The 111,273-nt window shown below is 35.3% G+C and overlaps 12 protein-coding genes and 2 long non-coding RNA genes across 17 annotated transcripts; 10 read left to right on the forward strand and 4 right to left on the reverse strand.

Moving 5' to 3' along the window:
• Nucleotides 1-4,449: 4,449 nt before the first annotated feature.
• Nucleotides 4,450-9,436, reverse strand: LOC130742923 (putative indole-3-acetic acid-amido synthetase GH3.9). The gene is made up of 4 exons (XM_057595026.1): nt 9,132-9,436; nt 8,723-8,824; nt 6,186-7,009; nt 4,450-5,449 (listed from the first exon to the last, which is right to left on the reverse strand). Exons 1-4 carry the CDS (start codon nt 9,434-9,436, stop codon nt 4,866-4,868), a joined length of 1,815 nt encoding a protein of 604 aa, XP_057451009.1. The 3' UTR covers nt 4,450-4,865.
• A 1,559-nt stretch (nt 9,437-10,995) lies between these two features.
• On the reverse strand, nt 10,996-11,472 carry LOC130744915 (uncharacterized). The gene has a single exon (XM_057597076.1). It carries the CDS (start codon nt 11,470-11,472, stop codon nt 10,996-10,998), a length of 477 nt encoding a protein of 158 aa, XP_057453059.1.
• A 17,349-nt stretch (nt 11,473-28,821) lies between these two features.
• LOC130744916 (uncharacterized) lies at nt 28,822-29,462 on the forward strand. The gene is made up of 3 exons (XM_057597077.1): nt 28,822-28,884; nt 29,054-29,321; nt 29,368-29,462. Exons 1-3 carry the CDS (start codon nt 28,822-28,824, stop codon nt 29,460-29,462), a joined length of 426 nt encoding a protein of 141 aa, XP_057453060.1.
• A 12,636-nt stretch (nt 29,463-42,098) lies between these two features.
• Nucleotides 42,099-43,031, forward strand: LOC130742924 (uncharacterized). Its single transcript, XM_057595027.1, has 2 exons — nt 42,099-42,415; nt 42,566-43,031. Exons 1-2 carry the CDS (start codon nt 42,181-42,183, stop codon nt 42,793-42,795), a joined length of 465 nt encoding a protein of 154 aa, XP_057451010.1. The 5' UTR covers nt 42,099-42,180; the 3' UTR covers nt 42,796-43,031.
• Nucleotides 43,032-43,983: 952 nt separating this feature from the next.
• On the forward strand, nt 43,984-47,510 carry LOC130746914 (tetraspanin-19). The gene is made up of 6 exons (XM_057599700.1): nt 43,984-44,301; nt 44,841-44,940; nt 45,172-45,252; nt 45,368-45,472; nt 46,470-46,656; nt 47,170-47,510. Exons 1-5 carry the CDS (start codon nt 44,132-44,134, stop codon nt 46,629-46,631), a joined length of 618 nt encoding a protein of 205 aa, XP_057455683.1. The 5' UTR covers nt 43,984-44,131; the 3' UTR covers nt 46,632-46,656; nt 47,170-47,510.
• Nucleotides 47,511-55,796: 8,286 nt separating this feature from the next.
• On the forward strand, nt 55,797-59,681 carry LOC130746915 (expansin-B3). Its single transcript, XM_057599701.1, has 4 exons — nt 55,797-56,107; nt 56,238-56,538; nt 57,549-57,678; nt 59,038-59,681. The coding sequence occupies exons 1-4, from the start codon at nt 55,939-55,941 to the stop codon at nt 59,230-59,232; spliced, it is 795 nt and encodes a 264-aa protein (XP_057455684.1). The 5' UTR covers nt 55,797-55,938; the 3' UTR covers nt 59,233-59,681.
• Nucleotides 59,682-76,496: 16,815 nt separating this feature from the next.
• Nucleotides 76,497-80,023, reverse strand: LOC130746916 (uncharacterized). Of its 4 annotated transcripts, none has more exons than XR_009022250.1 (10): nt 79,708-80,023; nt 79,537-79,632; nt 79,420-79,451; nt 79,213-79,242; nt 78,935-79,081; nt 78,763-78,810; nt 78,341-78,423; nt 77,655-77,723; nt 77,057-77,119; nt 76,497-76,835 (listed from the first exon to the last, which is right to left on the reverse strand). It is a non-coding gene; the product is annotated as an uncharacterized LOC130746916 (long non-coding RNA). The 4 variants fall into 4 exon arrangements; XR_009022249.1 differs by having other exon boundaries at nt 79,557-79,632; nt 79,708-80,022; XR_009022248.1 differs by having other exon boundaries at nt 78,935-79,007; nt 79,708-80,021.
• Nucleotides 80,024-80,169: 146 nt separating this feature from the next.
• Nucleotides 80,170-84,682, forward strand: LOC130746917 (uncharacterized). Its single transcript, XM_057599702.1, has 8 exons — nt 80,170-80,376; nt 80,450-80,578; nt 80,662-80,777; nt 81,397-81,478; nt 81,599-81,658; nt 81,740-81,847; nt 82,923-82,968; nt 84,241-84,682. Exons 1-8 carry the CDS (start codon nt 80,317-80,319, stop codon nt 84,453-84,455), a joined length of 816 nt encoding a protein of 271 aa, XP_057455685.1. The 5' UTR covers nt 80,170-80,316; the 3' UTR covers nt 84,456-84,682.
• A 593-nt stretch (nt 84,683-85,275) lies between these two features.
• Nucleotides 85,276-87,127, forward strand: LOC130746918 (expansin-A20-like). The gene is made up of 3 exons (XM_057599703.1): nt 85,276-85,600; nt 85,816-86,134; nt 86,540-87,127. Exons 1-3 carry the CDS (start codon nt 85,468-85,470, stop codon nt 86,850-86,852), a joined length of 765 nt encoding a protein of 254 aa, XP_057455686.1. The 5' UTR covers nt 85,276-85,467; the 3' UTR covers nt 86,853-87,127.
• A 215-nt stretch (nt 87,128-87,342) lies between these two features.
• Nucleotides 87,343-90,090, forward strand: LOC130742927 (lanC-like protein GCL2). The gene is made up of 6 exons (XM_057595030.1): nt 87,343-87,756; nt 87,880-88,058; nt 88,158-88,269; nt 88,576-88,692; nt 88,801-89,118; nt 89,540-90,090. The coding sequence occupies exons 1-6, from the start codon at nt 87,565-87,567 to the stop codon at nt 89,876-89,878; spliced, it is 1,257 nt and encodes a 418-aa protein (XP_057451013.1). The 5' UTR covers nt 87,343-87,564; the 3' UTR covers nt 89,879-90,090.
• A 1,183-nt stretch (nt 90,091-91,273) lies between these two features.
• LOC130744917 (lanC-like protein GCL2) lies at nt 91,274-93,606 on the forward strand. Its single transcript, XM_057597078.1, has 6 exons — nt 91,274-91,594; nt 91,700-91,887; nt 91,980-92,091; nt 92,308-92,424; nt 92,540-92,854; nt 93,268-93,606. The coding sequence occupies exons 1-6, from the start codon at nt 91,274-91,276 to the stop codon at nt 93,604-93,606; spliced, it is 1,392 nt and encodes a 463-aa protein (XP_057453061.1).
• A 3,739-nt stretch (nt 93,607-97,345) lies between these two features.
• Nucleotides 97,346-99,643, forward strand: LOC130744919 (lanC-like protein GCL2). The gene is made up of 6 exons (XM_057597079.1): nt 97,346-97,612; nt 97,721-97,908; nt 98,006-98,117; nt 98,333-98,449; nt 98,565-98,879; nt 99,292-99,643. The coding sequence occupies exons 1-6, from the start codon at nt 97,346-97,348 to the stop codon at nt 99,628-99,630; spliced, it is 1,338 nt and encodes a 445-aa protein (XP_057453062.1). The 3' UTR covers nt 99,631-99,643.
• Nucleotides 99,644-101,465: 1,822 nt separating this feature from the next.
• On the forward strand, nt 101,466-104,151 carry LOC130742928 (lanC-like protein GCL2). Its single transcript, XM_057595031.1, has 6 exons — nt 101,466-101,805; nt 101,941-102,122; nt 102,213-102,324; nt 102,576-102,692; nt 102,807-103,121; nt 103,541-104,151. Exons 1-6 carry the CDS (start codon nt 101,533-101,535, stop codon nt 103,862-103,864), a joined length of 1,323 nt encoding a protein of 440 aa, XP_057451014.1. The 5' UTR covers nt 101,466-101,532; the 3' UTR covers nt 103,865-104,151.
• A 3,061-nt stretch (nt 104,152-107,212) lies between these two features.
• On the reverse strand, nt 107,213-109,640 carry LOC130742929 (uncharacterized). The gene is made up of 3 exons (XR_009021303.1): nt 109,220-109,640; nt 108,434-108,508; nt 107,213-107,815 (listed from the first exon to the last, which is right to left on the reverse strand). It is a non-coding gene; the product is annotated as an uncharacterized LOC130742929 (long non-coding RNA).
• Nucleotides 109,641-111,273: the final 1,633 nt, after the last annotated feature.

Consider the following 111,273-nt stretch of genomic DNA (forward strand, 5'->3'; position numbering starts at 1 on the left):
CCACTATTATAAATCTGTTTGCTACATATTTTTACACTAGTTATGTTACAAAAGAAAAAGTGTACACTTCACAAATTCTCCATCACCCTTCTTATTGACACTTTTTTATCGGTTAAATCGTCTCTAAGGATTGATCTCTTTATATTCTCCTTCTCAATGCATATGTCACTCAGCTTATACTAGTTGAGCTATCTTTCAGAGACTTCTCGTTGACACTTGCTTTCTTCTTCTTCATTACTTTCTTCTTCTCCATTGAGATGGGGAAAGAAGGAATTCACCATTGGGAAAATTGTAATTCAGATGAGCAGGCTTTGCATATTTATGCCTTGAGCCATCAAATGTATATATAACAAGTGATGGATTCAGAAATTTTATGTTTTTGGGGCAATATATACATATAAATAAATAAAAATATCTAATTACTATTAAAAGTTTGAAAGCACATCATAATAGTTATCTACGATTTATGAAAACTCTACACAATTTTATCATTCTCAATACTATTAAATACATCTCTTTATATAAGTAACTAAACAATCATTAAACCATTCTTCTTACATGCGATTTCGCATCCAATTCATGGGGTTATGTAATGAACCATGGTGTTGTAACTGTTAAACAAAAAATTAAGGGACTGATAAATTGATCTGAATTGGTGTGTGATGTGATAGGAAACAAATATCAAAAGAAAAAAATTTGGAGTTAAAATGGAAGAGAAAATATATTTGTATGCATCAAGGTTGAAAAACTTTCTTTTTATGTATTCCAATCAGCTTCCCTTTCTTATCATATGATATCATATCTTTCACTTATTTAATTTTATTTCTGCCTCCATCGCATAAAAAGACAATATGGACATAAGATGAAAACTCTAAAACTTGAGTACCCACGATTCACGACCTGGCCCAATTCATATCAATACACATGGCCCAATCCTAATTTACGAGTGCCCTTTAGTTTTTTTTTTCAATGAATCATGAGGACTAAAACCGCAAGAGGAGCACAACACAAAAACTACACGTCATTATATGATAATAAAACATAGAGCATTGTCGAGTAAAAATTGAAAAAAAACAAAATTTAGGAAGAACATGAAAAATGCGCAAAGGCACCCCCAAATCTAAACCAAATTTAGCTTATACGTCTGCAACAGAGTTGGTCTCCCGAAAACATGTCCTTAGATAATGTGAGAAAAACTTGCAATCAAAATTTGGGTAACCAAATGTGCGCAAGAGTGGGAATTTCACACACGGAGCTTAAGAGATGAATGCTACAAGAAAATCTCAGTCAATTACGGTATACTGGAAACTAAAAAAAAATGATGTAATGATAGTGTAAATTTTTTTTTCACTGTCAACCAATCAAGTTGTAAGGGTGTGTCACGTCAATTAATGAAATTAAATATTAAAAATACAATTTTTTTCACATTCTTGAAATCTGATTGGTTGATGGTGTAAAAAAAATTTACACCGTCAGTGCATTGAAATTAAACATTTTTTTAATCTCCATAACCATTGTTGTCCAGCAAGTACAAATTCGTCAAAATTCTCCACAACTCAGCATGTAAGACGGAAGAGGGCTCAATTTTGTTTTTGAAAAAGAAAAAGAAAAGCCCCAAAATGATTCCTCACAAGTGACAACTCCATCACATGCTACCAAATTTCTAGACAACGCAAAAGCTATGTTAGAATTTAATTGGCTTAATAGCTCTTTTGATCCCTCACTTATCACGATTTTGCACTTTTGGTCCCTACATAAAAAAGTTCGCAAAATTAGTCCCTTACATTTTCACACTTTTGCCGTTTTAGTCTCGAATAGGGATCTTTTTTTTACAAAAGTTAAGTAACGTGGAGGACCAAAAATGCTAATTTTTTTATTAAGGGACTAAAAATGCAAAATCATAATTAGTGAGGGATCAAAAGAGCTATTAAGCCAATTTAATTTCCCCCAATTTTAGAACTAATTTAACTACTACGAAAGTTTTGGACAAAAATAAAAGCTACTATGAAAACTAACCCCGTTCGGGGTGATTTTTGGTTTTATGTTTTGAAAATTTTAAAAACTTTAACTAGTTTTCAGTTTTATAAATCCAGATTTTGTTTTTTGTAATTTAGAGTTTTAAAATACCCGTTGTCAACTTTGTAAATTCACAATAGCCACAACAATTATCGACTTTGTGAATTCATGACAATGACTGGTAGCAGCGACATGAGGGGCCAGGTAGCAGCGGTGCTAGAGTTTTGATGTTACCTAGCAGCGGCGACAATAGTGGTGGTGGCGGTAGTGGTCGTGTTGGGGAAGGTGACGCCACTGGAAGGTGGTGGTGCAGTTGGTGGTGCTAACACCGATGGCGGTGGATATACAGTTATTTTAAAATTGATGAATGAATATCTTAAGGTCCTGTTTATTAAATACGATTTAACACTAACGGTTCACTTCTTAAGATATGTTTTATTCTTCCCTTCCCTTTTTAAATACCTGACATGCATGTCCTTACAATGTATTTGGGTGAATAATTAATTAAACGTTTATGTATAAATGTTTATTCACACGGGTGGAGCTGAGAATTTTAGAAGGGACTAAGATCTAGTGTCTATTAGAGCATCTCCAATGCAAGGTTCTTAGTTTTTATTTTGGAGTTAAGAACTAAGAACTAAGAACTTTATCATTGGATGTGCTGACATGGACTTCTTAGTTCTTAAAAATAAGAACTCAGTTCTTATATAAGATGTTTTGCTTTTTGAGTTCTTAGCTTAAAATATTAATCATTTCTCTCTCATCTAAATCACTTTATTACTTTATGAGTTTTGTTTTATTACATTATGAAAATAAAAAGTATAAATAATGTGGTTGGTGGGACCAAATGAATAGTTGTAAGAACTAAAAACTAAGAACTTATGGTTGGAGCAAAATTGCTTGAGAATTGCTTAAACACATGTGGCAATACGGGCCCACATGAATAGTGCTAAGAACTAAGAAATAAGAACTAGCATTGGAGATGCTCTTAGAGGCGGAGACAAAAATTACAAATTTAGATCTTAAGTCCGGAGAAAAGAGAAAAGTGCATCAGGGTGAGACTGTAAACCAGTCATTTATTTATTTTGCATATCAAACCCATAATGCCTTTATAAATAAGAGAGCTTTTCAACTTGTAATGTTATTTTCCACATTTTGTTCAATATTGTGTGCTATATAAACAATGAAATTATTGGAACTAAAAAAGATCTTAAGTTTTCAGAAATTATGCTTTACAGAATGATGGAAATACAAAATGCCTTTAAAGTCAATATTGATATAAAAAATGATAGTACCATAATATCCAAATGTATATAATATAGCATGCACCACATATGAGTAATTTATTTTATCAAAATGCTATGAAGAAAGCAATCGCTCCACTTATTAAGATTAGACTTCATACATATCTAACCTTTCCCACACTCACCCCTTTGAACCCTCGCATGTTTAGGAAAATGTTTAAGGAAATCATTGGCAAAATTTAGCCCAAGTACAATGTAATTTTTCTGCAACATCAATTAAATGATATATGGACTGAAAACTACAACAGAATTCGCTCTCTCACATGAAATCTCTCACTAAATCTTAATACAATTCCCCCAGGTGTGAGGTGACCAAACATACACTAGTACACTACCCAGATGGTCATTGTGCTAAATTCCCAAATTTTCGAGGCAACCCAATTGGATAAATTAACATAATAACAAGGCAGAAATACTCATGTATCATGTTTCAAGCTAATTAAGACTACAAACAAACACTACCCAGATGATTATTGAGTTAAATTCTCAAATTAGGGGATGACCATGTCTAATTTCAAATACACATTTCACATTTTTCACACTACTGAAGGTTACAAAACACTACCCAGATGATTCCAAACTTTGAGGAAAACCCTTTTGAGTAAATCAACAGAATACATATTTGGGAATCCCATTTCACATTTTTCAAGCAATACCCAGATGGTTGTTGGGTGTAAATTATCGAATCTCAGTGCAGTCCATTTGTGTCTAGACCTTCCTTCCTCTCCCCACTCCTCTCAGCTCACCCTTCCACCATCCACCCCTTCTCAAGTCCCACACTGCTTCAAATTATTTTTGTTAAGAAATTCTTAGAATTCAGGAGTGACCAAGCAGGGACAAATCACCCCTGTCTCTTGGTCACTGTTTGTTCATAAGTTAATTTGAAAAATTTATTAGTTTATGATTTCAAATAGAAAAAAAAAAGATAGTTCTCTCTAAAACCCCTCATTCCAAACCACATTAGCCGTGCATAACTATCATCATGATTCTAGGGATTGGTTGGACAAAGATTAATAATGTAAACACACGGTACTCAAATATTATTACAATAATATGAGTGAGAGTTTAGATCATGGACGTATACATGGCATAAGAGAAATGCAATTAAAATACTATTTCCAACATACACTTCAACACAATTTTTATTAAATTATCACACTTTTAAGGAAAGCTTGAGAAACAACCCTTCAAGGAAGAAAAAACCCATCAAAAACCAAAAAGTAAGAAGCACCAAATAAAAACCCAAACCAATAGCAAGCCACCCCTACAAATAACCATAGCAGCACTGGAAAGCTTGAGAATTGAGAAGATGTTGAACCCGAGCAAATGAAATCCGGCCGCTATACAGGAAAAACGGAAAAGCCCACACCTTCAATCAAAGGATATTCGCACGGCAGAAGCTAATCAACAAAAACTTGACAAAAACACCAAATCCATATACACACGACTCCCTTATCACACTTACCTCTTAAATTGATAGCCTTTTTTTATATAAAAAAGTGCTTACTTTATAGACTCATGATTTTGGCACCAAGAGCAAACAAATTAATCCACCTTCTTAGGTTTCCATTCGGGGACTCTAGGACTGAAAAAGGAAGCAACAACTTTGGAGTTGAGCAGGTTGAGTGCTTTATTAGTTTTAATGCACCTTGGTGTTTTGTATTGACTGATTGAAGCCCCTTGGCTAATGAACAAGTCCATCAATGCATCAAATGTACCTGCCTCCACCACGCGTATCTCAAGTGGTCCTATTGACCCGTCAGTGCGCAAAAGCCTGTATATGTAGTCCAGTTGCTCTTCAACCACAATGCAACATTCCTCAAGAACATTTGTATCAAGTGGAGCCCCTAACTCCATCTTTGAATCATAATGCAGAATTTCCCAGTACAGTACATAGTGTCCGGGTACTGAAGAAGCATCAGGGTAACTGGTGTATTCCACTAGGAGAGTATCATAAGGCTCTAACAACTTCTTAGCCACAGTAACGCTCTTGTGCAAATCCTCTTCACTGGTCTTGTCACTGTCAATGCTGATCACAACATTTTTCCTACAGATGAATCGAAATTGTGGAGCTTTGTTGTAAAATCCAACCACTTGAAGTACATCACCAACACGGTATCTGTATAGCCCTAAACATCGAGATCACAATATTGTAAAGGAGAGAGAAAAAATGAATTACTTATATACAGATATCATTGTTATAATAAGTACTCGTTTGGTGTATTTAGGTGGGCTTTTCCCTTTTGATTTTCCTTCCCCCCTTGCTCTGTTTCTATACTTTGTTCCTGTTTCTTGGTGCTTTGAAATTGTACTCTGTTTTTCCTGGGCACTTCTTGTGTTTTTAATAAAATTTTGGCTTATCTAAAAAAAACTTGTTTGAATGCAAACCTTCAAACCAAGTATATAGTACTTATTGAAACTTAAATCAGTGCAATTTTTAGTAGATAACTTCCAATAAATTATGTATCCAAACAAGCTCTAAATGGTCTATGCTATTGGAACTTTAAAACCCAATACAACCCACATTAAATAGACTGATGGCTATGCAATGATTGAATTGCTGCAAAGATATATCAAAAATTTGATTGCAAATGTTACTAGAGAATTCTGATACACATATATGCCAATGAATAGTTTGCCTAAAAGTCCTTTAAAGTTTAAACAGCTTTAAGTCCTATTATTTCAGCAAAATTAAATTATGAATGTAATTATAAGCTTCTTATATATGCATTTACACATGTACAATCTTGGAAAATGTTAGGCATCCAAGATAGTAGTTGCATGTAGAATATCAAAATTTTGTAAAGATTTAGCAAAACTTGATTAGATATGATAGCAACTGAAGTCTACTAATTTAAAACTTACCAGCAAAGGTGGTGACGACAATCTCATAAAAGCAACCAAGCTTGACATTCCCTAAATCCACGAGCTTGTCATTGGGGACATGCACCTCCTCAAAGTCTATCAATAGTGTCCCGTTATCTCCAAGAGGAAGGAACTCAAAGTAACCCATGTTAGGCACTAATGTAAAAGCAACATCTGCAGGGTCACTCAAAGGTTTTATGTTGACCCCAAAGTAACACTCAGACGAAGCATACCTAGTACAAACCAAAGGCAATTTCCCATCACTATAATACTGCAGAGCAGGAACATATTGAGCCATGGAACCAGTGATCACTGCCTCTATGTACTTGGCCTTAGGCCAAAGCTGACACAGAATTCCCTTCCAACACTTTTGGCTGCAAATTTTAGTTATCTCATCTGCAAGACGTGGGTTAGGGGATGAAAGCATTGCGGACATGCTAGAGCGGCAACCTAGGTCTGTTATGAAGGAACTTAGCTGACCACTACGTATGTCCTCACAGAGGCTCATCCAGTTACGTTCAAGGAAGGAAATGGCTCTGAGAAATGCAGAAGCAAAGGAAGCACCAAGCCTTAGGACCTGGTGTCGATGGACCAAACCTGCTACAAGTTGACAATGCATGCTTTGGTTTATGTCAGTACAGATGAGGGTTTGGTAAGGGCTTGTGAAATCATTCCAAGGCTCACGTGGGCGGCACTTGAACTGCTTGCTCTTGTAGAAGCTTGTCAACACAGATCTCATAGGTAAGCCACAAGGAGTAGTGGACATTTCTGACTTCACAAAGTTGAGAAACATTGCCTTGCCTTCGTCAAGACCAGGAATATACCTAATGTTAATTACATCCAAAATTAAATATCAAGTATATATAATTGAGGAAATGGGTTAAATTGATGAAACACTCAACTTATCATAAGAAAAATAATAAATGTTACAATGAAAAATCAAGAAGGGGTTGTCTAAATAACCCATGATAATAGTTATCATGCAATAAAATCTCTATCGGTAAGTAAAGTTTTCAAATAATTAATTGAAATAAAGATGTTAATAAAATCTCTATTGAAAATAAATATTTAAAGTCATTTTTTTAAAAATAATTTATAGTAATTGAGTTGTGTAAAAACGAGATTTTAGTGCATGTGTGGTATTTTATAATGGATGTCGTATCTTATTATCTTATCCTTTTTCTTTTGGCCATTTAGCCAAAATGAATGAACTAGGGGTGTCCACCGGTCGGGTTCGGTCGGTTTCGGGCCCAAAAAGCTCCACCGACCGAACCCGCATGACACAAAACTGGGCCCGTAACCGACCGTGAGATGTTTCGGTTTGGGTCGGTTTCGGGTTGGTCGGGTTATGAGGCGGGTCGGTCGGGTTCAACATAGAACCCTAATTTCATTAAACTAAGAACAAAATCAGCTTATCAAAAAAAAAAACCAAGAATAAGAAAAAACCAAGAACAAGTGTCAGATCAGATCCGGAGATACCAACTACCAAGTTTTCCATTGCTTTCCTCATGCGAAATAGATTGTTCACTTCATCCTTGCGATTTCATATCAGAATCGATGGCAATGAAGATGAACAAACTATTTCGGATCAGAGAAGCATGGAGGTTTGAGACGTGTGAAGGAAAAAGCCATGCACTGTGACTGTGGTGGTGGAGTGGCTAGGGTTTGACTTTTGAGATGTGTGAGGACTGAGGATATTCTGAGATGGGTGATGGAGATGTTGAAGTGGCAGCGGAAAGGAGGAGGAGAAGGGTGGTGGCGGGAGGATGAGGAGAACTGTGGAGTGTGGTGGTGGAGTGGCTAGGCCGCTAGGGTTTGAGATGTGTGAGGGCGCAGAGGATGGCGGCGCAGAGGATAAGGAGAAGGGTGGTGGCTGCTAGGGTTTGGAGAGAAGAAGAAGAAGGGGAGAAGGGTGGTGGTGGCGGGTTTGAGAGGTAGGGTTTGGAGAGAAGAAGAAGAAGGGGAGAAGGGTGGTGGTGGCGGGTTTGAGAGGTAGGGTTTGAGAGAAGAAGAAGAAGAGGAGAAGGGTGGTGGCGGCAGCGGGTTTGAGAGGTAGGGTTTGAGAGAAGAAGAAGAAGAGGAGAAGGGTGGTGGCGGCGGCGGGTTTGAGAGGTAGGGTTTGAGAGAAGAAGAAGAAGAAGAGGAGAAGGGTGGTGGCGGCGGCGGGTTTGAGGGTTTGAGAATTGAGAGAAGAAGAAGAAGAGGAAGAGGTGAAGACTGAAGAGAAAGAGAGAGGAGCCGGATATTATTAGGTTTAGTTTGGGTGGGTTGGGTTTGGGCCTTATTGGGCCGGGTGAATATTTTTTTTTATATTGGGTTCGGTCGGTTCGGTCGGACCAGGCTCCAAACCGTAACCGACCGAACCAACCCAAATGGAGCCGGTTTTTTTCATTACTCAACCCGCCACCCGACCCGACCGAACCGAAAAAGGCCTTTTTTGGTAGCGGGCCGGTCGGTTTCGGTCGGGCCCAAAAAAGTTGGACAGGCCTAGAATGAACATAAAAACGTCAAGATATAAGAAAGATGTTAATATTAACTTATTCATGATTGGCATGATGAGATTGTACAAAAAGGTTCGACGGTCAAGATCTTCAGCAACTATTGGCACCAGTTTAGGCTTTCCTCCTGATGTTCCTGAACTGCACAAATTATTTCAAATCACTAACATAAAGAGTAATGATATAATCGCTCACATTTCATTTTCTCTTTCATCTCATTTTCATTCATTTTTCTTTTAATCTATATTGCATTTCCTTTCACATCACATATCATATCATATCACTTGTTTATTTCATTTCTTCTTCACATTTAAACAAGACAAATCAGGAAATGGATAGAGAACTCAACATTATTATTAACATAAATAATACACTCCAATACTCACCTCATAATTTATTTATATATTTTTTGAAGAATCAATATATTTGTCTCATATGGATCATTTACCTGCATAACATCTCTGTTATTGGTTGAGCAGTGATGAGAGAAGAGGCTTCCCCATTTGCAATTCTCTGGATATATGGCAAGATCTCTTCATAACTAATAACTGGAACATGAAGCTTGAACTCTGCTATGACGTCAGTTGTTACAAGATCTCCCTTCTTAATGTACTTATTCAAATACTCTGTTTCTCTGTTCTGAGTTAATATCTGTTTCAAAAGGCTTTCCTGAATTTCAACACCATTCTTTGTCATCCTCTCTATCTCCTTCAGTGCCGCCTCACCTTTGTACTCCAATTTCTTTCCGTCCATCCTCACTAGAAGAAAGAGAACTACAGAGGTGTTAAGTATATATGTACTCGTAAACCACGTAATGACTTAATATTGTTCGATATATGGTTTGAAAAGCATCTAGCTATTTATAGAACATGGAATTTGGCATCATTATCATATCTATCTTAACACCTCATTTTTTATACACTTTATATTCACATATTTTTATTTTCATCTCTCTTCTCTTATTATCTATTACATCTCATATTTTCTCCCTCTTTTATTTTTTCTTTTTCTTTCTATCTCTCTCATCCTTCCATCTATTTCCACCCAAAATAAGGGAGTGAAAAAGCAACATTATTCATTATCATTTAGACCAAAAAACGTAAAGAAAGGTTGCAAGAAGTGCCAGGTGCCCCAACGACTTGTTTGAGTTTGGTGGCGGACTTGGGGTTGATGGTGGAGGTCCTTCCTCGGCTTCTTCCTACTCCAATAGATTAAGGGAGCGCTCCGACTGGTCGTTACTGGACGCGGACCAAGAAGGCGTGGTTGGTGGGCAAGCTTGTGAGTTGTATGTTTGGCGGTGACAATGATGCGGCTATTCGCGGCCTGACACAAAAAATGGAGGAGTATGACCTCTTGGTTTTGGCCTTTGGATTTAATTTAGGTCTTCGTCTTTGTTTCATTTGATTATTTTTTGTTCTCTGTTCAGGGAGTTTTTTGTTATTTAAAAGATGATTAAGTGTTTGTGTATTCTTATTATAAATGGTTGGGTTTTTTTGTTTTGTTATCCTCATCATCTTATTCATGAGCTTAATCTCTCCCCTCTTTAACATTATTAATATACTTGGACTCAAAAAAAAAATCAAAAGTAGTTTAATATAATTTCCTGTTAAAAAGAACGAGTGCTAATATGAGAATATATTAAATTAGGTGGATTTAAGTGGTTTTGCACCACCATTATGTTCATGTCTAATGATTTTAGTGTTAGATTTCGTATGTTAATGGTTAACAATCGTTTTCCAAAAGAAAATTACGCAGATCTCACAATAATTGTTTTTAGTAATCATTGTTTTCTCTTTATAAATGACATAGTCCAATCATTTTTCTCATTGCGATTTTTCGAGTTATGATATAAACACACATTTCTACTTCTTTTCCACATTTATTTTTATTTATTTCTCTTTTCTTTATCAATTAAATCACTTTTACATATTTATCTCTCCTTTCTTTCTATCTCTTTTTTCCTCCACTTCTCCACACTTTATTTTTTAGATGTGAAGATATAATTATTTCGATTTTCCACATTTCACTTAAATCCAAACATATTGAAAAAAGTACATATAGAAGGTTGGTCTTCGATTGTGAAAAAAATAAAGTGTAATCAAATCACCATTATTCAAAAGCACACAAGTGACACCACACAAAGCAGAAAATTGTATAAAAACCTATATGTACTCGAAGAAGACAAAGGCTTCATTGCCTTGGAGCTATAGCATTTGATAAAAGAATTCAATGCTTAAATATGTTTTTATTCGGTCATAAGTTGTACAAAAAAATATTGTTTGTTGCATCTGAAAACTAACAAACAAGAAGAACTAAGGAGCTAAAACTAAATCCCTCATAACAAGGGTCTCTACATCCCAGGGAGGATCTTCCACAATACAAATGTCCACTAACGAAGCACTTGCTCCCCATTTCGCAAGGAAATCCGCTAGAGCATTACACTCCCTCCGGATTCTGGTCAAGACAATATTCCAACTCCTAGCTCGCATGCTCTTGATCATGTTCAAGATAGGAAGAAATCTGCAACTTTCCTCATCATCCAACGCTGTCAAACGGTCCTCGCAATCCACCTCCACTACAGCATTCCTATGACCACGAACCCATAATAGCTCCAAGCACAGCAGCAGACCATGAGCCTCTGCCACCAGCGCATTACCTCCACTTCGGTGAGCATAAAAGCCAACGATCCATTTGCCCATGCTGTCCCGCACCAGGCCACCAGCTCCCATGCCTTGAATCTGGTCACGAAAGCTTAACTTCACCATTCCTTGTTGAGGCGGCTGCCCCATACAAAAAAATTGAATAGCTCTGTGACTTATTTTTTTCCTAATCACCAGTCGATGTCACATAATATTAGCAAGATGATAATGATATACTCACACCTCATTTTTTTTTTTCACTTCATTTCCACTTATTTTTATTTTTATCTCTCTTATCTTATCATATATCACATCTTATACTTTCTCTCTCTTACTTTTTCTTTTCTTTCTATTTCTCTCTTCTTCCACCTCTTTTTACCTCATTTTTGAGGTATGAAAGAATAATTATTTAATTTTTTATGTTGAAATTTCATATCAGTTTTGGTCTATTCTCTTCTCATTATTCCTCTTTCACAAACCGTACCATCATATTATTTTTTATACTATTTTCTTTAGCTGGGAGAATTAGCCTGTGAACAAAATCAATCAATATCAATCAATATATATTAGAAAAGAATAACTTCTATCAGACTGATTTAGTGACATGTCATTCTCACGTTAATTCTCATAAAAAAAATTCCACGTGTCATTCTCAAATTAATTCTCATAAAAAAATACATTTTTAAATTTTAGATTTGATTAGGATTTAGGTTGTTTATTTTTTTATTTTATCTTAATTTATTTTTTATTTACTTTTAGAGTATTAATTAACTTTTATGGTATTTTTATTGAATTTTCGGATTTTTAATTAATTCAGGATTTTATGAGTTTTTATTGTGATTTCCTAGATTTTGATAGTTTTTATCTATATTTATTTAGTACCTTTTAAAATTTTAGATTTGATTAGGATTTAGGTTGTTTATTTCATGATTTTATCTTAATCTATCTTATTATTTATTTTTAGAGTATTAATTAATTTTTTGGTATTTTTGTTGAATTTTTGGATTTTTAATTAATTCAGGATTTTATGAGTTTTTATTGTGATTTTCTAGATTTTTGTAGTTTCTATGTATCTTTATTTATTATCTTTTTAAATTTTAAATTTGATTAGGATTTAGGTTGTTTCTTTTTTGATTTTATCTTAAATTTATTAATTAAATAAAAATCCGACAATTCAATAAAAATAATATAAAATTTAATTAATAGTCTAAAAATAATTTTTTTCTTCACCTAAAGTTTATTTCCATAACAAATCTTGAAACCGATTTTTAAAGGTAATTTTAAATCTGATAAACTTTTTAACAAAATTTTAAAATTTTAAAAGATTTGCCTTAATTATTTAAGATTTACCCAGATTACTCATTACTAAGATGAGAACGCTTAAATGATGAAATTCAAATCATTTCTTCACTAGATTTCAGTTTCATTGACAGGTTGAACTTAGTTGTCACTGTTTATGCTTATTTATTTATAAGTTTTTCTTTTCATTTGTGTATTAGGTTTTTTCTTCATTGTTATGAGATAATTATGCTTCATTCTATGAGCCTGTCTCCTCAATTGTGGTTGCTTTGCATTAAGGAAGTTGAGTCTGGTCAAGTATTGTGATTATTTTTAAATGCTATCATCATCATTGTCCTTGGGTTGGATCTTTGGTATGCAAACTTTATTTTTCTGGTGAAAGAAAGTATATTCGCATACAAATAATTTCATATTAAAACTAACATAAAAATTAATTTTAATATCATTTCAGTATTTTTTTAGTTTTTAAAACCAACTTTAGATGTAAATATTATTAAATTTTTAATAATTTGATGATAAAAATATTTGTGCGGAGATTAGAAAATATTAGTACAGATATAATTTATATTTTTTTTGAAGAACAGATATAATTTATATTTATTTATGTTTAAAGAATTAAAAGTTCATACGAGGGAAACGAGCATAGAGAAATAAGTTTTGATATAATTTCTATGCAACATCTGGAAGTCAAAATAAGTCTTAATGATAATTTATCTTTTTGACTACTTTATATTACTTAATTCAGTATATGCTTACAAAGCACTAGAATTAGTGTCTGAATTTATACTCTTTAAATATCTACATCTTTATTATGATTGTTCTTACATTCTTAGAATCTTAATTTTTTTATAATTTAAAATATTGATTGATGTTTCAAATACAATAAACAAATTTCCCGTGCAACGCGCAGGTAAAAAACACTAGTATAGTTTAATTGATATGCACTATCAGTGTAAAACGGTTTTAAACTGACAACTAATCATAACATGCCACGTAGGTGGAATAATAACTTTTACCTTAAATTTTAATTAAAACAAGAATATATTTGCACATACATTAAATTCAGCAAAATATAAGCAATGTTGAACATAGACAATTTGATAAAATACATCAAATCTATATACTATAGAAAAGAATAACATTGTAAGACCGACTTAGAACACTTGACATTTCATGACTTACTATCACCAAACCCCCTTTATTAGATGACAAGTGTCAACCTCTCCTTCATTCAGACCACCTCATTAAACCCCTTTTTTTGAACTTTTGTTTTGAGGTCCATCATTGACAACTCATTTAATGATCATTATAAATTTCATTAATAATTGATTTTTAAAATTAAATCTCCCTTATGAATTAACCCTTTCTATATTAAAGCAAGAATGCAAGATAGGCCAGAAATTATTAGTTTCGTTTTTTTTCTCCCTTATGAATTAGTTTGCCATTACTTTTTACTGCAAAGGTTTACCAATGAAAATTATTTATTTGACCTATCTGTTTTTTCCATTCAAAAAAATAAATATTAACCGTATTTAAATCATATTAATCCGGCACAGCCCTGATGTAGTATCATAATTTTTTTGACAGCTACCATATCATAATTACATACCATATCTATTTTCTAATTTTTATACAAATATTTTTTTCTTATACTCAGATTCACCTATAATTAGTTTTCCCAATAAAAAACAAAGATTCACCTACAAATCTCACTATTATTTGTTTCATGTTAAAAAGAAACAAAAAAAAAAATCTACATCAGAGCTTCACTAAGGAAAATCAATGTGTCAAGTTTTTTTTAAAAAAAAAGTTTTATACCTGAGTATCACATTAAAAATACTACCATTTTTTTAAAATATTCCAAAATTTGACATTGTCAAAATTTGGTGAGTCGGATTAGAATGAAAAATTAAAGTTAAGTAAATGTATTTTCTTTCTCAAAATGAAAAAAATGAAAAATCAATATTTCTCATGTAATTTAATTTTTTTATTTAATTTATTTGTCTTATTTCATTTAATTTCGTTATTTGAGTTAATAGTGTATATTTTAACCCAACACTCAATATTTATTTTAAAAAAAAATTATGTGAAATATTGAGTTTATATTTCTAATCGTTATTAAATTATTCCCAAATTAATCACTGCATGAACTAATAAATGATATTAATTTTCAGTTTTAATTTCGTTGAAAAAAATATAGTGATATTCCATACATTTTTAAATGAAGTTATGAGCATTAATTATTTATTCTGAGTAGCATCATTCTTTCCATTATCAAATATTTTTCAAACTTATAGATCAATGAAAGCATTAAATGACTTTAAAAATAAATTAATACTAGAAGATTCATTTATATACTTTAGAAAAGAGGAAGGTTGTGGGTCCCACCTCCATGGTTTGACACTCCAAGAATGACTCTCGCCCACCCCCTCTTTGCATGACAAGTGTCACCTTCTGATTGTTTTGGACCAAAATAGTAGAAGCTCATTTTAATTTCAGTTTTTTATGGAGGCTCGTTATTCAAAGTCATTTGAATGATGATTTTGTTTTTATTGTTTTATAACCCTTAATTAACTGTTAACATAAAAGTTGTAAACATATACCATTATACCATTGGTTATCATTTTTCAAAAACATTAAAAATTTTGGTAGGCATGAAAAAGGTAATTTAGTAAGGTGAAAACATTCTTAAATTCAATGTTTAGGCTGTAGAAACTTTTTTGTTTGAATCTGAATCTTCAAACTATTTTTTAAACGGATATTCACAGCCTTGAATTTGAGATTCAACACCTGCACCGAATGAAGAATTAATGGTGATAATTCTGTTAAGGAAAAGAAGTCAAGAATTAAAAGGATGTTAATTCTGCTGAGCAAGTCACGAGTTAATTTCTTTCAAGCATTCACACCATATTAATGTTGTTTGTAACACCCCGATTTCGGTGGCGTCACTTTAGTAACCAAAAATAAACTTAATGCAGAAAAACGTGAATATTTTTTTTTCGATAATAAATAAGACAAGACTGAATTAAATAAAACCCAAATGCGAAAAGTAATAAAGCTAATATAAAATATATATATATACAGCCCCCGCTGTAAGTAGCAACCTCGTCACGAGTAAACCTCCAGCGACGGGTAATAGAAGAGTAGCGCCCGTAGGCAATAGGTACAAACCGAATGAAAGGTAAGTGTCCGCAACACTATCCCTCAAAACTGAGAATAAGCTGACCCAATGGCCTGAAAATAAGACCTCCTAAGTCCAACCAACTCTCTGTGATTCCCGTAAGGCAACCACACAAAAAGCTATAGGCGGAACTACCCTGTCCCCCAAAGAAACAAATGAAGCAAAGACTGTCAGAGCTAAACTCTACTCCTACACTAATCCTAACTCGAGGAGCTCATACCAACACTCAAAACTATGTGCTAGCATGATCGTCGTCTGAATCAGAATCCAGGACGACCAAGTCTACCAACCCTATCCGTCCTCCCCTCGCAACCGCAGTGCGCTCCGATGCTGGACTCACGGGCTTAGGGCCCGAACCCTGATCATCGATGATCGCAACGGTGGGTGCACTAGACCCTGCCGAAGGCACTCCCACTGGAATCTCCTCTGAGGGATCCTCGTCCTCTGAAGATGACGGTTGCGGCGGTGCTCCTCCGAGTCCTGGTCCACAGTGAACGCCCGGTGGCAAGTTGAAGCTGATAGAGCATCTCCTCAACACTCCTGACCTCAAGAGTCCTCCACTATCCACGTGGTCCTCCATGATACGCCCCGAATACGTCGCTCGATGGCTCGCGGGGTCAACCACCCACGACCCGGGGTCGTCCTGATCGATCATCTCGTACCTAATCCCCCCCTGAAGGGTGGACCATTGTGAACCAGTCCGCAATGGACATCTGACAAAAGGCGTTGTCCGCCAAAACACACACAGAAGACGCGAGGGTCAACTCTAAAGAACTATGTAGATAATAAACCCAATAGGTACAAGTAATAGATAGCCACTTAGGCTTATAGCTAGAGATGTTATTCCTAGGGTTGCATGTTCCCTAATAACATAAACGCAATAATAACAGATAGCATGTTCCAAATAGGTTTAACAATTACCAATCACACTCAACAACTAAATTAGTATGCATGTTGCATGATATGTATGCAGATTAACCCAGTCAACCAATATGCAATCCGGAACGGATGGACATCAACGGATCAGCCCTAGCACCAGCCACGGTGGGACCATTTCGGCCCGCGTGCCTCTTACTCCAACGACAGCGGTAGTCAGATCAGCCGTAACTCGTAGGTCTGCCATTTCGGTCTGCTACAAGAGACGTATACAGACGCTCTTACACGGAAATCCGGGTCTTATGACCATTTTGGAATCCGACGAGGTCCAGAGTACGTCCTGTGTTAATACCTCATTAATGTTGCATGAATGCAGGATGATTAGACAAACAACGTCTCTGAATCTCACTCGACACGTCGCCACGTGTTCTAGGTAAATTAAAGTCTCTAAAAGCTTACCCTAAGGTAAAGTCGATTCTGCGACAAAAGACACTTCTTCACAACAACACATAATCCACGATGATCTCCAAATCATCTGACTCATCTCAATCCGATGGTCACAACTGCTCAACGAGCACAGAGTATCACACTCTCGGAAACTAACGGTCTCTCGGACTTATCCCCAGGATAGCCCAACAACATATAGCTGCTCCAACAGCACAAGAACATCGACCTACTCAACACTTCTCAACTTCCTCAACGATTGGATCCGACGACACTTCTCGTTTTCCAAAAACTAAGATTTGCATCCAAAGCTTCCTTTCGAGTTTATTATCTTTATTTAAAGATTTAGAGGTTGTTTAATGTCTTATGAGTTTTCTTTTCAAAATAATAACCTTTTTAGTCTTATCGCAAATCCTATAAGTTCTCGGGATCTCCTAATCCCCAAATGACTCCAGAGAATGTCTCGATCCATAAACATCCTAACAAGGCCCGAATCTCATTCGTCCTATCAAGCTTTCTCAAAACTCTCAAAATAAAATCGGCATGACCTGCCCGCTATTCTCACCGTTCAGAAACTCAGATTTCATTGCATAAGTATAAATAACTCAGCACAACCAATCAACATGTCATATATCAATATATTAAGCAATAACCACATAGCACTTAGCATATAAGGCATGCACCACACATCCTAAATTACCCAATTAGCACTTAGCATGAAGATTTAATCTCAAAAGCATTCAGTAGATTCATCATCTACATTGTCAGCCGAAGCCTCAGAAAACATTTTCCAATCACACACAATCTAGTGCATAAACAGTAAACAATGTCGAAAGCATCGACCCTAAGTATTAACTAGAGATTCAGTGAGAAGCCCTCACCTGTAGATTCTCCAGGGTGAACTTCAAACTCTTCCTCACAAGCAAAGCGTTGCTCCTCAGAAAATTCCTCAAAAGTTCCTTTAAAGCAAAACCACAGAAATACTATCAGAATCTATCGAAAACTAAGCTATCAATACTTACTAAGGTTACACGAAGTAATCTATACTCTAAGGTACGATAATCTAGCGCGAAAGGACAAGTTTTCGGAAAAGGAAATTTTCCTCCTCCCCCCCTAATAGGTTCGGCCACTTTTCACAATTGTGGGGCTCGATTTTTCTTCGATCAAACTTGGTTCCTATGCTATCATTAGCCGTAATTAAGGGTATTCTGAACTCGGAAAAATTATCGGATCAAAAACTGTCGCAGGGGTATTTTGGTCATGATTTTTAACTTAGAAATTTCAAAACTGAAATCCCAAAAACCAAATTTTGCAGGGACATCACCAACGACGTTTATGACAACTAATCCTACTAGCACTAAGCTAAGGCGATAGTTTTCAGCCTAAAGGTTGAAGCTTTACTCCAAAAACTCCAAAAATGGGTATTTTAGGCTAAAATTGATTCCGGCGGAATTCCGGCGACATAACGGAAAATCTAATCCGGCAGAAGTGATCTTGGGCATATAAGGAAGAGGTTTAGAATCAGAAATGAAAGATTCAGGATAGTTTTGCAAAAACCCATAAACTATCAGCTCAGAAAAGCCTACAGAAAAGCTATGGAAAAAGCGATCAGAGGTAAGGATTAGCGACTATACCTCGAAACCTTGAAGTAGCAACTAACGGATCAACGATCAAGCAAGAGATGAACAAAATTCTTCTTCCTTCATCCTTGTTCTTGGCCGCGGGTTTGAGGAGAGAAAATGGAGGAAAATTTGTGTTTTTCTTCCTTTCTTGGCTATATATAGAAGATGGAAATTCGCGGGAAAATGAAAGTTTCGCGAATCTGATTTTTCCGGCGTCATTCTCCGTGAATTAATAGATATGTTTTGGCAAAATAATTCCAAAGCTATAAAGATGTCTCCTTGTATTTTTGGCAACTAATGCATAGTCGGTATAAAACTATTTTACCCGATAAGTTGCTTTTTGCTTCGGATGTCGGAATGGAAAACTTCCTTCTGAAGAAAGATTGAAATCATCAAGAGAAATGGGTGTACGCGTGTAGAATATTCATTTGAAGCTCTGAATAGATAAAGTCTTCATTGTCGAGAAATTCTAGGGTTTTGAAATACCAAGGATTCGGTTTCGGCAAACTTCCGATGATTGGAATCGGACGTTCGTAGATCCTAGAGTTTCGCCTCGAAACGATTGTGATATATGGAAAAAGAGAAGTTCTAACATTTCTCTGAAATTTTTTGGAATTAACTTCCATCGTGCCTAAAAGTGAAAACTAGCTATATACTAGGGTTTCTGACCTAGGTTTAAGCGTATAACAATCGTGCTATAACTTTTATCGACTTCGATACAATCCTTTGACTTTTCCTGAACTTTCTCCTTCATAATTTTATTTCATTTGGTAAACTCTTGTTCAGGTTTCCCTTCACATTACATCAACCCTAATCGTGAATAAGAAATTTATTCACTTAGCATAAACTTAAAAACTTGGGCCTTACATTACTACCCTCCAAAAAGAAAGTTTCGACCTCGAAACTTAAGGGTTAGTAAAAAGTTCTGGATACTGTGCTTGAATCTTCTCCTTCAGCTCCCATGTCGCATTACCGGTGTCTTTATTCCAAATGACTTTCACTAACTCGATCTCTTGGCGGTGTGTCACCGATGCTAATTGGCGGTGTGTCGAAAGACAGATCATCCTTCAACTCAATGTCATCCAGCTCGATAACATGTGTTGGATCCGCAATATATTTCCTCAGTTGTGACACGTGGAATACGTCATGAATGTTTGATAGAAATGGAGGTAGTGCAATCTGATATGCGACTGGTCCAATTCGACGAGTGATCTGATACGGTCCAATAAACTTGGGCGTAAGCTTCTTTGACTTGATTGCTCGACCAACTCCCGTCGTCTGAGTAACTCTCAGAAATACATGATCTCCTTCTTCGAATTCCAGAGTTCTGCGCCTTTGATCGGCATAACTCTTCTGTCTACTCTGAGAAGTCTTCATCTTCTCTCTGATCTGCTTGATCTTCTCAGTTGTCTGTTGCAGAAGTTCCGGTCCTACCAACTGATTTTCTCCGTTTTGGTACCAACACAAAGGTGTTCTACACTTGCGGCCATACAAAGCCTCATACGGTGCCATACCTATGCTCGTATGAAAACTGTTGTTGTATGTGAACTCAATCAATGGCAATAAGGTATCCCAACTGCCCTGGTTGTCTAACACTCAAGCGCGTAGCAAATCTTCCAATGACTGGATTGTCCTCTCAGTCTGTCCATCAGTCTGCGGATGATAAGCAGAACTTAGTCTCAGTCTCGTTCCCAAAGCCTCTTGAAGAGCTCCCCAAAAATGTGATGTGAACTTCGGGTCTCGATCAGATACAATACTTGTCGGTACTCCGTGAAGTCGTACAATCTCGGATATGTAAATCTCTGACAGTTTCTCCACGTTGTACGTAGTCCTCACAGGTACGAAATGAGCCGACTTTGTCAGTCGATCCACGATTACCCAAATAGAATCGTATCCCTTCTGAGTTCTTGGCAAAGCTACAACGAAATCCATCGATATGCTATCCCATTTCCATTCTGGCACATCCAAGCTTTGTAGCATACCTGAAGACTTCTGATGCTCCACCTTTGCCTTCTGACATGTCAGACATGCAGCTACATATTCAGCCACTTGTCTTTTCATTCCTGGCCACCAAAAATTCATCTTCAAGTCTTGGTACATCTTTTTCATTCCAGGATGAATGCTTAATTTGCTCTTGTGACCCTCATCCATAATCAATCTTCTCAAGTCATGGTTGTTAGGTACACAAACCCTATCCTTGCACCGTAGGATATTGTCACTTCCTACCTTGAATTCTGGGTCTTTACCTTGACTTACCAAATTCCTTTTTCCGAGCAGAAACTCATCTTGTAACTGTTGGTCTCGGATTTCTCCCATCAATCCATTGGTAATTCTGATCATCCCAAACTTCAGTTCTCCCTCGGATAATTTCACATCCAAGCTCAAATCTCGGAATTGTTCCAGCAGTTGCAGCTCCTTCACCATCATCGACGAGATGTGCATCTTCCTGCTCAAGGCATCAGCAACTACGTTCGCCTTTCCAGGATGATATTGCAGAGTGAACTCGTAATCTTTGAGAAATTCCATCCACCGACGCTGCCTCATGTTCAACTCCTTCTGCTCAAACAAGTACTTCAAGCTCTTATGATCACTGAATATGGTGAAATTGCATCCATATAAGTGATGTCTCCAAATCTTCAGCGCAAATACGATTGCAGCTAGTTCCAAGTCATGGGTTGGATAATTCTTCTCATGCACCTTCAGTTGTCTTGAAGCATAAGCAACCACCTTCCGATGTTGCATCAGCACACATCCCAAGCCTTGATATGAAGCATCACAGTATACCTCATAAGGTTCCTCTGGTTGAGGTAAGACGAGTACAGGTGACGTCGTCAACCGTTCCTTCATCGTCTGGAAACTAGTTTCGCACGCTTCAGTCCATGCAAAAGGTTGGTCCTTCCTCGTGAGTTGAGTCAACGGTCCAACAATCTTCGCGAAATTCTCGATAAAGCGACGATAGTATCCCGCTAAACCGACAAAACTTCTGATCTCAGTCACAGTCTTTGGCCGTTCCCATGACAATACGGTCTCTACCTTTGCTGGGTCCACAGCTATTCCCTCCTTAGAGATCACATGGCCTAAGAATTTTACCTCTTCGAGCCAAAACTCGCACTTAGAAGGATTGGCATACAACTCCTTCTCCCTTAACACTTGTAAAACTTGTCGCAAGTGCTCTTCATGGTCTTCAACATTCTTTGAGTAGATCAGAATATCGTCGATAAACACCACGACGAATCGATCCAAGAATGTATGGAAAGTCATATTCATGTAAGCCATGAATATTGCCGGTGCATTTGTCACCCCAAATGGCATCACTAAGTACTCATAGTGTCCATAACGGGTTCTGAATGCCGTCTTCTGGATGTCCTCGTTCTTGACCCTGATTTGATGATAACCCGACTTCAGGTCAATCTTCGAGAATATTGTAGCTCATCGCAGTTGATCCATCAAATCGTCAATTCTAGGTAACGGATACCTATTCTTAACGGTTACTTTGTTCAATTGTCGGTAGTCGACACATAGTCTCGATTTCCCGTCCTTCTTCTTCACTAATAAGACTGGCGCTCCCCAAGGTGAAACACTTGGTCGAATAAATCCCTTCGACAACAGATCTTCTAGTTGGGACTTCAATTCCACTAGCTCCGCAGGTGCCATACGATATGGTGCAATCGAAATCGGCCCTGTTCCCGGTACGATGTCTATAGCAAACTCAATGTCGCGTACAGGCGGCAATCCAGGTACATCGCCAGGAAAAACATCTGCGAACTCTTTCACCACTGGAATACTATCAACTCCCGGATTCCCTTTACTCTCCAAGCTCCGCAGAACGGAATACTCTTGAGATCCCTCGTTCAAAGAGACGCCAATGTGATTGGCAGATAGATACTCAGAAAGATCCGAATCAGGAAATACCACTCTCTTTCGGTTGCAGTCCAAAAGACAATGATAGCGGGACAACCAATCCATTCCTAGGATAATATCTAGGTTCTTAAGAGTTAGGCATACTAGGTTAGCTTGGTAGATCCTATTGTTATATGTTATCGAACAATACATGCATGTTGAATTAGCAAGTAAAGTCTTGGCAGGAGTAGTAACTATCAGATCGAAGCTCAAAGCAGTAATAGGAAGTTTTAATCTGATCGCGCATTCCCTAGAGATAAATGAATGCGTTGCACCGGAATCAAAAAGTACGGATAGGAGGTTACCGTCAATCTCGCAGTCGCCTCTAATCAGTCCATCGACCCCCTCAGCATCTTCACCATCCATGGTGTAGACTCTCGCCTTTGCAGCAGGACGCTTCCCTCGCGCAGTGTTAACGGTTGGTTCCGCCTTTGGTACCTTGCACTGTGCCGCAGTATGCCCCAGTTTGTTACAGTTGTAGCATTGAGGTCTCGTGTCGGGACAATCACGAGCATAATGCCCTGGCTTCCCACACTTGAAGCAAGTCAGTTCCCGGTTCTGAGTCTGACCTCCTGAACCACCAGCAGCACCCACCATGGGCCTGTAAGATCCCGAAGCCGCTCCTCTACCAACAGGACGCTGATACGGCCTCCTATTTTGAAACCTTCCTCTGTTCTGAAAATTCTGAGAGCTCGACCTCATCGGCCCTCCAGTTCCAGCCCGGTTTAACCTCCGGTTCTTCATCAGCTCTACTTCCGTGGCTTTCTCCACCAATGATTGGAATCGCATGATTCCCAGCGGCCTCACTGAGTCCTCAATATCCGGCCTCAGTCCATTGACAAAGCGCTTGCACATATAGCGCTCATCCACGTGATCATTAAAGAATTGGAAATGCTTCGCCAAAGATTCCAGCTTCGAAGCAAATTCCGGTACAGACATACTCCCCTGACGGAGTGTCAGAAACTGCGCCTCCCTCTCATCCCGTGCACTTGTTGGAAAATACTTTTCCAAGAATGCGGTCCGGAAAGAGTTCCAGTTGATCTCTTCATGGTTAGCTTCCATGATTCCCCTGGTGCCCTTCCACCAGTACTCAGCATCACCGAGCAGAAGATAAGTCGCCATGCCCACCTTGGCACCCTCAACAGTTTGCAGTACGCCGAATATCTTCTCTATTTCCTGAATCCAGAGATCTGCTTTGTCTGGATCAGTACCACCAGAGAACTTAGGTGGGTTTGGCCTCCTGAAGTCATTGAGACCTTTGTTCTGGTCCAGAGTTACTTCCCTCTGGCGCTGATGTTGTTCACGTGCTTCTTCAGCAGCACGCCTCATGGCATTATCGTTTGCCTGCGCTGTTACCGCTTGGGCCTGCGCTGTTACCGCTTGGGCCATAGTGGCCATCATCTCCGCTAATTGGTTAGTGTTCACCATGTTTTGTTAAAGGAAGCAAACAGTCAGTACTCATCATAAGATAGCATCTAGCATCACTATACAATATGAGTAAGCAATAACTTCAATCAATTTTTAAGCGAAAAATCGCTTGCAGACAATCAATTTTCACTCTTTGTAGAGTCACACAACCTAGCACAGAAGACCTATTCCCCAACAACTCCCGAAAGACTCGACCGCGCTCTGATACCACAATGTAACACCCCGATTTCGGTGGCGTCACTTTAGTAACCAAAAATAAACTTAATGCGGAAAAACGTGAATATTTTTTTTCCGATAATAACTAAGACAAGACTGAATTAAATAAAAACCAAATGCGAAAAGTAATAAAGCTAATATACAATATATATATACAGCCCCCGCTGTAAGTAGCAACCTCGTCACGAGTAAACCTCCAGCGACGGGTAATAGAAGAGTAGCGCCCGTAGGCAATAGGTACAATCGAATGAAAGGTAAGTGTCCGCAACACTATCCCTCAAAACTGAGAATAAGCTGACCCAATGGCCTGAAAATAAGACCTCCTAAGTCCAACCAACTCTCTGTGATTCCCGTAAGGCAACCACACAAAAAGCTATAGGCGGAACTACCCTGTCCCCCAAAGAAACAAATGAAGCAAAGACTGTCAGAGCTAAACTCTACTCCTACACTAATCCTAACTCGAGGAGCTCATACCAACACTCAAAACTATGTGCTAGCATGATCGTCGTCTGAATCAGAATCCAGGACGACCAAGTCTACCAACCCTATCCGTCCTCCCCTCGCAACCGCAGTGCGCTCCGATGCTGGACTCACGGGCTTAGGGCCCGAACCCTGATCATCAATGATCACAACGGTGGGTGCACTAGACCCTGCCGAAGGCACTCCCACTGGAATCTCCTCTGAGGGATCCTCGTCCTCTGAAGATGACGGTGGCGGCGGTGCTCCTCCGAGTCCTGGTCCACAGTGAACGCCCGGTGGCAAGTTGAAGCTGATAGAGCATCTCCTCAACACTCCTGACCTCAAGAGTCCTCCACTATCCACGTGGTCCTCCATGATACGCCCCGAATACGTCGCTCGATGGCTCGCGGGGTCAACCACCCACGACCCGGGGTCGTCCTGATCGATCATCTCGTACCTAATCCCCCCGAAGGGTGGACCATTGTGAACCAGTCCGCAATGGACATCTGACAAAAGGCGTTGTCCGCCAAAACACACACAGAAGACGCGAGGGTCAACTCTAAAGAACTATGTAGATAATAAACCCAATAGGTACAAGTAATAGATAGCCACTTAGGCTTATAGCTAGAGATGTTATTCCTAGGGTTGCATGTTCCATAATAACATAAACGCAATAATAACAGATAGCATGTTCCAAATAGGTTTAACAATTACCAATCACACTCAACAACTAAATTAGTATGCATGTTGCATGATATGTATGCAGATTAACCCAGTCAACCAATATGCAATCCGGAACGGATGGACATCAACGGATCAGCCCTAGCACCAGCCACGGTGGGACCATTTCGGCCCGCGTGCCTCTTACTCCAACGACAGCGGTAGTCAGATCAGCCGTAACCCGTAGGTCTGCCATTTCGGTATGCTACAAGAGACGTATACAGACGCTCTTACACGGAAATCCGGGTCTTATGACCATTTTGGAATCCGACGAGGTCCAGAGTACGTCCTGTGTTAATACCTCATTAATGTTGCATGAATGCAGGATGATTAGATAAACAACGTCTCCGAATCTCACTCGACACGTCGCCACGTGTTCTAGGTAAATTAAAGTCTCTAAAAGCTTACCCTAAGGTAAAGTCGATTCTGCGACAAAAGACACTTCTTCACAACAACACATAATCCACGATGATCTCCAAATCATCCGACTCATCTCAATCCGATGGTCACAACTGCTCAACGAGCACAGAGTATCACACTCTCGGAAACTAACGGTTTCTCGGACTTATCCCCAGGATAGCCCAACAACATATAGCTGCTCCAACAGCACAAGAACATCGACCTACTCAACACTTCTCAACTTCCTCAACGATTGGATCCGACGACACTTCTCGTTTTCCAAAAACTAAGATTTGCATCCAAAGCTTCCTTTCGAGTTTATTATCTTTATTTAAAGATTTAGAGGTTGTTTAATGTCTTATGAGTTTTCTTTTCAAAATAATAACCTTTTTAGTCTTATCGCAAATCCTATAAGTTCTCGGGATCTCTTAATCCCCAAATGACTCCAGAGAATGTCTCGATCCATAAACATCCTAACAAGGCCCGAATCTCATTCGTCCTATCAAGCTTTCTCAAAACTCTCAAAATAAAATCGGCATGACCTGCCCGCTATTCTCACCGTTCAGAAACTCAGATTTCATTGCATAAGTATAAATAACTCAGCACAACCAATCAACATGTCATATATCAATATATTAAGCAATAACCACATAACACTTAGCATATAAGGCATGCACCACACATCCTAAATTACCCAATTAGCACTTAGCATGAAGATTCAATCTCAAAAGCATTTAGTAGATTCATCATCTACATTGTCAGCCGAAGCCTCAGAAAACATTTTCCAATCACACACAATCTAGTGCATAAACAGTAAACAATGTCGAAAGCATCGACCCTAAGTATTAACTAGAGATTCAGTGAGAAGCCCTCACCTGTAGATTCTCCAGGGTGAACTTCAAACTCTTCCTCACAAGCAAAGCGTTGCTCCTCAGAAAATTCCTCAAAACTTCCTTTAAAGCAAAACCACAGAAATACTATCAGAATCTATCGAAAACTAAGCTATCAATACTTACTAAGGTTACACGAAGTAATCTATACTCTAAGGTACGATAATCTAGCGTGAAAGGACAAGTTTTCGGAAAAGGAAATTTTCCTCCTCCCCCCCTAATAGGTTCGGCCACTTTTCACAATTGTGGGGCTCGATTTTTCTTCGATCAAACTTGGTTTCTATGCTATCATTAGCCGTAACTAAGGGTATTCTGAACTCGGAAAAATTATCGGATCAAAAACTGTCGCAGGGGTATTTTGGTCATGATTTTTAACTTAGAAATTTCAAAACTGAAATCCCAAAAACCAAATTTTGCAGGGACATCACCAACGACGTTTATGACAACTAATCCTACTAGCACTAAGCTAAGGCGATAGTTTTCAGCCTAAAGTTTGAAGCTTTACTCCAAAAACTCCAAAAATAGGTATTTTAGGCTAAAATTGATTCCGGCGGAATTCCGGCGACATAACGGAAAATCTAATCCGGCAGAAGTGATCTTGGGCATATAAGGAAGAGGTTTAGAATCAGAAATGAAAGATTCAGGATAGTTTTGCAAAAACCCATAAACTATCAGCTCAGAAAAACCTACAGAAAAGCTATGGAAAAAGCGATCAGAGGTAAGGATTAGCGACTATACCTCGAAACCTTGAAGTAGCAACTAACGGATCAACGATCAAGCAAGAGATGAACAAAATTCTTCTTCCTTCTTCCTTGTTCTTGGCCGCGGGTTTGAGGAGAGAAAATGGAGGAAAATTTGTGTTTTTCTTCCTTTCTTGGCTATATATAGAAGATGGAAACTCGCGGGAAAATGAAAGTTTCGCGAATCTGATTTTTCCGGCGTCATTCTCCGTGAATTAATAGATATGTTTTGGCAAAAGAATTCCAAAGCTATAAAGATGTCTCCTTGTATTTTTGGCAACTAATGCATAGTCGGTATAAAACTATTTTACCCGATAAGTTGCTTTTTGCTTCGGATGTCGGAATGGAAAACTTCCTTCTGAAGAAAGATTGAAATCATCAAGAGAAATGGGTGCACGCGTGTAGAATATTCATTTGAAGCTCTGAATAGATAAAGTCTTCATTGTCGAGAAATTCTAGGGTTTTGAAATACCAGGGATTCGGTTTCGGCAAACTTCCGATGATTGGAATCGGACGTTCGTAGATCCTAGAGTTTCGCCTCGAAACGATTGTGATATATGGAAAAAGAGAAGTTCTAACATTTATCTGAAAATTTTTGGAATTAACTTCCATCGTGCCTAAAAGTGAAAACTAGCTATATACTAGGGTTTCTGACCTAGGTTTAAGCGTATAACAATCGTGCTATAACTTTTATCGACTTCGATACAATCCTTTGACTTTTCCTGAACTTTCTCCTTCATAATTTTATTTCATTTGGTAAACTCTTGTTCAGGTTTCCCTTCACATTACATCAACCCTAATCGTGAATAAGAAATTTATTCACTTAGCATAAACTTAAAAACTTGGGCCTTACATTGTTTTACAAGTCAAACCTTAAAAACTTAATTTTGAGAACCATATTAATGACCCGTTCTTGAAAGAAATACGCACTGTTTTTTTTTTGTGCGAAAATAAAGAAATTAATTCTTGAAAGAAAATAATATGATTTGCAATAAAAGTCAAACCTTAAATACTGTAATAATACCATGTTAATCTTAATTCCTATTTTCCTTCAATTACTCATCAGAAGAGTAATTCACGTGTAACGCATGGTATTTGGTCCATAATAATTAATTTCAATAGTGAAAATTGACCTGAAAAATTTTTTTTTACCTCATTGCAATCAGATTTGTATTACCGTCCAACCTTTCTTTTTACTTTCCTTTTTTAATATTCATTGACCAGTAACCTTAATTCTCAAATTCTTATATAAATCATCTCATGCTATTCTTTAACTTTATCATCCCTTCCCACCAACTATTAGCTTTGAAATATACTTTGTTCTAATGGCTATCGACGATCTCGCCACCATCGATGCCTTAAAGGAGAATTGGTCTGTTGTTGCAAAGGTGAACCGGTTGTGGCTTAGTCCGAGCTTATATGGCTCAAAGCTTCCATTTTCCATGGACATGATTCTTATGGATGACAAGGTAAATCACTTTTTCACATAATAACCATGTATTACGTTCTTTTTTTTAAACTATAAATCTCAAATTTCCTCATTTTATTGAATTTCAGGGTTGTAAGATTCATGCTACGGTTAGGAAGACTCTTATATACCGATTCCAATATTTGCTGAGTGAAGGACGCGTATATCAAATTTTGTTTTTTGGTGTTGGTGAAAGCGGTCGTGATTTCCGTCCAACCTCGTACTTATTCAAGATCAACTTTGATATTCATACATTTATGTGCTTGGTTCCAAACAAAGCCATCAACTTAAGCCCTTACAATTTTGTGCCAATATCTGATATAATGTTTAAGGATCTTTATACGTCTTTTCTTATTGGTATATACTCTTTTTCAGTCTTTTGATTTTTAAATTACTGTTCTAGGTTTTGGATTAATTTTCTATGATTTTGAAGATGTGATTGGAATTCTCACTGGTGCAAGTGCTGAAACTGAGTTTGAGAAAAATGGAACAAAGTAGAAAAGAATTACTGTTGAACTTGACAAGATGGGTACACACAATGTTTAATGCTTATTCATATTTTTTTCCTTTTTTGATTATTATGAGTAAGGTTTTATAATTTCTCAATTTTCTTAATTAGGTTCGGGTTGAATGCGCCTTTTTTGGAAAGTATGTTGCTGAAGTCGTTGGTTATTCTCTTTATTGTTGACAGCATAAAAAAGATAACAAGCAATTTATTGATCTTCTAATTTGAAGGTGTATTGACGTTTCCTTAAGGTTAGTTTAACACTTTCAAATTATACACAGTTTATATTTGTATTGGCACTCATAATTTTTTTCCTTTCTAGGTTCTATAGCTCAAATATGCTTGATTGACAACAAGCTCGGTTATGAAGTCTTTATCATTAATCATGGACTACAATTTCAAATAAGGGTTCATGTTGCTGTCATTGTTATGTTTATCTTATTTCATTTTCAATGTAATGCATTACTTAAAAACTTAGCTTTTATTACTGTTCAAGTGTTGACACTGTGAGGTATCGACAACCTCATCAAATTAATATATTTATTGTGGTTCATTCATCTACATGTTTATAACATATGTTGAGTTTCATATCTTTTATACTTACTGAAAAGAACCTAAATTAAGTTAAAACACATTACTACTTATTCATCTTTACAATAAATTTAATCGTCGTGCAACGCACGGGTAAAGAACACTAGTTATTTGTACAAAAGTTGATTAACAATATATTTGCAACATGCATTTCTGAAGTATTAATATATTTGCACATACAATATTAAATTCAAAAAAATATAAGCAATGTTAAACATCTCACGAAATGCACGAGGAGCTATTTTTTATGTTATTTTTTATGTTAGTCAACTGGTGACTGATTTATTTTGAAAATTTGCATTAATTTCTCACCAACTAAAAGCAATTGCCTGGTGATGGATCGGATCACGTTTTGGCACAGTTTAACTAAGTAGGATTTTTGTTAAAGATCTCCACGTTAATTTTTTTGTCATTTTCATTTGTGCATCGACCTTCTTGTGTCATATACTCATATGGATTATGGAACTATCAGTTTCGCTGTTTCGGTTGTTATAATTATCATATTTCCACCCACTATTTATTATTTTATCTCCTATATATGACTTACGTTCAAAAATAGTATCTCTTCTTACGTTCAAAATAAAATAAAACTAGATATTATACCCGTGCGTTGCACGAGTTTATTTACGATATTTTTTAATATTATATAAAAATTACTATAGTGTAATTATATAAATAATAAATATTAAAATATTTCTTAAATATAAATATAACAGAAAAAGTTATTGTGTTTAGACATCAAAATAGATAGTATTACAGTTTTTTTATGCATTAAATTACTTGTATTCAAATTTTCTTTTTTTTTTGGGGCGAGAGATTAATCTCACGGCTTTCGGTTGTGAGGATACATTGGTATTCGAATTCTCTTTATGTAAATCAACGATATTACTGAAATATAAAAAAATTTAAAAAGAAAATATTATTAATAACATAAGAAAACTTGAGAAAATATTTTTACTACTATGTTTTTCAAATAATACACACATGCAGTATATTTAATAATAAATATCTTTCAGAGACATTCATTTAATTTTGAAACTATTTTTCTAGATTGTTCATTAATAAATTTTATTTTTACTACTATTTAATTTAAATTATTAATATTGTCTACATATAAATATGTTTCTTAATTTTTTTTCTCTCAATTTATGATTGATAGTTAATATTCTAACTATTTCTAAGTACTACGTAATAAATTTTTTTTTGTATATGAAAATGAAAAAGTTGACAGTTAATAATTAATAGTTGGCAAACTTGGGCTGTGAGGGTCATGATCCTATTTGGGTTCTGCTAGAAGAGAATAAGAAATTTTAAAAAATTGCTCAGGGTCTAAAGTTTAGTACTCCTAGTTCCTTACTTGTATTCTGCACTCAGTAGCTGGTTTTAGGAACCCTTCACATGTAGGGATGGTTTCTATTTAGGCATAGCGCCGCCGCCCAGGTTCATCCTTGAACCAATTGGCACTATGATTTTGTACTTTGACTCTCTTAATTCAATAATTTTCTATTCTTCAAAAAAAAGTTAATAATATAGTTAATAACATAAAATATTCATCAATAATTTATTACTATCATTACGTTCAATTTTTTTTATTGCTATCAATATTAAGAAAAATCACAAATTAATTTAAAGATATTTTTTAAAATAACACAAAACTACATTATAGTCAATTTAAGCAACATGCATAATCATTTCACATTTTAAAAGTAAATTCATATGTTATTGTACCCATATTGAGAGGAGATATTTCTCAACACTCTAATACTATATATATATATATATATATATATATATATATATATATATATATATTTCTCTTTCGAAAAAAAAGTAAATTCCAAAATATATATTTACAAAAAGCATTCAACCATTAACTAATTTCAATATTTAACATGTTTATTTTTATTTAAAAGATATTAATTCGTGTTATTTTCATATCTAACTTTAGCACTTAATTTTTTATTTATACGTAAAATGTAGTAATAAGTTTTGTTGGTTAATTTTTAAAATTCATCAACTTATGATTATAATTATAATTAAAATTTTAATTTTAATTTAAATTTTAATATATAAGAGTTTGAAATTTTTTACAATTAGTTATAAATATAAAATTTATTTTACTATATATTTTTATTTATGTAAAGTTAGTCAATTTAAATTATTATTATTCAAAAATTGTCTTCAAGTTATAATTAATAGTTAAAATTTAATCACTATTAAAAATTATTTTAAAATATGGGAAATTGAAAAGTTTTTTTTTTAATTTGGAAATCGAAAGGTTTAACAGTTATTAATTAATATAATGAATGATAAAGTAAATGTAGTTATTTTTTAGTTTTGTATTTTATTTTCTAATGTATTTAACAAAAAGGCGGTAATCAATGCAAAAAAGTTCAAGTCTCCTTTACATATATATATATATATAGATAGATAGATAGATAGATAGATAGATAGATAGATAGATAGATAGATAGATAGATAGATAGATAGATAGATAGATATATATATAGATAGATAGATAGATAGATAGATAGATAGATAGATAGATAGATAGATAGATAGATAGATAGATAGATAGATAGATAGATAGATAGATAGATAGATAGATAGATATTGATAGATAGAATTTTTTTATTTTAAAAGTATTTTATCTAAATTATTTATTAAAAAATATTTAATTTTTTATTTTAATTTTTAATATTTGTCAAATGCAAAGCCCAAGTCAATTTTAAGTTTATGAATGTTGTTATTTAATTTTAGTAGTTGAATAGTTTTTTATTATATAATTTTTTTTTCAGTTTTTAATATATTTTATATTTTTATATTTTTAAATATATTTAATATAAATGTATGGGAGCTTTATGGTTTAATGCATTTAATACATGCAAAACCTCAAGTCTCCTTTACATGGAAAAAGATAAAGAGCACGACTACATGTGGCACGAGAGGCGACGAAGTGATTTCCACCGTATGATTAACTGATTTCCACTATACATAGATTTAGTTTTTTCAATCGGTGATTGTAAAATTGAAAAATGCACCGGTCGTGCCACAGGTGTGCTATTGGCTGTCGTGTCAAATAGCTACGCTCCCTTTACATATATATATAGATAGTATCTCTTATGACTTTTTTTTTTTTGGTTATTGGGAGGGACTAAGCCCAAAAAACTACAGCCGAACTAACCTTGGGTAAGGAACACCCATAACATCATAAAATAATAAATTCCTACAACTAGGGGGAGGGACATCATGGACATGAACACCCTGATGCAGAGAATGAGCCATGTTAGCCAAGCAGTCAGCGACTTGATTTGCCTCTCTCAAGACATGAAAGCATTTGACCTCCCACTCCTTGAGAATCAACTCTCTGATTTGGAGAACAAGAGAAGCATATGGGTGAGAACACTCACAGCCACAATTAATAAGATTAATAGCCACAAGAGAATCGCTCTCAACAATGATTATCCTCAGACCATGCTCCCAAGCCAACCCAAGCATAGTGAAGATACCTCATAATTCACTCCAAAGGACATTAGAGCGACCCAAGTTTCTACTGAACCCAAACATCCATCTCCCATCAGAGTCTCTGCAAACACCCCCACAACTGGCAGCATCGGTACCCTGTCTAACAGACCATCAACATTGCATTTAACCCAAAGTAGAGGAGGAGCACACCACGTTACATTGATTTCACGCCTGCCATGGTTATCAGTATGTTGGACAATACCCGACTGCACTTGGTCACACGCTGCAAATTCTGCTGCCAAACGCATAGAGGTCTCAACAATCCTGTGGAGATCGAAGACTCCACCATTGAAGGCGACGTCAACTCTGGCTTTCCATATGGCCCAAAGGAGGAACCCGAAATCAAAAAATCTCGCTGTCCCTGCTGAACACAGCTCGTCATGAAGAAAATTAATCACCCAGTCCTTCAATCCAAGCTGAAAAAATCGAGGAACACAACTACTGTCCAGAATCTGATTCCAAAGGGGCCGCACCTTCGAGCAATCCCTGAATAAGTGAAGAGCTGATTCGTGCTCTGAATTGCAAAGGGGGCATAGGGGATTACCTGTCATCTTCGATTGCCATCTCTTTAAGTTCACCCACAGGCCATTGTTGGCTAAACGCCACAGGAAGTGATTGATTTTAAACGGACCCTTCCACTGCCAAATCGGCTTCCACCCAGAATCTTGAGGTTGAGGAAGACCAGAATCAAAAGCTTAATAAGCTGACTGAGAAGTGAATCGACCATCACTTGAGAGGCTCCAGCAAATCCGATCAGGACCAATATTGAAAGCCGGCGACGGCATAGCAACTATCTCTTGTGACTTTTGAGTTTTGAGTGTCGATGATTTCTTTTTCTTATAAAATAAAAGATATTAATTTTTATGCACAGACGGTGTAAATAAGTTTTACACCATCACTCAATCACATCCCTTCATTTTGTTAGCTCACAATTAATTTTAAATTTAATAATATCTAAAATAGAAAATTGAAGGTTGTGATTGAATGATGGTGTACGAAAAACTTTTTACATCGTTAGTGCATAAAAATTAATCTCTAAATAAAATACTTTCAGAAATGCATGTTACAAATAATTTTTTTATTTAAAACGACATAGACAATTTTTTTCCGGTGTTAATCACGACATTGGCCAAAATTTATACTTTCTTCGTTTATATATATAAGTCATTTTTATCTAACTCTTAAATTAAGTTGTCGGCTCGAAATTTTACCAAAGACGAAAAGCAAAAAATAGGTGGACGTCGAGAAATGTATGTGTCAATGGCTCGCAGAAGGCAGGACAACGGCTAAGTGTAAAATGATAAGGTCGTCGACAAGTGCATTTTGACAAGGCACAGAAATTGCCGTCAACAGTTAGAAATGGTTTTTCACGACATAAGTGCATTTTGACAAGGCACAGAATTTGCCGTCAACCGTTAGAAATGGTTTTTCACGACATAACAACCTAGAAGGAAGAATTCGACTAGCGGTTCTCACCAACACCATTGCCCCAGAACATGGGATCATGGAGAACGTGGGTAGTTGCAGAGCGAGTGGGAAATTCAGATTGGATGATGGGTGCCTTATAGAATGCAAGCAGTTGGGGCAAGGAGCATATAAATAGAAGGTCAGACATGAGAAAAGGGGTTCGCAATTCTACACTCAGAAACACTCAAAAAGCTCTCATGTCCGAATCAAAGATACTTCACGAGCCATACGAGTTTGCCACTAAGTATGTAGTTGTTTGAACCAAACCATGTTTTCGACTTTGATTTCTTCTTTTGTAATCAATGTTTTGCACCTTTTATGCGAATTAATGAAGTTTATTTCTCAGTTACTCACTTTTGTTTTCCTGCACTTTTGTTTGAAATGTTTAACTTAAGCATTTCTGTCCCTTAATGCTCATCTTTTCGTCGTTATTTTACTTTTGATATCGTTTTCACCAAAAGAACTTCACAATCACTCTCTTTTATTTGTTTACCAAAATCACCAGTAAACAAATTGACACACCCAGTGGGACAGTTTTGTGAAAACTAATTTTTTGCAGAAGCGCTTTTGAATTTACTTGTGTATTTGTGTGTGTGCGTGTTGGTTTATGCAATTAAGGAGTGACAAAACTCTCAGCATAGCGAACAATAGATACATAAATTCTCCTCCTGGTTCAAATGTTGTGAACCAAGGAACTTCAACTAGAAATGAAGCAAGTGTTGGGATCAATAATGACTCAATTTTGAATCCTAACTCTAGTGTGCCCAGGCAAAGTGGGGTGGCTTATGCAGTGACATAAATGCCATCGTCGTTACCAATAATGGCACCAAGCATCCTAGTGGTTTCAAGGACAAGTGCTTATGGCACAACCGCCCCAATGCCCACACCAGCAGTTGCTGGGGTTATTCGACCACATCATATGTCAAATGTTGTGGCTAGTTTTTCTTAACCAATGAGAGAGATGTCGTTTGGCATGCCCACTTCGTTAGTGCAGGGCTTTCAAACCAATTTTTCAACGTTCTCTAAGAATGTCCCAAAGTTGGTTATTCTAGCCACGTGAGTCGATTTAGCCCGCCAGGGTTCCCAGCACCCAACCAGACGTATATTTCGACTGACATGAACACGTGATCCTTGCAGGCTATTAGGCAGAAAATTGATGACAACAATCATGAAATGGTTCACATGCTGACTCGACAAATGAGTGAAGTGTTTAACCCAATGCACCAACAAATTAACCACACTATTGGTCGCATTGTTGATGCTCTAGACCCTCCTGTTGAAAATGTTCCTCCTTAAGGGGGCAATGTGGGTCCCCAGCCTTATCCTGTCGAAGTCCCAACCCCTTTTGTGGCACCACGACTTCACAATGTGGCGCCTGAACCAGTTAATTTCGACCAAGGTTTTGGTCGAAATATGAGAAACGTGCAATTGGTCAATATAAATGAAAATACTGACAGGATGTTGGAGAGAATCCAACATAATAATTTTGGGGGGCAACAAAACATAGCAGCCATTGTCGAACAATTGTTGAACCAACATGGCTTCAATGTGAGTTTTGCTAATAGGCCTCGCTTTGTTTCAGACTTTCCAAGATTAGTGTTAGAGGCTGACTTACCCGAAGGCTAGAAGATGCCCAAATTTACTAAATTTTTAGGTGACTTTGGGGAGTCTACTGTAGAACATGTGGCTAGATACTAGATCGAGGATGGAGATTTAGCCAACAATAAGAATTTGAAAATGAAATATTTTCCAAGTTCACTCACGAAGAATGCTTTCACATGGTTTACGACCCTACCCCATGATTCAGTCCATACTTGGGCTCAATTAGAAAGAGTATTCCATGAACAAATCTTCATGGGAGAATGCAAGGTCAGCCTGAAAGAATTAGCCAGTGTGAAGAGTGAAATTGCTAAGTCGATAGATGACTATCTGAATAGGTTCAGACAGTTGAAGTTGAGATGTTTCACCCAAGTTCCCGAACATGAGTTAGTAGTCATGACTGTTGGAGGTTTAGAGTATCCAGTTAGAAAGAAAGTTGATACTCAACATGTCAGGGACATGGCCCAATTGACTGATAAGGTGAGAGAGATTGAGCGGCTTAAGGCAGAGAAAGTGAAGTACAATAAGCTGCCTAAGAAGGAAAAAAATAGCTTATGTAAAAAATGGTCTATGTAGTCGAAAAGTGCGAGTCACTTATGATAGTGATGACAGTGATGGGAACATAGTCCACTTGGCGGTGAAATTCAAGTTCCCTTAAGACAGATGTTCTACGCGATGCTAGAACAACATACTCGACAATCAATCAACAATAAAACAGCAAAAACTTAAAAGCATAAGAAACACGACACAAGAGTTGTTTACCCAGTTCGGTGAAACTCCACCTACGTCTGGAGGGTTTTCACCCAAAGAAAGGAAATTCACTATCTTACAGACACTCATGAACACTTCAGCTCATAGTTCTTTTCCTAATCTACCCTGTATATTTCTACTTAGTATTTCTCCCCTGAGTATGAGAGCCCCTCACTTTCTCTCAATCACTGTCACAGTGATTGGTAAAGACAAACAACGATCAGAGTTTTAACACTCAAACAACACAGAACACGACCTTGCTTTATAGAATCAGTGAACAAGGTTTGTTCACAATGAAACAAGGACTAAGACAAATAACAATCCTAAAACCCTTGATCTTTTCTCTCAATGCTTCAGTCGTCTTCATGTTTTAGGTCTTCACATATATATATATATATATATATATATATATATATATATATACTTCAGCAGATGCACTAGGATTTCTAGAGGCTAAGGAAAATAGTCCAACAAAACCAAACGCAATCTTCCATAGATTTTAACTGCGTTGCAAATCAATCTACCAGTAAAAAATAGAGACAAATATTCAATCAGAGATTGTGTCAACAAATAAACTATCCCACATTAAATGCAACCACTGTATAGCTACTTGAACCGCAAGTAACCACAAAAACAAATCTTCATAAGATTATCCAGGGCACACATAAGCATTCCAAGTAAGGGACTGATGTCCTGTGCTACACATGGGCAGATTGCACAACATCTGCTTCGACATCATGTTGTTTTTGACAAAATGCAAGACAACCACAAGAATAACAAATATTATTCGCCAAAGCTTCATAAAATGAGTTATATCGCTGACAGTACATTTTGAACCTCTTCTCCCTTGCTTCAGGGCAACAGATAAACACCTTGAAATTAGGCCTAATTGGAGGCAGAGAGGTCCCCACTGACAAAAGAAGAAGATTAGCTGCGATACTCCAGGTTTAAACTTAGGACAACCCGGATATGTACTTAGGCATGCCTGCAAAATGGGGAAGATAAAAAATCAGTTCACTCGGATGGATAAAAGATAAAGTTATGAATAAAATGCAGGGTTGGAAAAGGCCACTTTTGAATCAAGCCGGCAAGGAAACACTAATCAAGGATGTAGTCCAGGCCATCCCTATTTATGCAATGGCCATAGTGAAGTTCCCTAAAGCCTTATGTAAAGACTTATGTTCTAGGATTGCTCGCTTCTGGTGGTCTAACAAGAAAGACAAAGACATCCATTGGAGGAAATGAGAGGTGCTCACTGATCACAAGGATGAGGGGGGGCTTGGATTCAAAGACTTTGAAACCCATAACCAAGCCCTTCTCGCGAAACAATCTTGACGGATAACTCAAAACCCGAATGCACTATGGGTCAAAGTCCTTTACTTCCCCAACAATGACTTCCTCCTCTCCACTAAGAAATCTGGGAGCTCTTGGGTCCGAGCAAGCATCCTCCATGAAAGAGAGCTGCTCCTTGGCCAAGGGTAGTGGTACATCAGCAATGGTGAATCTGTGGACATTTGGAAGAACAAATGGGTAGCCTCTAGAGAAATCTTGCATCCTGTATCGAACCACCACAATGTGAAAGTTAGCAAATTAATTGACAGAGAAAGGAACAGCTGGAAAATAGACAAGATCAGAGAAATCATTCCTAGTGTCGATCTTGGCAAAGTGATCCAAACCCATTTTAGATGAGAGGGCAATCATGATGAGCTCTTCTGGCCTCATCAAAACACGAGTATCTATGATGTGAAATCGGGATACAGAGAGGCTAAGGAAATGGAAAAATCCCAGAATCAAGGTGCATCCACTTCTGCCACATCTCATGCTCTCCTTTGGAAAACGATCTGGAAAATTAAAGCCCCAGCCAAACAAAAAATGTTTCTGTGGAAAATGGCGCAGAATGCACTGCTAGTGAAACACGACCTTTCACACAGAGGTAGCTCCCCTAATCCTTCCTGCCCGGTATGTGCAGAGGAACCTGAATCCATCGAGCATTGACTTCTCCATTGCAGATGGACCTGTCCTTTATGGTTCGGAAGCCAACTCCAGCTCAATAACACCATGGAAAGAAGTCAATCGATCCAAACCTGGCTGACTCGGGTTTTCACCATCCTTATGGCAAGCCCATACTCAGTGGACTTCTTCTTAGGTCTCCTCTGCTTCACCTTGTGGGAAATTTGGAAAACAAGGAATATGAGAGTCTTTGAGGGTAAGATCCCAAATCCACGGATATCTCTAGCTATCATTGAGCATCCTACACTAAATATCTGGAAGCCACCAAAGTGCAGACAACTCCTAAGAAGCCCCCTAGAGTTCGTAACCCCTGCCTGTGGAAGCTTCCACCTCAAAGCTTCATAAAATGCAACACTGATGCAACATATAAGAAGGATAGAAGAAAGGCAGCAGGGGTATACTTTTCCGATATGATAGAGGGGATCTCAAGACGCTTTGAGGCTTGCTCACCCCTAATGGCTGAGGCGATCACCATGAGAGAAGTTGTCCTTGCAGCCTCTTACAGCTGGTTTGACTGTCTTACCTGACACAGAAACCGACCCTTGTTCTCATTAGATCTTCTCATAGATTTGGTATATAGCTTTGTTTTTTTTTTGGTCAAAGTATATAGCTTTGTTCTTAGCGAGTAGAACCAAATGTTTATTTGGGCCTTAGCCTTTTTATTGGTTTCCCCAGTGTCGCTATTGGCTTGTACCACTGGGCTCAGCCCACTGAGGTTGAGGGTGGGTATGGTGGGAGAGAAGGGAGGAAGATGAGAACTGAGAAGTTCAATCAGAATGATGAATGATGAATAAAAAATGATGAATAATTAATTAAATATTTTTTGAATAATTAAAAAATGAGTTGGAATTAAAAAATTAACTTTTAGAATTTTTCAATTAAAAAATAATTCCAAATGCCACGTGGAAAAGCTAAGTAGGCTAAAATTGAAGCCACTTCAGCATCAGACGCACTTTGTCCTTAATTGAATTAAAAAAAAATTTCTAGGGACCCAATTTGATGCAAAAATTTTCTAGGCCCTGGATTTGATTCCCTTTACAATTACAGGGACCTTCTGATGTATTAAGCCTTTTTTTTATTGGAGTTGTTCGGGATGGTTGCCGGTTTTCAGTTTTTGGTTTTCAAATGTAAATTTAAAAACAAAACGTGTTCGGCAAAAAATAAAGCTAAAGTAAGTTTTTATTGAATTTTAAAACTGTTTTAGCTTGTTTTTCAAACCACAAAATATGGTTTTGTGATTATGCTTTTCAGTTTTAATAGCATGTAACTTCATCACCATCACCACCTACCGCCATAACCACCACCACCACCACAACCGTAGCCACTACAACCATTTTCACCACCGTCATCGCCACCACCGTCGTTGTCGTCGCCACCACCTCCACATGTGCCACCACTTCTACCACCACCCTTCACATCCACCACCCTCCGTCACCACCACCTCCATCGTTGTCACCACCACTAACGCTTGCACTACCACCACCGCGCTCCAACACCACCACTCCCACCTCCACCACCACCGACTCCACTGCAACCACCACCACAATCGCCACCGCCACAACCACCAGTCACTGCCACCACCACCATCATCACGACCACTAGGTAACACCCCATCCACCTCACCCCCAACCCAACCCAACCCAACTCAACCCAAACGAAACCCCAACCCCCCACCCCCAACCCTGCAAACCCTCAGTGTAGGTCGCGTTCCACCGCTGCTTCCTTGTCACCACCGCCCCTCATGTCCCTCTCTATAAATCATATGTGGTCGTCCTGGGCTTGTGGTGGCTTGCGGTGGTGAATGGGTTTGCTGGGTTCGTCATCCTTTTCTGTCGCCCCCATCACGCTCTTCCTCTCTCTGATTCCTACTGTTCCGATGATCTCAAAGCCCTCAGGGAACGCTGCTTGGAAGCAACATCGTTCCTCTTCTTGTGATTCGATGGATCTGAGGGATAGTGGTGGGTTCTGGGTTTGGGGTGGCGTGAAGAGGTTGGTGATGGTGGTGGGTGGTTTCTGGGTTTCTGGTTGATGGTGGTGGTAGGTTCTGGGTGGCGTGGAGGTGGGTGGGTTCTGGGTTTAGTCTAGCTCAGAATTCCTTCTTTGATTCTAACATAGATGTGTTGCTTTGAGGAGATGAGAAACAGAGGAACGACAAAGGTGATTAGGAAGAAAAGGACCAGTGCTAGTGTGATTCAGAGGGGAAAATGGAGATGGTGGTTATGGTGATGATGGTGGCCGCCGGCTAGGAGAGAGGGGGAGACTTCTCTGTGTTCTTAATCTCTCTTCAGTTAGGGTTTAATTTGGGGAAGATTGAAATTGGTTATAAGGATTATTAGATTAGATTAGGTTAGATTATTAGATTAGTTTATTAGTTAGATTATTAGTTTGTTTAGTTAAGGATTATTAGATTAGGTTATTTATTAAGTTTTTTAATTTTTTTTCTGATTACTTAACTGAGATGGAATTAAAAATAATTTTTAATTATTTTTTTAAATTAAAAAATAATAATAAAAGCCACGTGGAAATGCTGACTGGGATAAAATTGAGAGCTGGCACACTTTGTCCTTAATTGAATTAAAAAAAAATTTCTAGGGACCCAATTTGATGCAAAAATTTTCTAGGCCCTGGATTTGATTCCCTTTACAATTACAGGGGCCTTCTGATGTATTAAGCCTAAAAAAAATGATTTTTCACAAGTTACCGAAGATTCTCACGGAGTACAGTACAGAGAAATAGAGAATCCACATTTTTCTGGCTTGCGCGCGTAAAATGGCGAACGTGGCGATTATTGAGCTTGACAGAAAATGTGCCAAGACAGTGGAAGAGATCGTGAAATTGGAGAGAAAGATCTTTCCCAAACACGAATCACTCGCTTCTTTCTTTGACGATGAACTGAGAAAGAAGAACAGTGGATTGCTTTGTCTTCACGTGGATGGCGAACTTGCAGGCTATGTCATGTATTCTTGGCCTTCTTCCTTGTACGCCTCTATCACCAAGCTCGCAGGTTCCAACCCATCTTCGTTTTCAAAATTTCATCTATGCCCATAAACTGTTTGATGAAATTACCCAGTTAAACTATTGCAGTACTTGTATTGAATCTTGAATTTGTTGGTTATTGACAACATGGGTATGTGCCATGTTTTGGTTTTACTAGTGAAGGAGCAATGGAGGAAGCAAGGTCACGGAGAGGCTCTGCTGAAAGCGGCAATTCAGAAATGCAGGAGCAGGAAAGTTTCACGCATAATGCTTCATGTGGATCCCTTGAGGACTCCTGCAGTGAATCTTTACAAGAAACATGGTTTCCAAGTTGACAGTTTGGTTGAAGGGTACTACTCCTCAGAAAGAAATGCATATAGAATGTACTTGGACTTCGATTCCAGTTGAAGGAGAAACTGAACTCTGAACAAGCATTTTATTGTGTTAGTTTAAGGAGTTATGAATACAAATTATGAGAGGACTTGTGATTTTACTTTTGTTTCCCCAGCTGAAGGGAAGGTTATGACATTCTCAGATCATGTAATTCAATTAATAGTATATGTAAAACTTCCATCGATTTCAAACTCAAAATCAATTCTAAAGGAGAAGTTTCTGTGAGTAATTTCTAGCTGTCACAATTGATTATGAAGAAAAATAAGTTAATCAAAATATGCTATTGTAAAATTTGTTTAATATGGACCCATTAAAATGATGCAGAGTTACACCACCTTATTTTACTTGGTATATCACATTGCTAAACTATTGTAATTCATTAAAAATAAGTCATATTATCCTAAAAAAACTTTCTCCAACTCACAACCTCCTTCCCTCCCTCAACTCACCATTTCCACCATAGTAGCCACATAACAACCCAACCATTCCAGCCATAATCACAATTGTCATTACCGCGTTGTAGCTGTATTGGCAAAGGAAAAAAACCCTGACTTAGCCGTCACAGAGTCCTAATTGCAATCTAGCCACTTTCCCACCGACCTCAAACCCTAAATGGGGCGATTTTTCATGAGAGAGGGGTGAGAAAAATTCGAATCACATCATGAGTGTCGGTGTTGCGACAATCACCAAAGGTGAAAGTTTTTCTCATCATCGTTTTAGGTATGGTTCAAGTTGTGACAATGTAAATTTCAATTGTGCTCACGGTCGTTGATGAACTTCGAGTAGTGGCAAATTGCCTTCAAATGGAACCGACATTGATGGCTACGAGCATAGTAGAAGATTTATGTTAAAATTACTTCATGCAATAAAAAAATATTCTTTATACTTGAATAAAAAAATTATGTTGAAAAGTATTTTTAAATTTAAACTTGAATAAAAGTACATGGGCTGACAGTGGAATTTTTTTCCTTGTCAACTTAATTTAAAAATATGCCACATTAGTTAATTAAATTAAGAAAATAATCTTCACACATTTTTAAAATCTGATTTGTTGAATATGTAAATTCTTTACCTATCAATGAACAAAAATTATTCTCTTTAATAATATATTTAATTATCTGAGGTAGATCTTAATTAAACCATAAATAATAATTACTTGCTTATCTATATTAATATACTTGGTGACGTCAAAATGACTTTGAGAATAAGAAAACAACCTCCTTGTTCTCTTCGAATCAATCGATACGTTGTTGTTGCTGGAGCCCTAGATTTCAATCTAGGGTTTCTGCATTCTAATTTCATCTTCAGATTTCAGTTCAGGGGAGTTAATTTCTCAATAATTTGATCGAAAATGGTGAGGGTTCTGAGAAGCTGCATGCAATCGATATTGAAGCTGGTTAACTCGGTGATTGGAATGGCTGGGCTAGCCATGATTCTATACTCGGCTTGGATGATTAGGGTTTGGCAGAGGCAGATGGGCGAGCTTCCATTTGGTCATGATTCTGATTACCCACCTCCATGGTAAAAAAAAATCTCCTTTTTTTTATTGCCCCTTTTTCCTTGTGTTGATGAATGAAAATCCTGGACTTTGATTGAGCCGTGAAAAATAATAAAGGTGAAAGTTGATTGGAGCAATGAATTAGTATTCGATTTTATGAGATTAATTTATTTTTATTGCCTCTGTTTAACAATTTATTGAATGAAGTTGAAAGATAATGTTATAGATAACCAAGGGAATTATTAGTGTGAGAGTGAATTGTTTGTATGTAACTTGTGTTTGGCATGGTAAAGCTGTTGAGTTCCAAAGTTGCATTCTGTTCACTTGCGAATTGTTAATGGAAAGAGAACCAGTGATTTTAATGTAGTTATGTATAACCTGGATTGTTTGAATGCTGATTTTGTTTGTATTCATTTTGAGATTTAAACTCGTTTGCACCTATAACTTGTATGCTTTCTATGTTTGAACACATGCATGCATGATGTTTTTGTAAATTATTGAGTTCTTCTGAACTTTATCTGTATGGATATATTGTGAATAAATTGCTTTTTTCTGCAATCAGGTTCATTTACACGTTTCTTGGCCTTGGAGTTACGTTCTGTGTAATCACTTGTTCAGGCCATGTTGCTGCTGAAACTGCTAATGGCTGTTGCTTGTATTTGGTATCCTTTTCTTATGACATCCTTAAGCAATATGTTATAATCTAAATTCGATAATTCCAATATTAGACGCTAAAGGTATAGAATATAGAAGATAAAATATTATTTTTTTATGAAATGAATAATGCAATATTAAGGTAGCTGTAATCAGTTAATAGTTTAAATAAGGAAATACCTTATTATTTGGTCTTTATGCCATTAAAGCGCTGTTGACCTTGATTGCTTTCACTTCAGTATATGGTTTTTGTGGTTTTGCTTATCATGCTGGAGGCTGCAGTTACTGTTGATGTATTTTTAAACCGGGAATGGGAGGAGGTATATTATTTATAATAACACTTCCTCATTAATTCTTTCTGGTAAATCAATTCTTTTGTAGCATTCTCTTCGTTTGACACGGTCTAACCCATTTTAACTTGAAAATCGGAATCAGGACTTCCCTAAGGACCCCTCTGGGAATTTTGATCAGTTCAAGGATTTCATCAGGTCAAACTATGAGATGTGTAAATGGGTAGGCCTATCACTTGTTTCTGTACAGGTAAATCTCCCTCCATCCCTCCCTGCGTATGACACTTAACAATTTATGACACAATCACCAATGAAGCCTGATTATGAAATGGTAGGATTTCTCACTATGGGTTTCAGGATGATTCCAAAGTTCTCCACACAAATAAGTTATTCCACACAATGGAACTCTGTCTTCAGTTTTTCTAATTGTCTCAGTAGTTCCGTCATTCTTTTCTGTGAATAGAACATAGAAAGCTTTGTCTCCAAAGTTTGCCAAGTAGAGAAATTTAAGAAGTATTACTGCTGCCCAGGATATGACTGGGGCATCTGTAAAACTAGCAGAGACAAGATAAGCGCTGTACAGCAGCAACAACTTTTGCACTTATTTTACATAAACAAAAATGAAGAAGAGGGGAATTATTTCTTTTTAACTTGATTCATGTATTTCACCCTTCTGTAGAAACAATCACTGATTGAAATTTGCAAATTCTAAGATATACAAACTTATATGACAGATACCTAATTACTAATTAGCATAAGTCTTTGCTATTTTTAACGCAAAGCAGATTGTAAAGCACTTTTGCATGAACTCCCTTTTTTCGCATTGTCATGACCAGCTTATATCTTCTATACAAAAGAAAGAATGAAAGATCAGTATATATAATTTTTTCCTAACTGTATCCTGCTATGTTTGTTCTTTTTTATACTTAAGCCTGTTTGCCCTGTTACCGGCATTCTGAATGCATATTGAATGACTGAGAGATTGGTGTATATGATACTCAATCAGTCTGAAACTATTATTCTGTGCATATAATAAGCAAGTAAAAAATGGGGAATTGGTAAACTATTCACTGTTCGTCTAATCCCTTTGATATGTCGGTGAAATGCATGATTTCTTGTTCTTGGTTACCTATTTCAACTGACTACAACTGATTTTGAAAATAGAGGATGAAGTTAATTTTGGGATTTGCAATTTCGGCAAATGAATGATGCACTCATGGATGGCTTCCTGTGCCCTTCATTTGCAGGGACTCTCTCTATTGTTGGCAATGATACTCAAAGCTCTTGGGCCACATCAATATTATGACAGTAGTGATGATGAATATTCTCCTGACAGGGTACCACTTTTGAAGAATGCACCTCCATATGTTGTTATTGATCCAGTATATGGCCATGGCCCCAAAAAATGACGCATGCATCAGGATTAGCAACAAGGTAAAAAAGATTGGAATTATTTAATGGTTATTTCTTATTCAAGTCATTTTGTATTTTCTTCATCATTTAATTTCACTAGTTACAAATACCTATTGTCATTCATGAACCTCATCCTGATGTGGTTCCAAGAAGCAAGTAGGCTTATAGAATGTAGTTTGATCTATACTATAATTCATGAATGTGGTAATAGATATGCATTATGTTGAATCTATAGCTTTTACGTTGACCATCTCTTCATTCATTCCTTTTCTTGGATTTAGTTCAGAAAATAAACTTTTACTAATGGTGCTTTTATGTGTGATATTGATTAATGTAAGCTAAACATTATTTGGTCAGTGGACAGTTATTTTAGGAGATATATATTTGTTGGAATTTGTTTATAAAATCACCATATATGTTGTTTTTTGTTTTATTGCTTACCTAATAACTAATGAGGCTTTGTTGTTTTTTGTTTTATTGCTTATTAGCAAGCATGATAGTCTCTTAAATGAAATTCACTTCTTTGTTAATCAGGCAAATAGATAAGGCCATCGCTATCAGTTGAACCTTGACTTTTGGAGCCATGGAAGGGGTGCCAAACAATTCAATCAATGTCACTTGGCTTAGATGAAGATCTGTTTGCTGGAGAAGGATTAACTATTGAATTAATGACGACACGAGAAAGAAGCAAGCTTATCGTGACTCATGCATCTGTTACACCAAACTCATTCAGTTATGTGCAAATGTATGTATGCATTATATGATTCATGTTTGTAAATGTTATATAAAATCCAAAACCTCTTGATGACCCCCCTGCACCTTCTGCTGAAAGTATCTTTGGATCAATAGATATGAATAAATATTCGTGTGGCTAACATTGTGTTGACTAAAAAAGAATCATTCATCACACAATGAAGTTTTGGTGTCACAAGCATCCGCACAAAAATATTTATTTTTTCAGTTATTTTTTTATTGTTTCGAACTTTTGAGGCTTGAAATTCTTGTAATCCTTCATTTCATCACTTAACCAAATGAAAAGGAAAATGGCTTCTTACTACTTAATCAGACATGAAAAGTGTATGTTTGGATCAACTTCAGTTTCTTCGTAAGTAATTCTTACATGTAGAAGTTACTCACGGAAACTTCTCCCTTTAGTTGAATTTGACTTTAGATTCAATGGTACAAATATTTCTAATCATTCACTTAACCTTATTTGTCAGTATATAAGCATTGAAATAAAGATAGCGTAAAAGAGATTCTTTATGGACCATATATCAGGGCGAAAATATATTATGAGGGTTGGATTATATTAAGTCGGACAAATAACAAATGGATAAATTATATGGGAGATTTCACACAACCACACACTTGTTAAAATTATATGTAGATTTGTTAGAATTTTTTTAAAGTTTTCTGCAACTATCCTCAATAATTTCATCAGCAAAGAAAACAGGTGACTTTGTATGTTGAAAGATATTTGTACAGCATGTATAGTCAGCCTGTTTCTTTTACTCCTTTCTGTACTTGCATGTTGCATGTAATACAGAAGTGCATGTTTGGAAAAAATTTCTACCATTGGTTTTGAAGTCAAAATAATTTTACTGTGAACCTCCGAGTCATAATTGATTATGATAAAAGAGAAACTGATTAAGAAATGCAGAAGTCTTGCATAAAGAATATAGATCATCATGTGTTGAATGAAAAGCTACATAGACAAGTAGTACCATCCTGTGAGTTTTTTTTTTGTCTTGCCCCTTCCCAGAAGGGAAAGGAAAGCATATGAATTCCAGATTTTTAGGTGCTATAAAGCCTGAACAACTCAGTTGAGAATCAAGCTAGCTAACCTTCCACACCCTACCATGTGGTTTGGACAACCCCTAACATCTGTTGTCGCATGGTAACAAATGTTGTAGGAAGAAGAAAAAGGAAAAAGAAACATTACTAGCATTCACCACAGATTTTTTTCTTTCCTTTCCAATATTGCTTTTCAGAAGGCACGGCTCTTGCACAGGTACTCATTTCTTGGGAGGCCCATCATGTTACATTGTTGCTCCATTCTCATCATATTGAATCTTTTATCTTTGTGAATATAATAGTATAGTGTGAATGATAAAGATTTATGCTGAGTGAGTACCTTGAATAAAATGCAGTCAATTCACATGGAAACTGAAAGGCTTCTTTAACGACCACTTAATCATACTTTATTGAAAGTGGCCTGAACCTTCTTTTTAGTTGCATTAAGTATTAAGATGCATAATATCGTGATTCATGGGCATTTGTTATTTTTTAATATATTGAAGTGTTGTTTTGTTAAAGCAATTATTTTGATGCCTGCAACTATGTCTGAAACCTCAAAGTACAAGTGAGAAACTATGACTTTGTTCATCATGCAGTATGTCTGAAATCTCAAAGTACAAGTGAGAAACTATGACTTTGTTCACAGTAGAAACCACATATAACCTAAAAATCACTTTGAATCACTAATTACAATGTGTAGCAATAGCATTAAGATTCTCTCATGTTAAGAACTTATAATAGATTATCATATTAAAATTTTGTGTCTATCTTTATCTTTGTGAATATTCATAAAATCTCATCTATTGAATACTCAAGAGAAAGATAGTGACAACATTTAACATGACCATGAAATTTAACATGAGAAAATCTAAATCTACGTTAAAACACACTCAGCTCATAGTAAGTTATTTTTTCATTATGATACTTTCTAACAATAAATCAAATCGATTCTTAGTCTAAATTCATTCCTCCGCCCTTTCCCTCCCTCCAACCAAACATAGCATTAGAGTTGCTTGGGCCAAGTGGAAAGACTTTTTTTGAGCTTGCCATAATTCACTTGGACAGTGATTTTTAAATGCTTGGTTTGAAGAATGTGCTGCTAAAACAAAGATCTGGTTATGAATTATGATGCATCAGTGATCAGTCAACCCATTAAAAGCACCTTTGAAAATGAATCTCCTATTAAAAGCACTCCGATCTACCCATATCTTTGTTTAATTTGGTGCTTTCTGAAAGCTCTGTGCTCTTAACACGTGGTTTGCATATCCCATCACTCTCCGATAATCAAGGAATCAAAGAATCATGGAATACAAAATACAGAGTTAGCTTACCAAAAAAAAAATAGAGTTATACAATTAATTAATTTGCAAATGTGCCAATGTGATTTCAGTGGCATGGTAAAGTAAAAAGGAAAAAAGAAAAATTGTAGAGCATTATCAATAACTGTAGTTTTCATTCAACTCTAAGGAAAAGAGTAAGAAAGATTGTTTGGCAATCAAAGTAACATGTGCTATGTGTTTTTTTTTTCAAGCTTGAAGACAAATGCAAATTTTTCTTATGCACAAACAGAAGTCACAAAACTCTTTTTGAAATTTTGTACTACTACTACTACTACTTTTTTTCACCATCCTCAATATCATTATTTTGCTACCTTGGTAGTCAACACCACCTTGAATCTCTCACATTGTGTGGAAGGAAACAAGCCCCAGATTTCCTGGTAGGCTGCAGCTCTTTGATGTAAAGATGCATATAATAATAATACAATAAAGCTAATTATTATAAGCAAGATGAGAAACAAAAACAGAATTTTGAAATTAGAGCTAATTCAGTTCAAATTCTCTTCCTTTGCCTTACCATTATGAATCAAGACTTATAGCATGTTTGGATGAATGGAGTGACACACAATTCAAAATACGGTAATTTCATAAGCTACACTTTGTATCTTGTCTATAGAATTGATTGCAAGACTTTCCACTAGAGAACCAAACACACTATTTGATCAGGGAGTGATCAAGCTACCCGTTGACAAGGGGTAGGTGAGGGAGGATCTGGACGCGCGGAAGGACTCCTGAGCTGGTTAAGTCCCGGGAGGGGCTCCTGCAAGACACTCCGATGCTAAAGTCAGTAAGGAAAGTAGTGAGAATGGTGAGTATGGAGAGAATACGTTACCTTTCAATAAAAGAGGTGCTCCCCTTATATAGGGGAGGTGGAATTAGGGTTGAAGTCATGCAACGTCATGCATGGCTCGTACGCAGGGCACAGCCCGCCGTTGGATTACCTGCGGTACCTGCAGAGGAACAGTGATCCAACGGTCTGGGGGCCCCTACGGATCTGTGCCAGCCAACCTATCCCCTAGGGTGGTTGGCCTAGGTCAACCCCTATTTGGTGGGCCCTAGGTCTTATCCTTACCCTAGGTGGTAGGGCCCATAAGCGGGGTGTTCCCAGGTTCCCTAAACTATCCTTCGACAAGGACGTTCTGTGGGGCCGTGGCCGTCTCGGGTGTCCTGTCCGTCCTTGGCCAGGGTTCCCGGAACACTATTAATTAGAAACAAAGGGATTTGCTCTCATAGCTTGATTTATACGGGGGGGCTTAATTTGCTCTAATGTAATAACCTTCAGTTGTACATACATACTACACGCAGAACGTGCAAAATTGCACATATGTGTTATTGTTTGTTTATACTTCATTATACCACATGGATGGTCCACCATTGAGGATAACAAAGAAAAAGGCTATATGGTGATTGTTGCTTGATAGGGCCAAAGAAAGCAATCAGTCTCAGATTTTTTTCCGCAATTTTCTCGACTAGTGACTACACACAGGGACATGGAGTCCACTAAACTTAAAACTTCATTGCCTACAAAATACCAAAGGAAATCTTCCTAATTTTGTCACAACATATAATAAGAACAAATCAAAGAAAAGACATAGTCATATTCATCAAAAAGGAGGAAAGAAAAGTTAAAGATCTAGTGGGAGCCAATTCACCTTTGTATTTAATGAGAGCTTTCTTAAGCATTCAAAGTTTTAGAAGAATTTTCTTTACCACCCAAATCTATCTATACCTTGGACTAAGGCCGGCCCAACCGTAAGTGAGGCCTAAAGCGAACTTTAAAGTGAGGCTTAAGTAATGCATTTTTGTCTAAAAAAATTTCTTCATTAAAATTTTATTTTTCGAGCTTTTTGAGATGCAAAATCATTTATTAAATTATATAATTAATTTGTATTGCATCCAATTCCAATTAGTTAGTACTTTACGGTCCTTTTATATTGTAGAAAAAGAAATTTTTATTGTATCAAAACTCAACATAACCATGAAACCATCACAACAAAGATGCTAGAGCGTAACTACTTACAATAAAGAGAGTTTTGTCTTCCTATTGATCTTCTCTAGTTCTTCTCAATGGTTAATCAAAGAAAAAATAAATTATGGAGGAGGATTCTTTTATAAAGGATATGAGAGTTTGAGAGACAAAGCCTCTATTTTTTCCCCTTTGAGGCTTGGAGAGACTGAGAGAGTGACAAGGAGTGTAGAAACGTTATTAGGATTTAATTGAGAGAAAATGAGAGGTCAGAGAATAAAAGGTGAAGAAAAAGAATAGGTAACATCAATTACTCCCTCCGGTCCTATTTATAAGCAACAAAAAAAAAATTCACATAGTTTAAGAAATGTAGTTAAATTAGATAAAATGCATTAAATTTGTCTTAAATTAAAATGAACTTCCAAAATTACCCTTTGTTATTAGTGTTGGAAAGTGTAAAAGAGAGAGAATAATTAATGAGACACATTTTACAAGTTAGAATTAATAAGGGCATCATTGGAAAAAATTAATTAATATAGCTCAAACTTTCATTTGATTCTTATAAAAAGACCAAGATTTTTCTTCTCTTTCATGCTTATAAATAGGACCAGAGGGAGTAATTGTTAATGAAGATTGCTAATTTCTAGTAATTGTCAATTAAGATTTTCTGAGAAAAATTAGGGAAGAAACAACTAACAAAGTGGGAGGTAATGGTGAGTAATAGTATTTTTTTTATTTGAGGCCTTATTTGTAAAAATATGAGGCCTTTTTTACTTTGAAAAAAATATTTTTTTTGAGGCCTAAAGCCTTTGCTTGACCCGGGCCGGCCCTGCCTTGGACAAAGATTGAAATAGAAGTGAAAGATATAATGAGTTATATTATAAAAAATATAATATAGGATGAATACGGGATTTGGATTTCTAGCAATCAATTCAGGAAATCTTGCATTCACACAGTGAAACATTAATCCTAATCAAAATGATTCACATTTTAAATTGTAATATACAATTTGGAGTAGTAACTAGGGTTGTAAATGGGTCTCGGACCCATAGGGTACCCGTAAAAAATATCCACTATGGGTAGGGTAAAAACCCGCTAGATGGGTATGGGGTTGGGTATGGGTAATTACCCGCAAAAAGTAATGGGTATGGGTGCGGGTATGAGTACTATAGTACCCAACCCGCCCCATACCCGCACACACATTATGACTATATTATAAATCCAAAATCAAAAATTAAGTTATATCTTTCTTGCTCATTCGTTCTAAAAAAATATATTCTTAGTTGAATGATTTTATTTGTTACGTAGATAATCTTTTGTATTTATATTATTATTTTTTATTTAAAAAGTTAGTTGTATTTTTTGTTTTCTATTAACAAAAGTAGTGAAAAATATATTTTGGTTAGCTAAATTGCGCGTAATGGGCACGGGTAGGAGCATATAGGTACCCAGAGGGTACGAGGATGAGCATTCAAGTTGCTACCACGCGGGTACGGGAACGGGTACGAGTAATTTTTTAAAACGCGGATATGGGAATGAGTACTATAGTACCCTACCCAGACCCTACCCATTGTCATCCCTAGTAGTAACTCGGAATATGAGTCATCCAATTTTGATTATACACCTAAAAATATTTAACTACCTGAAGGTGGGTGACATAGAATCCAAATCAAATAAAAATGAGTGAAAATGATATAGGAATAAGTGAAAAAGATATGTAAAAGAAATAAAAAACTCAGTTTGTTTTGGCAAACCAAACTTGAATAAATGAATAATATTCATATTTAACTAAAAATAATGCATCCACTGAATCTAAAGAAAATCTGAACTGTAGGGTTCACTTGAAAATGAGCCCCACACATGACCACTTGTCATGTGTATTTCATAACTATGTTGATAAGGTTTAACTAAAAAAACTAACTGATTAGATATCATAATGAATGAAGATTAGTATGTGAAGAGAAACGTAGACATCATAATTTATGTTGCAGTTGCTAACTTGCTATTTAAGTTACATTTTCATTGTAACTAAAACAGTCATGAACAATTACAGATAGATGAAAATGATATGGCCTCAATTATTATAGTTAGTGAGCCTCCATAATCGCAACACACAAATAGCTAGGAATAAAGTTAAATTATGGATATAGTAATTGGACTCTGCATTTGATCACTTTTGAACGGTAGCTAGGAATAAAGTTAAATTATGGATATTCAGTTTTCAAATAGCTTTTTATTAATGATTTCAAATTTAATAACCTATTGTAAATGGACAAGTTCTTTTAAGTGCAGAACATCATCATTCCAATAAATATTTGTCTCATTCAATAGATACAATTAATCAAAATTTTAACATATATTAAAAAGAAAAAACATTGAAATTATTTTAGTATTTTCTTAAATTTGTGCCTATTCTTGCAAGATCTATATACGTCAACATAATCTCACCCACAATTTCAAACAGAGGTGTTAGAACAGAGCTCCTCAGCCAGCCCCAACCTTTTGGTTGGTAGCGGAATCACGGCTCCTAAGAAAAACAGATTCATGGACCAGAGCGTTTTAGCAAGTTACATTGATTGCAATGGATATAGACAGTCAAGTAGATCGAGGTACCTGTGGGGCGCGCGGGTTAAGCAGATTGAATTTTTCTTTTATTTAGCTCTAAATATTGATCAAATCAGTTTCTAGACCCAAACTCATCCTTAGCTCTGAAGGAATATGCTGACGTGCATGTTTAGTAAAGATCGGGCCTCAAAAGAACAAGTTCAGATTGACCCGAAAAATAAATTGAATGTCAATTTCAAGAACTATTAAAAGAAGTTCCGACTATTAAATCATTTGTGTGAAGTTTTACATAACATAAGGTTCTAATCTAACTATATAATAATATGCATTTATACTATAACATGAAATAGTCTCTGTGTGATGTTAATTTAGGAAATTGTAACTTTCTATGCACAGTTCCGACAAAGTAAGGTTTTGAAGGTAGTGTGCAAGAGGTGTTTGTATGACGGGTTGAGATGAATTGTACTCGTCTCTCACCCGACCTTAAATATTGACTAGTTCTCGTTCTAAAACGCAAACTCGTCCTTAAACATGAAAAAACCTGATGAAGTGCATGATTGATGGATCAGGACGGGTAAAAGGACTTGTTCGGGTCTTCTACAACCCTACAGTCAAGTCACTTTTTGATATAAATGTTGAAGGCCAGGAGGACAAGCGTCGTGAGATGGATCTCAGCGCCATGATAGTTATGCTAGTATTCATGATTATATCAACATGATGTCTTGTACGACAAGCGCAATGTCGTGAGATTGATCTCAGCGCCATGTTTGGAGGCTACAACGTTCCTTTGTCATTGAGGCGCTTTGCCTTAATGCATTAGCTTAGTTTTCTTGCTTTTAGTCTTTCTCTTGTAACTAATAAAAAAATCAACATGATGTTGTTATTGACCTTATAAAGGTAAGAATAAGACAAAAGTTGAATCCGGGAAAAAAATAATATGTTGTGAGGATGTTTCACATTATCTAAAGAGTTTAATGGATATGCACTGACAGTGTAAAATAGTTTTGCACAGTCATCCAATCAAAGCATGACACATATGAGAGATAATTACATTTGACTTTAATTTTAATTAAAAGAATAAGATATTTTCTGATTTGGCAGAATTTAATTGGATGTCTGTGTAAAACTATTTTACACTGTCAGTGCATATACATTAAACTCTTATCTAAATGAGATTAATCTTACTTTACATAAGGGTGAGGGTGAAGATTGATTATTGTGATATAAAAAAAAAACATGTCTATTATTTTCCTTTTCATTTTGTGAAATTCTTTGAAATAAAGGCAATTTGTGTTAGAAAAGTGCAAGTATGTAGCCACTACAAAACGCATAAAAAGTTTACTCACCATCCCGCCTTCTCCCGCGCACATGCGGAATCTACGCCTTAACCACCGGTGGGACCCACCCTCAGTGGTACTCACCGTAAATAACCACTAAACCAATGGCCAACAAGGTCAAAACACTCACCCTCTGTTGTTCTATAAAGAAACCCAAAAACCTGCTTTAACGGTCTAACTAAAACCCACAGTAACACAACCACCCACTCTGCCGCCACCAAAACTGTCGGCGACGCCCCAACCGCCGCCATTTCTTCTCCCAACAACGGCGGCGAGTAGACCCCTTCACCTCCCTCACACAATGCAGCTCCACCGGTCGAAACTGAGCCTCTTATTCCTCAGCCTGGCCTTGAATCTCACACTGCTGCGCGCCGCGGCGGCGGTACAGCCTCAGCACCACGCTCTCGACCTGCATTGGCACCCCGGAACCGCCACCTGGTACGGCGACCCAGAAGGCGACGGTAGCACCGGTAAGTCTCTCAGTCTCAGCTCAGCTACCACTCTTCTTCTCACACCGACTCGCTGAGTTGACTCAGTGAGCACAACGAACTAGTATCAATTTGTTTGGTAGTGAATAATTGTGATGAGTTTTTTTTGAAGGTGGGGCATGTGGGTACGGAACAATGGTGGATGTGAGGCCGTTGAGGGCGCGGGTAGGGGCGGTGGGGCCGCTGCTGTTCATGAACGGAGAAGGGTGCGGCGCGTGCTACAAGGTCAAGTGCTTAGACAGCAGCATGTGCTCCAGGCGTGCTGTTACAGTTATTATCACCGACGAGTGTCCCGGTTGTCCCACCGACCAGACCCACTTTGACCTCAGCGGCGCCGCCTTTGGCCGCATGGCTATCGCCGGCGAGAACGGCCAGCTCAGAAACCGTGGCCAAATCCCAGTTGTTTACAGAAGGTACTACCTAATTTAACTAAGTAATTCCTTTTTTTAATTTGTTTATTTTTTTTGGTATAAAAGTTAATTCAGCGAATGATAAAATTGATCGCTGAAAGTGTTGGTTGTGACAAGTTTGTCCATGTCTTTCGAAAATACTCTCGGTCTTTGTTCCTAATTGTACAAAATGTCGGTTAAATTAGTATATGGTCTCGACCGGTAACTGACTATATACCGACATTTCACACAATAAGGACCCAGACCGCCTGAGTATATTTTTAATCCATGGACAAACTTATCATGCATGTTTCCAACACTTTCATAAACCAATTTCACTATTAACTCAAAATTGATTGGTTTGTTGATGGAATTGGAAGTATTAACTTGTTTTTCTTGGGGAATGGTCCTGAACTTTACCTATTGGCTGCATTGACGGTAAGACAAGTTCCACTTTTTCCCTTCCCAGTGCAAATATTTGACTTTGGATTGGACTGCTTTAAATTTTTTTCTTGTGTTGAAAAAGGGTTTTCCTCTGTCTCTAGGTTTCTGCTTACGTGCTTGTTTCTTTATACTACTACTCCCTCCGGTTCTATTTATAAGTAAAAAAAAAAAATTCACATAGTTTAAGAAATGTAGTTAAACTAGATAAAAAATGCATTAAATTTGTCTTAAATCAAAATAAACTTTCAAAATTATCTTTTGTTATTAGTGTTGGAAAGTGGGAAAGAGAGAGAATAATTAATGAGACACATTTTACAAGTTAGAATTAATAAGGGCATCATTGGAAAAAATTAATTAATATAGCTCAAACTTTCATTTGGTTCTTATAAAAAGGACCAAGGTTTTTCTTCTCTTTCATGCTTATAAATAGGACCGGGGGAGTATATTTTAGGAAATTTGTATTGGTATGTGCCCTTTTGAAGCTTGATTGGTTTACCCTTTTGTTTTGTGAATAAAAGGAAAGGTGCATTTTATACATCAATTTCTAATAAATGAATTTTGTCCTCTGTGATTGAATTTTTCTTCTTCAGAACTCCTTGTAAATACCCTGGAAGAAAAATTGCCTTCCATGTTAATGAAGGTTCCACACCATTTTGGCTATCTCTTCTGGTTGAGTTTGAGGATGCAGAGGGAGATATTGGCTCCATGCATATACAAGAGGTATGCTCCATCTTTCTCATTGTTAATGTTTATTACAATATTATCTCTAGCAGTTACTGCTTCTTGTTAATCTATGTTTATATCAATAAAAAATAAATTAAAGATGGAAAGAGAGTGACTAGGAGATAATGGAAACATTAGAAAGTGCAGAGGAAACCCTGCAGTTCTGGTCTCTCAGAGAATCAGATCAGATTCCATTACATTACAGCTAACGGCCTCTAATATGAAATATAAGAAATTGGTGAGATTCGCAGTATATTTTATAGCTAGAGTATACACTTGATTTATTTAATTACTAATGTAAGTGCAAGTGCAACTGTTAGTATTTAGTAATATATTGCATTTCTGGAGCATTGGAGCACTATCATTATGGTCATTCACATTTTTTTCTTCTTTATGGTAAAATGGGACTAGCATATATGGTTAGTTTATCATTTATAGTTCATCTCTGGAGATTAACGATTCCAAATTTTGCGTATGTGTCCCTTAAAACATGTGACTCTGCCCCAAACAACACTTACCATATTTGCAATTCAGGTCAAGATACCTGCAAAAGGTTGAAATTGTGGGGAGACCCTCTTCTCTGTTATTAAATGATATATTATCAATCAATGTGTCATTCCTCGTGTAATGGTGTCTCTTGCTAGAATCCGTGCTTTTCCTTTATTTTCTGAACTCAAAGCATGTGCTATGGGAACTGACAAATGAAAACGGAAAAATAACGCGTGGCACATTTTTTCTTCATAAAAAGTAGCCTACGCGAACTTCATGAAAAATGAAACTGATAACCAAACGAACCCTAAATCACCAAAAAGAAAAAGATCAAATATTTAATCAATTGGTGATTTGGTTAGTTGGGAGGGGGTTTCTCATTTGTGAGTGAGGAGGATATTAGTGTTTCACCTATTAGTGGAAAGATATTTTGGAAAAAAATATTATACAATGCTTGTACCGTAAATCTATGTTTGGTGAAGTTGTAATGCTCATCATGATTTTGGTTTTACTGTGATATCTCAGTGTGTATCAATGCATGTTTGTAAATGCGTTTGGGCGTAGCATAATCACATAATATGCTGAAGCTATAGAGTAGAACTTCTGCCTCACCAATTATGAGAATAAGCTTTTATGAGTAAAGCTTCTGAATCTAAGAATTAATTCTGAGGTTAAATAAGCTGATTCAATCATGAGTCTTGTTAACTTTGCATACAAACATAAATTTCCACTTTTTTAGGTGGGCTTGAGTACAATATTTGTATTTGCAAGTTTTACAATTTTAGTAATGAGGCTTTTGAGCAAAAATAATAATGAAACTGACATTATATTTTTCTTTATTTTGTTGTGGTATTTTGGTTGTGGCAGGCAGGGTCTAGTGAGTGGCTAGAGATGAGTCATCTATGGGGTGCAAATTGGTGCCTTAATGGGGGGCCTATAAAGGGACCATTCTCTGTGAAACTAAGCACCTCCACTGGGAGAAGCCTCTCTGCCAGAGATGTTATTCCCAGCAATTGGGTTCCAAAAGCCACTTACACTTCTCGCCTAAATTTCTACCCCTAGCAACTGGTACAACAACCAATCACTAGTGCCAAAAGGGGTAAATTAATAAGCACATTTTACCTAGTTGTAGGTTGGTCAAGTAAGTCCCATAAGGCAAAAATGGTCTTCATGGGTTTCCAACTCTCTTTCCCTTGGTTTGCTATAGATACATTAGTTTTTCCTCTTTTAACCCCTCTTTTTTTTTTACAAGAGAAGTTGCCATTTGGAGTGCAAAAGAGCATTCACTGATCCTTCTACTTGTATTGTATGCCTACTTTTTTCTGGTGTGTAATTGTTGGTAGTAAATGATGTCATGTATGTAGCCCTCTCCAAAAATTGGAGAGAGAGCGTGTAGAGGGAGTAGTATCTGTATCCTTAATACCTTACATTGTTGAATCATGAATGTGTGTGCTGGGGACATTTAGGCTTTTAAGGATTATTAGTAATATATATTCTGGAACTTTGAAGTTTGTTTGAATGTATTTATTTAGCTTTAATTTTACTTGTTGATCTTGTCTGAGTAACACCAAATCGTCAATTTCAAAAAAAAATAAAAAATCGTGGGTCCTCAAGGTTAGGAATAGGATTCCTCCTAACTTTCACTGCCTTAATTTATTTCATTTTGACCAAAAGAAGAGGTATCTATCCCCTTTGGAAGATTATTGCACTGCAAGGTTTGCCTTGTCTATCAAATTTAAGAGTAATGATATATACACACCTCCTTATTTATACACTTCATTTTCACATATTTTTATTTCTCTCTCTCCTCTTATCATCTATCGCATCTTATACTTTCTCTCTCTTACTTTTTTCTTTTTTTCCTATCTCTCTCCTCCTCCACCTCTTTCCACCTCAATTAGAGGTGTGGACAAATAATTATTGCAAATTTAACTTTGTCATACTTTTTTCAGTGAAAAATCTATGCTAAAAATGATGCAACTCTAGTTAAAATACTCATATTTCGAAGTTCATTAAAGAATCATGCACTAAATCAAAATGCAAGATGTACAAATTTGGACCTGGATCTCTCCGGCCAATTCACCTCTAGACCATAAGAGCATCTTCAATGAAAGTGTCTCACACCAAAGAGACTCTCCCATTAGTGTCTCATACCATTGAAGAGAAATGGTTCTTCCACCATATCTAATTTGAGTGTGGTAGTGTAGAAACTTCTCTCTCATGTGTCTCTCATAAATATGTTCTTATAAAATATTATTATATTTACTTATCATTTTATCATATAAAGTGTGTAGTTGAATGTGGGGGGGTCTACTAGAGAAACTTTTAAGGGTTTTTGGGTTGGAGTAAAAAATTAGTAAAATGGTTTAGATGATGTAGCACTGTGGGGAATTGTAAAGAATGAAGTGTAGATACTCTAGTGAGTGTGATGAATAAAGATACTCTAAGTAGCTTATGGATAAAGTGTGTTTGAACTTTCATTGAATTCAACATAAATTCACATTAAAGTTAACATGTAAAATTTAAATAAGCTTTTCTGCATTAACCGCATATAACTTAAATAATATATTAATCCTATTTTAAAAAATGGCTAAAAAATAGCCATTGTGCTTTTTGGTTTACTATTGGTGCATTGATGGTGACATCAGGAGTAAGAGATGAGAATCATTAATTCGTATTATAACCATAAGAAACAACCCTTCTCTTCATAGAAACCAATCGACACTTCCAATAAAACAAGACATTAATGTCACTTTAATTTTCATAATTATTATTCACAAATATAGTCCATGTGGTTTTTTATTTCAAGCACCACATCAATGAAAAAATACGGGCAAAAAGGTTGATATAGGCACGGGACTCTTGGCTACACAACCTGCTGATAATGGAAACAGGGGAATCCTATCCTATATATTTTTAGTATATTGTGGATGCAGACAATTTTAATGGGTGTGGTCCTTGAATTCATTATGAATTGAGGACTGTGGACTGGGAATTGTAATTGATGATTACATGATTATGAGGTTCAAATTCAATCGCAGTGCTGTTGATCGCATCATCAAGTATCAAAGCATATGGAAAGTTGTTTGAAAAATGTCCCAAGATAATTTCCCAAAGAAAGGTTGATGTAGGTGACAACAAAAAAAGTTGGAGTGAGTGGTAAACCAAACAATTAATTTAGTAGATATTATCAGGTTACTTACTAACATGACTGCTTTGATTGGTTGGGAGAAGAAAATAAAAAGAAAGAAAATAGAAAAAATAAAAGGAAATGAGATAGTTTTAGCATTGTTTGGTTGAAGAGAAAGTAAAAAAATAAAATAAAATGTTTATCTTTGGGGATTTAAATCATTTATGTGAATTTTGACACACTCACTCATTTTATTTTTATTCCATTTCCATTGAATTTTTTCATATTACCACTTCACTTTTTTTTTATCACACCACATTTTATATCCCAACATTCACATAAAAACATGGAATATGAAATGCAATACATACCATTTTTCTTATTTATTGTTTATGTATAAAATTTGCCTGATCATGGTTTCTTTATATATTTTGTTTTACAAAAATGGTTGAATGGAGATAAAACATATCTATACGGTGTCAGAGTATTTTTAACATGCTAGGGAGGTCAGTAGAAGTTTTTTACTGGAAAGAAGCGTCACGAGATTTTCCTAAGGAGGATTGTCCACCAATTGACATTTTACTAGACTCATAGTGAGTTCAAATACTCGACCTATAAAAATGTGAGAATTAAACTTATAACTTGGAGTAGCTGTGTCAATCAAAGTTGGTGTTTCACTGTAGTTTTTTTTTGGAACAACCACAAAATATATTTGATTGAAATAAGGTGTTTCATTGTATTTTATTGGTCTTGAATTTATCATAAGATGTCATTTCGCCACATTAGTAATAATAAATGGATATGCGAACATCGCAACGAGAGAATAATCACCACTACCAATTGAGACAGACTAAAAAAGACAATGATAAATTGGATGGAAATGTGCCACATAGCCCAAAATCAACTCTTTCTTTTTTTGAAAGTCCAAAATCAACTCTTAAACATTTGGGTTGGGGCTGTTTTTTTAGTAACCGTACATTCACACTTTTTTTTTTATTCCATCTTATTTTCAATTATTTTTTTTTATATATTAATTATGGTATATTCACATCTCACTTTCTCTCTATACATGTACTATTACTTCAAATATCATATCACTCATTTATTTATTAATTTTCACATTTGGTCAAGATGAAGGAGTATTTGATATGTGAATAACTCATTTTTGCTTCATGTATGTCTAAATGACCCATGATGAAGTTTGAGTTAAATAACTCATCATCCAATCACATGAGAGATAAGTGAGTTGGAAATAAATTAATAAATAAAATTAAATATAGAAATTCCAACTCACTTAACTCCAAGTGTTTGGATAATGAGTTTTCTAACCCAAACTTTTATTGAGTCATTTAGACAACTCATTCTATTATTTTCCTATGACAATACTCATTACATCTCACTCTATTCTATTTCTTTATCTCTCTAGTTGGAATTTAAGTGTGAACGAATGTTTACTAGTTTATGACTCGTGCCTTGCACGGGGACTTTAATTTTGAATATAAGTTTAAAATTTGTTGATCAAATATTGATAATATTATTGGGTAATCAGAGTGACGTGGTTTGGTTTTGTTGTTTTTTTTTTTTGCACATTTGTTTTTGTTTCGTTTTGATTGAAGTTTAAAGTTTTTTGAGCAAATAAATAGAACATTGTCGACGTAGTTGTTGCTACAAAGCACGGTGTTTCAGAGGCAAATAAATGAGATCGATATGTGATAATAGATCAAAATGAAAATCAAAATGACAAAACTTTTGAATAATGGTAAATGTTCGATTGTGGTGTTAGGTTCTTGTAGCTGAAAAAAACGTGAGGTTACACTTAAAAGGTGAAAAAACTCCTTATTGTTAAATGACATCATTTGAGCATTAGGCTTTAGAACTCTCAACGGCAAGTTCTAAATCCTGAGATGTTCACAATAAAAATATATGGTTATAATGTCATGTAATATTTGTTGAGAAATTCATAAGTGTAGTTACAAACAACCATGATTTAGGAATTAGAGTATGAAATTTAACCTTTGATTTGAACTTTGAAATTATGTCCGGAGCTATGCAAATTTTGAGGACGTTAAATGCTGATTTAAACTTTCTTTCGAAGTTGTCATTTCTTTCAACCTTGAACATAATTTGCTTGTGCGCCAAATCACTAATTTCTTTGGGGAGGGGTATTCCATGCAGTAGTTCTATATTAATTTAAAATAAAATGAAAAAAAATTAATATCTGATCAGTTGATTGTGAAATTAAAAAGTAGTGATATTTACATTTACATGTTCACCTTTTTCATTTTTTTAGTATTTCCTTGTTTTTGTTATTGAGCAAAGCACAACCATCGCGATAAAAAATTGTCAACGTTGCAGATCCAGTATTATCGGCAACATTAAGTAACAGCTTGTACCTATGTAAACATAAATAATTAAATAAATTGAATATGAATCAAATTATTTAAATTATGTTAATTGGAGTTTACGGTGTGGTAGGATTTATGTGGATGTTACATTTCGAACAGTAATAAAGTGCTCCATTAGAGGATGCTGCTCCGTGACATTTGCAGTCATGGTAAAACCAATCATCACTGCTCATAATTTTCTCAATCGCGGCATACACATTAAAATTTAACTGAATATTACTTTACAATGAAATTCTCATAATTCATTTCAATTTAATGCATTTTTAAAAGCATTAAATATGTGATTAGTAATTTTAATTACTTATTATTTAATTTTAAATTTGTTCTTCGAAAATTATATCCTCATTAATTATTTTAAAAAAATACGTTTTGTAGTCAAAAGAAGAATCATGCTCCGGTTTTTTAAAAATAATTAATGGTATAATTAAAATTAATTAAGGAATATAAGAGTTAATGAAATTATTAATTAAAATTTTGAGTGAATATTAACTTTTGTTAAATTAAATAAAAAGTGAGAAAAACATACTGATATGCACGCAACCAAATTTCCAATGTTTGTGCGTGGAAATTGCTTGAGGAACTCATCTTCTTCAGTAACTTTTAAATTTTTAATCAGCACGTTCATTACTTGAGTAGAAACTGCGTCACACTCAAATAACCTGCAAAGAAATAACTTTTAGTTGAAATTGTCATTAAAACTTGTTCAAACGATTATGAAATATTTTGTCGGTTCCGGTCTCTTTTGCTTATGATGTTGGTTCTTTGAGGTGTGATGGGCTTGCCCTTTATCGTGCATCACATTCTTGCTTTAAGGCTGGTGCTTGTGCTTATTTGCACTTCAATACATTTTTAATGTTTGTGCGAGGGAAAAGAATGAAAAATTCATCTTGTACGCCAACATTTAAACGCTAAATTAACACATTCATTATTTGAGTTAGAACTACATCAGATTCAATCAACAATAAAGAAAATTAAACTCAAAGTTGTAATTATCATAATATTTCGGCCACTTGATTATGAAATACTTTTTTTCGAAAATAGATTATGAAATACTTATATGGCACAAGCCTGTCTTTGTAAGACACTGTTTCTGGAAAGTTCGGATTAATCTTAACTTTAGTGAAATTAAACCAAGCTTGTAGTTGATATTCACCTGGAGATATTTCTTTTGTAGTCAGGTTTATGTGTGTAAAATATATGTGTTATTATATATAAAAGCCGCTTTTGTATGTTGAAGACAAAAAAATGTAAATGTACCTTGAATAATATTCATATTTCCCATTAATATGACAACAATATGTTTGACATCGCCATTACTTAGAAATGTGTTGAACTTTTTGATGAATTCATCAAACAAAACACATATAATTTCTTTCTTGGGAAATGAATAAATAACTTTACTGCGTTTGAACTATTATTATTTGAAATATAACATTTTTTTTATCTTGTAAAATAATAAAACATACACCCATCAGATTCAATCTCAATTTCTTTGATTTTCGTGAGCATCCCATTTCGGTCATATGAGTTGTCGGTTTTAACGTTCGTAAGCGAACCCATGACATTTGTGATGATGTTAATATCAACAGTGGTAACTGATAATTTCTTGAGCTTACTCTTGAGAAACCTACATAAAATTGGCCATGTGTGAATACTGGGCGAGAAAGGTATGGGCTAACATGGGACAATGACTGACCTTAACTTTTATTTATAGTCATTACACAGCACAGACAGATCGAAAATTGACATCTTTCAAACTTAAATGGGTAACCTGAGTCAGATGGCACCATGTCCATTCTTGTCATTGGTTAGTTAAATTAACATTATTTATAGTATTAACTATTATTAGATTTCAAAAAAAAAAACTATTATTTAACGTTAGTTTATCATAAACATATACTTGTCATTGGTTTTAATGGTTATAAATGCTTTAACCGTTTTGTTCCTTTTGCACAATTGTGAAGTTTCAAGGCTTGAGTGATGACTACCATAGAGTGAGGAGGAAATACAAAAGTACTAGAAATTATACCCGTGCGTTGCACGGGTTTATTTATAATTTTTAAAAATAATATATGATTATTATAGTTTTAATAAATATATAAATATTAAAATATGTGTAATCATATAATATAATAAATTAAATAATAATGGAGGTGAGACATTTCATTGAATAGAATTCGAGTTTACTCAAATTTAATAATTGATAGTTTTTTAAAAAGAAAACTGTATTGAAACACAATAAAAATGAGAACAACCTTCTTATTTAGATAATTGCTTTTGATCACAACATACTCATATCTGTTGTTCCCTACCACACTCTTGATTTGCCAAAAAGTTTGTCAGAGTGACGCAATACATGCACCACACCAACACACTGAATTATAGGCATCTAATGATCTATATGATTAAATACATGTTCCAATTTTCTTGACCTCCTATCTCCCCTAGACACTCATCCAACCCTAAGAAGGAATCACTCTCAACCACCACATTTGAAAATTTAAATTGCTGGAAAAATAACAAAGCATGTAACACTTCTTGAACCTTCGTCAAAAGCCCACAACATTTTAGTTCTTTTTGTAAAGTAATCTGAAACCTCCCCTTCTTGATCCCTCAAAACCATGCCAATACCACTCACCATTGGGTTCCCTTTCGACGCCCCATCCACATTAAACTTCAAAACAGTGGCTGACGTTGACTCCCGGCCAATACATTGTTCATGGCATCTTTTGTTTTCATGGCCATTCAATACGCTCAAAGCCTCTAGCAAACTGTTCCAAATCATATCGACAATCATTCCACTTCCCCTTGACCCACCAAAACACACAAACCAAGCAATAGTCTCATATATGTTGAAGAGAAATAACTTTGTTATTAAACACCGTGCATTTCTCTCTAGACTCTTGTAATTGATATTAAATAATTAGTATTGAAGTAGTCTTAATATTTTATTCATTTGAAAATATAGAAATTCATTATGTGAATTTGAAATATATTCAAGTACTAAGTTTTTAATATCATAAATAAGTTATAATGACATATTTTTTACACTTTATATCCACAATAAAGTAATTTTAACTTTTTATAATAAGAAATGATTTTTTAGTGTAAAGAATTATTTATTAGACTTAAATTTATTCAACTTTGGTCATAGTTATTTTACTATGTTATTCTTTCTCAAGACATTTCTACTAATATATAATAAATCAAAAATTATATTTTAAGAATTTTTTCAACGAATACTCACACATTTATAGTTAACGGTAAATACCGATAGAGTGCCATTTTTTATTTAAAGACTACTTTTTCTTAATTATTTTTAATAAATATTATTTATTATAATTAATTTTAACTCTCAATATTTTTTTATATCAAAATATTACTTAGTTTTATATTAATTTTCTCCCCTTCAATTTATGATTGATAATTAATATTCTAATTTTTTTTAATTAATATTGGATAAACTATTTTCTTATAAGTAACTGAAATTTATAATTAATCGATAATACAATTAACACAAACATGAGTTTTTTATTATTTAATGTATTTTCTATTTTTACTATTTAATATATAGTACTGCCATATGATTTAATGTATTTTTTTATACTTGATGATTTTTTTCCTGAAATAAAGAAATATTTGTATTATTTAGTATAGGTAGCTAAATAGTCTTTAGTTAATTTCTTTCAGTTTTCAATCTTTATATTTAATGTATTTAATAAAAAATTATAATTTAATTCAAAGGTTACATCATATTGGCATTTGTAAAGTCAAAAAACAAAATGATTGAGATGTTTCAAAAGTTACATTATATTTGAAAGTTGAATAGAAATTTAATTTTTTTAACTTTATTGTTTAATGCATTTAATACTTATAGCTCAAGTGAGCTTTACATATATATATATAGATAGATATTGATAGATATGTAGATATAGATATAGATAGATAGATACAGATAAATATAGATAGATATTTTTTTTTGGAAAAACCAAATATTATATATATATATATATATAAATAATTACTTTGGGAAATAAGGGCCCCAAGTACAATATAGATAGATATATATTGATAGATTTTTTTTTATTTTAAAAGTATTTTATCTAAATTATTTATTAATAAATATTATTTTGTTTTTTTTTATTTTTTAAATTTGTCAAATGCAAAGCTCAAGTCAATTTTTAGTCTAGGAATGTTGTTATTTAATATAAGTAGTTGAATAAGTTTTTATAATACAATTTTTTTCAGTTTTTAGTTTATTAAATTTTTTATTTTTTAATGTATTTAATATAAAGGTATGTGAGCTTTTATGGTTTAATACATTAATTGCATGCAAAAACACAAGTGTGCTTTACATATATATATATAGATTTCTTTTTATGACTTTTCATTTTGTTATTTTATTTGGAGTAGTGCATTGTTTGGTTCTCTTATAAACCCCTTAAAAATTAAACAATATTTTATTTATTTAAAGCATATCTTCTATCATTAAGGAAGAATATCACTCCCTTAATTGGATTCGTGTATTATTCAACTTAATCATTTTTTTCAAAAAAAAAAAAACAATACGTGGACTAAAATATATGCAAATCCAATTCTAATATGTTAAAAAAATAGAATTAATGAGGATATAGTTAATTTTTAAAAGGAAATAGATAAAGTCATAATCCCTTATAATAAGGAGTAGATTATTTTTTTGAAACTAATAAGGAGTAGATATTCAACTTAGATTTTTTTGAATATACGGTTTATTCTAAAAAAGGAAATGAAGATTCGGTTTTTATTAATTAAATTAATGAGGATACATATAATTGTTAAAAAGTAAATGATATATATAAGGTCATAAACCCTTAGATTAAGAGTATATATTAGAACCATATTACAACATATTAAAATCTGAATTTAAAAAGTTTTTTTTAAACAAACATATTAACTTTAAACTTAAATCTAAAATACTCTTTTAAAAAAAATCAAGTCTACAGAAAAAATTAAATAAAAAAATAATGATGCTTTTAGTTAAATCAAATAAATATTGATTTATAAAGCATAAATATTATAAAAATTTAATGAAAATGCACCGTCAGTGTAAATATTTTTTACACAAACAACAAATGATATATTGCCAAATCAGAAAATAAGCATTTAATTTAATTAAAATAAAAATGATCATAAATGCATTTGAATACGTGTCATTCAGTTATTGGATCAAAATGACAAAACTTTTGAATAATGGTAAATGTTCGATTGTGGTGTTAGGTTCTTGTAGCTGAAAAAAACGTGAGGTTACACTTAAAAGGTGAAAAAACTCCTTATTGTTAAATGACATCATTTGAGCATTAGGCTTTAGAACTCTCAACGGCAAGTTCTAAATCCTGAGGTGTTCACAATAAAAATATATGGTTATAATGTCATGTAATATTTGTTGAGAAATTCATAAGTGTAGTTACAAACAACCATGATTTTGGAATTAGAGTATGAAATTTAACCTTTGATTTGAACTTTGAAATTATGTTCGGAGCTATGCAAATTTTGAGGACGTTAAATGCTGATTTAAACTTTCTTTCGAAGTTGTCATTTCTTTCAACCTTGAACATAATTTGCTTGTGCGCCAAATCACTAATTTCTTTGGGGAGGGGTATTCCATGCAGTAGTTCTATATTAATTTAAAATAAAATGAAAAAAAATTAATATCTTATCAGTTGATTGTGAAATTAAGAAGTAGTGATATTTACATGTACATGTTCACCTTTTTCATTTTTTTAGTATTTCCTTGTTTTTGTTATTGAGCAAAGCACAACCATCGCGATAAAAAATTGTCAACGTTGCAGATCCAGTATTATCGGCAACATTAAGTAACAGCTTGTACCTATGTAAACATAAATTATTAAATAAATTGAATATGAATCAAATTATTTAAATTATGTTAATTGGAGTTTACGGTGTGGTAGGATTTATGTGGATGTTACATTTCGAACAGTAATAAAGTGCTCCATTAGAGGATACTGCTCCGTGACATTTGCAGTCATGGTAAAACCAATCATCACTGCTCATAATTTTCTCAATCGCGGCATACACAATGAATATCATTGTACGTTGTAATAATAAATATGAGTAATTGTATTAAATTATTTTTCAATCTTTATGTGAAATTTAAATCATTAATTGTTAAAAATAAATGGACGTAATTACAGAATTGACTAAGTTGGAAGAATGATTTTTTAACAACAAATTAACGTAATTAATGCATTAAATTTGTTATCATTAATTTTAAAAACTAAATATATGTACTCCTAATATTTACTCAGTATTAATGGTATAATTAATTGAAATTTTGACTGAGTATTAATATGTAATAAATTTCTCATAATTTAATTCAAGTAAATGCTTTAATTTAATAATTAATTATTGTTTTTTAAATAGTAATTCTTTAATTTGTGTATGGCAATTTAAACTTCCATGGGGTATTTGTTTTTCAAAAATTCATTTTATATTTAATTTAAAAATGAAAAGAAAGATGAGATTTATATTAATTTATTTTATAGTCAGTATGTGAAATTTGAAATCATGAATTGTAAAAAATAAATGAACGTAATTAAGGAATTAAAACTAATTTGGAAGAATAAATTTAAAAAATAAATGAACGTAATTAATGCATTTAATTTTGAATTATAAAAAAAATGAATGAAAATTTAAATGTATGCTTAATGATTCAATCAATGTTCCGCAGTAGCAAACCAATTTGCTTAATCCGCCAAAAATGATTCAATCATTGCTCGCACTAATTTTCCTATTATCAATTTCAAAATTAAAATTAATTAAAACTAATTAAAGTTTATAAGAGTTAATGCTATAATTTTTTAAAATTTAACTGAATATTACTTTACAATGAAATTCTCATAATTCATTTCAATTTAATGCATTTTTAAAAGCATTAAATATGTGATTAGTAATTTTAATTACTTATTATTTAATTTTAAATTTGTGCTTCGAAAATTATATCCTCGTTAATTATTTTAAAAAAATACGTTTTGTAGTCAAAAGAAGAATCATGCTCCGGTTTTTTAAAAATAATTAATGGTATAAAAATTTTAAGGAATATAAGAGTTAATGAAATTATTAATTAAAATTTTGAGTGAATATTAACTTTTGTTAAATTAAATAAAAAGTGAGAAAAACATATTGATATGCACGCAACCAAATTTCCAATGTTTGTGCGTGGAAATTGCTTGAGGAACTCATCTTCTTCAGTAACTTTTAAATTTTTAATCAGCACGTTCATTACTTGAGTAGAAACTGCGTCACACTCAAATAACCTGCAAAGAAATAACTTTTAGTTGAAATTGTCATTAAAACTTGTTCAAACGATTATGAAATATTTTGTCGGTTCCGGTCTCTTTTGCTTATGATGTTGGTTCTTTGAGGTGTGATGGGCTTGCCCTTTATCGTGCATCACATTCTTGCTTTGAGGCTGGTGCTTGTTCTGTTGTTGGCTCCGATCCTATCAGGGGTGTTCAAGATTTTGTGGATGCTTGTTAAGTTTTTGTGAGGGAGGAAGATACCCTTGAGGTCGATGTTGTTGGCGCTGCTGATGATCCTGCTCTTGATTTTTCACCTCCGAGGCCTCATCATCGCGATTGGCCTTAGAAAATTAAAGAGGCGCAACGCAGCTTGGAGAGTTCTCGGAAGCCTAGGGGCTGCCCTCGTAAATATGAGTGTGTCTCTCACTATTGCCTCGGCCCCGCCTAGTCCTCCGTCTCCATCGAGGCCCTTATTTCACGTGAGCTAGGAAAGCTTTGTGTCTTGCTAAGTTTGTAGGAATGTCTTTCCCTGGTAGTGATGAAGATGTCGTTCGAGGGTTGGCCGCAGTTATTAAAGAGAGTTTTCCTTCTAGGTGTTAGGAATGTTTTTCTTTCATTTTTTTGGGTGGTTTTTTTTTTTCTTCTTGTTTGGCTTGGTGGTTTTTCTTTCTCCTATCTTTTTGGGTTGTTCCCTCTTTTGATTATTAATGAATCTCTCTTTGCTCTAAAAATAAAACGACTATGGAATATTTTGTACGGACAAACCTGTCTCTGTAGCACACTGCTATAGAAATGTTAGGATTGAACATTACTGTAGTGCATTTTAACCCTGCAGTAAACTGATATTTCCCTGCAAATTTTTTTAGTGGTTGGATGTTATATACAAATTGAACATGTTGGTGTTTTATACAGAAGTTTATTTTAGAATTTAGATCAAAATTATTTAATATACCTTGATGCCTTGTTACTGCTCCCAGTAATATGATAACACAACATGTTTGTTATCTCCTGCACTTAGGATTGCATGCAAATCGTTGACAAATTCGCCGTATAAAAAACATTTAAATTTTTTCCTGTGAAATTAATTAATAAATGTCGCTTAATTTTATTTTCGCCAGTTAAAAATCTTTTTTTTCCAGTTTATCATGATAAACGCTAACTTACACTTGAGATTCGATTTCAATGTCTCTGATATTGGTCGCCACTCCATTCCGCTCATATCCTTGATAGTTTCTGACGTGTGTAATTTCGCCCATGACATATGTTTTCTTGTTAATGTAAATGCTTGCAAGTGATAACCTACGTGAAATTATTTAAATCAAGAGATTTACTTACCAACAAAGTATCTCTCATCGAAGTCGGGGTTAAAAACATCATGCACGTTGTCAAACTTTAGCTCACGCAAAGGAACCATACTTTCATTATATTTAAATCCCCTTGTTCTAGTCTGCAAGTGTATCTTATATTGGTGCCTAGATGCTATTAAACCTTCGATATTATGCCATACGAAAAAATCTTCAAAGCAGTATACTAATCCTACAAAAACATAGCCTGCCTAGTATATGACTTGTGCCTTGCACGGGGGAATTGAAAATTTACTATAAGTTACATTCTTTTTATTTTAAATATTTATATTTTTTCTTTATTCCATTTGTATATTTGAGGTTATTGTGTTTATTTCGTGTTTGTTGTAGTCGCTAATTCTAATAATCTCTTTATGTAGAGTAAAAAAATTCTAAAATATTAAGTTTTTGGACTAAAAAATAGAGGTAAACCTTTGTGAAGTTGATCTCGAATAGTACGACGATTCAAATACATAATGTCGGCGGTGTGGCTTTTACATCTTTTGTAAGCTATTCAACTTTTATTTCGTAGATTGACTAAATGAAGAAAGATGCATTATAATAGACATTCATTTGTAATAATGAATCATTCTTAAAGTTTCGTCACGGTAAATTACTGAAGATTCAAAGGAAGTTAGAAACCAAAGATTCATTACAAAAAATTTGCAAACAACTTTGAAAATTTATCCTTCAAAGTCTTTTCCATTGTTTTATTGACGTGAGCCTTGATAAACGCCTTATAGTAAAGTAGCATCAAAGATCATGAGGCGTTAGAGCTCTCGTAGCCAAGTTCAAAAGCCTTCAATGGTCACATCAAATATAAGTAATCACAATTACATGATTTAATCATAGCATAATCAATATTTTTTAAATTAGCTAAACAACCATGTATAAACAATATAATATATTGGTCTTTGCAAATTTTTTGAACGTTAAACGCTGAATAAAATGTCCTTCCGAATTTGTCCTTCGCTTCAACCATGACCAGAAATTGTTTGTGAACTAAATCACGTATTTCTTTGAGAGTGTGTGTCATGGAACCATTCTATCTTTTGTGGAAACAAACGAAGAAAATCAGTATGTTATTAATTTATTAATAAATTTAAACGAAGTTGTGTTTACATGGATATGTTCACCTTTTCCATTTTTTCAAGAATTTCTTTGCTTTTTTGATTGAGAAGAAAACAACCATCTCGGTCAAAAATGACAAATGATGTAGAGGCAATATTATTACTTTAATCTGCAGCTTATACCTGCAGGAAACATGAATGCAAAAACAAATTGAATATAAATCAAATTAATTAAAATACAAAGTTAATTGAAGTTTACCTTGTGGTATACTTGATGTGTTGTTCACAGTTTGGACAAAAAAAGAGTTATTCGTCAGAGTATGCAGCTGTGTGATAGTTGCGGTCATGACAGACCCAATCATCAGTGCCGACAGTTTCCTCTACCGTGCCAAGCACAATGAATATAGTAAATTGTAAATAATAAATAGATGGATTAAAAAACTTTCCAGAAAAATATAATAATTAAAAGTGAGAATAACATACTTATTTGCACTTCAATACATTTTTAATGTTTGTGCGAGGGAAAAGAATGAAAAATTCATCTTGTACGCCAACATTTAAACGCTAAATTAACACATTCATTATTTGAGTTAGAACTACATCAGATTCAATCAACAATAAAGAAAATTAAACTCAAAGTTGTAATTATCATAATATTTCGGCCACTTGATTATGAAATACTTTTTTTCGAAAATAGATTATGAAATACTTATATGGCACAAGCCTGTCTTTGTAAGACACTGCTTCTGGAAAGTTCGGATTAATCTTAACTTTAGTGAAATTAAACCAAGCTTGTAGTTGATATTCACCTGGAGATATTTCTTTTGTAGTCAGGTTTATGTGTGTAAAATATATGTGTTATTATATATAAAAGCCGCTTTAGTATGTTGAAGACAAAAAAATGTAAATGTACCTTGAATAATATTCATATTTCCCATTAATATGACAACAATATGTTTGACATCGCCATTACTTAGAAATGTGTTGAACATTTTGATGAATTCATCAAACAAAACACATATAATTTCTTTCTTGGGAAATGAATAAATAACTTTACTGCGTTGGAACTATTATTATTTGAAATATAACATTTTTTTTATCTTGTAAAATAATAAAACATACACCCATCAGATTCAATCTCAATTTCTTTGATTTTCGTGAGCATCCCATTTCGGTCATATGAGTTGTCGGTTTTAACGTTCGTAAGCGAACCCATGACATTTGTGATGATGTTAATATCAACAGTGGTAACTGATAATTTCTTGAGCTTACTCTTGAGAAACCTACATAAAATTGGCCATGTGTGAATACTGGGCGAGAAAGGTATGGGCTAACATGGGACAATGACTGACCTTAACTTTTATTTATAGTCATTACACAGCACAGACAGATCGAAAATTGACATCTTTCAAACTTAAATGGGTAACCTGAGTCAGATGGCACCATGTCCATTCTTGTCATTGGTTAGTTAAATTAACATTATTTATAGTATTAACTATTATTAGATTTCAAAAAAAAACTATTATTTAACGTTAGTTTATCATAAACATATACTTGTCATTGGTTTTAATGGTTATAAATGCTTTAACCGTTTTGTTCCTTTTGCACAATTGTGAAGTTTCAAGGCTTGAGTGATGACTACCATAGAGTGAGGAGGAAATACAAAAGTATTTCTTTTTATGACTTTTCATTTTGTTATTTTATTTGGAGTAGTGCATTGTTTGGTTCTCTTATAAACCCCTTAAAAATTAAACAATATTTTATTTATTTAAAGCATATCTTCTATTATTAAGGAAGAATATCACTCCCTTAATTGGATTCGTGTATTATTCAACTTAATCATTTTTTTCAAAAAAAAAAAAACAATACGTGGACTAAAATATATGCAAATCCAATTCTAATATGTTAAAAAAATAGAATTAATGAGGATATAGTTAATTTTTAAAAGGAAATAGATAAAGTCATAATCCCTTAAGGAGTAGATTTTTTTTTTTGAAACTAATAAGGAGTAGATATTCAACTTAGATTTTTTTGAATATACGGTTTATTCTAAAAAAGGAAATGAAGATTCGGTTTTTATTAATTAAATTAATGAGGATACATATAATTGTTAAAAAGTAAATGATATATATAAGGTCATAAACCCTTAGATTAAGAGTATATATTAGAACCATATTACAACATATTAAAATCTGAATTTAAAAAGTTATTTTTTTAAACAAACATATTAACTTTAAACTTAAATCTAAAATACTCTTTTAAAAAAAATCAAGTCTACAAAAAAAATTAAATTAAAAAATAATGATGCTTTTAGTTAAATCAAATAAATATTGATTTATAAAGCATAAATATTACAAAAATTTAATGAAAATGCACCGTCAGTGTAAATATTTTTTACACAGACAACCAATGATATATTGCCAAATCAGAAAATAAGAATTTAATTTAATTAAAATTAAAATGATCATAAATGCATTTGAATACGTGTCATTCAGTTATTGGACGCCGTCTGTGTAAAAATGTTTTACACAGACAGTGCACAACCATTGATCCCTGGACTTTTCCTCCACCAACTCATGTCCCACAACTCTTACCACTACAGTTATTATTTGAGAACAATTAATTTCCTTCATTAAAAATAGTGAAAGAATTTTTAATAATTACATATACATTTAGTTTTATTGGGTGAGTGGTGAAGAGAGAAAGATACTAATTAAGAAAATAAAGAAAGCTTTAATTTTTACACCGTCAACCAATCAGATTTTAAGAATGTGCCACGTCAATTAATGAAATTAAATAAAATGAGAGATTTTCTCACATCCTTGAAATCTGATTGGTTGACGGTCGGTGGATAGAAATTAAACTCAATAAAAATTAGTGAAAGATTTAAAATTGATTAGATAATTATAGGTGCATTTAATTTCATTGGGTCAGAGAAGAACAGAGAAAACAACAGTAATTTCCTTTATAAAAAAGAGTGAAAGATTTAAAATTTATTGAGCAAGGAAACCATGATATGTTTCCGCAAAAACTACTAATTGAGTTTGCAGTTCGACTGGAATTTGAGTTTATCCATTTTGTAAGTTCTTCAACACATTCATTCTCACTGATTTCATTATCTTTGTAAGATCGTGAAGTAATTTTGCTGCAGCCTCCGCTGCATCTAACAACAATGATACATTTGCATTTCATAATTTCTCTTTTCTTTCTATCTCTCCTTCCTTCACATCTTTTCCACTAATTATCAAGTGTCAACACAACATAGTTTCTCTCTTTTATTCCTATCTCTTTTTCCTCCACATCTTTTCCACTACTTATCAAGTGTCAACACAACATTTTTCGTCTTTCCAAAGTGGATCTCCTTCACTATTTGATCTTAAGTCAGATCTCGAAACATGGTGATCCCCATTTGTATGATCCTGTTGCATCACAATGGCCATCATTACAGTTATAAGTAGTCACATGTTCAATCCATGGCTTAATAAAAATCTGCTCAAAACATGATTCAAAAATTCAATCCTACATGGTTCTCTCTTATAACATGGCCTAGACTACAACAATATGTGGAAGATGAATTTGTGAATCAAAAGAAAAATAACATTGTAGAACCCAATAAATCAGATTTATAATCAATTCTTACCCAGAGTGAGCGCATGCAACATTCAACATCATAATGCTTAGAGTTTTGAAATGTTAGAAACCCCTGCTCAAATAAAAGTTATCAGATAACCTTCTCCATGTACTTCTTCAGATGTAAGTCCAAATACTCAAACACCCGAAAACAGTAATTATCTTTTTATTTAAAAATTAAATTTGAATAGAGGTTAACGGATATGAGGTTGTTACTATATTGGTGGTTTTTGAATAATAAATTCACTAATTTGAGGCTTGATAGGGGAGTAATTAAAGGGCAAGAACAACTTTGAATTTAAAAACACTAATTAATAAGTGAGTAATAAAAGGGTGAGAGTTTCATTTTGAATATAAATATCTTTTAGAGAATAATTTTCACTAATTTGAAGCTTTAATGGGGGGAGAAATTAAAGGGGAATAATTTCCTATTCTAAAAAAACTCTAATGTTCAAATAAGTTGTTTCCTATTTTATTTTTTTCAAATTTCAATTATAATTATCAAAAGGTCAGATTGGTTTGGCGGCCCAAAGTTAGGGTTTTCAGTAGCTCTGCATGCCATGGTGGCGGCAATTAAGAAAACCAGAGAACAAAAATGAAAATAGTACCTGAAGATGGAAGCTGTTTCAACTGCCACAGCAGTTCCGGGTGACACAATCTAGTCTCAGTCCCTACAACTGCAAGCCCAAACCAAAGAGAGAATCAATGATTAAACATTCAACAATCACTTTCCCCCACAAAAATATACCAAAACAAATTTCTAAACATATGCTTAGAAATAAAGCTCTCAAACAACGGGCAGACACAAAATAGTCATATCATTGATCAGAAGAGGTTCTCTATTTGATAATTTTGCACAACAAACATCAATGTGGTTGTAATTGTGAATAAAAAATTGCATAGCTTACTTATTGATTCAACTATTTTTAAAATTTTGATCCTGAACCATGTTGAAGTGTCTATCAAAAGGCCTGTCATGACCCAAAAGCTCCTTGCTACTTTCAAGTTAAAGAGTTTGGTTAAAACCTGACACATTAAATGCCTCCTAGGGGCTACCTCAGGATCCATGTTACTGTCTAATGTTAAAAAAACATATCTCAGTATCATTTTTAACACACATCACCAGATCACCAGAACACATAAGCATCATGTTATAACAACAAAAGATAATGAAGACCTTTAATCTAGGTCACAGAATAAAATAATCAAACAATGATCAAGAAACCAAATAAACTTATGAAAAGTGAAGGAGAAAATATAAATCAATTAGTAGTTTAATAGAAAAAAAGCTTACCAATCCTCCTTGTAATGAGTTGAATGCCGAGATATGACAAACATCCAATCCTCTAGACTCTAGATGATAAATACCATGCTTGACTGCACAAATGTTAGATGATTTCATCAGTTTTACTATAAAAACTAAATTAAGTTTTAAAATATTCCTCCCAAAATAGATGAACATCAAAATCTTAAGAACTGGGACTGCTGCAACCGATTTTAAATTTGCAGCAGGGAGGATTTGACAGACAGGGCACCATTAGAAAAAGAAAAATCTGGACATGGTACATACACAAAGAAGTAAAACTTCCAAAGAAAAGAAGTTTAACACTTCCATGAGCATCCCATTGGTCTGATCTTCAGTATCCTCAAAGAAAAAGATACAAAGATATATTAAATGTTTACTTCTTACAAAGAAAAGAATCACACAATACTCACCTTGGTCTTTGGCAGCTAGCAAATCAGTTTGAGAATGAACTTCATCCTCTAAAACAGATGCAGAAAGGTTTCATGTAAAAGTGAATGGAATTAATTATGCAAGATTGTTATACTTATAGAAAAAAAGAGAAGAAAAAAAGTTATAATAGAAAGAAGATATAGATATACTAACCCATTGCTCCTGCATGTTCTGTCAGCATTTTGGTAAAACATAAACCAAATTGGGAGCATACTTCAACTCGTACCTGTAAATCAATATCAACTCTCAATTAGAACCATGAGTAAATTCATAGAAGAGGAAAGAGCAGGAAGCCATGAACTGCAAAGCCAAGGAAAAAGAACAAATCGTCAATCAAATAACAAAACACAGATGAAAAAACAAAGACTGAGATTGTGAGGAATTTTCTCACAAAGAGAATCAGGATTTGCTATAAACAACAAAGCTCTTACCTTTATGGAGGATCTGGAGAATTTGGGACCCTAAATCAAATTTGCGATTGAGACAATAAAACGTCAGTAAGAAAATTTTCACAAAATTACCAGCGAAATATACGAAAATCAGATATTTGAGACCGTAACAAAATAAGCCCTAAATCAAGATGAAGTTCCGTAAATTTAAGCAGATTTAAAGGAGGTGGGGATGAGATTGAAAGGTACCTCTGATGGACTTCATAAACCAGAGAAAGCGCCTGCAGTACCCAAATTCCTCAAAATCAAAATCAAAATCAAAATCCAGGCATTAAAATCTAAAATTTGGGTAACTGTAAACCATACATCAATTAAGCCCTGAATACCTGCGGTGGCGCCGTCGTAGTTGAAGATACCTGAGTGTGGGGACCTTGCTCCGTTGCAGATTTCGCGAGCAAATACCTGAGTGTCGAACAGTATCATGAATCAGAAATTTGAACCCTAAAACAAAGAAGCCCTAAATCAAGATGAAGATACCTGAGTGTCGAATAGTGCTACGGCTGAGAAGCTTCAGACATTAAGAAGGCAGAAACGCAATTTCACCCTTGAGAAGGAGAAGCTAGACTGGCCGGTTTGGAGTGGCCATGATCGGAGCGGCGATGTGAGTTAGGTGGCGGCGCAGCCAGAGACTGAGAGAAGGTCGATCGCGGAATGCAGGAACGGCATCGGTGAGGGAAAAATGGAAGAGATGGAGAGAGGATTAAAACGGCGAAGAAGGGAAAAGAGATGAGAGAAGTGAATATTCATTCCGGAAAAAAAACGCGTTTTAGCAATGAATGAGAGAAACAAACGTAGTTTGAATGAGGGGAAGGAGGAAGAGCTATGAATGACACGTAGGATTCAGCAAGATATCAACCAATCATATAATGCCACGTCATATATTTAGGTTCTGAGATCTTTTCATGTATATACTATACTATATATGGATTGTTTATTTTAACAACACAATTGAGAAACCGGACCGGTCGGTCCAAGTAGTGGGATTGAGAACCGGTGTTAAAACCCTATGCGGCTGTGCGCCTGAGTCAAAACCGCGAACGCCATCCCTGTCCGGCCAGCATCTCCGGCAACACACCATCTCCGGCAATGTTGGCCAAGTTCATTCCGAAACCCTCCTCCATTTCTCTCTTCCGATTCAATCAACAGGTATGCATGTAAATCATGCTTTCACGAAACTACTCTCATTTTTACTTATCTCAGGGGTTTGTGAATTTTGCAGAGGGAATTGCATAGCAGGAACAAGAAGGCCTTGGAGTATATTGCAAAAGGATGGAATGCTTTGAAGGAGGTTGATAGAGTCATCGATTATTGCGAGCTCAATGATAAACGCCTCATTCCTCAACTTAGGGTAATCAATCAATGCCTTCCTTCTCAACCCTATTGCTTTTTGCTTCTCTATTTCAGATTTTCTTATTTGAGTTTCAATTTTAGACAGCCAAGGAGAATTTTGAGCTTGCTTTGGAGGCTGACAACACCAATACCCATGCTAGGTATTGGTTGTCTAGATTGCATATGAAATACCATGTTCCAGGAGCAAATAAAGCTGTGTAAGTCAACATTCAACTTTACATGGAATTGAGGCCCCGTTTGGAAAACAGCTTAATTAAAAGTGCTTATTGTCATAAGCTATTTTAAAAAATTTATTAAAATAAATTGAAAATAAACTATGTATAAGCATAAGCTCTTTTTCATAAGCTATCCTTAGTAGCTTATGAAAATAAGCTCAAAACAGCTTATGGTAGGTCATAAGCTGTTTGCATAAGCTCTCCCAAACACTTGCACAAGCGCTTATGCTATCAGGTAAGCTCAAATAAGCTCTCCCAAACGGGGCCTGAATGCTTTGATACATTGTAAATCTCAGTTTGAGGAAATTTGATGAAGTAGCTTTCTAAGACATTGTCTGTTGTTTTTCTTTTCCCTTTTTCATTAGCAACTTTGATATAGTTTTCTGGTTTTATTGTTTAATTTTTTTTAGTGTCATTTTATTAACAGTCCCTGTTGACCGCGTGAAGGATGAACCTTACCAGTGGTGCTATATTGATATTGAGTTCTTCTTAGCTTGGTTGTTTTTCAAGTCATATAAAGATACTATTAAACCTATCTAGTATCTAGTTAGTTATCTACTGCTAATTCATGACCCGAGTTTCCTTTTTATCATGGAAACAGAGGGGCGGCATTATTGGTGGAAGCAGCAGAAATGGGTGATCCTGATGCACAATATGCACTGGGTTGTCATTTAAGAGTTGAGGTGAGGCTATGCTATGCTGTATAGTGTATACTGTGATGAGTGATGACATCATTTAAGTATGAAGATCCTGTGTTTTTTAATTTCTTTAATGAGATTTTCTGAAAATACTTTTGGAGACAGAATGACGATGTCCAATCAGATCAACAAGCTTTTTATTATTTGGAGAAAGCTGTGGACCAGGTATTTTACCCTGTGGAATTTATATCTTGCCATGATTTCAGAATTTCTGACAAAACCTTACTGGGGTATTTTATGTTGTAGTTGCATCCAGGTGCTCTTTACCTTTTGGGGGCTGTATATTTGACAGGTGACTGTGTCAAAAAAGACATTTCTTCAGCATTGTGGTGTTTCCATAGGGCATCAGAGAAGGTAATCGGAGATATAATTAATATAACAATTAATCAAATTTAAGCCACTGGTTTTTTTTCAAGTGCTGACTCATGGTTGTGAACTTTCAACATTTTTTTCTAAAATTGGTGGATAAGTTGTCCTTTTGTTCTATTTTGTTGTGTGGCCAGTATGACATTGAGTTCAACATATAGTGGATACTGTTTGCTTACGCTGTCATGAAATCTAGTTTGCCCTTGCTCCGAAAGTGCATATCTTACCTACCTTTACAAGGTATTGGCTTGGACTGGAGTATTTTCATAAAGGAAAGCATAAGACTGTGCTTCATGAGCCATGATTTGCAAGTTTCATTGATAACTCATGCCTTGATCTGCAGTTGTTAAAATTTTGTTTGTTTGTTTGCATTTTTATCCAAATGTTACTTCTAAAACATTACACTGGTTTTTACTGAAAGTTAATGTGTGATTTAAATGAAGTGTCATGTTGTTTGATGGAATGCGTTGGCATTTGTTGCGACTTGTCTTCTAAGATGGTGGACTCAATGGCAATAGCCTACAGTCTGAAAATTTCTGTGGAGGTTTATTACTTTATTATGCATGGTGACCTTGAAAGATATAATCGCCTAGGAGTTTGGCATTTTTATACACCGTTTAAAATTGTAGCAAGTGATCAGTGAGGAGGTAATATTGATGACCGACATACAGAGATTTTAGCTAAATCATTATGAATGAATGATGGTGGGAGCATTTTGGTTAATTTAATGATGTATATAAGTATATGTTTCTCATGATTAGGTTTTACCTAGCTAAAGATGATGTATTTAGTTACTTTAGATGATCTACAAAATTATCTAACATGTTCGTTTAGCCAATTTTATTACTTTAATCTTACACTTCTAAAATTTGTAATCATTATAAAGAATGCTTACACTGTAATATATGGTCCTCAGAAAGTTTATTTCCCTCTTAATCTGCAAGAATTTAACCTAATAGATTTATTGTTAGCATTATCTCCTTTGAGGTGGGAACAAGATAAAATTTGAAATACTTGCTTAAAGATTTTGTATTTGTTAATTTCGCGCTTCATATGTACGTAGGGGCATGCTGGGGCAGCTATTGCTTATGGATCTCTTCTTCTTAAAGGTTAGGTTGTTTTTTTGTGTTCTCCATTTATTAACTAAATATTTGGTACATCATAGCATCTGACTTGCTTTCAAAGATGAATTAGATACAAAACCTTAATTAGTACATTGGATACTATTGATACGCTGTGGGTGCATGTGTGTGTAAGAACTAGAGTTACCCTTTACAATTGATATTCCTACTCAAGTAAGAGATGATTTGCCTAACTTTTCTAAAATGAGTCAAATTGATGTATGGGAAAGGTGCATTACTCTTGAGTCTGCTACAAAGCCCCCAGAACATGGAAAAGATGAATATAAGTTATGCTGTTGGTATAGACTATAGAGGAAAGTAATATCAAATAGGTTGGAGAAGTGGAGAGGCATGAACAATTGCAGGATCAAATTAGATTAAGCAAGCAACAACCAGAAATGGAAAGAAAAACAATAGCACATTGACATAGTTCTTAGAATTGGTCTAGCGTACTGCTTCAATCTTTTTGATAAGTAGAAGCTGAGATATACTTGTTCATAGCTTGTTTGTTACACAACCAACAAAGCTCAACACAGCTTGTAGATAGCCAAGTCCCATTAGCATTACATGGGTTTGATCGTTGGACATCTGAATGGAAAAGACATCGTTGGAAGGGGCAAAATCTGCTTTGTTAATTTTTACGTCTCAAGAAATTAGTCTCCAAATCTGCATTCTGAGAATGTATCTGCTTGTGTCAAGCAATTACCGACTCGCCTTAGAAACTAGAACCTAATACCTCCTTCAAAGTTTTCTGCAAGGATTTAGAAAATCATTAAAATCTCTAATTTTAGTGACATTGATTTCATTTGACTAAATTTAGAATTTTATTCCAGCTGTGCTTTATCATTCACTTACTCATTCTGTACAGTTATGATACTAAGAGACTAGGTTAAAATTGTTAAAAGTAAATCATTCCTTCTTGGTTATCTAAGGTGAGAATATAAATTTAAACAACCTCTGAGCTGAGACTACTCGTATATTGGAATCGAGGGAGCACCTACCTGTTTGCATTTTAATAGATGTTGCTGCGTTTTGAATCAAGGGAAGAGTACTTCCTTTTGTTAGTGTGTTTGGATTGAGTTTGGGTATTATTAACAGAGAAGCAAACATGCTAATACAAATCGGCCTTAAAACAAACAAGCTTAGATGACTTGTTTCAATACTTGTTATCACTTCTGGCTGGATTTGGTGGCTTGCATATAGCTTTTCATCATCTTGTTTAGTGTCTGATATTAATAAAAAGAAAATATTGTGCCTCAGGTGTGGATATTCCAGAATCATTGGTAAAATTCAGTTTGAAGAGAGGCCAGGCTGCTCATAAACGTGGGAAGAATAAAGAAAGTGTTAAAATTGATCCAGTAGAGATGGCAAGAGAAAAATTTCAGATAGCGGCGAAAGCAGGATGTGATCTTGGATTCAAATGGCTTGCAAGGTTAGAGGAGGAAGAGAAGCGGTTGCTCACAGAAGGGCATTGAGATAAAACTAGGAACTGCAGTTAGGTTTTGTAGCAGAATAAATGTGATAGGAAAAAGTGAAGAGTTCATCAATGAAAAAAATTACAGGTGTAAATTTTGACATATTCATAATTTATTATACATGAGTATGTATAATCTAGAATATCTAAATGCTGATTTATCTATGGCATGTTTGTACACAAAACTGATTAACTAAATATAAAACTGGATGTTGTGCGTGTGTTTAATTTTTTTTATAAGTATTATTACATCATATAAGGACATGCAGAATCTGATGTTGTGTGAAACAAAATGATTAATAAAGTCTCCCATGGCATCCAAAGTGTTGTTTGCTTGCTTTGGGTGTCTGCCACAATCACAAAGCCTCAAACCCTTTTCTCCCTCGAATGCATCCAATTTCAACCTCTTCAGAGTTCAAAGTCTACGTTCTGCGTCTAAAAAGAAGAGACCAAAGAAAAACAAAAAGAAGAGACGCTCCTCGGAGCAAGCAACAAATTACCTTACATCTCGGCATATGTCCCCACAATTTGGAAATTAAACCTATGTTCGGTGCAAACAAACATATTTTTATAATAATAATTTGTACAAAAGAAAAAAACAACAATTTATGTCCATTTCAGACTTATATTCTTATGTTGTTCATGACTCCATATCACACATTAATTACTTTTCTCTCTTTTTCTTTTTGTATGTTTAGGTGTCTAAAACAAAAGTGGGACACAACTTTTTATTGTTATAATTTTTCAATTCACTTTGTTTTCCAACATTTTCTTATAAATATTTTTTCAATTTATACTAACCCTTCCATTGGTAGTAGTATAACTTGTCAATGCTTATATCTCCATCTTTAGCAAAGAGACCATCTTCAATTGCAGTCAGAGAAAGGACCCCTTTTTTTTTTTTTTTTCTAATTTAGTCTTCTCTTAGCCCCACACATTTGACCAAAAAGACAATGCACTTAAAAGTACTTCAATTCAAAGTAATAATCAGTTTCTAAACGCAATTATCACTGATGGGTGCTCTTCACTCTACACTTCTGTACTTGATTTTGTTACATTCATGGCATATTGTAGCTTTGAAGGACCAAGAATGGAGGAAAGCCACAGCCACATACGCCAATGACACAGAGGGATCACTCATTACTGGTACTTCTCTTGCTTCTTTGGTTCTTATATCGTAGCATGTTTGATTGGTTTCTTTTTTCTCATAATCAATTCTGAAATTTAAACTCTGCTAACAGAAGCTTCTTCCAAAACTAATTCTAGAATCAATTGTAGAAGAATTTCCAAACATACACTTTGCTTGTTCTGCCATGAAAACAATGGTTTGTGTTGACAATGCTGTTGTGCAAGTGTTGCAGAAGGAGCTTGTGGTTATGGAGACCTACACAAGGCAAGCTATGGAAAAAACAGTGCTGGGTTAAGCACCATTTTGTTCAACAGGGGAAGTGCTTGTGGGGCTTGCTATGAGATCAGATGTGTTGACCACATCTTGTGGTGTGTGATGGGGAGCCCTTCTGTGGTTGTTACTGCTACAGATTTCTGTGCTCCAAATTATGGGCTTTCAATTGATTATGGTGGCTGGTGTAACTTCCCAAGAGAACATTTTGAGTTGTCACAGGCTGCATTTGCTGAAATTGCCAAGGGAAAAGCAGATATAATACCAGTTCAGTATAGAAGGTACAAAAAATTGTTTCAATAATATAGAAAATGTCATGCTTCCATTTGGTCACCCATTTCATTTTTCATTAAGTGTGTTTAGGTTACTTTTTGTGAAGATAAAATGTTTTGGGATGTGTTGTTTTCCAGTTCCATACTTTTTGATTGGTAACCATTGCTTGAATCCGGGCTAGACCTAACTCTATCCCGAAAGCTAGCTTAGGCAGAGCTGTGCATTTGCAGCTGGCCTAATAAATGCATCTATGATAGACTTTGATATAATCTTGAAGCCTAATATAAATGCATCTATGATAGAGTCTGATATGATATAGAAGTATATAGATAATGCACAAGTCCACTTATCTTGAAATAACAAAGATCTTGAGTTTAAATTGTGAATATCAGTAACAAATTTTGTTTTTGCAGAGTGAAGTGTGAAAGAAGTGGTGGTTTGAAATTCACAATGAGTGGAAGTTCTCACTTCTATCAAGTCCTGATTACCAACGTGGGGCTGGAAGGTGAAGTGGTTGGAGTGAAAGTGAAGGGATCAAGAACAGGATGGATCCCCATGGCAAGGAATTGGGGACAAAACTGGCATTGCAATGTGAACCTTCAAAGGCAGCCCCTGTCATTTGAGGTAACCATCAGCAGTGGAAAAACACTCACATCTTATAATGTAGCCCCTATAAAATGGCAGTTTGGACAGACATTTGAAGGGAAACAATTTCAGCTTGAGTAGTAGTTTCAGAATTATGAATAGGTTGGTGAATTTTGGGAGACTTGAATTTTTGAGCTGTAAACTTGGATTCATGAAATCATTGTAAAGAGCTCAAGCTTAATTGTATATTTGCTCATGATTCATGATCAACTATTAGTTCAAGTCTATAAAACAAGTGATGATGAATGAACATTTTATATTATAAAGTTGACCAAAGGGTAATGTATTGTTATAATACCTATCCTTACAACTCCATAAATAAAAAAAGCACTCAATGAGGTGCCTTTATCGTTCAATTTCTGTTGAACTCAATATGAATTTATGTTGAAGGCAACAGGTCAAAATCTAAAATGAAGATATGATGCTTGATCTCTCGTAACAAAATCATGAACATGAAATATTAACTTTTTACTGACATGACCAATAAGGTGTAGCACAACTTGATCTCCTTAAGTATCTAGTCCACGGTTCGATTCCTGGTCTGTGAAATGTTGACGTCTACTTACTAAATGTGCTCTCGGAGTCTTGGAGGATTAGAGTTATGGCTACCGTTTACGAGATACCTTGGGACCGAAAACAACTTTTCAATGCCACGCACTCTCACTTCACTACCAGGTGTCAGAATATTGCAACGCCATGTCTCATTTGAAACTCAAATTTTGCACTTCATTCCATTCTGCTTACACTACACATTCTTCTCTCTTCATTCTTCCACCTCCTCAAACCTCAAGCCATGGCTGATCGGTTCTTCCCAAACCCAATGCCCGAATTCGTCGCCGAAGCAAAGCCGTCAACTCCACAGGAACAGCAAGAAGCTGTCACAGTCGGTGCCGGAGAAGGAAGCTCACTGCTGAAGCTCCTTGCCATGCCTCACGCGCCGCTTTCCGAGCGTCTCAAACGCGCCGCCTTGGACCTCAAAGAAACCGTACCCTCCACCCCATTATCATTTTCTTCTTCTTCTTCTTCTTCTTCTTCTTCTTCTTCTTCTTCTTCTTCTCATTTCTTAGTTTCTTACATAACACGCCAAGTGTTTGTGGTTTTGTCTCAGATAGTGGTGGAAACGTGGGGTTTCTCAGGGCAACATGCTCGGGACTTCACTCTCTATTGCGGCCTTCTGGGTACCGGTTTTCTCCTCTTCAAGTCTTACCAGGTCACCGGCAACACCAACGAGCTCGCTCTCTGCTCCCAGATTGTGAAAGCTTGCGATAATGCTTCTCTTCGTTCCAGGTTCTCTTTCTCTCTCAGTTTACTACCCCTTTACTGTGTTTTGTATTTTGGGGTTGGTGTTGAGTGTAGAGGTTCAAACTTTGGATGAATGGGTTGCAGGGACGTCACTTTTATTTGTGGGCGTGCTGGTGTTTGCGCCCTTGGAGCTGTTGCTGCAAAACATGGTGGTGATGATGAGTCCTTGAAGTACTACTTGGCTCAGTTCCAAAAGGTATTGCTATTGAAGTATATTTGCATTTCTTCTTTAGGTTGTTATTATTGTGGCGGTCCTGGTTGAATGGAATGATTGGGACATAGGAGAAAACAGCAGAGTAGGAAAAACAGTTTACTTGTGTTATTCATTAGCTTAGGTCAGAATGAGAAGAAATATAGTTGATGATGGCAGGAGGTGAATAAGTGGCAATGGTCTATAACTCGTTTAACTATCTCAACAATGGTGCAGTAGTATACATACTAACAAATCATGTCAATTAACTAATTGCTTAAACCAGCAACTAAGCCTTTTTGTGGGATGTAGATTAAGCTGCCAAAAGATCTCCCTGATGACTTGTTATATGGGAGGGTTGGTTTTCTATGGGCATGTTTGTTCTTAAACAAGCACCTTGGTCAGGGGATTGTTCCTTCCGATTATACTGTGAGTTTTGGTCTTCAACCCTGCTTGTAATTTTTCACTTTGTTGTGTGTTGAACCTGGAAAAGTGTCAGTAAATACAATGGAGTTTTGTTTATAAAATTATTTTCAGGCCACAATTGTAGGTGAAATTATTAAAAATGGAAGGGCATTGGGTACGAAGGGGAAATGCCCTTTGATGTTTGAATGGTACGGAGAGAAGTATTGGGGTGCCGCGCATGGATTGGCTGGTATTATGCATGTCCTTATGGATATGGAGTTGAAGCCAGATGAGCTGGAGGATGTCAGGGGAACTCTTAAATACATGATACATAACCGCCTTCCTAGTGGAAACTATCCTGCTAGTGAAGAAGATAAGAAGAGGGATGTTCTTGTGCATTGGTGTCATGGAGCTCCTGGCATGGCCCTTACACTTGTTAAAGCAGCTAAGGTGAAAACTTGTTCAAGAAATTCTTTTGATAACATGTTATTTCTCAGAGAAAATCTTTATGACCATTTGGGGGAATTGGCAAATTTCTATTTGTCTATGTACCATGCTCTTTAAAAGAACTACTTTATTGCATTTATTGTCTAGGTGGATTGAACACTAAATGCCTTTTGCTTGATTGATTTCTCATGCTGCTTTTGAGACAACAATGTTGTAGAAGAATATTTTTGTAGTGCCTATGCCACTTGACTTGAGCTGGTGCCTGGTTGCATGTTCATCCTATTTATTTCTAATATTGAGATTTGTCATATACATATAGCATTTAAGAATCAATTTCCAATGACTCTGCACGCCATGTGGTGAATTGTTTTTTTTTCCCTCTATCTCAGACCTCTTGTAACTTTGTTCTTCAAAAAATCTTCAGGTTTTTGGAGATAAAGAATTCTTGGATGCAGCTATCGAAGCAGGGGAGGTGGTTTGGAGTCGAGGTTTGCTTAAGCGAGTTGGGATTTGCCATGGTATTAGTGGGAATGCATATGTCTTCCTATCACTTTACCAACTTACCGGGAATGTGATGTATTTATACAGGGCGAAAGCTTTTGCTTGCTTTTTACTTGATAGAGCTCATAAGCTGATATCTCGAGGTGAAATGCATGGAGGTGATCGACCATATTCATTGTTTGAAGGAGTAGGTGGCATGGCTTATTTCTTTTTGGATATGGTTGATCCTTCCCAGGCAAAATTTCCAGCCTATGAACTCTGAGAATCTACATAATTTGGAAAGTAAGCCTTATGTACAGATGATCTTACATGACCAAGGTAAATGGAGTGTAAAAAGTAGAGAGCCTTAATTTAGTTAGTATATGTACTTTCTACTATGTGAGAACTGAGAACTATGCTTCAACATCTGTCATTTCCTCCTCTTTACTTTATGCTTCAACATCAGTACATGCTTGTTTATGCGTTTGTGACAAACGTTATTAGGTAAAAGTCTGGCATTTCTTGGGAGCTATCATGCATAGATCAAATTATGTTTTTTTGAAATTTTCAAATTACGCATTAGCAAAAAAATAGTTGATTTGGGATCATAGATCATATAAATGATGGTGCAATTTAACACTACCTCTATTTCTAATATTGTATTATCTAAGTTAAAAAATAATATTGTACTACTTAAGGTTATGTACATTGTTTATATAAGAAATTCATGTGGTTCTCATCTAAAAGTGGAGGGGGTTTCATACCCTTTAGGGTTAATTTGTCATGATTTCTTCATAAGTATATCTTTATAATTTGTAATTTACTTCTTTATTTTCTACAAATCCTCCCATTAGTTGAGTAAATATACAAAGATTAAAAAGAAAATAAAGAATAAATTTATAATAATCAAACATAAAAAATAAATAGAAGAAATAAGCAATGTGGTGTTGTGAAAGTGACAAGCATACTCTCTTTACATAGATTAGTGACAGTTATGACTGACGATAAAGTTGTTGATAACGACTCGGATCGTCGATCAATGGACAGTGCTATAGTTGCTTCAATAGCCTACTTCATTGATGGCCAAAACTTTTGAAAATGGTAAGTGGTCTTATCAACGACGAAAAACCACCGACAAGTGGTGTCTAACCTTACCCGCCAACTGTTTCCGCCATTTACGCTTCCACGTGTTGACAACCATGTTGTTGGTAATTAATGATTTTTTATTTTTGAAAAAAAAAACATTACAGACCTCCAATCATCTGTAATTGAGGACATCAATGATGACATTTGTGGTCGTCGTAAAAAGTCATAAGTATTGAGCAAGTAATCTTGTAACCATATAATACCTCTCATTTCACTCCCTTTTTTCAAAAAAAAAAAATTCAATTACCAAATAATACATAGAATATTTTTTTAAAGTAATAATATATAAATATAAATAATAAAAACCATATAATTAAAGTTATAAATACCATATACATAATTTTTAGTTGTGAAATACCATATATGACATTGAGGACACGAGATTTGATTCTCTATTATGTGAGTGGAATAGTGTGTAACCAAACTTTATTCTTTAAAAAAACTTGCAATTAGGTCCATTCTTGAATTTTGGCCTTGCAATTAGGTCCAACACTCTTTCTTTTTTTCATTCTTCAACCTGGGCCTTCCAGACATGGCGGATCGGGAACCGAATCTTGAACCCGAACCCGAAGCGACGCCGCCGTCAAGCTCACATCAACATCAAGAAGCCGCCGTCACAACCGGTGCCCGATACTCGGAGCTCCCGGAGCTCTACGCAGTCTTTAACGCGCCCCTCTGGGAGTGTTTCAAACGCATCGCTCTTGACCTCGAATATACCGTAGCCCCGATCCGACTCAACCCACCGGAATTTGCAAAACAGCCCATCACAGACGGTGTCTTTGCGCTCTACTTAGTGCATGACGCGCCCCTCTCCGAGTATTTCAAACGCGCCGCCCATGAGCTCAAACTAACCGTACCCACCATTCTTCTTCTTCTTCTTCTTCTTCTTCTTCTTCTTCTTCTTCTCATTTCTTTGTTTCTTGCATAACACGCTATGTTTGTGGCGGTTTTATCTCAGATAGTGGCGCAAACGTTTGGGTTGTCAGGGGAACTTGAGGTTGAGGTTAAGGACTACACTCTCTATTCCGGGCTTCTGGGCACCGCATTTCTGCTCTTCAAGTCTTACCAGGTCACAGGCAACGCCGCCGATCTCGTTCACTGCTCCCAGATTGTGAAAGCTTGCGATAATGCTTCTCTTCGTTCTAGGTTCACTTTCTTTCTCTCATTTCACTACCCCATTACCGTGTTTTGTGTTTTTCTGTTGCTGTGAGGTATAAAGATTGATGAATGGGTTTCAGGGATGTCACTTTTCTTTCTGGGCGTGCTGGTGTTTGCGCCCTTGGGGCTGTTGCTGCATTACACAGTGGTAACGAACGATTAATGGAGTACTACATGCTTCAGTTCCAAAAGGTATTGCTACTAAACAAGAGTTGCATCTCTTTTTCAGGTTGTTAGTGTGGGGTTTGGGTATGAATATGATTGGGACTTGAGAGGATCAGAGTAGGAAAATTTGATATATCAATTTGATGATTATAGTACGTGTATAAGTGGTAATCTACAGCTGAGTATTACTAGATCATATCTTGCAAAATTAACTATGCTAGGCCTTTGGGTTGTGGGGTGCAGATTGAGGTGCCAAATGATTATGCTGACGATTTGAAAATTGGGAGGGCTGGTTTTCTATGGGCTTGTTTGTTCTTAAACAAACACATTGGTCAGGATACAATTCCTTACCAATATACTGTGAGTTTTGGTCTTCAACTGATCTGCGTGTTATTTTTTACTAGTATGTTGTGAATTGAATCGGGAAAAGTGTCGGTTAATGCAATGGTGTTGGGTTTATGAAATTGTTTTTCAGGCCCGGTTTGTAGATGAAATTATAAAAAATGGAAGGGCATTGGGTAGGAAGGGGGTTTGCCCTTTGATGTTTGAATCACTCGGAGAGAAGTATTGGGGTGCTTCGCATGGATTGGCTGGGATTATGCATGTTCTTATGGATATGAAGTTGAAGCCAGATGAGCTTGAGGATGTTAAGGGAACTCTTAAATACATGATACGTAACCGCCTTCCCAGTGGAAACTATCCTATAAGCGAAGTAGATAGGAATGATGTGTTATTGAACTGGTGTCATGGAGCTCCTGGAATAGTCATCACACTTGTCAAAGCAGCTAAGGTGAAAACTTGTTCGAGAAAATCTCATGATAACATGTTTTCTATGATAAAATCTTAAGATCATTAGGGGAGTTACAAAACTTTCACTTATTTCCATGATCCTTGATAGAACCACTTCCTTGCATCTATTGTCCAGGTGATTAGTTACTAAATGTGTTTTTCTGATTGATTTCTCATGTTGTTTTTGTAAGATACCAGTGTTGTAGAAGCAAATTTGATATTTTCGTAGTGCCTATGGCCCTTGTGCTATAGGAATGACCATCCCAGTCATTTCCAATTTTGAGATTGCCATATACATAGCATTTTAGAATCATTTTCCTATGTAAATACTCTCCATGCCATGTGTTGAATTGTTTTTTCCCTCTATTGCAGATCACTTGTAACTTATTTTTTTCCCCTAACAAAAATCCTCAGGTTTTTGGAGATAAAGAATTCTTGGATGCAGCTATGCAAGCAGCAAAGGTAGTTTGGGAACAAGGTTTGCATAAGCGAGTTGGGATTTGCCATGGTATTAGCGGGAATGCTTATGTTTTCTTGTCACTTTACCAACATACCGGGGACGTGGAGTACTTAGCCATGGCTAGATGTTTTACTTGCTCTTTACTTGATAGAGCTCATAAGGAGATACCTCGAGGTGAAATGCATGGAGGTGATCAACCATATTCGTTGTTTGATGGTATAGGAGGCTTGGCTTATCTCTTGTTGGACATGGTTGATCCTACCCAGTCTAAATTTCCAGCCTATGAACTCTGAGAATCTACATAATGTGGAAAGTAGAACTTAGGTACACTGTACAGTATATCTTACATACATCACCAAGGTAAATTGAGTGTAAAAAAATGGAAGAGCCTTAGCTTAGTTAGGGCATTTTTGGTAAATACTGCAGGACTGTGTATATGGCCAAAATCCTGGGTCCTAGAAGCAACAATCGTGTATATACGCTGTTGTGAGTTTGCCAAAAGCTGAACCAGACATGGATTGAGTACATACTTTATATAAGTTCTAGTATGCAAGAATTATGCTTAAACATTTGTGTTAATTTCCTCCTCTTTACTTACTTTCTGCTTGTTTTAAAAAAGTTGCAGTGCATGCTTGTTTATGCGCTCTACTCGTGACAGACATTTTCACAAATGATTGTGTGGAATGAGTTTTTGAAAATGTTTGACAACACAAATATTTTCAAGCTTTATCTAGTGTTGGAGATGATATATAAAAAGAGTAAAGTTTCATTGACACCCCACAGAAATGAAGCGGAGAGAATAGAGAGATAAGAAGAAAATAGAGAAAGTAAAAGATGTGATAGATGATATAATTGAAAAAGAAGACAAAGATATGTAGAAAGTGGAGCCAAAATGAAGTGAAAGTGTGAATAGATCATAGCTCTAAAATCGTTATTAAACTTCCTTTGTTCCTTATGACTGATTTCTCACAGCAGTTGCCAAATTCTGCTTCTGCCCTCCCAGGCTCCTGAAATGAGTTAAAAATTACGATTAACGCATTAGAACGAACATCAAAGTTCTGATGCCTTGTGGAAAATAGTGTCTTCCACTTGGTAATATAGAAGCCTTAGAGGTGATTAGAAAAGGTGCTTCTGGATATCAAAGGGACCTGGAACTATGAAACAATGTTAGTTATGACAGCAGCTACTCTTTTTAGGTGCACATCAGCTGCAAGATATCCCCTGATGGCACTAAAATCCTTACTCCTTTTGCCAACAAGGAAAGCCTGATATAAACTATTGAATCTGCGTACGCAGTTTTGAACTATACCTGAATCAGAAGATCTAATTTCCCCAGTTAAAGCTTACTTCCAATACATGACAAAATATTAGACAAGATAAATCATCCCCTACTTTCTGTTTGTGTGCGTTTTTTATTGTACTACTTCCTTGTGTATTTGAGTTTGGGGCTGCATATTGAAGATCTGAACCGAAGTTCACAACTTGGACCTTGAAACTTCATAAAGAAATTTCATAATGGTTTATTTTCTATATATAGTCATGGGTTTAAATCAATGTCATCTCAGTTTCGACATCAAGGTGACTGCCCGCAATTTAAAATCTTGTATGTAGTAGTTATGACATGAGTTATTTTTACAACTAAGAAGGCTCCAGGACTATTATCTACTGGACACTCACTTGGCTCTGGTCGTAGAATACTTTCAATATGCAAGTAATGGCCACCCAAGCTCTGCTTGGCAATTGATCTTAAGGTCCCGATTTGTGTACCACTAAACAGTAACAACATCTATATACATCTATACATTTCTCTCGATCTCCTTCCTATCACATTATCACATCTATTACTTTTCTCTCTTCTCTTTCTATATTTAAGAGTCTACACACAAAAAAAGTGATGCACCAGTCTTGTTGTTCTCATGGTCATGCCGGTTGACAAATTCACAAGTACAGTAGCATATGTAGGTTCCTCCATGCTGATGCTTGAAGAATACAAAAGGACCATGATTTCAAATCAACCTAGGCATACATGCTTTCCTTTCCTGGCTTTGGTGGGTGCTTGGAATTTAGAAAGTTCATAGCCTCTGAAATGAACCAAAGGCAATTTGTCTGATAGCTAGAGTTTGCCACAACAATCATTTAGTGCCTCCATCTATATCAGATCTGTACATATTTATTTGGTTTTTTTAACTTTAACATCAATTCATTCTCATATAAATATATATTGCATTTCAAAATATTGTATTTCAAATTATTTATTATCATAAATATTATGGTATTATTATTTTAAATTTCATTAACATGTTTCTAATATTTTTAAATGAAAATATGATATGAATAAATTCAGATTATGATTGAATTAAATATTTCATTAAAATTAATAAAGTGGTTATCATTTTTTATTTTGTATGAAATTTTGAATAATTATGAATTTGAAATGAAAAAATAACATTATTTTTCCTTACCTAGGCAACCCAAATCTAAAACTATAACTTAATTTATAAAAGTGGATGAAGAGCATAACCCTCGAGCTGAATTATAAAATAATATTTTATTATCGATTATTTTTTTTGGTACAGCGGAAAATTATTATCGATTATTGAAAATTAGGTGGCATTTGTTTCAAATTTTTTTCGAAATCTTACAACATTTTCTTGATATAAAAATTGAGTATAAAATGTACCCAAGTTTGAGATACAGCTGAATTCATAGTCGTTTAGAAAAGAGAACCCTAATTCGTGGGACAGATCGATACAAACTATCAGTGTTCGTGGAACGGATCATGGTTGTCTTTCACCCGAACTTAAATATTGATTAATTTGATATTTTAAACCCTAATTCGTTCATAGATCTGGAGATCTTGATGAAGTGCAGGTTTAATTAAGACTAAATGGTGATATGACATGTCTGGATTGGATCAGCTGACAAATCATATGTGAATTTTAAATATCATCCAAAATTTAAGTAGCAACAAAAAGTATTGAGGAACGATAACAATTTTTTTCCACTCAAGCAGAAAGGGGTACAAGATATTAAGAAAGATGGAATAAGACTCTTGATGTTATTTATTTTGATTTTTTGGTTACAAGAGAAAAGTTATATATTTAAATTTAAATTGTTACATAAATCTCAAATCGCAAATGAATAAGGTAAGTAGATTTTTTTCTAAGAGAAATGAAAAAGGGGGAAATCCTAAATAAATTAATAAAATTATAAAAAAACATGATAGTAAAAATGTTCAAAAATATATATAATAGGACATTTATGACAAACAGTAAAATGTTGATAACAACTTAGACCGTCGATAACTGGACAATGCTATAGTTGCTTTGATTGCCCGCTTCATTGATGGCTAAAACCTTTGGAAAGTGGTTTGGTCTTGTCAACGACGGAAACCATCAACAAATGTTGTCTAACCTTACCGGCTAACTATTTCCACCATTATGCTTCCTACCACGTACTGCCGATCATTTAAAAAAAAAAACCATTATCGACCTCCAATCATCTATAATTGAGGACATCATTGACGAAATTTGTGACCGTCAGTATAGAGAAAATAACCTTGTAACAATATAATATCTTTTTTTTTGTTGGTTTTAACCAAGGTATTCCCACAACCGACAGCCGTGAGACTAATTCATCGTCCCACGGTCAACGCATTAAGCGGTATCTCTCATTTCACTCCATTTTATTTTATTTCAGGATTAAAATCTTCAATCCCCAAATAATACATACTTTTTTTTAAAGTAATAATATATACAATGTTAAAAACCACTATAAATACATAATTTTTCAGTTGTGATATCCATATGTAACATTGAGATGTTTTTGGTACATATATGACATTGAGATTGAGAACACGAGATTTGATTCTCTATTATGTGAGTGGAATAGTGTGTAACCAAATCTTTATTCTTTAAAAAAACTTGCAATTAGGTCCATTCTTGAATTTTGGCCTTGCAATTAGGTCCAACACTCTCTCTTTCTTTCCATTCTTCCACCTGGGCCCTCTAGAATCTAACCCGGTTCCCAGTCATGGCGGATCGGAAACCGAAACTCGAACCCGAACCCGAAACGACGCCGCCGTCAAGCTCACATCAACATCAAGAAGCCGCCGTCACCGCCTACGCAGTCTTATACCCGATGCTCTCGGAGAATTTCGAACGCATCGCTCATTATCTCGAACAAACCACAGCCCCGACCAGACTCAACCCACGGAACAGTGTCGAAGAGCTCGCCAGAGTGCCTCACGAGTTCCTCTCCGAGTGTTTCAAACGTGTTGTCCATGAGCTCAAACTAACCGTACCCACCATTCTTCTTCTTCTTCTTCTTCTTCTTCTTCTTCTTCTTCTTCTTCCCATTTCTTTGTTTCTTGCATAACACGTCATGTTTGTGGCGGTTTTATCTCAGATAGTGCTGCAAACGTATGGGTTGCCAGGGGAACTTGAGGTTGAGGTTAAGGACTACACTCTCTATTGCGGTCTTATGGGCACCGCATTTCTGCTCTTCAAGTCTTCCCAGGTCACCGGCAACGTCCACGATCTCTTTCTCTGCTCCCAGATTGTGAAAACTTGCGATGCTGCTTCTCTTTATACTAGGTTCACTTTCTTTCTCTCATTTCACCTACCCATTTCTGTGTTTTGTGTTTTTCTGTTGCTGTGAGTGTGAGGTATGAAGGTTCAAAATGGGTTTCAGGGATGTCACTTTTCTTTGTGGGCGTGCTGGTGTTTGCGCCCTTGGAGCTGTTGCTGCACACTACTGTGGTAACAGCCAGTTATCGGGGTACTACTTGACTCAGTTTCATAAGGTATTGCTTTGCTACAAAACAAGAATTGCATCTCTGTTTCAGGTTGTTATTGTGGGGTTTGGGTTCAAATTGAAATGGTATGATTGGGACTAGAGAGGATCAAAGTAGGAAAATTTGATATATCAATTGATGATTATAGTAGGTGTGTAAGTGGTAACTGCTTGACTGAAATTCGAAGAAATAACTAAGCTAGGCCTTTGGGTTGTGGGGTGCAGATTGTGGTGCCAGAAGATTATCCTGACGATTTGAAACTCGGGAGGGCTGGTTTACTATGGGCTTGTTTGTTCTTAAACAAACACATTGGTCAGGATATAGTTCCTTACCGTTATACTGTGAGTTTTGGTCTTGAACTGATCTGCTTGTTATTTTTTACTAGTATGTTGAGTATTGAACTGGGAAAAGTGTTAGTTAATGCAATGGTGTTGGGTTTATGAAATTGTTTTTCAGGCCCGGCTTGTAGATGAAATTATAAAAAATGGAAGGGCATTGGGTACGAAGGAGATATGCCCTTTGATGTTTGAGTTGTATGGAGAGAAGTGTTGGGGTGCTTCACATGGATTGGCTGGGATTATGCATGTTCTTATGGATATGAAGTTGAAGCCAGATGAGCTTGAGGATGTTAAGGGAACTCTTAAATACATGATACGTAACCGCCTTCCCAGTGGAAACTATCCTATAAGCGAAGTAGATAGGAATGATGAGTTTGTGAGCTGGTGTCATGGAGCTCCTGGAATAGCCATCACACTTGTCAAAGCAGCTAAGGTGAAAACTTGTTCGAGAAAATCTCATGATAACATGTTTTCTCTGATAAAATCTTAAGATCATTAGGGGAGTTACAAAACTTTCACTTATTTCCATGATCCTTGATAGAACCACTTCCTTGCATCTATTGTCCAGGTGATTAGTTACTAAATGTGTTTTTCTGATTGATTTCTCATGTTGTTTTTGTAAGATAACTGTTGTAGAAGCATATTTGATATTTTCGTAGTGCTTATGGCTCTTGTGCTATTGGAATGACCATCCCATTCATTTCAAATTTTGAGATTGCCATATACATAGCATTTTAGAATCATTTTCCTATATAAATACTCTCCATGCCATGTGTTGAATTGTTTTTTCCCTCTCTTGCAGACCACTTGTAACTTATTTTTCTTCCCCTTACAAAAATCCTCAGGTTTTTGGAGATAAAGAATTCTTGGATGCAGCTATGCAAGCAGCAGAGGTGGTTTGGGAACGAGGTTTGCATAAGCGAGTTGGGATTTGCCATGGTATTAGCGGGAATGCTTATGTGTTCTTGTCACTTTACCAACATACCAGGGACGTGCAGTACTTAGACATGGCTAGACGTTTTACTTGTTCTGTACTTGATAGAGCTCCTAAGGATATACCTCGAGGTGAAATGCATGGAGGTGATCAACCATATTCGTTGTTTGAAGGTATAGGAGGCTTGGCTTATCTCTTGTTGGACATGGTTGATCCTACCCAGTCTAAATTTCCAGCCTATGAACTCTGAGAATCTACATAATGTGGAAAGTAGAACTTATGTACATTGTACAATATATCTTACATACATTACCGAGGTAAATTGAGTGTAAAAAAGGGAAGAGCCTTAGCTTAGTTACAGCATTTTTTTGTAAATATTTGCAGTACTGTGTATATGGCCAAAAAACAATTATTTGCTTTTGGCCTCTTAAAATGGAAGAGCCTTAGCTTAGTTACAGCATGTTTGGTAAATATTGCAGGACTGTATATGACTGAAATTCTGTGTTCTAATAGCAACAATCGTGTATATCCGCTGTTATGAGTTTGCCAAAAGTTGAAACAGACATGGATTGAGTACATACTTCATATCTAGTATGCAAGAACTATTTAAACATTTGTTGCTTGTTTTAAAAAAAGTTGCAGTGCGTGTATATGTGCTCTACTCGTGACAGACATTTTCACAAGGTTTTGTGGAATGAGTTTCTCAAAAGGTTTGAGAAACAAATATTACCAAAGTTTATCTAGTGTTCGAGTTTTTTTTCCTAAATCCACATCTATTAGCCGATGACATTCTCCAAACGGAGAGGAGAAAACATGACACCCGAGCGGGGAGATGAAGAGTAGCAGAAGCAAGGCAAATCAGACCAAGTTAAACTCCCTGGGCACATAAGCAAAGCTAATATCTCCATGGTGGAGGCAGCCTGGGTAATTTGGCTAACCAAGTAACCATATCAACAAGAGGGTGAGAACCACAAACACTAGCAACAAACAGATTAATTGCTTCCTGACTATTACTTTCAATGGCAACCCGAGGATAACTATGGTCCGAAACTAGATGAACAACATACCAAATTGCAGTGTGCTCCACGACCACGAGAAGGGGATGAGAGGTCCTTAGATTGTTGCAGAATCTAGTGGTGCAGGCGTCGCAAGCGCCATAGAGGACACCACCACAGCCTGCAGAGTGATCAAACTTGACCACTCCATCAATATTAAACTTCAACGTACCAAACTCGCTCCCTGCGTCTCGCGAATGGTACAACCATTACTTGCTGCCTCTTTGTGGCTAATATAATACAACATAGAAAGACGTATAATTAACTAGATTAGTTACATACAATTTAAGCATGTTAAAAAATGTTAATTCTATGTAATTATAATTAAACTACAATATAGGTATATGAAATAAAACTATACTTTTTTTTACACCGGAAAGTTATAAATAAAATTATACTAACCTCAATGATTATAAAATTTTGTAAATATACAAGGATTAAAAGAAAGAAAAAAGGAATAAACTTATAGTAATAAAACATAAAAAAATGAATAGAAGAAGAAATAATGAAAGAATAGAAAAGGAAGAGAAATGTGGTGTTGTGAAAGTGACGAGTAAGCCCTCTTTATATTGATGTCGGTAACTTATAAAAAGGTAAATAACTCGAACCGTCAATAAATGGACCGTACTATAGTTGCTTCGGTTGAATATTTTATCGACGGCCAAAACCTTTGGGAAATAGTTGGTGGTCTTGCCGACGGCCAAAACTTTTAGGAAAGCCATTACCAACCGTCTAGCCGTCAGTAATTGAGGACATTGTTAACGAATTTGTGATTTTCGATAAAAAAATCATCGGTAATGACCAATAACATAGTAGCAATACAATATCTCTCATTACACTTCTTTTTATTTTTGGATCAAAATCTCCAATCCTTAAATAGTGTCTATTTCAATATTTCTCTATCATACCAGTAAAATTCTAATACGTAAATTAAAAATCATATAGGTAAACGTAAGGTTATAAATTTGCATTTATTTTTTTAGTTTACATGACATAAGTTCATTGCTTATTTAAACAAACTCGCAATCAGGTCCATTCTTGAATTTTGGCTTTGCATTTCGGTCCTTTCTTTTTCATTCTTCCACCTGGGCCTTGTCATGGAGGATCCGAACCCCAAGTCCGAATCCGCACCCGAAGCGACGCCGTCAACCCCACAGGAAAACCAAGAAGCCGCCGCTGCCGGCGCCGGCGCCGGAAACATACTCTCGAACGCGCCCCTCTTGGATTGTTTGAAACGTGTCGCCCTTGACCTCAGACTAGCCGTTACCGTCGGTGCCGTACACAGAGACATACGCTGGGAGCTCCTCACCATGCCTCACGCGTCCCTCTCCGAGTGTTTCAAACGCGCCGCCCATGAGCTCAAACTAACCGTAGCTACTCAACTCACCATTCTTCTTCTTCTTCTTCTTCTTTCTTCTTCTTCTTCTTCTTCTTCTTCTTGTTCTTCTTCTTCTCATTTCTTGGTTTCTTACATAACACGCCAAGTGTTTGTGGTTATGTCTCAGATAGTGCTGCAAACGTATGGGTTTTCAGGGGAACTTGAGGTTAAGGACTACACTCTCAAGCATGGCCTTCTCGGCACCGCATTTCTGCTCTTCAAGTCTTACCAGGTCACCGGCAACACAAACGAGCTCGTTCTCTGCTCCCAGATTGTGAAAGCTTGCGATAATGCTTCTCTTCGTTCTAGGTTCTCTTTCTCTCTCATTTCACTACCCCATTACCGTGTTTTGTGTTTTTCTGTTGCTGTGAGGTATAAAGATTGATGAATGGGTTTCAGGAATATCACTTTTCTTTCTGGGCGTGCTGGTGTTTGCGCCCTTGGGGCTGTTGCTGCACACTACTGTGGTAACAGCCAGTTATCGGGGTACTACTTGACCCAGTTACTAAAGGTATTGCTACAAAACAAGAATTGTATTTCTTTTTTAGGTTGTTATTGTGGTGTTTGGGTTGAATTGAAATGGTATGATTGGGACTTGATAGGACTATCAATTTGCATCAGAGTAGGAAAAAATGATATATCAATTGATGATTATAGATTTGTAGTCATTGGGGTGCTAATAAATCATGCAAATTAACTAACTGCTTGACTGATGTTAGGTCATAAGAACCAATAACTTAGCCTCTTGGTTGTGGGGTGCAGATTGAGCTGCCAGAAGATCTTCATGACGAGTTGACATACGGGAGGGCTGGTTTTCTATGGGCTTGTTTGTTCTTAAACAAACACCTTGGTCAGGATACAGTTCCTTACCAATATACTGTGAGTTTTGGTCTTGAACTGATCGGCGTGTTATATTTTACTAGTATGTTGTGAATTGAATCGGGAAAAGTGTCAGTTAATGCAATGTTGTTGGGTTTATGAAATTGTTTTCAGGCCCCGTTTGTAGATGAAATTATAAAATATGGAAGGGCATTGGGTAGCAAGGAGGAATGCCCTTTGATGTTTGAACTGTTCGGAGAGGAGCTCTGGGGTGCTGCGCAGGGATCGGCTGGGATTATGCATGTTCTTATGGATATGAAGTTGAAGCCAGATGAGCTTGAGGATGTTAAGGGAACTCTTAAATACATGATACATAACCACCTTCCCAGTGGAAACTATTCTGTAAGCGAAGTAGATAGGAATGATGGGTTATTGAACTGGTGTGATGGAGCTCCTGGAATAGCCATCACACTTGTCAAAGCAGCTAAGGTAAAAACTTGTTCGAGAAAATCTCATGATAACATGTTTTCTCTGATAAAATCTTAAGATCATTAGGGGAGTTACAAAACTTTCACTTATTTCCATGATCCTTGATAGAACCACTTCCTTGCATCTATTGTCCAGGTGATTAGACACTAAATGTGTTTTTCTGATTGATTTCTCATGTTGTTTTTGTAAGATACCAGTGTTGTAGAAGCATATTTGATATTTTCGTAGTGCCTTTGGCTCTTGTGCTATTGGAATGGCCATCGCACTCATTTCCAATATTTGAGATTGTCATCATATATATACATAACATTTAAGAATCATTTTCCTGTGTAAATACTCTCCATGCCATGTGTTGAATTGGTTTTTCCCTCTATTGCTGACCACTTGTAACTTATTTTTTTCCCCAACAAAATCCTCAGGTTTTTAAAGATAAAGAATTCTTGGGTGCAGCTATGGAATTAGGAGAGAGGATTTGGAAGCGAGGTTGGCCTAAGCATGTTGGGATTTGCCATGGTATTAGCGGGAATGCTTATGTGTTCTTGTCACTTTACCAACTTACCGGGGACTTGAAGTATTTATACGGGGCTAAAGCTTTTGCTTGCTTGGCACTTGATAGAGCTCTTGTGCTGATAACTCAAGGTGATCGACCATATTCGTTGTTTGAAGGTATAGGAGGCTTGGCTTATCTCTTATTGGACATGGTTGATCTTTCCCAGTCTAAATTTCCAGCCTATGAACTCTGAGAATCTACATAATGTGTAAAGTAGAACTTATGTACAGTATCTTACATACATTACCAAGGGAAATCGAGTGTAAAAAAATGGAAGAGCCTTAGCTTAGTTACAGCATTTCTTGTAAATATTGCAGGACTGTGTATATGGCCAAAATCCTGTGTCCTGAAGCATTAATCGTGTATATACGCTGTTGTGAGTTTGCCAAAATCTGAACCAGACATGGATTGAGTACATACTTTATATAAGTTCTACTGTTCTAGTATGCAAGAACTATGCTTAAACATTTGTGTTAATTTCCTCCTCTTTACTTTATGCTCGTTGTAAAAAAGTTGCAGTGCATGCTTGTTTATGCGCTCTACTCGTGACAGACATTTTCACAAATGATTATGTGGAATGAGTTTTTCAAAATGTTTGACAAAACAAATATTACGAACCTTTATCTAGTGTTGGAGTGGATATATAAAAATAGTAAAGTTTGGACCTTTGCTGTGATGGGTACCCGAGCTGGGAATGGCAGGTGAATATGTTGCAAGTCTATTATTGAGTAGAAGACTAGAAGGGTGTGTCCAAATGCAGCTTGTGGCACTTTGAAGAGGAAAATCACACAAGGTGGCAGTTGTTAGCAAAATGTATGATAGTGTTAGAAACCTCTTCAAGTGTGGGGTGCAATTAGCACAATTATGGAACTCTTCCTATTTTTTGCTTGTTTAATTGGATGTAGTTGTTTTTCCATTGGTTGTAGATTTTTTTATCTTTTTATTAATTAGAATGAACTCTAGTGTAGGTTCTATGTAATGTAGGTTGTTTTGTACCAAACTAGGATTATACCCGTGCGATGCACGGAGCCAGATTATCTTATTTCATTCAAGTTTATTCAAATCATCATAATTAATGTATTAGTTATATTAATATTAATTAACATTAATAAATTATTTAAATTTAAGTGCATACTACTACTAATTTTATAAGTTCTTAGTTTTTTTTAGATATATAAGTTCTTAGTTGTTTGTTCTTAAATATCAAGTTAAAATTAGCTTTAAAAAAAAGAAGTTAAAATTAGGCTTAACTGCACTTTTGGTCCCCCACTTATACTCTTTGTGCGAAAATGATCCCTAAACTTAAAAATTACAATTCTGGTCCAATACGTTAACATCTATTTGCACTTTTGCACATCACACACGAGTCAAGAGAGTCTCACACACCATGAGATGTGTAAACCATCCGACCATTGGTCCAAGCCCAATAGCCCAGCACTCTTCTCAACGTGACTCACTTGCAGTAATTTTGCACATGCAGCCGAAGCAGCACCTAGTCATCCCTTCCAAAATTATCTGCCCAATAGTTAAAGCTTAGTTAGAATATGCTTCTTGTTTTTTAAAAATAAATAAAATAGTTCACCCACCAAATCAAAAACTTTTGTAGCAGCAGCCATGACTACTACACCCCTTCTCAAAAACCATCACCGAAAAAGAATTTGGTTTGGAACTATCTAAGGTATCAGTCATGGCATCCACAAGCAAGCTTCCAAATTCAGCAACTTACCCTAAGAAAGTCAGTGCTATAAGCTAGAAGAATGTCACAGTGCTGAACAAATGTTCTCTAGTCGTTCTGCAAGAAATCACAATGAATGCTAAAGTCATTGATAGTTTGAGGTTGAATGGTTGTTTATCGGTTTGATGGAGGCATTTCATCATGCATCTTAGCCAAATTATACATTATCATTGTTCCAGCTTAAGGCATAACTCATGTGGGAGATGAATAATTCAATACCTTCTTAATTATGTACCCAAAAATATAGTAAGTTTTGTGTGTTGAAAATATTGAATACTTTCTTGGATGCTGCTAAGACAAATAAAAATGGATCCAACAACTTTTGGCTTTTTTAGCAACATTAAGAAACGTGCAAGTGCCAAGATTTTCAGTGACCAATTTTTGATGCGGCAACAACATGTTAAAGGAACATAATCCAAATCAGGTAATTAACCAAGGTCCACAAACCCTTGTTGTAACATGTTCTAGGAGGAACAAAAATCAGAGTGATCAGAATGGTATTCATGAATTATAACTGATAAGTAATTAAAGAGTGAATTCCCAACATCAATCAGGTACAATAATTGATCAGAACCATATCTTTCTGCTTTCCTCAAACTAAATCCAACGTTCCTTCATTTTTTTTTAAATATTGAAACTAAATCTTGTACAAACAGAGTGAGTATGTACAAACTAATCTTAACAAAGCAACACCTGAGTAACAATCATAGCAGCCGCAACTTCTAAAGACTTCCTCAGATCAATCAAATTGCACACTGAGTGTTATTAGTCCTGCTTGTACCACGTCCAGCAGCCCAGCCAAGTCTGATCAGTCCTGCTTGTATCACGTCCAGTAGCCCAGCAAACCTCTATGCCTTCTGGTCACTCCTTGCTGCCTTCATCACAATCCCAATTTTCATTCACCACCATGTGTCAACAACCTCTTACTCATTTCCAACTTCAGCATAATTTGATCCATTTGTGTTTCCATTATTAAAATGTTTCAAACATGTTCCCATTAATTAAGGATCTGCAAATGTCAGTCATATTATATTGAGAGAAGTCACAATTTAGAAATTATACTACAATACTTTATGCAATAAAGAAAATAAACTGCAAATTCTACCTTATTCTATTTAGAGAGAGAGAGAGAGAGAGAAACACTGTAAGTATTTAATAGCCTAGAGAATGGATAAAGGAAGTCAAGTGCAAGTTCTAGAAAAAAGCTGCTGCTTAATTTCAAACACGTCATGCAAGGTTGAAGAGCTAGGGCATTACCATTGCCCAAATCTTAAAGATGATTTTTTTATTGAAGATGATTTTCATAATAAAAGATCATGAAGGGTAAGACTTTGGCTAAAATTCAAGGTCTCAGTATTCAAACATCAAGAATTGTTTTGATTTTTCAATCATATGATAATCAGTTTTACTTCATGGTTCAACACCTAAACAACTATAAAATTTTACACAACAAATTCCTATTGTTTTTCAAAGCAAGGTTGAAGAGGGCCATTGCTCCAACTTCCTGAGCCATCAAATTTCCTTCATGCACAACTGATTGTAAAACTGCAAAAGGGCTTCAACAAACTCATTAGCTCCCATAAAAATTCAGGCTTCCAGCTCATCCCTCAGCAACAGCCTTTTCTATTCCACCACTTCACTTTTCTAATCATAGAAAAAAGTAGAAACTTTTGGTAGTTTACTGCTAATGTCCAGTGTTGTAAAAATTGGTCTGAATTATTCAGAATCAATGTTTAAAGATTGGAGCAATCATTTATGATTTGCAATTAATTATCTTTCATGTTAGAACCTGCAGAAATAGTACTGAAATACCAACAAAAAGTAAAGACAAAATGACATCCACCAAACCATCATGCACTTCAGGATAGTCTTTCAAGTAAACATTATGCCATCAAAACATATATATAACACTAATGTACTGTAGCTGAAGACAGTGAAGAGAACAATATCGAAATACATTGAGAGGCTACACTGTTAGGCATTGAGAATACACCAATTCATTGAAGATTTGCAGTCTAATGTCTACTGGAAGAATTGAAAAGGATTTATATTTGAGAAAATCACATTAAAACTTTTAATATGAGGGGAAAGTACTGAATGGAAACACATTAATTTAAAATAATCATCTGTTTTGTATCAGTTAGATGTCTCAACTCATCAACTTACTTGTCCATGAGAGGAAGCAAAACACACGAAAGCCAAGAACCCCAAAAGAAGAGTGACTCTTGAACATGCATGGATTGTTGGCAAACCAAAATTAAGATTGAACATGAATTATATTAACCGTTGAAGGAAAATAAAGATATTACATATCGACAAATGACGTGGATACCTGAGAAGGAGAGGGTAGTGTGTGAGCACCTCACTTTTCAGAGTCAGTACTCAATAAGTCATTTGACATTGAAAAACCTGTCAAAAAATACAAATTCATGGTTAGCTTATAAGCTTCATTAGTGGGTAAGAAAATACTTGGAATATTAAGCATTAACATTCAACACATGATGATAAATATTTAAATCATAACAGAGCTAAAGATGAAGGGCATTTGAAATAAAAAAAAATTACTGCTATTTTCTTTGATAAAGAAAGAAAATTTATCTAATTGTTAAACCAAACATACGATTAGCACCATTAAAATGATCAAACATTTGACTAAAGGTCTGTTGTTCTAAACAACTGAATAAGGTAGTGATGTTCATAAGCCACTATTAATTACCATTCATTGATTATTATTTTACGAATAAATACTCCAGATTACTGAAAAAATAAAGTATTAAATGCTTTTCGTGTTCTAATGATATTAAATGCTTAGAAGTTGTCATTTAATACATTTTATTTCAGTCCTGTATCACTCAACTCAAACTATAAGCAAACACATAGAGATAAAGCACTCTAATGGCTTGATATATTTACTACTTGGCACGGGCTACAAATTCTAGTATTTATCATGATAACTGCAATGGAAAAGGCTGTTTTATCAATAGTAGCTATTAAAATTTGTAAGTCAAAAAAGAATTGCTCACATACCTGCTGAAGTCTCAAAGCAACTTTCTGGTACTCTTCGTTCATCTCTGTGAAGTAATTTTCTTTTATGGTTTGGATCTGTAGGTTGAAATAAGCAGAATCAAATAATCAAAACATTAGTAACCTCGAGACTTCTCATGATTTAATCTGTAGGTTGAAATCGGTAGAATCAATTATCAAATAATCAAAACATTAGTCACCATGAGACCCCTCACGCAAGGCATTTGTATCACCGTTGCATCAACACTTTCAACACTTTTGGAGGAAATAAAAAAGGTTCTTTTTCTTTTTTTAACCTTTTGTTGGGTATCATAAATTGCAAGTTTCACTTCCATTCTCAAATTTAGATGTCTAAACAATAGTACCAACTTGCATTGAAGAAATCCCATTTATATCACTATAGCATTTGATTAATAATTACAGAGTCTTTAAACTGCAGAATGGCACTAAATAAAAGAGGATAAAAAATTAGTAATGAAAGAAGTTCCTTCCGATATAGAACTCAATTTATTTCATTGTAATAAATAAGCAGTTTCAACAGTAGAGTAATGTTATGCTCAGAAGGATGAATAAAAGATTCCAGTCCAATGGGTATATTTAGAAAGAAAAAAATTATATCATGATTTTTCCTCAAAGACTAATTAAGATTTCACATTCTTGTTAATTAATATTTTCACCATAAAAGTCATCATATAACTCTTATTTAATTTACATCACAGTTTGCTTTATCAATATCTGTTGTCATAGCAAAACTATATAGTAAGGAAATAAAAGTAAATAGCACAGTACCTTTTGGTACACTTCTTCTTGCCAATCAGCCCCACTTGGTTGTGCAATCTGTGCTGTAGAATCCAAAGAAGCTACAATAGGTATGATATGAAACAAACATAAGAATGCATGAGTGTGATAGCAGGCCAGTAATGAAAAGGACCAACACTATGTGCAAACAGCAGAGGATACCACCCCACTATCTATAGTTATTTAGAAGTAGGGAATACTTAGTGGGGGTGGGGGGGGAGAAAAATATTGGTGTTCATTAGTTAGTTGAGAAAGGGTCAGGGTCTCTAGAATATTCTGAGGAATGGTCAGTTTATGTATCATCTTCTACCAACAAACCCAACCTCCACCTCCCAACCCCCCTCCCCCCTGGACCAAAGAAAGGACCATTACAGCACAGTGAAGGATCCAAGGACACCTCTGCCTCACAACAGAGTAATTCTCCTCGCAACAACCATTTTAAGTTTATTAAATAATGTCCAAAGTTTTTTGGGGGTGGTGGATGATTCACACTGACTTGGTAACAGTTACACAAGTTCAACATGGAATCTTATAACTTTGTAATACTAAGAGAATGGATTTCATATTGATGTGTTGACAAAGAAGCTGATCCTATTACAAAACTACACAGACTACAATTACTCATGATGTGGATAATATCATGACACACCTCACATGAAGTAAACACATGCTACATTTTCCGTGTAGAACCTGAAAGTCAAATCAAGGCTATGCCCATTCTCATTTAGAATCTTAAAATCACACATTTCATCTTATGAAAAAAAAATCTCAAACACAGTTCATAAGTTTATTGCTCGTACTTGTTGTTCCTAATTCCCTAATTCCCACCTAGCTAATTTACGATTTCAAACTGCACACATTCCTAAAGTCAAACACCAGTGTAAACTAATGAGGTTCAAATAATTACACTTGATAGTTATTTTAGAAAGTTTAACTTGACTATTTCACTCTAAGGGACTATGCTCTGTCAATTCCTGTCGTGTGTTAGTGTGATTCCTCACACTAACATCTAATAAGAGAATTCTTTCCTAAACCATCAAATCCAACCCCATTAACTGATATCAGTATTAAAATAACCCATTTTGGGTGATGAATCACAATTACATATAAAAACCTTTGGTATAATCAAAATCATATGAAAAACATGTATATTGAATAATTGAGAAAATTCTACATGATTAAAGATTGTAAAATACAAAAAAATAATAAATAATTGAGGACATGACACAAATATCTTGCAGAGGTAAATTCGTGAGCTGGATATGTTGTTTGCTCACTAAGCCGACATATCCAATAATTTAGGGTACATGAATTTCATTATATGATCAACAAATAATCACCACCACCAGGCCAAAGGCAAGAAACACACACTATAAAATTTCTCCAAACATGATTTTAAAAAGAAAAGAATCATTATACTATTTCAATGTTCCTGATTGCCTTGATAGATAAGAGGTAAGAACAATTCTATTACACATATACATATATATTGATCTGCACTCAAGATTAATTTAACACTTGAAGTGCAACATAGAAAATATTCTACCACTGCTCAACAACTTGAATAAGCAAACTGCTGCACTTTGGCAAAACTTGTGAAGGGGAAGGATAAATTGAACTGACCTCTCAACTTTGAAGCCATCTCAGAAAGGGACATTCAAATCATGAGCTGAATTTGATTGGCATGAGATTTTCAGTGGGAGGCAAGTGGGCAGAGCAGATGTGGAGAGCAATGAAGTCCAAATGGATGCATCACAACACTTGACACCACTTATATACAAATCAGTGTTGAGGACTTAATGGGGTTGACACGGGAACTCATATCTCCCAATAAGAACAGGACAGTGGACTCAAATACACACAATACACACAACAACAGTGAACTGATCAAAGTATGAACTGATCAAAGTATGAGCAGTTATATTTATAGACAGGAACTGCAAGCTGTGGCCAGCCAAATTACAACTGTAAATGACTAAGAAAATGGATTATAGCGAATAGATGATAGCATATGGGGTAGAGCAGGGCCAAACAGACTGTAAAGC

This window comes from Lotus japonicus, chromosome 3 (assembly GCF_012489685.1).
Source record: "Lotus japonicus ecotype B-129 chromosome 3, LjGifu_v1.2".
Lineage (NCBI taxonomy): Eukaryota > Viridiplantae > Streptophyta > Magnoliopsida > Fabales > Fabaceae > Lotus > Lotus japonicus.

Excerpts from the sequence above, each read along its gene's own strand:
- LOC130742923 (XM_057595026.1), bottom strand. The coding sequence starts at position 9,436 with ATGGACGGAAAGAAATTGGAGTACAAAGGTGAGGCGGCACTGAAGGAG. Across the intron at positions 8,825-9,131 it reads ATAACAGAGATGTTATGCAG|TTCAGGAACATCAGGAGGAA; the intron begins GTAAATGATCCA and ends TAATTTGTGCAG. Across the intron at positions 7,010-8,722 it reads ATCATGCCAATCATGAATAA|GTATATTCCTGGTCTTGACG; the intron begins GTTAATATTAAC and ends AATTAACATTAG.
- LOC130744915 (XM_057597076.1), bottom strand. The coding sequence starts at position 11,472 with ATGGGGCAGCCGCCTCAACAAGGAATGGTGAAGTTAAGCTTTCGTGAC.
- LOC130744916 (XM_057597077.1), top strand. The coding sequence starts at position 28,822 with ATGGCTATCGACGATCTCGCCACCATCGATGCCTTAAAGGAGAATTGG. Across the intron at positions 28,885-29,053 it reads ATTGGTCTGTTGTTGCAAAG|GGTTGTAAGATTCATGCTAC; the intron begins GTGAACCGGTTG and ends ATTGAATTTCAG. Across the intron at positions 29,322-29,367 it reads TTATACGTCTTTTCTTATTG|GTTTTGGATTAATTTTCTAT; the intron begins GTATATACTCTT and ends TTACTGTTCTAG.
- LOC130742924 (XM_057595027.1), top strand. The coding sequence starts at position 42,181 with ATGGCGAACGTGGCGATTATTGAGCTTGACAGAAAATGTGCCAAGACA. Across the intron at positions 42,416-42,565 it reads CTCTATCACCAAGCTCGCAG|TGAAGGAGCAATGGAGGAAG; the intron begins GTTCCAACCCAT and ends TGGTTTTACTAG.
- LOC130746914 (XM_057599700.1), top strand. The coding sequence starts at position 44,132 with ATGGTGAGGGTTCTGAGAAGCTGCATGCAATCGATATTGAAGCTGGTT. Across the intron at positions 45,253-45,367 it reads TAAACCGGGAATGGGAGGAG|GACTTCCCTAAGGACCCCTC; the intron begins GTATATTATTTA and ends AATCGGAATCAG. Across the intron at positions 45,473-46,469 it reads TATCACTTGTTTCTGTACAG|GGACTCTCTCTATTGTTGGC; the intron begins GTAAATCTCCCT and ends CTTCATTTGCAG.
- LOC130746915 (XM_057599701.1), top strand. The coding sequence starts at position 55,939 with ATGCAGCTCCACCGGTCGAAACTGAGCCTCTTATTCCTCAGCCTGGCC. Across the intron at positions 56,539-57,548 it reads ATCCCAGTTGTTTACAGAAG|AACTCCTTGTAAATACCCTG; the intron begins GTACTACCTAAT and ends TTTCTTCTTCAG. Across the intron at positions 57,679-59,037 it reads GCTCCATGCATATACAAGAG|GCAGGGTCTAGTGAGTGGCT; the intron begins GTATGCTCCATC and ends TGGTTGTGGCAG.
- LOC130746917 (XM_057599702.1), top strand. The coding sequence starts at position 80,317 with ATGTTGGCCAAGTTCATTCCGAAACCCTCCTCCATTTCTCTCTTCCGA. Across the intron at positions 80,778-81,396 it reads CCAGGAGCAAATAAAGCTGT|AGGGGCGGCATTATTGGTGG; the intron begins GTAAGTCAACAT and ends TCATGGAAACAG. Across the intron at positions 81,479-81,598 it reads GTTGTCATTTAAGAGTTGAG|AATGACGATGTCCAATCAGA; the intron begins GTGAGGCTATGC and ends TTTTGGAGACAG.
- LOC130746918 (XM_057599703.1), top strand. The coding sequence starts at position 85,468 with ATGGGTGCTCTTCACTCTACACTTCTGTACTTGATTTTGTTACATTCA. Across the intron at positions 85,601-85,815 it reads AGAGGGATCACTCATTACTG|AAGGAGCTTGTGGTTATGGA; the intron begins GTACTTCTCTTG and ends CAAGTGTTGCAG. Across the intron at positions 86,135-86,539 it reads ATACCAGTTCAGTATAGAAG|AGTGAAGTGTGAAAGAAGTG; the intron begins GTACAAAAAATT and ends TTGTTTTTGCAG.
- LOC130742927 (XM_057595030.1), top strand. The coding sequence starts at position 87,565 with ATGGCTGATCGGTTCTTCCCAAACCCAATGCCCGAATTCGTCGCCGAA. Across the intron at positions 87,757-87,879 it reads CCTTGGACCTCAAAGAAACC|ATAGTGGTGGAAACGTGGGG; the intron begins GTACCCTCCACC and ends GTTTTGTCTCAG. Across the intron at positions 89,119-89,539 it reads CACTTGTTAAAGCAGCTAAG|GTTTTTGGAGATAAAGAATT; the intron begins GTGAAAACTTGT and ends AAAAATCTTCAG.
- LOC130744917 (XM_057597078.1), top strand. The coding sequence starts at position 91,274 with ATGGCGGATCGGGAACCGAATCTTGAACCCGAACCCGAAGCGACGCCG. Across the intron at positions 92,425-92,539 it reads CAATTCCTTACCAATATACT|GCCCGGTTTGTAGATGAAAT; the intron begins GTGAGTTTTGGT and ends ATTGTTTTTCAG. Across the intron at positions 92,855-93,267 it reads CACTTGTCAAAGCAGCTAAG|GTTTTTGGAGATAAAGAATT; the intron begins GTGAAAACTTGT and ends AAAAATCCTCAG.
- LOC130744919 (XM_057597079.1), top strand. The coding sequence starts at position 97,346 with ATGGCGGATCGGAAACCGAAACTCGAACCCGAACCCGAAACGACGCCG. Across the intron at positions 98,118-98,332 it reads ACTTGACTCAGTTTCATAAG|ATTGTGGTGCCAGAAGATTA; the intron begins GTATTGCTTTGC and ends TGTGGGGTGCAG. Across the intron at positions 98,880-99,291 it reads CACTTGTCAAAGCAGCTAAG|GTTTTTGGAGATAAAGAATT; the intron begins GTGAAAACTTGT and ends AAAAATCCTCAG.
- LOC130742928 (XM_057595031.1), top strand. The coding sequence starts at position 101,533 with ATGGAGGATCCGAACCCCAAGTCCGAATCCGCACCCGAAGCGACGCCG. Across the intron at positions 101,806-101,940 it reads CCCATGAGCTCAAACTAACC|ATAGTGCTGCAAACGTATGG; the intron begins GTAGCTACTCAA and ends GTTATGTCTCAG. Across the intron at positions 102,693-102,806 it reads CAGTTCCTTACCAATATACT|GCCCCGTTTGTAGATGAAAT; the intron begins GTGAGTTTTGGT and ends AATTGTTTTCAG.